This window comes from Pristis pectinata, chromosome 1, assembly GCF_009764475.1.
Source record: "Pristis pectinata isolate sPriPec2 chromosome 1, sPriPec2.1.pri, whole genome shotgun sequence".
Classification (NCBI taxonomy): domain Eukaryota; kingdom Metazoa; phylum Chordata; class Chondrichthyes; order Rhinopristiformes; family Pristidae; genus Pristis; species Pristis pectinata.
The window spans coordinates 121,593,486-121,731,437 of NC_067405.1; the positions used below are offsets into that span (position 1 = coordinate 121,593,486).

The 137,952-nt window shown below is 39.6% G+C and overlaps 3 protein-coding genes across 4 annotated transcripts; 1 reads left to right on the forward strand and 2 right to left on the reverse strand.

The window, feature by feature from the left end:
• Positions 1-4,377: 4,377 nt before the first annotated feature.
• Positions 4,378-85,035, forward strand: dync1h1 (dynein, cytoplasmic 1, heavy chain 1). 2 transcript variants are annotated; one of them, XM_052011417.1, is made up of 78 exons: positions 4,378-4,642; positions 6,340-6,427; positions 6,821-6,994; positions 8,718-8,973; positions 10,603-10,789; positions 11,724-11,995; positions 12,136-12,363; positions 14,306-15,382; positions 15,900-16,079; positions 16,159-16,308; positions 17,797-17,943; positions 21,663-21,803; positions 21,890-22,066; positions 23,016-23,126; positions 23,225-23,344; positions 25,387-25,626; positions 25,985-26,140; positions 26,656-26,769; positions 28,716-28,826; positions 28,916-29,125; positions 29,827-29,973; positions 30,399-30,565; positions 30,652-30,825; positions 31,252-31,417; positions 31,595-31,783; positions 31,964-32,155; positions 32,889-33,171; positions 34,214-34,314; positions 34,665-34,824; positions 35,953-36,196; positions 36,378-36,561; positions 37,242-37,454; positions 37,566-37,804; positions 38,489-38,645; positions 38,750-38,977; positions 39,427-39,657; positions 39,755-39,895; positions 43,308-43,541; positions 43,659-43,865; positions 43,952-44,073; positions 48,526-48,691; positions 49,225-49,388; positions 49,480-49,609; positions 51,146-51,279; positions 53,530-53,644; positions 53,747-53,908; positions 54,273-54,487; positions 54,897-55,101; positions 60,186-60,359; positions 61,312-61,431; positions 61,539-61,659; positions 61,910-62,105; positions 62,761-62,878; positions 63,085-63,300; positions 63,452-63,664; positions 64,580-64,707; positions 66,278-66,431; positions 66,516-66,662; positions 67,294-67,444; positions 67,777-68,030; positions 68,499-68,633; positions 68,739-68,833; positions 69,077-69,254; positions 70,813-70,888; positions 70,991-71,151; positions 71,500-71,611; positions 71,731-71,791; positions 71,925-72,048; positions 73,543-73,656; positions 74,494-74,664; positions 75,875-76,092; positions 76,456-76,559; positions 78,534-78,745; positions 79,993-80,146; positions 82,378-82,520; positions 83,273-83,441; positions 84,029-84,156; positions 84,656-85,035. In XM_052011417.1, the coding sequence occupies exons 1-78, from the start codon at positions 4,393-4,395 to the stop codon at positions 84,782-84,784; spliced, it is 13,935 nt and encodes a 4,644-aa protein (XP_051867377.1). In that variant the 5' UTR covers positions 4,378-4,392; the 3' UTR covers positions 84,785-85,035. The 2 variants fall into 2 exon arrangements, with proteins under 2 accessions (XP_051867377.1, XP_051867468.1); XM_052011508.1 differs by lacking the exon at positions 61,910-62,105 and adding an exon at positions 62,380-62,575.
• Positions 85,036-87,730: 2,695 nt separating this feature from the next.
• Positions 87,731-100,327, reverse strand: LOC127575529 (uncharacterized). Its single transcript, XM_052025465.1, has 5 exons — positions 100,199-100,327; positions 97,469-97,536; positions 97,326-97,382; positions 97,197-97,250; positions 87,731-89,531 (listed from the first exon to the last, which is right to left on the reverse strand). Exons 1-5 carry the CDS (start codon positions 100,245-100,247, stop codon positions 88,899-88,901), a joined length of 861 nt encoding a protein of 286 aa, XP_051881425.1. The 5' UTR covers positions 100,248-100,327; the 3' UTR covers positions 87,731-88,898.
• Positions 100,328-108,132: 7,805 nt separating this feature from the next.
• LOC127579661 (heat shock protein HSP 90-alpha) lies at positions 108,133-114,221 on the reverse strand. Its single transcript, XM_052032616.1, has 11 exons — positions 114,064-114,221; positions 113,407-113,571; positions 111,845-112,211; positions 111,601-111,734; positions 111,175-111,483; positions 110,922-111,087; positions 110,621-110,811; positions 110,137-110,284; positions 109,782-110,050; positions 108,599-108,932; positions 108,133-108,437 (listed from the first exon to the last, which is right to left on the reverse strand). Exons 2-11 carry the CDS (start codon positions 113,569-113,571, stop codon positions 108,325-108,327), a joined length of 2,196 nt encoding a protein of 731 aa, XP_051888576.1. The 5' UTR covers positions 114,064-114,221; the 3' UTR covers positions 108,133-108,324.
• Between the last annotated feature and the right edge of the window lie 23,731 nt (positions 114,222-137,952).

The following is a 137,952-nucleotide window of genomic DNA, read 5'->3' on the forward strand; positions in this document are numbered from 1 at the left end:
AATGCCTTGACTAAGGATATTGACCATTTCATTGGTCATTTAAAGTATTTGCTAAGTGTTAAGAGAAACTCTCCAGTGCCCCAGAAGGGATTCTTCTATTCAGGAGTACACGAAGCCTTGTTAGCTGGGAAATTACCTGGGGATTTTCTCTTTGTGTGATGGAGGATGAGAGCTGACTTGATAGAGGTGTACAAGATGATAAGAGGCATAGATTGAGTGGACAGTCAGACTTTTTCCCAGGGCAACAATGGCTAACACAAGGGGGCATAATTTTAAGGTGACTGGAGGAAGATAAGGGGGATGTCAGAGGTGAGGTTTTTTTTTTACACGGTGGGTGCGTGGAACGCACTGCTGGCAAAAGTTGTGGGGGCAGATATATTAGGGACATTTAAGAGACTCAGCCACATGAATGATAAAGAAATGGAGGGCTATGTGGGAGGGAAGGGTTAGATAGATCTTAGAGCAGGATAAAATGTTGGCACAACATTGTGGGCCAAAGGGCCTGTACTGTGCTGTAATGTTCTATAAATATCAGATAAGGGCCATCTAAGTTTGTGATTGTTGTGACTTTAAATGAGCCACATGGAGTCTGGAGCTACAGATGTAACAGGTCTTTATTCAGCATCGGGGGACTTGTGGAAGAATCTCCCCAAACTCTAAATGTATTGAGTTTTTATAGCCCTTTATTGACAAAGATAACAACAGGTGATTAAATATAATTTTGGTAGTTACAATTGCATAGTTTACTTCAATATTGTGGGTGTGGACATATGGTTGCACAGGCTATACATTTACAAAGGAAGCACATCTCAACTGACTAGACCAACTCTGGATATTCAAAAAGCTTTATGGAGACAAGATAGTTGATGTTGATATTCTAAAAGCTTCTGAAGATAAAAATACTCAAATATTTAAAGCATCCTTCTATTATCATTGTATTCTGAGAAGTGGCTCTCTGAAGACAAAACACCCAAGTATTATTGATTAATGGAACAAATATTACTATGACTATGGTTGAGATGCTAAGTGGCAAAATAGCCATTTTGGAAACTCCAATGATCTCGTTTTGAAGTTTCTAAATGCTAAAAGGAGGGGACTAAAGAGTTTTTAAAAATGTATATATTTTCATGGCACTGGGGATGTTGATACGATGGATGTAAAGCAGATTGCTGCAGAACAAATACCCCAGTCATATTGACCATATCAAGGCTTCTGAAATTGAGCTAGCAAGACCTGCTGTAGAAATAATAGCAAATAAACAGTTCACTGGAATGTTCTCTGGAAGATAATAAAGCTATTGGATTGTATAGGTCCCAACCCCCAATTAATGAAAGGTTTAGGTTCCAAAATAACCCTTCTTTATATGTAAATCTGTGTAGCAGAGGTACAGTAAACCCTTAATGTTTGTGGAGGGAAGTATTTGCCTGGATGGTAAGAAAAAGTCAGAAGCTGATCAATCTTTGTTTTGTCAATGTGCTTGTTTCCACAGACTGAAGCATACAAGCTGAAATTTGCAAGTCATTCATCCAATGCTGTTTCTGCCAGATGGAAGAGCACAGGTGCTCGAATTTTATTTTAATGGCTTGTTTATTTCACAGGCTCCTTCCCTTTAACTAGATCCAAAGGGCCGTTAAATGGTTTTCAGAGACCTGTTTTTGAAAGACAGTCGCCAAATGTGTTCCCTGCACTTCTTTTTGGAGCAAACAAAACTATTGTTAATAGACAAATTAAGTAAAACTTTGTAGCAAAGATTCCTTAAGTGAATGGTCATTTATGTAGTAATGCCCATTGTAATTAGAGGCTTTTGTCAGTACAAGGCAAGACCATACAGATTAAGATATATAGGGAAGACTTGATTGATCCCCAGATAATTAGACTATGGAATAACTGCAGGATGGAAAAAAAAAGCTATAAGGTTGTTCCTAAAGAAGCAAGTGGTAACTATATATCTGCACCTTGGCCAGGAAAATGCTGATCTATGACGTGTAACCTTAGAAATGTATGATCCAGTCTTATTGTAACTATGCTTAGGTTATAATAACCACTGTACGAGTTGTGTTTTTCAAGTCACTCTAGAATTCTGTATCTCAGGGGCTTCCTTGCATATGTTTTAATAAACCAGTAAACAAAGGAGCCTCAACTGATTACTGCACACGTTGAAGGTGACTAAACACCCAAATGCATATTATAATTGTTCCATGAAAAGTTTTTTTTGGGCTTCCTGTATCATTTCTTTAATGGTTTCCATGGCCCTTCCCAAAATGTTTTTCTTTTTGTTTTGCTTATTCTATCATAGCTGCATTAATAAGTATTCACAAGCAAAGCTATTTCTGGAAAGGGACATAACATGGTTCTCTAATTTTTATTTTCAGTTAGAAAACTTTTTGATTAGCAATTTTTTTCCATCCCTTGAAGAGTGTGGAATGTTTACAACTTTAATTTTTAGTGCATAGGAAAACATAATTGTTCCATAGAGATTTTAGCAGCCATAGTTAATTGCAGACAATTAACTGTGTGTGCATACTAAAAAAAATTGATGTCAATTTAAGTGTAATGGCAGTTTTCCTCAATTAATTTTATGATTAGATTTATTTTTACAAAATTAATTATAATGTGCCTGTGTACTTCCTGCTGGGTCTGCATTTCTTTCATTCCTGAGATGTAAATAATCAGCAAGTAATGGTGCAATTGTTTGGCAGTACAGTAAACATTTTTAAACAATTTATCTTCATACTGATGGATGCATAATGACATCCATTGCAGTGACAATGCAGTGCCACATCTGGAGTTGATTTAGCCAATTTTTAAACCACACTTATCCTATTTTTGGAAATAGTATTCCCCTGTTAGACATACAAAAACACTTTGGAATATTTTAGCATATGACTATGATTTACTTGCTGAATAATTATGGTGATTGATTTCTACATTATTATGTAGATATAGTGAATTATCTACATAATAGTGAATTTGAGTTTGTTTTTAAAGGTGTAGAGCAGTTGTTTTATGTCACAACCACAGAAATGTGTAAATGTTGTTTCCAGAAGTGAAATTAAACCAAAATAGTGCAATGTACTGGAAAGAAAGTAGCCAATACAATCAGTACAAATCTGTTAATCACTAACATTAGTGACACAATCATACCAGTAAGAAAATTTAAGTTACTTTCACCTTGGGTGTTTTAGTAACCACACTGCATTGAAAGTGGGCATGTGCAATATTTCATTGCACACATGCTCAACAAAATGTTTCACATTCAAATTTAAGCATCATTGTTACAACCTTTCCTATTTCCTAGATAGATAAATAAAATTGAAAGGTGGGAACTGGCAATCCCAATTCTGACCAATCAATATAGTTCTGAGGGTGTTCCATAAGATTAAGCATCAGACTGTTTTTATGGTGCACAGTAGGTGTGGTAGTAAGCCACTTTGTCCCTCAAACCTACCCTGCTATTCAATATGATCATGACTGACCTACCCCAGGCCCCAACTTCTCTGTGCCAGATCCATCAACCTTTCAAAAAAAGTACATGTCTCCTTCTTAAATACTTCTAATGATATAGCCTCCACAACTCTCTAGGGTAGAGATTCACCACCCTATAAGAAATGTCTACGTACCTCGGTTTTAAAGAACAAGCTCCTTGTAACTATATCGCCGCCTTCAAGGCCCCAATTAACGAAAACGTCTCAACATCTACGCCTCTTGCATCTTAATTGTTTGAATGAGATCACCCCTCATTCTTCTAAACTCCAAAGAATTAAGAGCCCACCAATTTTATCTTTCTTGACAGGTCAATCCTCACATCGCTTTAGGATTGCCTCCAATGCCGCTCCTTTGGTGAGGGGACTGAAACTGTGTGCAGTACTCCAGATGTGGCCTGTTATAACTGCCATATTTTTCTTATCTCCAACCCCTTTTGAAATAAAATATCTTAATCATGGTTAGAAATGGTTAAGAACAAAGAGGCATGAGACTGGACGAATTCTTCTACGAGGAGCTGGAACCGAGCAGAGTAGATAGCGGACGTAAAAGCAGATAACGTCGGAATACTCAGCATGTCAGGCAGCATCTGTGAAGAAAGCAAAAACAACGGAGTGAACATAACAGGTTGATTACCTTTCATCATAATTGACTAGTTCTGATGCCATTTGAAAGGCTGGAAATTGTTTAATTCGATGGCACATGTGGCTTTGCAATGCAATGCATCCAACGGGAGGGTTGCACTGGGCTCCAGCTCCCGGAGGAGGGGCGCTCCTGCATTACCTCACCCTCTGCAGTGACACGTGACGCTGCGGGACGCGCCTTAGTGGCTGGGCGGCTGCCGCAGTGCTTCAGTCTCTGCTCTATCTGAGGGCTGCACGGTCGGGGCAGCGGCTTTAGTCTTTCACCATGTCCGAGGGTGGCGGCGGCGGGGAGGATGGCACCACCGGCCTCGAAGTGACGGTGCAGAATGTGGCGGACGTGTCGCTCCTGCAGAAGCACATCCGAAAGCTGGTGCCGCTGCTGCTGGAAGATGGCGGCGACGCGCCGGCGGCCCTGGAAGCGGCCTTCGAGGAGAAGAGCGCGGTGGAGCAGATGAAAAAATTCCTCTCTGATCCCCAGATGCACACGGTATTGGTCGAGCGAACGACCCTGAAAGGTTTGTGCGCTCCCCCGCCCTCCTTGGCGCCTGCTCCGGGCTAACGTAAACCAGGAGCTCTCCATCCCAACGGCCGCACCCAGCTGAGAACTGGGTGAGGGCGGCGGCCGCGGCCCGGGCCAAAGCTGGCACCCAAAATGTAAAACAATCGTCTCACACCTGTCCACTGAAGGTTCCGATTGGAAATTAACAGCAAAAATGTAACGTCGAGTTCCCAGTTTAAGTAGGTGGGAGTTTGCTGCTGACAGCTCTCGAGCTTTGCACCATTCCCTTTGGGAGATGGTCCTCCTTCCTCTTGCTGGTTTCCTTACAATTCAAATTATGGAAAGTTGCTTCTTTTATTTGTGCAACGCGCATGACCTCCCCGCCCCCTCCCCAACATGTTTAAATTCTAATTGTAGGACTGGTAGTTTACATTTCTGAATACATCTAGTATCCTAATGTTGTTAGTTTCATGTAAGGAGACTTTCCTTTGTGGGTGACGCCCTATTGTGGAGAAGAAATGAATTGTAAATTGTCCCCTATTGGCATTTCATTGTCAGCTGACTCAATATATGGACAGAGCAGTTTCATGTTCCGTGAAATTGATCAGTGCACATTCATCTTGTACATTTTCACATCATCTTGTACATTCGTAATAAGACTTAATACTGTTCCTTTTTATACTGATTGCAATTATCAAAAGTTTGCAAAACAAGCAGCAAAGTTATTGCCTTAATCCATTTACAGACAAATATAAGAGTTGTCGAAGTAAGATTACTGCTTACCTTGATTAGAAAACTGACTTCACAGTGATAGTATCTGGGCGGGCGGCGGGGTGGCAGTGGAGGGGAGTTGATGAGAGCGTGAAAAGAATAAAATGGGATCAGAGAAAGAATAGGACTTGATGCTTGGTACAGACTCAGGGATGCTTTGGATGATTCTGACTCTAAGGAAATACTGAATACCTTTTGTCTCATGTAAAACATTTGTAGTGAAATGCATTAGAATTAATTAAACATTTTTGTTGTGTAAAGAATTCTTGAGTTACTGAATATTTTGCATTCATTATGTTAAGTTCTACAACCAGTGCAAGGTTATCATGCTGCCCCCTCCAGTACTTGGATCAAGGTTTTTCCATCTAATTTTTTTCTTAAATTGAATCTTGTCTTAACCTACAACTGGATTTTAAGCTTTTGAATAGGCAGTCCACGAACAGTAAGTGATTTCATGACTAGATTATTGGGTACCTTTTTCATCCAAATTTTTAAAAATTCCTTACTATAGAAATCTCAGTTTAAGGATGTCATATTTGTGCCATCTGCAGTTTATAGGAAGAATTGGCAGGTTACAAGCTAGTCATGTTTTCTTTGCCAATTAGATGCTATATATCCACTCTTCAGAATCCTTGAACTGTCGGTTTAGTTTCCGTTTCCCCCACTCTGCGCAATGTTTTGTGATTGAAGAGATTGGTGCATTGTCATTGCAGATCTTTCACTGGCCACCAAGAAAATTTTGAAACCAGCTATCGGTACCATTTTTCTCTCCATGGTAAACTGCCCATTCTGTGTTGGGGCCTATGCCATATGGAGTTATATACCATCTTCCAATATATTTAACATGACTAATAACTTTAATATCTTATGGTGAAATTTAATAATTTTCTATATTAGATTGTTGACCCATGGATGTAATCAATTTTTATTTTTATCTGATAGAGGATGTTGGAGATGAAGGGGAAGAGGAGAAGGAGCATATAGCTTACAACATAAACACTGATATTCATTATGGACTTAAATCTAACAGGTACTGAGTTTTTGATTTTTAAGCATTTGTACAGATTTGTTTCACAAAATTAAGGTTGACTTACTTTGTCCTTCTAAGTAGTGAGTCGTTAATTTGTGTAAGTAGTGTTAATAATTTAATCTTGCGTCAAAGTTACTAAACACTAGCAGTAGCATTTGACCGAAGGCAATTTTCTGATCTGAATTGTAAAGCTGATGATGGTCTCTGGTGTGTTCAAAAAAAAATTATTAAGTTACATAGAGTTTTGAGATCAATACGTACTGATTCTTGCAATGCAATTTAATCTATTTTGAGAAAACAACCAAGTGTTTATTTCTGTTAACCTTGGATATGGGACAGCTCTGTGTAATGTAGTTATTTAAAATTCATTTTCCAAAATGTTTTTCTTTCTAGTTTGGCTTTCATTAAACGCACTCCAGTTATCGATGCAGATAAACCAATTTCATCTCAACTGCGTGTTATAACACTAAGTGAAGATTCTCCATACGAAACATTGCATTCAATTATCAGCAATGCAGTGGCTCCATTCTTCAAATCATACATTAGAGAATCTGGTAAAGCTGACAGGTAATTGTTATTTTACTTGTACTTTTATGAAGATGTGAAGTTTAATAAATTGTGTTTTTTGAATTTCATATATTTGCAAACTCACTGGTTAATTTGCATTTTGGGAGCAACTTCCATTTTGAAAGGTTTTGCATATTGACTGAGGAGCAACCATATGTTAAAAAAACACAAAGTATACTTTTGGAGCAATAAAAATGTTGGTGCTGTAAGTCAGGGAAAAAAAAAAACAAATGCTAGAAGTATTCAGCAGTTCAAGTAGCCTCAGTGGGAAGAAAAAGATAGTTGACATTTCATTAGAACTAGGAGAGTGAGGAAACAGGTGTATTACGTTTCAGCAAAATTGAAGAGTACAGAGGGAATGTTTGTGAGGGGGTGCAGATCATTGTTGACAAGGTAACAATTACTTCAAAAACCGCAGCTGAAGACACAGAAAATGTTCGACCACATCTGAAGACAGGAGAAAAATAGTTACCTGTGGTGTGCCATTGGGATCAGTGCTGGGTCCCCTATTATTTGTCCTATATATTTTTGATGATTTGGATAAGAATGTAGGTGGCATGATAAGTAAGTTTGCAGATATCACCAAAATTTTTTGTATAGTGGACAGTGAAGAAGGTTGTCTAAGGGTACAACGGGATATTGATCGACTGGGAAAGTGGGCAAAGAAATGGCAGATGGAATTTAATTTGGACAAGTGCAAAGTGATGCATTTTAAGATGTTAAATCGGGGCAGGATATACACAGTGATTGGCAGAGCCCTAGGGAGTGTTGTTGAACAGAGAGACCGAGGGATATGATTATCTAACTCCCTGAAAGTGGCAACACAAGTAGATAGGGTGGTAAAGAAGGTGTGTATAGAATGCTTGCCTTTATCCGTCGGGTCATTGAGTATAAGATCGGGAAGTTGTATTACAGCTGTGTAAAACTGGTTAGATTTGGAGTATTGTGTGGAATTCTGGTCACCCCATTACAAGAAGGATTGGAGGCATTGGAATGGGTGCAGAAGAGATTCATCTGGATGCTGCCTGGATTAGAGAGTATTAGCTATAAGGAGAGGATGGACAAACTTGGATTGTTTTCTCTGGAGCATCGGAGGATGAGGGGAGACCTGATAGAGATTTATAAAATGAACAGAAGCATAGATAGGGTAGATAGTCAGAGTCTTTTCCCCAGGGCAGAAATGTCAAAAACTAGAGGGCATAACTTTAAGGTAAGTGTGGAAAAATTTAAAGGAGATGTACAGGGTAAGTTTTTCACACAGTGATTGATGCCTGGAACATGCTACTGGTGGGGTGGTGGAAGCAAACATGATAGTGGTGTTCAAGAGGCTTTTAGACAGGCACAGGGACATGCAGGGATGTAGATCATATGCAGACAGATAGGTTTAGTTTAATTTAGCATTGTGGGCGGCACAGACATCAGGGGCTAAAGGGCCTGTTCCTGTGCTGTACTGCTCTATAAGATATAGAGCTTAGTAACTATCATACTAAATTAATAGTTTATTTTTGTGTAATAAATCAGCAATTTGAATAAAAACAAAATAGGCAGAGGCCAATTGGTTATGATTTTGGTTTTAATAGCTTTGATTCTTAACTGAAGCAAAATCATGTGGCATTTTCAGTAGGAAATCAGTGTAGCAAAGTCTCAAAGTGAAGGCTATGTATGCTTATGTAAAGCATTTTGTTTTAAGTGTTCTTGATTTGTTTCATCTCTGCTTTATCAGGGATGGTGATAAAATGGCACCATCTGTTGAGAAAAAGATTGCAGAGCTGGAGATGGGTCTTCTACATTTGCAACAGAACATTGAGATCCCAGAGATCAGTCTCCCAATCCATCCGGTCATAACCAATTTAGCCAAACAGTGCTATGAACGTGGAGAGAAACCCAAAGTCACTGATTTTGGTGATAAAGTAGAGGATCCAACCTTCCTCAACCAACTGCAGTCTGGTGTGAACCGTTGGATTAGAGAAATCCAAAAGGTAAGAGTTACTCATATGTTGGTATGTTCAAAGTTTTGCAAATCAAGACTACTTTTATTATGTTTTGTGTTATGATTTGGGAATCTTTAATTTCCTTTTTCGTTTGTCTCAACTCATTCTTCCTTTGATTATGTTGTTGTTTGTTATTCCCCGCACTAAAATATTTTCTATGTCATTTGCTAAAACGTACAATAGTAATTTGTGTCCAAGATTGGAAAAGTAGAGAGGAAGGGGTCTATAGTAGTCAGACTTATATGGGAAAATTTATTTTCTCCTTTGTTTGCTGTTTATGTTTGTGACATTTTTGTTATCATTGTGATCTTTCAAAAAGTTGCTGTTTTCAGTGTAAACTTGGAAAAAAGTGAAGATTGTGGGCACATCTGGGAAATACTTCAACATTTGTACCATCCATGCTAGCTCAATTAGCTATTTTCCATCATATCATAGGTTTGGATTTTGGTGTCATGACTGAGCCAAGTGCTCCTCCATTATATCCCATTGTACATTGTGTCACGGGTAGTATTAATTTAAAAAGTGCAATGGCAATATTTATTCCCTTTCTGCTTTCATTTAGGGGTTTGAACTTGATGGAAACTAATTAACCAGGTGACTCAGCACAACATTTTTAATAATTCATTTTTATATACATCTGAATTTTTTACCCAGAGATTTCAAGCTAGTTAAAGATCTACCCTTTACAAGCAAATAAATAATACACTAATAAAAATACAAGTACAAAGATTTTATTGCAATTTAAGTTATGAATCTCTAGTTCCCTCAGAACTGCAATGAAAGTAGTTTACAATATGGTGGTATGTTGCAATTTTAATGCTAGGCAGAAGACTTCTCAGTTGTCCCTGAGATCAGAACTTAAATGGAAGAATGGTTCCTGTGGCAGGCAGATAGTAGTACTCCTCTACTTTTTTCCCCATTCAAAACCAATGCATCTGAAGCATATTTTAGAGGCTTATCAGCCTTTATACTCGTTAAAGCAGTCTACCTGCCAGTTGTTGCATTACATAGAGTCATAGTTATAAGAGCACAGAAATAGGCCATTTGGCCCATCTCATCTGTGCTGACCAAGGTGCCTTCCTGAGCTAGTCCCGTTTGCCTGCATTTGGCCCATATCCCTCCAAACCATTCCTATCCATGTACTTGTCTTTTAAACATTGTAATTGTACCCACCTCTACCACTTCCTCTGGCAGCTAGTTCCATATTCCTACCCCAGCACCCTCTGTGTGGAAAAAGTTGCTCCTCAGGGTCCCTTCAAATCTTTCCCCTCTCACCTTAAACTTTGGAGGAATTTAAAACAGAGGGATATGGGGGAGAAAGGGGTTAGATTGTCTTAGGCGAGGTTTAAAGGTCGGCACAACATTGTGGGCTGAAGGGCCTGTATTGTGCTGTACTGTTCTATGTTCTAAACCTATGCCCTCTAGTTTTAGACTCCCCTTTCCTAGGAAAATGACTGTGACTATGTGCCCTATCTTTGCCCCTCCTCATTTTATATACCCTTTTATGTAATGTTATTCAGTTGATTGATGGAAAAGATGGACATGATTTGATTAAATTGTTGCAAGTTTATTATTTACACCTATTCTCCTACTGTTGTGTTAAAATTGTATTTGTAGGTAACCAAGCTTGACCGTGATCCTGCCTCAGGAACTGCTCTACAAGAAATCAGCTTCTGGTTGAATCTAGAAAGAGCCTTGTATCGCATTCAAGAAAAACGAGAAAGTGGAGAAGTGCTTCTTACTTTAGAAATTCTCAAACATGGCAAACGCTTCCATGCCACTGTGAGCTTTGACACTGATACTGGTGCGTATGAACATCATTTAAAAGGCACCCTTTTGAAGACTGCAGTTACCAGGAGTCTTTGTATAACACAGTTTCCCCTACCCTTAGTAGTATTAAATCATTGATTGTTGAATGCTTTCCTACCTTTCGCATTCTGCTTCCCTGATACAAATCTGTATCTGACCATAGAGATTTTTATAAACAACAGAAATAACTTCACAAATGCTGCATATCGCTTTCAATCATTCAATGCCCTTTGTATAATAAAAATCCAGTTAAGTAGAAGCCTGATTGCTTCTGCTCAAATTGTCATTTGCTGCCAAAATAACTTATAACAAATTATTCCTACTTGAAAAATTTTTCCTACTTGGATGTATGCATACCCAATTATTCCACTTATGCTCACCTGCAGAGCACTAATTTGTTGTAAACACCCACGACTGTGGGGGGGGGGGGGGGGGGGAAAAAAAAATCTCAGGGCTATGTAGAGCTTTGGAACCAAACAACAAAAGGAGAGGTGGCAACTTCCAATTCATCCAACAGGAAGTGATGTGAGACACAATAGGATCAGGGCTGCCTGTCAAGTTATGGAGTCCTGCATCTCAATACTGAATGACTGCACCACATATCCCAATGCCAATCCCAAAGACACATTGTCTCAGTGGTTCACTTAATAGCAAAGTCATGTGGCAGTGAGATCACCTTAACTGTTTCATTGCTGCAGAAGCACCAGTGGTGGATTGAACTTGAGCAGTTACCAACACGAGTGCAGCAACGGAGAGGGCAGGGATTTGCACCAGGTTCCCAGTATTGTCAGTAATGCCCCTCTATAGCACTGATACCACTTGTGCATTCGCGGGAATTTATCTTGACCATTGAATGAAGTACTAGTGTATCAATATATTGAACTTGATTTTTACTATGGTATTAATGTATTTTTTTTCTAAAATAATAGGACTTAAACAAGCATTGGAAACTGTAAATGACTATAATCCCCTAATGAAGGATTTCCCATTGAATGATTTGCTGTCTGCAACTGAACTGGATAAAATCAGACAGGCTCTTGTTGCAATCTTCACACACTTGCGAAAAATCAGAAATACAAAATATCCTATTCAACGAGCATTGAGATTAGTAGAAGCAATTTCAAGAGATCTGAGCTCCCAGTTGCTTAAAGTCTTGGGAACGCGAAAACTGATGCACGTTGCTTATGAAGAATTTGAGAAGGTAGCTTGAAACTTGAGGTTTTGATTTTTCTTTTGTTTGATATCATCATACAAGTTGAAGTTTTTATAACTTGTGCATGTAGTCTCAGCTAGAATATTGAAACTAAGTCAGAGTTTTATTCAGACCATTTTGTTTTTCAGGTGATGGTGGCGTGCTTTGAAGTGTTCCAAACTTGGGATGATGAGTATGAGAAACTTCAGGTTTTGCTTAGAGATATAGTCAAACGGAAACGTGAAGAGAATCTTAAAATGGTGTGGCGTATCAATCCTGCTCATCGCCGGCTGCAGGCTCGTCTTGACCAAATGAGAAAATTCAGACGACAGCATGAACAGCTACGAGCTGTTATTGTCAGAGTTCTTAGGCCCCAGGTAATCAATCAACAAAGTGAAGTAGTGGTGGCTGTAGTTTATCTGATGTATGTTACCTGGAGTAGCATCTCACTGTTGTAACCCAGATATAATTCTGATTTTACCAGAAGTGTATGACGGGAAATGCTGAGACTTAATGAGGCCTATCATCTGACCTGTTTAAAGGTGGTTGCTGTTGTAACTGGCAGTGCTTACTGTAATTTCAGGTCAGAATATTGGTGGATAGGTGAGGTGTTTCAGTGAGCAATGAACCATTGATCTTCTGAGTATCCAGTTGCTAGAAATACTAATCTCACTGAACTCTCCCCATACTCCAAATGGCTGGATAACTTGGCTTTTGCTTTGGTGCATAGCCCCCTCTTCTAGTGATCCTGGGTCTGCAAAGATTCTTTGACGTATTTGGACCTTTGAATGGTGTGAGGGTTTGAAACCAGGTGCAGGTTTCCACCTGGTTGGATACCTGCGGTGCTGCGTAACACAGGAAGCTAGCTTCAAGGACACAGATTTTAGAAATTGTTTTAAATACTAAACTGAAATAGTAACTTACAGAGACTTGGGTAAGAGGAATTGTACAGTTTGATGATGTTCTGCACTTGGCCTCTAGCCTGCTTTTGATATCGGAATTTTGTTTTTGGAATGTGGATACCACAAGTCTTTATTGTAAGAACAATTGAAATCGATGTCAAATCAAGTTGACTCCTTTAATGATAAGTAATATGCCTCCCAGATCTGTGGCAGGGGAGGATCAAGAAGTACACTAGAGCTAAGATTGCAGCTTGAGTTCAGAATTGGAGAGTGGGTGCAGTGAACCCCATCCATCCCAGGAAAAAGCAGTCAGATGCCACTACCAGGGGATATCACTTGCTGCTACAGTGCCAAGTGCGATTTAGAAAGTGTCTCCTGAATATGGTAGGACACCTTAATGTCAGCCTGAACAGAGTTGAGGACCACTACTATTGAGATGTTTAAATGCTTCTGTAGTGATTCTGTATAGAGGTCATTCACAATTGATTTGGGTTAATGATTTTTGAGATGTGGCTTATTGTTGTTATCAATATGGGCAAGAGCTGATCACATGATCCCTCCTTGTATGCACAGACCAGCACAGTTAGCTCATTGAACTCCATTGCAAGATTGACTTGTTGAATTCATTTGGGAGTTCAGCATGATTTCTGAGCATTGTAGATTGCAGCCACAACAATTGGGTGAATGGTGGGTGGGTGTTTTGGGTGATCCAGCCCATTCTGTGCATACATCCAAGTTTAAGATTGTTTATAAATGACTTTTTTAATATTTTTATTTATCTTGGCGATTCAGAATTTATTAGTTCAATTCTCTGTAGAGTAACGACTATTATGTTGTTTAATCTGTTGAAAAGCTAATGTAAAATTGAGAGGAAGACTGATAAGGTGGGGGGGGTGGAGTTACCATTAGAGAAACTCGGCATCTAGAAGTGCAATGTATAAAACTTAGTCATTTGTATAGTTACAGACTAATACAGCCAAGGCTGGACTACCTATTTCCTGCTCCTGACTTACCAGTAAATAAACTGAAGACTATACTTGGCGACCAATTTTGCCAGATCTCAAGTTCTCTGTTCGGTTCTGCTAAACTGAAAAGCCAGACCAGAATACCTCTCCCCTTCTCCACATCTGTGGCTTTCAAATCTAGATTTATTTTGGGTTTCCACCCATATAATGAGCTAATTAAACTAGCACACCACTTATCATTAATTACAGCAAATGAAACTTCTGGCTTGGTTGACTTTTAAATCATATTTATCCATCCATTGGATTGCTTTTTAAATTTAAAAACAAAAATCCCTTTCATCAGGTATTCCTTTCAGCATTTTTGATGTAGCGTTGTATGTAATTTTCTTACTCACCACTTCATAAGTCTAGAACTACAGTTACATCCTTTTTTCCTCTTTCAAATTCTATAGGTGACTGCAGTTGCACAACAATCCCAGGGGGAAGGGCCTGAACCACAGGACATGAAAGTAGCAGAAGTTTTATTTGATGCAGCTGATGCAAATGCTATTGAAGAGGTAAATCTTGCTTATGAAAATGTCAAGGAGGTTGATGGATTGGATGTTTCCAAAGAAGGAACCGAAGCTTGGGAAGCAGCACTCAAGCGCTATGATGAGCGAATTGACAGAGTTGAAACGCGCATTACAGCCCGACTCAGAGATCAGCTTGGCACCGCAAAAAATGCCAATGAAATGTTCAGAATATTTTCCCGATTTAATGCCCTCTTTGTTCGTCCTCATATTCGAGGTGCTATTCGTGAATATCAAACACAACTAATCCAGCGTGTGAAGGATGATATTGAAGCCTTGCACGACAAGTTCAAAGTACAGTACCCACAGAGTCAAGCTTGTAAGATGAGCCATGTCCGTGACTTGCCTCCGGTTTCTGGGTCTATTATTTGGGCGAAGCAGATTGACCGACAGCTCACTGCCTATATGAAGCGTGTAGAAGATGTTCTTGGAAAAGGTTGGGAGAATCATGTGGAAGGACAGAAACTAAAACAAGATGGTGATAGTTTTCGTATGAAGCTCAACACGCAAGAGATTTTTGATGACTGGGCAAGAAAGGTCCAGCAGCGTAACCTTGGTGTGTCTGGTCGTATCTTCACTATAGAAAGCACACGTACTCGTGGTCGTAGTGGGAATGTTCTGAAGTTGAAAGTAAACTTTCTGCCTGAGATTATTACACTTTCCAAAGAAGTACGCAATCTTAAGTGGCTTGGGTTCCGTGTTCCGCTCGCAATTGTAAACAAAGCTCACCAAGCAAACCAGCTCTATCCATTTGCAATTTCACTGATTGAAAGTGTTCGTACCTATGAAAGAACATGTGAGAAGGTAGAGGAAAGAATTTCAATATCGCTTTTGGTTGCTGGCCTGAAAAGAGAAGTTCAGGGATTGATAGCTGAAGGAATCGCATTAGTCTGGGAATCCTACAAATTGGATCCTTACGTGCAACGCTTGGCCGAGAGTGTTTTCAGCTTCCAGGAAAAGGTTTGTGTATTTTAATTATAGTTCCTCTCTTTGCATGACTATAATTGAGTTGCTGATTGGGCACAGAGTAATCATGGTCCACATTTCCTTAAAATGGAGGAGAATCCAGCAAGGCACTGCACGCCTAGAGTTTCAATAATGGTTGCATGCAGAAGATATTTGCAAGAATGGAAGAGCACAACATCCCAAACTGTCCACCCACTAGCATCAACAAGCCCCATCTACATGAGAACAATGTCACATGTGGGACTCTGCAGCCATCCCAATACTCACTGAAGTGAGGTACTACCTAAGAGGAGATAATTGAGTTACTTGTGAATACTAAATACATCTAATCATATGGTTTAGTATTTTCAATTTTTTCTCCATTCTTTCTTTCTTTCTTTGTAGACATTTTAGCTAAATGCTGTCGGTTCTGTCCAGGTGTATTCAGAATTTCAATATTATACTCAAAAAGTGAAAAAGCTACTGCAGTAAAGCAACATTGTAATAATGATGGTTGTCACAAATGTTTCAGGTCGATGATCTTCTAATTATTGAGGAGAAGATAGACCTTGAAGTTCGTTCATTGGAAACCTGTGCCTACGATCACAAAGTATTTTCTGAAATCTTGAACCGTGTTCAGAAAGCAGTTGATGATTTGAACCTCCATTCATATTCCAATTTGCCCATCTGGGTCAATAAGCTGGATATTGAGGTAGGAGCTGTCAAAAGCACCAGATGGTACTAGAATTTTGTTTCTGATTGAAAATTTACTAGTTCACTTGTTCTTATAGATTGAAAGGATCCTGGGAGTTCGATTGCAGGCTGGTTTGAAAGCATGGACTATGGTTTTGTTTGGACATGCTGATGACAAGGCCGATGTTGATATGGATACCGATGCTCCACAAACAAGCCATAAACCAGGAGGCGAGCCAAAGATCAGGGTAAGACTTTTCTATCTTTTAGGTAAGGCATTGAATTTAAGCTCATTTGTAAGAATGGAAATAATTTTCATTCCTGTGACATGTGGACTAAATCCTAAACAGGATTAATTTTGAGTTTCTTTGAAATACAAAAGAGAGAGAGAATATTTTGAAGATTATTGGAAATTTGGAAATGCTTCATTACTGCAATTTCTATCAGTAAGGGGAAAGGGAGTACGTGTCTGAGAACATTAGCAAGTAATGTTAGGGTTTCCTTTTAATTTTTTCAGTAGTCACAAGAAACACAAGGCCAAATTAAAGCACAAAAAGATAAGTTGAAGGCATCTATCTTCACAAAGATCTTATCAATGATACAGAAAAGGAAGTAATAGTTGAGGAATTGTCAAGAATAAATATAGAGATGCTTATAAAGTACTGAACACGGTGAGCAAAGCAGGAAATGTCCCTGTGTGATTGACATGTATTCTGGGTTGCTAACAAGTAAATTATATTGAATTACCTAAATACGAAAGTAGCTAAGGAATAAAGCAGAAATTAGTAGTGAACTGTTTTACAAACTGAAGAGTGTGCACTAGTATATCCTTTTGAGGCCAGTATTGGGACCACTGCTCTTTTTCAGTTTTTTTCACAAGTTGTGGATATTCATGATCAAAGCCAGCATTTAGTGGATGTTTCTAATTACCCTTGAGCTAAGCAACTTGTGATTTTAACCGGTCGTCTCTTGACTACTTTCTAAGTCCTGAGTGCTGTGGCCAGCTGAGTGTCATAATTTAGGAAGGTTATCGTAGTCTCAGATGTTGCAGAAGTTTACAGCATGGCAAAAAAAAAAGCTGCTGGAGTCTGCAGTGGTTCTCCTGCAAGCAGAGAAACGAGATGTTTTTATTTGTTCGAATCATTGAGAGTAAATAAGGAGAGTTTCCAATACTAGAGGATACTGATTTAAAGTAATTGGTGGAAAAACCAGTGTGGCCATGAATTGTGATCTGGAGCGTGCTGCTTGCAGTAATGATGGAAGCACGTTCAAGTAATTGCTTTCAAAAAAGAATTGGACAGATGCTTAAAAAAGAAAAATATGTATGGTTGAACCCAGGAGTGTGCAGAAAATTGGACTGATTTGAAAAGCTCAGAGCTGGCACAACCACAAGTGGCTGAATGGCCAATGATGTTAAGTTCCATGATTCGGTGGATGTTTTATTTGGAATTATCCACTCCCATAAGAAATTCCATTGACTGGAAGGATGATCTGAATATCCCTAATCTTGAGTTAATATTCAAGCTTACCCTTCCAGTTCAAACATTATCCAACCTGGATGCAAAACACACCATTGAGGACGTTTTCTACACAAGTGACCTGCTACATTTAGATATGGAATTGTTAAATGTGTTTACCATCAAATTATGCCAATATGTTACAATGGAATAGGATAAGTGGTCACTGAATGCTATTTTCTGAGTATTTAAAAATATTTTTCTCCATCTTGCTTGCAGAATATTGTCCATGAGCTTCATATTACAAATCAAGTAATTTATTTACACCCACCAATTGAAGACTGCAGATACAAACTCTACCAAGAGCTGTTTAGCTGGAAGATGATTATCCTAACACTTCCTAGGATACAGAGTCAACGGTATCAGGTACGGAAGAATGGTAATGGTTGTAGCTCGTTTGCATTCTTAATAAGTAACTAATTAGGCAATATTGGATACCTTGGTATAATTTATTGCTATTTCCAAATTACAGAATCATTTAAGAGCATGTTTTATCAAATCTAATGGCATGATGTTCTCTTTCTTCATATGCAAGAGGCCAATTTCACATGAATATTGAAGTAGCTTAAGAGTTGGGGTGACATCACAGGTCAGAAACTCAACAAAAAAAAAGTTAGTATCTTGATTCTTATAAAACCAGGACTTAGAAATGGTTATGTTTTAATTGTAAAATTATAATAGCCATTTTGAAGACTTTATGGGGTAATCAAAGCTGGGAGCTCAATATTCAGGGGTATTTGACTAGAAGACAGGCTGGAAAGGAAAAGTGATGAGATAGCTCTGATAATAGATGAAATAAGTAGTTATGAGAAACTTAGAAGATGTAGATTTCATTTTGCTGGAAGATTTTAAAATAAAAAGCAAGGGAAAGAAGACAGTGGTAGGATAGGTCATCAAACAGAAGCCACATTGTAGAAAAGAGTAGACATCAAGAAATGGTGTGTTTTAAAAGAAAGAAGTGGTGCAGTAATCCTGGGCAACTTGAATCTTCTTGTAGATTGGGTTAAACTAATCGGAAATGGTAGTCACAAGAATGAATTCAGAGTACATTTGAGAGAGTTTCCTAGCGCAATGCAGTGCTGTGTCAACCAGAGAATGGGCTATTTTAATTTGGTAGTGTGAAGCAAGGCAGGTTTAACAATCTGAGTAAAAGATCCCTTGAAGTTATGATCATTGCATGATAGAAGTTAACACTGGGCTTGAAAGTGGAAAAACTTGGGTCTGAAACAACTGTGTTAAATTTAAATGAGGGGGATTACAGAGGAATGAACGTTGGGTTCAAGATGAGGAGATAAGATGATAGACAAGCCGTAGCAGACATTTATGAATGAATCCCAGCAAACAAAATGTCCCAGTGAAGAGGAAAGATTGTAATAGGAGGACAAGCCAGCCATGGCTAACTAAGGAAGTTAAGGAAGGTGTTGTGATGAAGAAAAAAATCATAAAAGGTGGCAAAAAATAGTGGCAGGTTCAAAGACTGGGGTAAATTCAAAATCCAGCAAAGGAGGGGTTCTAAAAAAAATTAAGGAATCAATGAAAGAAAACTGATGAGGAAAATGGTCAATAAGAGATCTCTTAAATACATAAAAAGGAAGGAGTCAAAGTGATTTTAGAGAATGAGGCTTGGGAAGTAGCTTTTGGGAACTAGGAAATGGCAGATGGAATTCAATTCTAACGAGTGGAAAATGATGCATTTTGCTGGATATGCATAGTAAGTGGCAGGGCCCTGGGGAGTGTGGTTGAACAGGGAGACCTTGAGGTATAAGTAGAGTTCCCTGAAAATGGGAATGCTGGTGGAGTAGTTGGTATCTGGAACGTGCTGCCAGAGGAACTGTTGGAATCAGATACAGTCTACATTTAAGAGGCATGTTGATACTTAAGTAGGCACATAAATAGAAGGATGCATCCTAATGCAGGCATGGAATTAGTGTAGATAAGCTAAAAGGTCAGCATGGATATGGTGAGCCAAAGTGCCCATTTCTGTGCTGTATGACTCTGCGGCCTGGAGGCAACGCATATTGTCATAGTGCAAACTTCACACTGATCGCAGGATTGAAACCAGCTTGCTGGAGCTGTGCAGAAGCAGCTCTACAAGCTGTGCTAATGCTACCTAGTTCCTCCTTGGAGTTAAAGTTGTACAGCATAGAAACAGGCCTTCAGCCCACCATGTCTGTGCCAATCATCATTCCTATCCATACCAATCCCACTTGCCTGCATTAATTCCATATCCCTCTATGCTCTGCTCATCCAAGTATCTGTCAATATGGCTCCTAAATGTTGCTGTTCCTGCCTCCACCACCTCTGGCAGTTGATTCCAGATATAAACTGCTATTTGTGTGGAAAAATTTACCTCACAGATCCCTTTTAAACCTCCTCCCTCTCTCACCTTAAAACTGTGCCCTCTAGTTTTAGATACCCTGACCTTGGGGAAACCGATAGGGGCTATTTACCCAATCTGTGCTCTTCATAATTTTATTTGCTTCTGTCATGTCATCTCTCAGACTCTTTTGCCCCAGGGAAATCAGACCTAGCCTATCCAGTCTTGCCCTGTAACTGAAATCCTCCAATCCAGACAATATCCTGGTAAATCTCCTCTGCACTCTGTCCAGTGCAATCTCGTTCTTCTTATTAATGCAGCGCCAAGAACTGCACACAGTACTCAAGTGCAGCCTAGCCAGTGTTCTGTAAAATTACAACATGATGTCCTGACCTATGAAGACAAGCATGCCATGTGCGTTCTTCATTCTTCACCATCATATCCAACTTTGTTGCGACTTTCATTGAACTGTGGACTTGGACCTCTAGGCTTCTCTGTTCACCAGCATCCCTTAGCGTATATCTCCAGTTAATTAGTGTATACACCACTTACTGTATATCTCCTGCCTCTGACTTCCCAAAATGCATCATCTTGCACTTGACAGGGTTAAATTCCATCTGCTGATGCTCTGAAAAACTTTCCAACTGATCTATATCCTGCTTCCTCTCTATCTGCAATGCTGCCAATTTTCAGGTCTTCTGTAATCCTCCCATATTCCAATGACGTTCAATTGGTCACTAAATTGCCCCTAGTGTGTAGCTGAATGATTAGAATTGGAGGGGATTTGATGGTAATGTGGAAAGACTAAAATGGGATTGTGGAAATGGTGCTTTATGGTTGATGTGGACTCAATGGGCCTGTTTCCATGCTATATGACTCTGACACCAGGAACTGGCTACAGAGATGATAAGTGCATTGGTTGTAATCTTTCAAAAACTTGTAGATTCTGGAGAAGTTCCAAAGGATTGAAATTCTGCCTGTGATACCCCATTCAAAAAGGCAGGAGGCATAAAGCGAGTTACTAGAAGCTGGTTAGTCTGATATCTACTATTGGAAAAATATTAGAATCAATTATTAATGACATGATAACAGAACACTGGGGAAAATCATAATCTGATCAAGCAGAGACTGTGTGGCTTTATTGAAAGGAATATTATGTCTGACAAATTTATTGGAGTTCTTTGGGGAAGCAGGTTGGGTCTGTACTCAGTGGAGTCTAATAGAATGAGAGGTGATATTATTGAAACATTTTAAGATCGTGGGGGTGGGGGGAGCAACTGGATGTGGTAAAAGCTTAGAGGATGTTTCCCTTCATGGGGCTGTTTAGGACCAGAATTCATTCTCAAAATAAGGAGATGCTGTTTTGACACTGAAATGAGGAAGAATTTCTTCTCGCAAAGGGTTGTGAGTGTTTAGAATTCCTTGCCCTAGAGGACTGTCGAGGCTGCCTCCTTGAATATATTCAAAGCTGTGATAGACTTTTAATCAATAAATATGGGGATGGAGAGAGAAAGAAGGTGAGGAAAGTTGGATCAGCTTTGATCTTATTGAATGGCAGAGTAGGTTTGAGGGCCACGTAGCCTACTCCTGTTCCTTTTTCTTATGGTCTTTAAAATTAAAAGTTCTAGTTTATCTCATGTGAATGTGGAAAGTTTGAGCTTAATCTGTGTTAACTTTCTGGAAGATAATGGTGAAGCTGTTGTATAATGAGCACTAAGTACTCGTTGGAATATATAGCTCAATATCCCACTGTTACCATCACCACTAGGTTGGGTTCCAATATGAACTATCTGAAGAGGAGAAATTCTACAGAAATGCACTAACAAGAATGCCAGATGGACCAGCTGCTTTGGAGGAAGCTCATGAAGCCGTTATGGGAATTGTCAGAGAAGTTGAAAAATATGTCAAGGTAAGTATTTTGAAGATGGTTTAATTTTTTGAGGAAAAACTTGACCAGGTTAAGATCATCAATTTGTTCATCTTTTTGTTTGTCAGGTTTGGCTTCAGTACCAGTGTTTGTGGGATATGCAACCTGAAAACATCTATAACCGACTAGAAGATGATCTAAACAAATGGCAAGCGCTGCTTGTCCAAATTAGAAAGGCCAGAGGAACTTTTGACAATGCAGAGACTAAAAAGGAATTTGGCCCTGTTGTTATTGATTATGGAAAGGTAAGAGTAATTTTTAAAAATTGAGACTTTTTTATTTACTTTGGACTTGAACATCATAAATATGAGCCAGTATTGGCCATTCAGCTCCTCAATCCTTCAGCACCAAGGTTGATTTCAATGTAGTGTTTGATCCACTTTCCTGCTTGTTCCTTAAAACCCAAGAATTTATCTTGGGCATGAATACATTCACTGACTTAGCCTCCAACTCGCTGGTGTAATGAATTCCAAAGATTCACAACAGGTCCTCTTTCCTTCCCCCTGCCCTTCTTACCTCTCAGAGATTCCTCCTGATCTTTGTTTTAATAAGTGCTCCCTTATTCTGAAACTATGCCTGTTAGTTTGATTGTTCTAACTCCCCAATGGGGTGAAGGGGAAGGTTAAGAGAGAGAAGATGATCCTTTTGGTATCTTCCACGTCAAGTTACCTCATTCTTTTATGTGTCAATAACGTCACCAAACATCCTCTAAACTCTGAGTACAGGTTCAGCCTGTTCAGTTGTTCCTTCACAAGGCAACTCCTTCATTGCAGGGATGAGCCTTGAGAATGTTGTCTGACCTGCATCCTTAAATATGAAGATCAAAACCATGCCCAAAACTCTAGATGTGGTCTCTCCCAACATGCTGTAGTTGTATCAGCAAGACTTCTATATTCCATCTCCCTTGCAATAAAGGTCAGCATTCCACTTGTTAATTGCTGTACCTGCATGCAATTTCCTTCTATGTTCAAGGACACCCAGATCCCTCTGTACAACAGCATTCTGTTAAGCAGTATTCTGCGTTTCTTCCTGTGGAAGTGGATAACCTCTCATTCCTTTCATGCAAAGCTTTAATTTGCCTGTGTAATCAGACCTCATTGGCGTGATCCATTCCACTACTACCAGTCCTTCTGATTTTTATCTTGTCAATATATCAGGAATGGTGGTCTGAAACTTTTTTAAATTTGCTTTAAGGTGCAATCAAAAGTGAATCTGAAGTATGATTCATGGCATAAAGAGGTTCTCAGCAAATTTGGACAGATGCTTGGTCAGAATATGCAGGAGTTCCATTCACAGATTTCAAAGGTATGGAGTATAAGGTATATAACATGCATTGTATTTGCACAGTTAGAACGAATATTGACCTGTGCAAATGACCCCTTCAATGTTGACTTTTAAATCAGTCTCGTCAAGAATTGGAACAACATTCAGTGGATACAGCGAGTACTTCAGATGCTGTGACCTTCATAACCTATGTGCAGTCATTGAAACGCAAGATCAAGCAGTTTGAGAAACAAGTAGATGTGAGTACCAAGTTAAAACTTCTTATCTAGAACTGGTTCCCTCTGACTTTCATATTTTGGGCTTGTATTTATTTTCACTTTTCTTGATTGTTTTCTTTGGAATGTATCTGCTGCTTTCTTTTAATTTGGATAAGTGGTGAAATATTTGATGAAATTCTGGAAAATAATGGTGCCAGTGTATTATGAATTTGAGCACACAGGACCATATGAGTGTCTTATACCACATCTGTTCCCTGACTTTCTTTTTCCAGGAAACTGCCCTGTAGCTGAACCAGACAGTTCACATTTTTGGTATCTTTTTTCACCTAGGCACCTTCTAACTACATAGCTGTTCTCACCACCAAAGATACCAAATCCCATCCCTGTGCCAGTCCCTGACTACTGCATCACTCATTCATATTGATTACCTCCAATAATTGCAGTGCTTTCCTAGTGTTCTTTCAATCTTTAACCCTGCATCAACTCTAGCTACTTCAGTTTGCCTGAAATTCCTATCGGTGCCATAACTAAGGCAAGTCTTGTTCATTTATCAGCCATTACTGCTTACTGACCAACAATGGCCCTTGGTCCTACAACACTTGAGTTTCAAAATTCTTATCCATGATTGCAATTTGCATCATCTCTCCCTAAACTACACCTTCCTTCAGCCTTGTAAGCCTTTGAAATTGCTGCTCCATTCCAATTCTGGCCTCTTGAGTATCTCTGATTTGAATTGCTCCATTAATCTTAATTTCTTAAGCTGTCTAGGTCCTTGTGGAATTTTCTCAAATACCTCTATTTTCGTCATCCTTTAAGAATTCAATTTTTAAATCTACCCTATTCATCAGGATTTTGTTAATCCATCCCAGGTGCTTCAGTATCAGATATCGTTCATTCTGTAAAGCAAATAGCTAAGTGATGTAGATCAGATGTGGGACCTAGACAATCTTGGCAAGAGAGGGAGTGATTGTTAGGGTTGGTTTTGTCACTGGAAAGAGAGGATGGGTCTGGTTAGTAAAAGGAATTTGGAGGTGAATGATAAAATAAGGGTAGTAAAGATTGTGAGAATCATTCATGACGTGTTCTTTCATTATGATGAGAGATCATGCTGTCTTTTTCAATTTGAGGTTGAGGAACAGCGGTAGTCATAATGGAAGTGGATATAGGTACTCCTTGTGGTGAAGGTCAGTAAATAGTAATGGGATCAAGGAGGCTTTAGGCTGAGAGACAGCAGTGGTCATTGCTCTTTACAACAACGTGGAGGGAATAATTTCCTCTAGGAGTATTTGGAAAATGTAGTATCTCCACCTAATTTTAAACTTTTGAATGAATGTTAAAAGGTTTATAGCTGTGTCCTCACAAGACAAATGGAACGTTGTTGGAGATGGAGCTGCAAGATTGCCAGCAGTATTTTTCATTTGTTCAATGGGTGTGGGTATTGCTGGCCAGACCTAAATTTCTCCCTGCCCTCAAACTGAATAGCTTGTTCACACCTGGCCAGGTCACTTAAGGATGACAGATTTTCTTCCCTAAAAAGATGTTGGTGCATCACATAGGTTTTCATAACAATCCTGTTGTTTCAAAGTTTAGGGTGCTAGTCCAGTAACTCAACCACATGACCTTTGTGCTTCAAGAAGGTGTAGCTTGTTGAGGCAGAGCAGGATTTGCCATAAAGAATACTATTTTGTTGGCTGTGGGGACCGAGTCAATTGCAAGATAACAATTGACGGCATTGAGTCATGCCTGAGGCCTGCATGGCCCTTGTAGAAAGTTGGAAATACTTACATTATGGTACAAAGTTATAGCATTTACTTGTAGTTTAAAGCTGGATTTTATTTTTACCTTTGCTGTCACAAGGTGGTTTTGCACTTTTTTACATTTGGTACTTCTATATTAAAATGTAAAAGTCAGCTTTGTTTCTGATTAGTGGATTAAAGTTAAAAAGAACTATTTCTAAGATCTCATGGAATTTTTTAAATTTTGAGTGTTGCTTGTGTTTCAGGTATAATAAACTTTATATGAAAGTTTTTTTGTGAAGTAAATTGACTTTTTTTTGTCTGTAGCTTTATCGCAATGGCCAGCGTTTGCTGGAAAAACAGCGATTCCAGTTTCCTCCATCATGGCTTTACATAGATAATATTGAAGGAGAGTGGGGTGCTTTCAATGACATAATGCGTAGAAAGGACAGTGCTATCCAACAGCAAGTGGCTAACCTACAGATGAAGATTGTTCAGGAGGATCGTGCTGTGGAAAGCCGTACTACAGATCTCTTGGGTGAATGGGAGAAAACAAAACCTGTTGCTGTGAGTAATGGGTCAGAATATTTTAAGCCTCCTATTAGAAATCTGTTATGCTAAGTTTTTTTTAAATCATACTTTCTAGATTTCCACTTGGACTAGGTGTTTATTGTATTATTTCTCCAGCTCTATCTTGGTTCTTTTGCATGTCCCTAAACTTGTGATATGTAAATTGGTTATTTATTTTTTGGAGTGCCAATTGGTTAGTAACAAAACTTATAATCACTTTTTTTAATCCCAATGTTCTATCTAGTCCTTTAAGCTAGAGTGAGAATCAAAAGCAGTATATTGCTTGCATATTAGTATTTTTGAATTTACTGTATGCAACACTGAGCTGTTAAGTGAAGTTGCTATTTGATTCTAGGGGAGCCTTCGTCCAGAGGATGCCCTGCAAGCACTCACTATCTATGAAGGCAAGTTTGGTCGTCTAAAAGATGACCGAGAGAAATGTGCAAAAGCTAAAGAAGCTTTGGAGTTAACAGACACAGGATTGCTCAGTGGCAGTGAAGAACGGGTGCAGGTATGTATTTTAACATCTCTGAAGCCTAGATTTGATGCTGCAGTTTGATACTTTGCAATTGATTGCTCAAACTGGTAGAAATATTGTTCATTCTTTTACTACTTCATGGGAGGAGCAGAAGCTAAAAATATTAGAAAAGCTTGACTGTAATGTTCTAGATGTAACTGGATGTCTCCTTAAATGTATCTAATGTGAGGCTGACAGTTGGCTGTAGCACTGCTTAAGTTAGAGGTATTCTTACAAAATTGGGTTAGATTTTACTGTTTGTCAGAATTTACTGTTAGTTGTTTGTACGTAAAGTTTGACATAAGAATGTGCAAGTTTGATGCACTGCAATATTGAATGTAATCTTTGTCAATTCTAAATGAAAACTAATGTGGTCTGTGTATGTGAAATGTTATTGTTCAGCTCTGAATGTATTTCCATTTGTTATAATGTGTCTTGCATTTCTTAGCAGATAACCAACCTCATTAACTACAACACTCAAACTTACTAATTATTTACCTTTTTATTAGGTCGCATTAGAAGAACTGCAGGATCTCAAAGGTGTCTGGTCTGAGCTTTCCAAAGTCTGGGAACAAATTGATCAATTGAAAGAACAGCCATGGGTTTCAGTACAGCCACGCAAAGTATGTGACAGATTAGTACCTTTTCATTTGATTGAGGTTCATTTTTTTAATAAGGAAAAATGTCAACTAAATTATTGGTATTGGTTTATTATTGTCACTTGTACCTACTGAGGTACAGTGAAAAAATTGTCTTGCATACTAATTGTACAGGTCAATTCATTACACACTCTGTACATTGAGTTAGTACAGAGTGCATTGAGGTAGTACAGGTAAAAACAATAACAGTACAGAGTGAAGTGTCACAGCTACAGAGAAAGTGCAGTGCAGGTAGACAATAAGGTGCAAGGTCACAACAAGGTAGTTTGTGAGGTCAGAGTCCATCTCATCATATAAGGGAACCATTCAATAGTCTTATCACAGTGGGATAGAAGCTGTCCTTAAGCCTGGTGGTATGTGCCCTCAGACTCCTGTATCTTTTACCTGATGGAAGAGGAGAGCAGAGAGAATGACTCGGGTGGGTGGGGTCTTTGATTATGCTGGCTGCTTCACGAAGACAACGAGAGGTACAGACAGAGTCCAAGGAGGGGAGGCTGGTTTCTGACACGCTGGGCTGTGTCCACAACTCTCTGCAGTTTCTTGCGGTCCTGGGCAGAGCAGTTGCCGTACCAAGCCGGGATGCATCCAGATAGGATGCTTCCTACGGTGCATCAGTAAAAGTTGGTGAGTGCCAAAGGAGACATGCTGGATTTCTTTAGCCTCCTGAGGAAGTAGAGGCACTGGTGAGTTTTCTTGGCCATGGCACCTATGTGATTTGACCAGGACAGGCTATTGGTGATGTTCACTCCCAGGAATTTGAAGCTCTCAACTCTCTCGACCTCAGCACCATTGATGTAGACAGGTGCATGTATACTGCCCCCTTTCCTGAAGTCAATGATTAGGAAAGCTTAATGAAATAAATCTTAACAAAATACTAATGTTAATTGCAAAACATTTAAATCCTGTTTGGTGTTTGATTTGAGATGGATGACGAGAACAGTGAAGTACAAACACATATGTATCTAGTAGGTTAGCACAGGACACCTGAGTTCGGTATTTACAGAGATTTCCTAAATACGCACCTTTTCACTTGGAATTTTGTCTCATCTTTCCAAATGTCATAGTCTTTACTGTTTGACTGTTGACTGAGTCAAACAAGTAATGCTTTTTAAATGGTGTTAGACTGCCAACAAAGCCCAGAATCGTGCCCATTGCAGCTATCAAGAGCATTCAACTTAACTACTAACTGTCAGATACTTGGCTTCAACTGTTATGTTTTACTTTGTAGACTCAACTTAAAACTGAATACTGGACTTAGAATAATTGTAGATTTATCCCTGCAGAGTACTGGTAAAAATCCCAGAATAACACAATAGAAGTAGAAGTTAATAATGCATTTACAGTAATTCAGTGGTCAGATATCCTAAAACAGCTGTTTTGTGATCATTGTGTATTCTGCTCACCAATTTTTATATCTATCTATCTATATATAGATAGATATATAGATAGATATATAGATAGATATAAAAAATGTAGTTCTGATTATGCAGATACTTCCTCTTTTTCTTGAAACCTGGGAAGAGGTTAATTGGCCTATCAAGTCCACACTACCTGTCAGAATGTCATATTCTCACACATTTCCTTTAATTATTCTCTGTCACATCTATTAACTTTTTCCCCACTCCCTGTTGGCCCAGGGCACCTTATGTCTGAGATTTCAGGTGCTGCTCTGGATATTTTTTGTTCTCTCTGACTGGGTACCTGTTTGATCTAAGTGTTAGAAGGCAATTTTTCTTTGGTAGGGGAAACAATTTTCCAATGTGACCTCAGACTGAACATTAATCTTCTGCTTGTTGATCTTTCTGTTTCTACCTGAACTTCCTATAGTAGACACTTTGTATGGTATTAATGTGTTCTATAGATAAATGACAACACATCATAGTTGACTTTTCTACTATTGCATCATACAGCTTCGGCAAAATTTGGACGGATTGCTTAACCAACTGAAGAATTTCCCAGCTCGACTACGTCAGTATGCATCTTATGAGTTTGTGCAGAGACTTCTGAAGGGCTACATGAAGGCATGTTTTATAAATGCAAATACAACAGAAAAATTGGTAATTTAGTAGAACCAAACAAAAAAATTAATTTTAAGTTTTTTTTCTTGTAGATTAACATGTTAGTGATTGAGCTAAAGTCTGAGGCCTTGAAGGACCGTCACTGGAAGCAGCTGATGAAACGACTCCATGTTAATTGGGTAGTGTCTGAATTAACCCTAGGTCAGATATGGGATGTGGACTTGCAGAAAAATGAAGCCATTGTAAAGGATGTTCTTCTTGTGGCCCAGGGAGAGATGGCTTTGGAGGAGTTTTTGAAACAGGTCAGTAACTTTCAAATTTGCCTCTCCTTGGGTTTTGGGTTGGAGCAGAATTATGATAGAACATAGAAAAATGACAGCGTAATTCAGGCCCTTCAGCCCACAAAGCTGTGCCGAACATGTCCCTCCCCTAGAAATTACTAGGCTTACCCATAGCCCCCTTATTTTTCTCAGGTCCATGTACCTATCCAACAATCTCTTAAAAGACCCTATCGTATCCGCCTCCACCATTTGATATTTGCAAATGTTTTAGAAACTTGTTTACTGGTGTGATAAAATCTGGGTAACTTGCTCTATTTTAATTTTATCTTTTCTTAGTACCAATATTCTATTCCATATCAGCTATTTTCTGAGTATGCACATCTTCATATTACTAGTTTTTCTATTTGACATTCAATATTTTTAATTTGATATTAAATCAAAATTAATCAAAACATGCTCATCAATGGTCTTGTGTTGGATGAAGCAAATTTCCTGTGGCCTCTTGCTAACCTAATATGTTTAGCCAAAGTATTGACCTAGTAACTAAATGGACCAAATTCTAAAGATCTTGTTCTGCTTATTTTATCTCACTTGCCATCCATTTCTGGCATCTCAGTGCTAATAATTGATGAGCTAAATTGTACATTTATGCTGGATTACCTAGTAGTGTACAACTTTGTAGATACTGCATTTATGACCTTAATCATATAAAAAATTTTCAGATTAGAGAAGTATGGAACACTTATGAACTGGACTTGGTGAACTATCAAAACAAATGTAGATTGATCCGTGGCTGGGATGACCTTTTCAACAGGGTCAAAGAACACATCAATAGCGTATCTGCCATGAAGCTGTCTCCCTATTACAAGGCAAGTATTTGTGGAAGCTTTTTCATTATGCTTTACCCATTTTCCTGTTGAGATTAAATTCTTTAAGTTGTATTTAATCCTCCTGTGTTTTACAATTAAGTTTCCAACTTTTTTTTTGTATTTTTATAATTTTGCATTTTAATTTTTATCCCTTCATGCTTTCGTTCACCTTGCATTAGGCATTACCAAACTACAAGGTATCTTTTGTGTGTATTTGTAGTCCTTTTTTTTTGATGGAGTGAGATTTTAGTTTATGCTTTAATACATCTGTTAAAAGAATTTAGGTTCTCTTCAAAATGTTTAGAGTTCAGCAGTGAAGACTTTGCAAAGTATGTTGTTCAGCTGATTATCCAACTATAACCTCTAATTTATTCTTTAAGTGGCTAAATGGTATCCTTTTTGTGGCAATTTTAACATTTCTTTAGGTTTTTGAAGAGGATGCTTTGAGCTGGGAAGATAAACTAAATCGTATAATGGCACTTTTTGATGTTTGGATTGATGTCCAGAGACGCTGGGTCTATCTTGAAGGTATTTTTACAGGAAGTGCTGACATTAAGCACTTACTGCCAGTGGAAACTCAGAGATTCCAGAGGTACGTGAATAGATTTGCATTAGTTTTAATTAAATGCTTCGTAATTCTTAAACTGATGTGCATGTCCTGATTTTACTATCAAACAGCATCAGCACAGAGTTTCTAGCGCTCATGAAGAAAGTGACCAAGTCTCCTCTAGTCATGGATGTTTTGAATATCCCAGGAGTACAGCGGTCTTTGGAACGGTTGGCAGATTTGTTGGGAAAGATACAAAAGGCTTTGGGAGAATATTTGGAGAGGGAGCGATCATCCTTTCCTCGGTAAATAATTGTATACTTTTTAATAATGCCGATGCATTGTAGGGGAAAGGTAGAAAAAATTGCAAGAGAATTTTCACTGCATTTGAGATCTGTGGAAAAAAGCTTGGTGAGGCTGTACCTGGAGTACTGTTTAGTTTTTGCCATCTTACTTAAGGAAAGATATGTGGGTTCAACAAAGGTTTCTGAGAATGTGCAGGCTGTCCCGCGACTAGAAGGGGCCAATATTCACTCAATATTAGAATAAGTTGAGATCTCGGGAAACATTTGAGCATATTCACAGTGAATAATTGATAGATACTTGTGGACTGTAAGAATTAAGGGGTACATGAGAGGACAGGAATGTGGAGATGCAGAAATTCAGCCATAATATAACTTAAGTGGATGTGGCCTTCCTGTGTTTACTAATGGGTTTTGCTGATTTTTCAGATTCTACTTTGTTGGCGATGAAGACTTGCTGGAAATTATTGGTAATAGTAAGAATGTAGCAAAGTTGCAGAAACACTTCAAAAAAATGTTTGCTGGCGTTTCTAGTATCATTCTTAATGAAGATGCTACAGTTGTCTTGGGAATTGCATCGCGTGAAGGAGAAGAGGTATATTTAATTTGATTCTATATCAGAATTGATTGGTATTCTCCATTGATTATTAAACATTGTAGAGACATTCTGAATGTGGATCAAGTTCAATTTTGTTTCAACTGTGCAGGTATCAATGTGCATCTAATTGTCTTTCAAAGCACAGCTGAGACATTTTGTTTTTTTTTTGGGCAGGTGCTTTTCAAGACTGCTGTTTCGATCACTGAGCATCCTAAGATAAATGAGTGGTTAACTTTGGTGGAGAAAGAAATGAGGGTTACTCTGGCCAAATTGCTAGCTGAATCAGTCACTGAGGTTGGAATCTTTGGTCAAGGCACTTCAATTGATTCTGCAGACTACATTTCCTGGATTGATAAATATCAGGTTTGTAAGAAGTAGTAGCGAACATGATTCATTTTATTTTTGGTAGAACTATATAAGGAAACGTGCAAAAATTATCTTGATAAGTGCTTGTTAAAATAGGAAGATTGTGATCTGTTTGTGTGACTATATAGTTTTTAGGCTTTTAACCACATTTTCATAAATTTTATTTCCATTATATAGGCCCAGCTTGTTGTCCTTTCAGCTCAGATATCATGGTCTGAGAATGTGGAAAATGCACTGAATAATGGTACTAGTGGTGGTCAGTCTCCTCTTGCCCCGGTCCTAGTGAATGTTGAAGCTACTCTGACTGTATTAGCAGATTCTGTTTTGATGGAACAGCCACCACTTCGCAGAAGGAAACTTGAGCACTTGGTGAGTAAATGGTCTGTAACTGAGTAAAACTTAATGGTGGTGGAAACATTCTTGTAAAAACCTGAAACGTGTATGTTCTTGACACACTTCTAATATTTCACCCAATTGGTATTGTATTTCATAAATCTTTTCAAAAATTTAATGTTAACATGTATCTCATCAGAAAATGGGAGAACATATACTTAAACTCCACTCAGAAATATTTTTGGTTTCAAAATGCAAAAGAAAGTCAGCAAAAAGCTCTTCATAGAAGTGTTAATTACATTTCGGGCAGCACAGTGGCTCAGCTGGTAAAGCTGCTGCCTCGCAGTATCAGAGATCCAGGTTCACTCCTGACCTTGGATGTTGTCTGTATGGAATTTGCACATTCTTCCTGTGATTTATGCAGGTTTCCTATGGGAGCTCCGGTTTCCTCCCACATCACAAAGGTGTGCTAGTTGGTAGGTTAATTGGCTACTTAAATTACCCCCTAGTATGTCGGTGAGTGGTAGAATGTGGGGAGAGTTGATGGGAATGAGGGGAGAATTTTTATTTTGAAAATGGGATTATTGTATGATTAGTGTAAATTGGTGGTTGATGGTCAGTGCAGACTCTGGGCTGAAGAACCTCTTTCCATGCTGTATCTCCATGACTATGACCTAAGAAGCAATTACAAGCACAATTGCAGAAATATGTACACTGGGTAAAATTTTCATCATGTAGCTTTAATCAGTTGATTTTCTTCCATGTATAGATCACTGAATTAGTACACCAGAGAGATGTAACCAGAATGCTGATCAAGAACAAAGTAGACCAACCTAAATCTTTTGATTGGCTCAGTCAAATGAGATTTTACTTCGATCCCAAACAAACTGATGTGCTACAACAGCTATCTATACAGATGGCAAATGCCAAATTCAACTATGGTTTTGAGTACCTCGGTGTCCAAGATAAACTTGTGCAGACACCTCTAACAGACCGTTGTTACTTGACCATGACGCAAGCTTTGGAAGCTCGACTTGGCGGATCTCCATTTGGTAAGTTTTAAAATATGGATGCAGGAGTTGATAAATGTTTGATATACCTCTGGTGTAGCATGGCGAAAAACATTAAATTATCTTTATGTATTAGTAATGATTGAAAATCATCATAAAAAGGAGTAAAGATCCCTAATTTGACTCTGTGATATTGGAAAGATTTGCAAGTGCCTCACAAAATTACAAGTGCCTTTCACAGAATCTCTGCAGTCAGTGATGAACATGTGACGTGTAGTCACTGTTGTCACTGTTGCAATTTACCCATAGCATGCTCCCACAAACAAATGTCATTAAGACTAAATCTTTTCTGTTGATTTTGGCTCAGAGACAAAGTTTCCTAGGATGATTCACATAACTGCCCTGCTACTCCTTGAAACTGTAGCTTGGAGTTTTTTGTTCGCCTGAGGAAATATTGTTGTGATGTGACATCACGGTTGAAACATCGGACTCCTGATGTAACAGGCTGTCTATACCACAGTGAGCAGAAGCCTAAACTTGTGTACTCCATACCTCTAAATGCAACTTTAGCCTACGATCTTCTTGCAGATAAGTTCTACTCCCCATTAAGTCTGCTGTCAGCTCACCTGGTTATGGAGGGTAGGATGGAAACTTTGTTGCCACCTTTTTTTAAAAAAAAAGTGGGATTAGTTATGTTTATTATCTGATGACTACCACAAAGCTATGTTCACCTGATTGAGTCGGAACAAGCTGCCCAGTTAATTAAACTTATTGCATTAAAGGCCATTTCTGTAAGGTACCAGAAATTTGTGTTGAATTTTCTGTGAGGAGAGGAAAAATGTTGATCTCATTGAGAGAGGAGAAAATATTGTCCAAGTAAAAGCACTTAATTTGACAATTGTAACTGAATTCTTTATAGCACAGATATTTGATATGCCCATAAGGAAATGCATACTTTAAAATAGTGCAATTGGGTGTTTACCACCTGGTAATGAAATAATATTTTACTTTGTAGCAAAAGTGGTCTTGAAGGTTTTTGTAACTTACTCAGTTGTTTTGTATGCCAATCATTGATTCACATTAGGGCCTGCTGGTACTGGTAAGACTGAATCTGTCAAAGCACTTGGACACCAGCTTGGACGCTTTGTTTTAGTCTTCAACTGCGATGAAACTTTTGATTTCCAGGTACTGTAACTAATTATAACATTGTATTTGTCAGTCTCTCAAGTTTGTATTTTAATGAACTTGCTTGATCAAAACTCTTCTGTAGTACAGTGGAACTTTTCCAAGCATCAGCAGTCATGATTTTGATGTGTTATTTATAGTTGTAGTTTTAACCATTGTACCATAAAATGTAAATGAATGTCTCAAGGTGGATGAGGTAAGCTTTTAAATATGTAAAGTCTCCAACTTTATTAAATTTACTGAGCAGAGTATCAAAATCTGAAAGCTTGTACTTTTTGTGTCGGCCAGTTAACATCTAAATTAGGTGCCACACTTTCTACCTTGTCTAATGTAATTCTTTTAATTATTAGGCCATGGGTCGTATATTTGTGGGTCTCTGCCAGGTGGGAGCCTGGGGTTGTTTTGACGAATTCAATCGCCTGGAAGAACGTATGCTGTCTGCAGTATCACAGCAAATACAGTGCATCCAGGAAGCTCTCCGTGAGCATTCTAATCCCAGCCGTGACCGAAGTATGTAATGTTGTACACCATTTGACTTGATGTTGTCAGATCACCCTGTTTTAAGGTTCATAATATTTTTAAGGTGGAACTACTTTTAAAATCTGTAGTAAAATGAATACCAATTTAGCACAAAAATGAGTATATTAGATTTTAACAATACTCGGGTTGGAGGTACTTGGTGAAGTATAGAAAAGAAAGGAGCATGGCATGATTGAATAAGGAGAATATTGCATTGCCACAAGCTGAAGGACAGAATTGACATGGTTAGTGTCAAGAAGGTCCCAAGTAATTCCATTACAGTTCTGGGTATATTCATGTGGCTATCAACTAATAGAAAGAATAAAGAGGAGAAAAATTGAAAGGTAATCAATTGAAATGATAGAATAGGGATAATGAAGTGAAAACTATCCTGATATAGAAAGGGATAGTAAAATTGTAAAGCCTAAAGAATGGTAGGGATTTATGGAGTTCAGAAGAACTTGAAATTCTAGTTTAACAAGGGAAGAAGCCTTTGCTGGACCTTGTTCTGGGCAATGAGGCAAGTCAAATGAAGTAAATTTTGATGCAGAACCATTTAGAAGCTATTGTATGAGCTTTGAGCTACTAATTGAAAAGGCCAAGGAGCAATCTAGAGTGCATCTAAATCATTAATATTGATAGAAAGTAGCTGAGGCAACAGCACTAATCCAGTGGCATCTTAGTAGGTACGTATTGCAAACCTGGAAAGCACTGCTTTTACTTTTGGTTAGCCAATCCTCTGTCCGTCCTACTCGTATTATCAATTGAATGAGGTCTTTTCTCATGCAGTAACCAAAATACTTCCTTTGGTTCCCAGTTGTCCACCTTGCTGTATACGTGCTCTAATTCTACTAAAATTGTTAAACACTATTTCCCATTCATAAAATCATATTGACTGCCCAATCACATTTCTGAATGGCGGAACAGGCTTGAGAAGCTGTAATGGCCTAGTCAAATTTTTGTTCTTAGAACTGATGATTGGTGAGCAATGGGTGGCCTTTAAAGAGGGAACATTTTGTATACAAGAAATGGTGGAACAGACAGAAGGTACTGCTTGGCTACCTCATTATTATGTGAAGCATTGGGTTTGCCATCATCTGAGCTTTGATTTTCTTTCAGGTTCTCCAACCATCACCTGTGAGCTACTGAACAAGCAAGTGAAAGTCAGGGCAGATATGGCTATTTTCATTACTATGAATCCAGGTTATGCTGGTCGTTCCAACTTACCAGATAACTTGAAAAAACTTTTCCGCAGTTTAGCAATGACAAAACCTGACCGTCAACTCATTGCACAAGTTATGTTGTATTCACAAGGATTCCGTACTGCTGAAACCCTTGCAAACAAGATTGTTCCATTCTTCAAGTAAGCATCTTTAACTTGAGCTTCACTGTTGATCACTTTTTTTCTCTATTTTTAGTTTTTTATTCCTTTTGACATAAATGAAAGAAAATGTAGAATTTGTATGATTGTGACCAGGATTAAAAGTTTAATTTAATTTTCTATTCATAAAAGTTGTTAAAATTGTTTTCTTTTTCCCCCACAGGCTTTGTGATGAGCAGTTATCATCCCAGAGCCACTATGATTTTGGCCTCCGTGCCCTGAAGAGCGTATTAGTAAGTGCAGGTAATGTGAAGCGTGAGAGAATTCAGAAGATTAAGAAAGAGAAGGGAGAACGTGGTGAGGATGTTGATGAAGCAGAAATTGCAGAGAACTTGCCTGAACAAGAGGTTAGTAATCCAGCTCAGTATTGGCTGTAAATATTCAATTCCATATCACTCATTTCAAGCCATAAAAATTTAAATTCTATTTTGTTGTAATCCTGCTCAAGTTGCATTGAAACATTTTGACAACAATTATTTTAACATTTTTAAAATGATTTACACTTTTTCTTAGCAGTTAGTTAATCAGGGATTAAATTGAATTAAATAATGGTGCCAATATTTCTTGCAATTTCATTATTTGTACTTAATGGCACTGCAGAACATTTATATTCATTCTAATGACATTAGGATGTCATGTTTATTACCCATTGGTTGCCCAAGAGGTCTTGATGAGCTGCCGCTTTGAACTACTGTAGTGCTATTGAATGAAAAGTCACAGTTTACTCCTAATGATATTTGAGGAACATTAATATTTTTCCACACTGGGTGTTCGACAACTTGGGGGAGTGGTGCTGGTATGGGAGGGATGCAGCATTTGTAGTTGATGATATTCCCAGATATCTGTTCCCTTTTTCTGGGGGATAGAGAACATGGGTTTGGGTAGTGCTGGCAAAAGAAGGCAATTTGTACTCACTTACCTTTAAAAGATCTGATCTCGACTTGATTGAGCATGTTTATGTTTTATTACCCCGTGAAACTACTTGTGTTTGAGATGTCATATTATGAATATTTTAATCTATCAACAGATTCTGATCCAGAGTGTTTGTGAGACGATGGTCCCCAAACTGGTTGCAGAAGACATCCCATTGCTTTTCAGCCTTTTGTCTGATGTGTTCCCTGGGATATCATACCATCGTGGAGCAATGACCAAACTACGTGAGGAGTTGAAGAAGGTTTGTCAGGAAATGTACCTGACTTATGGTGATGGTGAAGATGTTGGTGGAATGTGGGTTGAAAAGGCAAGTTTGATTTCTATTTGTTATAACTCCAATAGGAATGCTTTTATCAGAATTGAACTTCATCTTGGTATATCGAGCTAATTTTAGTTTAATATACATGTTCTACTTTAGGTTCTGCAACTATATCAGATCTCTCAGATAAACCATGGTTTGATGATGGTTGGGCCATCAGGCAGTGGAAAAAGTATGGCTTGGCGTGTTTTACTAAAAGCCCTTGAACGACTTGAGGGAGTAGAAGGAGTTGCTCACATCATTGATCCAAAAGCAACCAGCAAGGATCATTTATATGGAACATTAGACCCTAACACTAGAGAATGGACTGATGGATTGTTCACACATGTTCTTAGAAAGTAAGTTGGCTACCTAGAAATATTGTAAATGTTCTTTTTGCTAATTTTACTCCCTCCATGAAAATGTTTTGCTCTCCGGTTCAATTTAAGTTGCTGGTTTTCCCTTGTACCTTGCCCAAGAAAACCAGGACCATCATATAAATAAAATTATTCTAGCCTTTAAATAACGTCAAAGTCAAAAAGTCGAGTTTATTGTCGTATGCACAAGTATATGTATGCACAAGTGCAGTGAAAAACTCACCTGCAGCAGCATCAGAGGCACATAGTATATAAGCAGTATTCACAAGAAAAACATAAATTATACACACTCTTTACAAGAAAGAGCAATTAGGACAAAAAGTAAGTTAATTTTAGTACAAAGTGGTCATATTGTTGCTGAACTGTAGTGATTAGGGTTTTAATTAGGCCATTATTCACAAAGTTCATTATTAAATCACAAAATGTTCTAATATTCATCGTCCCAGCCAAGGGTGCTTTATTTGGCTTGCATTCCATCAACTTGGGTTGGGAACGGATCTAGATCTTCTCAGCTTGTCTGGCTTGGCTGCTACTCAGATAAACTTACTCAACTGTCTATTGCAACCCATAATTTTTTTTATGTATTTTTAAATGAATTGTAATCATTACTGAAGTTAAAACTAGTTGAGCATCATTTCCATAAATGTGAAACTTTCTGGTTTATAGGATCATTGACAACGTACGAGGTGAGCTGCAGAAACGTCAGTGGATTATCTTTGATGGTGATGTGGATCCTGAATGGGTAGAAAACTTAAATTCTGTTTTGGATGATAACAAATTGCTTACCCTGCCCAATGGAGAGCGTCTCAGTCTTCCACCAAATGTAAGAAAATGTATAAACGATTAACACAGAGCTTATGCTTGCCAAAAACGTACACAACACCTTAAATACAGCTTTTTTTTTAAAAAATCTTTTCCTTTCCATAGGTACGGATTATGTTTGAGGTCCAAGACTTAAAATATGCTACACTCGCCACTGTATCCAGATGCGGAATGGTATGGTTTAGTGAAGATGTGCTCAGCACAGATATGATCTTCAATAACTTCTTGGCTAGACTACGTAGTATTCCACTGGATGAGGGAGAGGATGAGGCCCAGCGAAGACGCAAGGGCAAAGATGAAGAGGAGCAAGAGACCGCTTCCCCAATGCTTCAGGTACAGAAGTAGTGAATTTTCTGTGCAAAAAAAATTACTTCTGTATACTAAATTGCTTCAGTACACTAAGTTGTTTCATCTGAGGTTGAAAAAATTGAATCAGACATTTGATTAACAAGGAAAAATGTATAGACTGTTTAAGTGTATTAAAAGACAGAAAACAAGTGATGCTGTAACTCTCCTTACTAAATAGCAAGAATGTTAGAGTTTTCCCACAAGATCTCTTGTAAAATATTTTGTACTTTTTTTTATATACATGTGGACTCTTTTAGAGTATCTCCAAAAACAATCTATTTTGTTACTTAATTTTCAGTATGATTCTTAGCTGGAATATCAGTAAATATTCCTTTTACCTTCTATCCAATATCTTTTCTAGAACTTTATTAGTTCAATTTTTTTGATAACCTTGTGCAGGTTCTTCACACAATGATGTAATTTTTTTCAAACAGATACAGAGAGATGTAGCAACAGTTCTGCAGCCATACTTCACTTCAAATGGTCTGATTATAAAAGCTGTAGAGCATGCTGCTAAAATGGAACACATTATGGATTTTACCCGATTACGATGTCTTGGTTCCCTCTTCTCTATGCTGCACCAAGCTTGTCGAAATATTGCATTATATAATGCAAACCACCCAGATTTCCCAATGCAGAGTGATCAATTGGAACGCTACATCCAGGTGTGATGGCAGTTTTACAATTATTTCATTATATCCATGGCATAGTTTATTATCTCATCCCATGTAACCTTGTACTTATTCACTTTTCCTTGACTAGAAATACCTAATTTATGCGATTCTTTGGTCACTCTCGGGTGATGCACGTTTGAAGATGAGAGCAGAACTTGGTGAATATCTCAGACGAATTACAACCATTCCACTGCCAAGCACACCAAACATGCCTATCATTGATTTTGAGGTAGGAAATCTATGATTCTAATTCTAGATTTTTCTGTCTTTGCAACATTTTATATTTTCTCAAAATTTGTTGATTTTTAATACACTCCCAAGCAACTGACCAAATTAAAATTTAGCTTTAAGTGTTTGATTTAGTAGACTGATAAAATGTTACATTGAATATACTGAGTTACTGGCCTTTTAGAAGAGAAATATAATTGTTTAACCTATTAAAACAGATAACTGATCCTAGAACAGCATGGCATTGAAGGAGACTGTTATCCCAACATGTCTTTTTTTGTGGAGCTCTTCAATTACTGCTTTTCTCCATAGTCCTATTGTTTCACAGAGTTATCCAATTTCCATTTTCAAATATAATATAAAATATGAGACTTGTGTTATTTCAGACTATGACTTGCAAAATTTATTAAAATTTGTCATGCTACTTCTGATTCTTTGGCAATCTCTTGTAAAAAAAAGATGAAAAAATTTTCTGGCTCTTCACCTTTCTACCACTGATAACCATTTATCCTCCTCTATCAATAAACATTTCAAATTTTGAACATATTTGTCAAACCTCTTATCCACTTATCCTGTGAGGAGGAGAATAATTTCTCTGTGAAGTAGAATGCTCTTTGCTGATATCACTCCAGTAAATATGTCCTGCACTCAGACTACAATGCACTTTCTCGCTCAGAAAGCTCTCCACTTGAGAGGCCCAATCTGTTTTGGAAAGGTTTAGTAAAGCTTTAATGCTTGTACTCTGTACCTTTATTAATGGAGCTAAGGATTCGTTATACTTTTGTGGTACCTTTTTGTAAATATATCTCCCTTTTACTATTCCTCTGTCCCCTTTTAAATTGTACTTCTTTTTAATCATTCCTCCCAAGATGAGTCACTTCTTGGATTCAGTGTCATCTCACATGTCTGATCATTTAACCAATCTATGTTCTTCACTGCACTTGAGCTTATTAGCATCTATCAACTTAAAAATTGTAATCTAAAATAAATGTTGCAAGTACCCAGCAGGTTTGTGAGGAAAGAACTAACATTTTAGGTGGATGGCCTTTTCAGATCAACTCTATTGCAGTTGTACATTTAAAGGGCTCGGGAACATACTCCTATTTGTGCTATTCTATAAACTAGGATGTGAATTGTGATTTTTAACTTCTTTAATCACAGTCACTTAGAAAGGAAAGTGCCCTTTTACTCGGCATCGATGATGAAAGCACAGCCAGAATTGGTAGTTTCAGGTAGTCAAAAGCAATTTTTGTTTGTGTGCATTTAATGTATTATCACTTCTCTGAATATTAGTGCTAAATGATTTAAATTGTCTTAATTTGATGCAGCGTTTAGTAAAAAAGATGACAAACCAACTTTTTAAAAGGGGTGTTCATTGTGCACCCTCAATTGGCTTTTCATTTACTGGAGGCCGCAAGTTTTCCAAAAGTGCTTTGGAGTTTCACCAACCCCCTTCATGTGCATGGGTGGTTGGGTGGAGTGGAGTTATATGATTCATAGATGTCTGAGGGCCATTAGTTGTTCCTGTGGCTCAGGTACAATATTCTTCTTCTGAACTTGAACATCAATCTAGTTCACTGTTTTGAATAATTTTCTAGTATTCAGCTGTGGTGTTCATCTGGTTTTGATAAGAGGTAAATCATCCGGTTAAATTTTGCAATACACAAAGTGCTGGATGGGCAAACCCTCGAAGAAGTTTAAAACCAGCTTTCACTTTTCAATTTTTTTTTGCACCTCTCTAAAGATCTGCTCGGGGCCAAAAATAAAACCCTGACCACAGCCAGTCCAAACCCAGGCCAAGGCCCTGAACAAAACACACACAGTATCTCGACAGTGCATTTCCTGCAGAAGTATATTTTCACTGCTGCAGTTATTAACATGCACACATTGAGTATTGTGTATGTTGCAACTAATGTGGAAACTGAGTATGGATGAATAGATTTGCATTGTAGTGACGTAATCAGAGTGAGATTCTAAAAAAAATATGGTAGCATCCTTGCAACAAAGCAATATGAAGTGCTTTATGTATATAAAAAAAAATGAAAGATTGAGACTTCTCCGGCTGATGGGCATGCCAGAGTATTAATATTAACATCATTCACTGTTCAACAGTACTATGTCTGTGTGCAGGCTGCATGCAGCAATCACTGGGCAACACCCCATTCCAAAGTCTCAATCCATTCAAGCACAGGATTACCACAGCAGCAACACGGTAGAATGCTCGGTTCATAACCCAAGGCACCATCCAGGCAGCAAGAGAATTTTTGTTTGCTCTCAGCTAATCAGAACACCACTGACAGAAGGTGGCTTTGTAAAATGCATGAGGCATAGGATGGATTAGGTGGCAGTTGTGAAAGCCTAAAGCAACTCTCTGGCAGTTGTAGCTTTACATCCGTTTTAAGTGAGGTGAACAATATTTCTGCAAATGTAATATAAGGTTCTGGAACGTTTTTTCAAAAAAAAAGCTGGGCATAGCAGGTCTCATGGTATCTATGGGAAGAGACTGCATAATGTGAATTACCATTTGTCATGAGTTAGAAACATTAAGTTCTTAAATACAGAAGCAGGAGAAAAGTGGAGTAGAAGAAAGCACTGATGACATTTTACTACTTTGCCATGCATACTCTACCTTAACTCCATCATGATTGGCCATTCAGTTTGAACCCTGTGGATCAATCAAAACGCTGGAAGAAAGTAGTATGGGGATAGTTTTGTTCCAAGGAACCCACAGTCCTTGAGGGAGGAAATCAGCTGGCCATTGGATTGCCAGCATTGCAAGTTTTTAATTATTTGATAACTTTTTACTGAGTATCAACATTTCAGAATGAAACTAAATAGCAGCAGTCTGTGCATTTATTTCTATCAACCTGAAGCTGGGACTTCATACCCAACCTGAACCTGACAGACATAGGCAGGCTCTGCAGCTGTTTTATTTGGAATTTTAATACTTAAATTTTTAAAAAAGCAGAAGGGCTCTGGAAAAGACTCTGGTCAAACCTGAGCAAAAATGGACAATCTTACATGTGAGTATTTTAAAAGGCCAAATAATCTGTGAATAACATAAAGCCAAATGGCTGCAACTCAAAATTCCTGATAAATTAATGCAACTTTTGTTTTGGTAAAGACTAATTTTGCTTATTATAAGTGACTTTGGTATCACTGCTGTATATACTAATGAAGTTATTAAGTAAAATTATCTGAGGGTGAAAATGTTTGAGTATTTTGCACTTCAAACTATTTACGGGATCACAATAGCCGGTAATGTTTAGAACTGGATCCTGGTACACAGTTTCACTAGTTTCAATTTTACTTGACTTGTGCAGCAGTTCCTTTATTTAAAAAAAAGGACAGATTATAAATTTAACCAGATTCAAAAGGTAAACAAGTTTGTTGCAAAATCTTTTAATATTTAGGTTTCTATTACTGGAGAATGGGTTCCTTGGCAATCAAAGGTTCCACAGATTGAAGTTGAGACTCATAAAGTTGCTGCTCCAGATGTTGTTGTACCAACCTTAGATACAGTCCGTCATGAAGCCCTTCTGTACACCTGGCTGGCTGAGCATAAACCACTAGTTTTATGTGGACCACCAGGTTCTGGGAAGACTATGACCCTATTCAGTGCACTAAGAGCTCTACCAGATATGGAGGTATGAAATTCTTTAAAATTTTCTTTGTAGCTTCAGCTGCTCCCTAATCATTTTTTTCCCACTTTCTAATGTGACTGAAATATATAAAAGCTATGCTTTTTGCTATTTTGTTAATAGGTTGTGGGTCTGAACTTCTCCAGTGCAACCACACCTGAGTTGGTTCTGAAAACATTTGATCACTACTGCGAATACCGTCGGACACCAAATGGAGTCGTGTTAGCACCTGTGCAACTTGGCAAATGGCTTGTGCTATTCTGCGATGAAATCAATCTTCCAGACATGGACAAATATGGCACACAAAGGGTTATATCCTTCATTAGACAGGTTTGTAAGAGGAGTTGTCATATGGCTGAGTTAAAAGAGGAAGCACATTGTTGAAGTGTAGTCACGGTGGCTTGTCTTTATTCCAGATGGTAGAACACGGCGGTTTCTTCCGTACTTCAGACCAGACCTGGGTTAAGTTGGAAAGAATCCAATTTGTTGGAGCATGCAACCCATCTACTGATCCAGGAAGGAAACCACTTTCACACAGGTAATATTTCAATAATTCTGTTTTACATACTAGCAGTCTTCAATTCAGGAAGCTAATATTTTAAACCAATCAGAGTTCTTGTGACCACTCTTTCATGGAGACTACTTCATAGTCATAGAGTCATACAGCATGGATAGAGGTCCTTCAGCCCAACTTGTCCATGCCAACCAAGGTGCCTTCCTGAGCCAGTGCCATTTGCCTATATTTGGCCCATATCCATGAAGCTGTCCAAATGTCTTTTAAACATTGTAATTGTAGCAGCCTCTACCACTTCCATTAACAGCTCATTCCATATACCCACCATTCTGTGTGGACACATTTGCCCATCAGATCCCCTTTTTCCCCCTCTCACTTTAAATCTAGGCCCTCTTGTTTTAGATTCTGGAAAAAAGTCTTGACCATTCACCATATCTGGGCCCTCAGTCTCCTTTGCTCCAGGGAAAACAGTCCCAGACTATCCCGTCTCTCCTTGTTATTCTATTCTTGCTTTTCCCTTGTACGACCTCAGTGTACTGATGTGATGAAACGATATGTATGGGTGGCATGCAAAACAAAGTTTTTCACTGTACCTCAGTACATGTGACAATAATAAACCAATTTACAACTCGAGCCCTCCAGTCCTGGTAATACCCTTGTGAATCTTTTCTGCACCCTCTCTAGTTTAATGACATCTGTCCTATAGTGTGGCAACCAGAACTACACACAATATTCCAGGTGTGGTCTCACCAATGTCCGAATAGCCGTAACATAACATCCCGACTCTTTTACTCAGTGCCCTGACCAATGAAGGCAAGCATGCCTCATGCCTTCTGCAGCACCTTGTCTGCCTGTGTGGCCACTTTCAGGGAACTATGTACTTGTACCCTCTTCTCCAACACAAGAGGCCTCTCTGTTCTCCAACACAGAGGCCTCTCTGTTCTCCAACACTCTCCCCAGTGCCCTGTCATTTACTGTGTATGCTCTGCCCTGTTTTAACTTCCCAAGAGGCATCACTTTGCACTTGTCTGAATTTATTGTGCTTGTAAAGATGGGTTTGAACTTAATGCAGTCTTTGCTGTGCAGGTACCTCCACAGTGCTGTTCATTTGAGAGTACCAAGATTTAGGAACTCCAATATATTTCCAAGTTAACATTGTGTTTGACTAGGAGGGCATCTTGCATTCCCATCAAGAGGGTCAAGATGCTTTAGTTCATTTTGACTGTACATCAGAGAGCAACCAAGATGCACCAGTGGCAGATGGAGTGAATACTTAAGGTCTGGTTAAGCTGGTGACATGATTAGTTTAAGAGATTTTTGTTTGTTTGGTACACATCCACTTGTCTAGATGCATACTCATCCTGGCAGGTGGGGTATATTCTATCACCTCACTGACATTTGCCTTAAATGAAGCAGCTAAAGATGATTTGGCCGAAGATACTCCCATGAGAAATATGTTCCATGGTTGTTGTACCCATCATGAATGACTAGGCTGGAGGTGTGGCAAGGTTCATTGTAGACGGAATGTTATTGCGTCTTGTAGCATCTTGGAGTCATAAAGCACAGAAGAGGTCCTTTGGGTCATCGTGTCCATGTCAGTCATCAGTTACCCATCCATACAAATCCCATTTCTGAGTACTTGGTGGTGGCCTGCTAAGCCTTGGTGCTTCAAGTACTTGTTTAAATAAATGTTGATAGTACCTGCATCCACCATCCCCTCAAGCAGTGTGTAACAGATTCCATCTGCCCTCTAAATGAAGAAAAATTTATCCTCCGGTCCCCTCTAAAACTCATATCCATATCTTAAACCTCTGCCCTATGATTTTAGGCACCTCTTGCAGAGAAAAGTTTCTTACCGTCTACCTATCTATGACTCTCATAATTCTGTATGCCTAATTTGAATCCTACCTCTGCTCCGGAAAAACAAATCCAGCTTATTCAATCTCTCCTCATGATTGTAATGCTCCAGCCCAGGAAACACCCTGGTTAATCTCTACCCCCTCTCCAGTGCAATCACATCCTTCTGATTGTAGCAATCAGAACTGCACAATATACCAGCTGTAGCCTAACCAGTATTTTATATATAAATTTGTATTATAACATTGCTGTTCTTGTGCCCTGGCTAATATAGCAAGTATCCTGTTTGCCACCTTAATAACCTGTGCTGCCACCTTCAGAGATACTCGTACACAAGTCCTTTTGTTCCTTTCTGTTCTCCAACACTCCCCAGTGCCCTGTCATTTACTGTGTATGCTCTGCCTAGGAGTGTTGGAGAACAGAGGAATAACAGGACTTGTGTACTCCCTAGGGCCCTGCCATTTGTATTGTGTCCTATCCTGATCAGTCCTCCCAAAATGCATCATCTCACACTTGTCTAGAATAAATTCCACCTGCCATTGCTCTGCCCTTCTTCAATATCATCATGTAGCCTAAGGCAACCCTCCTCACTATCAACACTACCACCTATTTTTATGTCATCTGCAAATTTACTAAGCATACCTCCGATGTTCACATTCAAATTGTTAATGTATGTGACGCACAATCGGGGTCCAAGCACTGATCCCAATAGCATGCCAAAGGCCTGCAATCATGAAAACACCCCTCCACCATCACCTCTGTCCCCTATTACCCTTTGCTGTATCAGTTTCTTGATTTCATTGATTTAGCTGAAGACTGACTGCTGAGATGGTAGGAAGCCGAAATGGATCTCCCACCTAGCACTTCCAATTACTTGCTAATTTTTCAGCCTTTTTAATGACAGGGCCCAACATCTCTGCAATGTTGAAGGTGCAGGTATTTCTGTTAGCCTTTTGAGTATCAAAGCAGTATTACCACATCCAGTTGTGAGTTTTGATCTAATCTGTTGGTTATAGACTGAATTATTGTGGTCCTAATTTTTATGTATTCCTGGTGTTGCTTTTAGCAAGTTGTTCTGGGCAAACCAGGTTTTGTCTCTGGCTTGATGGTAATGGAAGAGTGAAGATTATACTGAGCCATGAGGTTAGAAATTGTGATGTAATATCATTCTGCTGATGCCCCACCATTTCTTCTGACTGCTCAGACTAAATCAGTTCTGAATCTATCCCACTCAGCAGGGTGCTAATGCCACACAATACTCAGTGTACCCTTGATGTGATGTCTTCATCTAAGGGTTATGTTGTGGTCCACCGATACCTCATGACCAGATTCATTTGCAATTTACATATCATTGAGAGCAAGATCAAAGATGGTTTTTCTCTTGGTATTCTCACCTGCTGCTGCAAGCATTGCTATATTCCTCAGTCAGTGTTGTTGTTGCTGAGCACTCATTTAATGAATGTTAAAGTTTGCCCTTGCCAAGTGATATTCCCAAGTAATGTTGATAATCCCAAGTGATGTTGAGCATGGAAGAATACTGCTTCATCAGAAGCTTTTCTTGCTTGTATTTGGCATTGTTCAGAGTTGATGCTAAGGACTCCCAAAGCCACTCTTACGAAATGTTTAGTATTGTGATGCCAACCTTGACGGTTGCTCTGATAGTAGAGGAACATTTATTCAGGACACAAGAGACTGCAGATGCTGGAATTTGGAGCAACACAAGTTGCTGGAGGAATTCATCAGGTCGGGCAATATTTATGGAGGAAAATGTTCAGTTGACATTTTGGGTCCAGACCCTTCATCTGGACTGAAAGTTAAAGGGAGATAGCCAGTATAAAAAGGTGGAAGGAGTGGAACAACTGGGTTAGAGCAGCAAATTTCCATCCCAGAAATACACATTGGTGAACCAGATGGGTTTTTATGATGTAGTACTTTCATGGATACCATTACAGATATTAGACTATTATTCCAGATATTTTAGATTTGTTTACAGATGTTTTTGATTTATTTATTTAGTTACTTGAGAGCCTTTGGCACAAATCCCCAAATGTTAGAGAGGATTTGCAGATTCTGTGTTTCTGTCATAACAGGTTAATGTTGAGGGTTCCGTGCAGGTTTCTTTTTCTATGTTGCAGTTTGATACAGCTGACTATCTTGGTATATCATAGAGGACAATCCAGAATTGATAACCTTGCGGAGTCTGGAATCCCATATGGGGCAGACTGGTTTAGAACAGCAAATTTCCACACCAGAAATGCACATTGGTGAAGCAGATGGGTTTTAATGGTGCAGTAATTTCAGGGTTACTGGGAATGATGACCACGCCCCCCCCCCCCCCCCCCCCCAACAGTACTCTGTATTGCAGGGTTTGCATGTATTTAGATATCCAGATTATTTAACTAATTTAATTCCCCTGCTGTCTTGGTTGGTTTTGACTATGTCTCCAGATCATTAGTCGAAGCTTCTGAATAATTGGGCTATTAACATTCAGTTAACCATTCCCTTGATGTATTGTAAACTGGTACATTTGTCCTGTTACCTGATTCCTTGATGCATTGAAAATTGATAGATTTGTACTGCTAAAGTTGAAGTGACAGTTGGAAAAATTTTACTTTGCAGGTTCCTCCGTCATGTACCCGTTGTGTACGTGGATTATCCAGGACCAGCTTCTCTTACTCAGATTTATGGAACATTTAACCGAGCTATGCTAAGACTCATTCCATCCTTGAGGACATATGCAGATCCCCTAACTGCAGCTATGGTGGAATTCTACATTATGTCACAGGTAGATTTCTGTTGTGTGATCTGCAGGATTGAAGCCCTAGAAAAGAGTGGTATGTTTCAGCACCTCCTTCCCAGGGCACCAGTGCTCAAGACGAGAGGGCATGGCTTTAAGGTTATGGGTGGGAGGTTCAGGGGAGATGTCAGGGGGAGGTTTTTCACCCAGAGAGTGGTTGGTGCATGGAATGCACTGCCTGGGGTGGTGGTGGAGGCAGATACATTGAACAGGTTCAAGAGCTTGTTGGATAGGCATATGGAGGAGTGTGGGATGGGGGAATATGCGGGAGGAAGGGGTTAGGTAGTGTGAGGGTGGTTTGATGGACGGCACAACATGGTGGGCCGAAGGGCCTGTTTTGTGCTGTATGGTTCTATGTTTTCAAATTGAAGATGTAAGTAGTAAAATAGGAGCATTGGTCCCCATCTGGTGAAAGCAAATGTCTCAGGTTGACAGCCTTTCCAGTTAAATCCAATTGAATTTTTATTGGTCTGATATTTTAAAAATTATACTTTGTTCATTAATGTATACATCATTCACAGGAGCGTTTCACTCAAGACATACAACCACATTACATTTACTCCCCTCGTGAAATGACACGTTGGGTTAGAGGAATCTTTGAAGCTTTGAGACCATTGGAAACGCTTGCAGTTGAGGGTTTGATTAGGATCTGGGCTCATGAGGCTTTGCGCTTGTTCCAAGACAGGTTTGTATTTTTGATCAAAAATCACTATTTGTGTGTAACTATGTTTAAATGTATGAACATGACATTCATGTTGCATTACTTTTACTTTAAGACTTGTGGAGGATGAGGAAAGACAGTGGACAGATGAGAACATTGACGTGGTGGCTCTCAAGCATTTCCCTAATATCGACAAAGAAAAAGCTTTGACTAGGCCTATTTTGTATAGTAACTGGCTATCAAAGGTAAGAGATTGGGTCATAAACATTGTTAAGTAAAACAATTGTTGGTGATCTTAATGCACTCAATTTGTTTAGTTTGATTTCCTTCATATTATTGATTTAGAGACATTATTTGTAAATGTTTACCACCCCTCACTCCCTCCCTCCCCCCCCCCCCCCCCCCCCCCCCCCCCCCCCCCCCCCCCCCCCCATTTTATTTGAATAAGCTGCTAGTTTGAACCTGTAACAAGTAAGCAAAGCAGTCTTCGAAAGCACCCATCAGATTCCTTACTCTAATTCTGGAGTAAGAGGCTCAGCATCCTATTTACTATGGTGCAGTCCATCAAACCTTCTCCCTTTTGGGGAAAAAAATCATTTAAAAGTTTCCTGAAGTTGCAACATGAATACAAATTGACCCAATTATAAGTCTTGGCCTTGTAATGCGAAAATTAAAGTTTCAATATTTTTTTAAGTGACAGCAGTTTAACATCTGTGCCACATGTCAGACAGTGACTTGCTCCCACAAAAGAGCCTTACCACCTGCCCTTGCTATTCAGTGATGTTATCATCAGGGAGGCCTTACCAGATCTTATCCTAGATCTGGGGATCACCATTGACCAGGAAATCAAAAGGACTAAGCACTTAAATACTCTGATTGAAAGAGGAGGTCAGAGGTTGGGTCACCTGCAATGAATAACTGATCACCTGACACCCCAAAATCTTTCTGTCCTGTACAAGACACAAATTGAGAGCATGATAGAATTCTTCCCACTTGCCTGGATGAACGCTCACACTTTCCAGGGCAAGGAAGCCCACTTAATTGACATTAGATACACTACACTAATTATTGATTCATCTATCACCACTGTGGCTATGGTACGTGCCATCTACAAAATGCATTGCCATTGCTTCCCCAAGCTACTTAACCAAATCACCAAGAAGGACCAGGGCAGCAGATATTTGGAAGCTGCACCACTATAGCAAAGACTACACCCTGAGAATAAAAACCACCGAATATTTTGTTTGAGTTGCTACTGACTTCTTTCCTTCTCTAGATTCCGGATCAACCTATAAAGATTGTTGTCAAATCCCAGTTCATTTTTCCCAGCAGAATGTAACTTTCTTGAGAGTAAGACAATGCTATCTTACTCCCCCTTATAATCTTTTCTGAAGCACACTTTATCCCATTTTCCTTGTTTGACCAGCTTTCATTATATTTATTTGGCTTAATTTCATAATTCTTTCCAGTTCAATTGATTCTACTTGCATGGCATTCCTGCCATTTTGTACAGCTACATTTTTGATCTGATTGCTTTCCTTTCTTTATCTTGCTCACCCCAATGGTGATCTAGTGTTCTCATCTTCTCCCTTTATTGGTTTAAACCTTTCTCATTATTTGGTCAAGAGGACTCTGACCCTTTTATTTAAGTCTGCACTGTCAATAAAGCATTCCCCTCTCCCATAGTAGTTTGTGGGAATAATTAATACCTTTTTTCCCCAATTTGTTGAATTATTTGTTGATCAGTCCAATTTTTTCAAATATTGCATGCATTTTTTTAGGATTACATACCAGTGGATCAAGAAGAGCTGAGAGACTATGTCAAAGCCAGACTCAAAGTTTTCTATGAGGAGGAGCTGGATGTCCCCTTGGTACTTTTTAATGAAGTATTGGATCATGTGTTGAGAATTGACAGGTATGAAATCATGCTTGTCAATTCCATGGATTAGTAAACTTATTGTGGTACTCACTTGTGTGTGTGTATTTGAATTTCTGTGTTTGTGAGAGTGCAAAATGTAAATCTTGAAGCAATAGTGGGTATAACTCAGATTCACTAGAACACCTAATTTGAAAAATCAGACACTTCAGAATATTTCGGTTTTTCCAGTTATATCTACACCTATTGACGTTTAGACAGTGAATAGGCTTTTTTAAAAGTCAAAGAATAGGAGTGTACTTTTTTTGGGGGGGAAAAAGACCGTTTCTAGTAGTTAAGGGGCTAGAAATGAAGGGTCATATTAGTAAGTTCAAACTACAAGTGATTCATGGGAGAATGCTTGAGAAATCATATGTGAACCTAAATCTCTCAAGAAACCTCTACTTCATATGTGAAATGCTGTTGATGGTGAATATCTGAATTGAAAGTGGAAAACTCTGGAAATACTCAGGATGTTATGCAATCTAAATTCTACGGATGAAGACATTCAGTATTGGCCCCCTTGTTTAAGGAATGATTAAAGCATTAATCTGAAACATCCCTTTAAATGTCTGCTATTGCATCTCAACTGACAGATGCTTTAACCTAACTGGCAAAATCATTTTAGCAGGTTTTGCTTTCATGGCCTTATTGTAGCCCTATAAGCTCTGCTATACCATATAGTTACTGTTAGGGGGTCTGTACACACTCCCACACTTCTTGCCTTTATTATTTCTCAACTCCACCTAAATAGCTTCTACATTCAGGTTTCCTGAACCCATTAAAAGAGCACTTGTTTGCTTTTCTCTAGATTTCTACATGCTGTAGGTGTGACATGTCACCTGTTCTGCCATCCTAATTATACTAATCAACTACTTAATTATTTTCTACAATTAGTTATTTTCCTTTATATTTTTATTACTTTCCCATTAATTCTGTACTATTTTGAACCTTAAGTAGTCAAAGTATATTTAATGCTTATCAGCTACCTACCAGATACTTATCAGCTTTTCCCAACTTGTAGCATTTTATTGAAAGCTATACCCACCTTTACTGAGAACTCAAAAACAGATTTATCAGAAAAGAAACTTGCCACAATTTGCTAATCGGCTACCCAACTTGCACAAATGTCGCACTTTAAAATTTATACCACTGTTCAGCTGACAGACGAGGTGCATTTTTTTCCAGAGAGTCATGGGTCTTTTGAACTCTTGAAGTGGCAGTGAAAGCAAAGTCTCATAATATTCCTGTAATTTGTATCAATAGCAGGTTTACCAAAGAGAATCTCAGAGTTGGTTATATTTGATAAGGTTGTAGAGCCAGGGGCTGAACCGGCTGAAAGAGAATCCATTGGTGGTTCAGTGGGTGCAAGGATGTTTGTGGCTGAAATGGAAAAACCCCAAGAAGTCGATTGATAATATTCATTTAGGCATAAAGTGCAAAAAGATTGGATGGAAGGTGGTGTTAATGGTGTGAATCAGAGGCCCTGAGATATTAAAAGGGAGAAAAAACTGTTTCAAAAGTGAAGAAGAGAAATCAAATATGAAATTGTGGTGGATCAGGCATCTGATTGGCTGAATATCAGTCAAAAAGTGGCTTTCCTAATTAGGGCCAGCATTAATAAGTAGCACGAGCACCAGCTGTGCATCTGTCTGCCATTTCGAGCACTTCCCAGTCCATCTGTGGAAGATTTTGCAGTTCCCACAGTGACCACCAGTCACCTCAGAATTCACAAAAATGGAGTGGAAGCAACTCATCTTTAGTCCCAAGGGATTACCTAAGAAGGAGGTAGGCAGGGGTGTTCCCTGGGATTCGATATTAGATCTGGTTTTGTTTTGGAAAAATTATTTGGATATGGTGAAGTAAAATTTTAAAAATTTGTGATTACACACAGCCTTAAGGTGTAGTAAGTATTCAGAATAATAATAGACAGCAAAGAGGGAAATTTGCCACCCTGTCTACTTGTGTTGCCACTTTCAGGGAGATATGGACTTGCACCCCAAAAGCCCTCTGCATATCAATGCTCCTAAGCGTCCTACCATTTAAAGATTCCCAACTTCATCTTAATGCTGCTGTTAAATGGATGTTGTTTGTGATTTTTTTTCTTCATGTTAGTAAACTGTTAAGGTGGAATTTGGTGACCTACATAGTGAAGTTCTTTGGTGTCTGTAAGTTAGCTTTTTTATGATTCTGGAAGTTGTCGGTCTAAATTACCTTGAAAATCACCTTCATGTAATTAATATTTTCCAGGATATTCCGGCAACCACAAGGCCATTTGCTGCTCATTGGAGTTAGTGGTGCAGGGAAAACAACACTGTCTCGTTTTGTTGCCTGGATGAATGGCCTTAGCGTTTATCAGATAAAGGTTGGTGGTAGTAATGTTTTCATTGATGTAGCAAACATAAACTTTTGCATAACAGAAGGAACTTTATTCTAAATGTTCAACTTGCAAAATATTAATATACAGGTTCATAGGAAATATACTGGTGAAGATTTTGATGAAGATCTGAGAGCTGTGTTGCGAAGATCTGGCTGCAAAAATGAGAAGATTGCTTTCATTATGGATGAATCCAATGTACTGGATTCCAGTTTCTTGGAACGTATGAATACATTGTTGGCCAATGGAGAGGTAAATATAGAAAATGTTAAAACAAGAAATAATGAGCATTTTTTTCCACAAACAAATGACTTGTCAAAGTATTAAATAGTAGGTAAAATTGTGTTTGTGCAATAATAAAATTAAATTTTGCAAAATTTGTTGTCAGTATGATTTCATCTGGCCACTTACAAATGATTTTTTTAATCTGTGGATTCAAGTAACTACTCTCAAACTTGTTAAACCTGAGTTAATGCTTCATTCAACAGAAATCTTAACAAAATAGGACTAAGGATAAATCAAAATGATGCACACCATAAAATACTTAAGATTTTTAAATTTATGTTGAAATATTTAAACAGTTAATTATATTAATCTGTAACTTCCTATTGAACAGGTGCCTGGCCTATTTGAAGGGGATGAGTATGCCACCTTAATGACTCAATGCAAAGAAGGTGCTCAGAAGGAAGGTTTAATGCTTGACACTCATGAAGAACTGTACAAGTGGTTTACAGGCCAGGTTATCCGCAATTTGCATGTTGTATTTACTATGAATCCATCATCTGAAGGGTTGAAAGATAGAGCTGCAACCTCTCCAGCTCTTTTCAACAGGTGAACACACATTTTTCTATGGTCTAATTATCAATTCCAGGTGATTTTTTTTTTGTATGTACAGCTTGTAACTTTGTGTGAGGAACTATTATGTCATTTGCCATAAAACACAAAACAAGACCCAAAAGATTTAGTTTGCTGTTGATGCAGTGCACTATAGCAGGTCTGTTCTTAAGTTCCTGAGCCCTCATTGGCAGAATCTACCAGAGGGTTATCATGAATTTTAAAAATCTGCAGTTAAATTTTTAGGCTTTGGGAGAGAGTAAGGGAGAATCACAAAGGATTTGCTGTTAGTATATTTTCCTTGTGACTTAAAATTTATTCTCAACAAAAAGCTTTTTCAATAAGTAGTCGAAGAGATTATTTTCTTAAACCTGTTATTAACCTAATTTTCCCTCCTGCCCCAAAGATGTGTCTTGAACTGGTTCGGAGACTGGTCCACTGAAGCTCTGTATCAAGTTGGCAAAGAGTTCACCAGCAAAATGGACCTCGAGAAACCCAATTATGTTGTCCCTGACTACATGCCAATTGCTTATGATAAGCTTCCTCAACCACCATCACACCGTGAGGCTATTGTCAACAGTTGTGTTTTTGTTCACCTAACATTACATCAGGTGAGTAATTACAGCCATAGTTTGGAAATATTTTATATTTCTTCTGTATTCAGTATTCTTGATCAGGAAAAAAAACTGCATGCAAATAATATTCAAATATGCACATACCTACTTATCATGTGTAAATGGCCTCACTGAGTTGTATTAAATATTGGTATGCATTTCTCAGAATCAGTTCGGGTATTGCATTTACCCACCCAGTCATCAGGCTGCTTATCTGGGCTCTGAAGTGAACAGAACAACCAATCTAATATATAAAGTCGCAAATTAAATCCTTTTAGACACAGTGTTTATTTTTAAGAATATCTAATGCTCAGCTTACGCTGTATTTTGTAGATATGGATTGTAGGTGTTCCTACTAAATTCTTTTCCTTTGAAGACTATAGCTGCTTTAACCTGCTGCAGTCAAGGTTTTTACTTATTATTTGGACTTGGGCCTTCATTGCCCTCGAATTGAATGACTTGCCAGGCCATTTGAGAGGTCATTGCTGTGGGCTTGGAACCTCGCGTAAGCCAGACTGTGTCAGGATAATGGATTTTCTTTCCTAAAGACATTAGTGAATTAGATCAGTCTTATGATGATCACAGTAGTCATGATTATTGATAGTAGCATTTCATTTAATAAGTTGAATTTGAAATGCTTGCAGTTGAATGCTTGCAAATACTTCGGCTTTATTTTTGCACACCAGTGTTGGGTTCCACCGTCATAGACAACAGGGATCTTCCAGGTGTTTCTTCCTCCACATTAATTGATTGTCATTGATTACAATTAGAGGTGGTAGAATTGCAAAATCCTTTGATCTTGTCTGTTGGTTGATGAATTGCATTGCTGTCTACAGCATGCTACTTCTATGTAACTTTCATGCAGTCCTGTGTTGTAATTTGTTGTTACTGCTCCTGATGTGCCCTCCACAGTGAATCAGTGTTGGTTCCCTGGCTTGATGATGATAGTTGAATAAGGGGTTTGTTGGGCCATGGGCATTACATGTTGTGGTGAGATGTCTAATGATCTACAGTGCCCCTTAGATGTAAAGTTTTGATTTTCTAGATTTGTTTTGAATCTTTCTCTGAATATCCCACAGATTTACAGATTGGTTGTAATGTAGAAGGAGACCATTTGACCCATCAAGTCTGGACTGTGGCGGAGTAATAGTGAGGGACATTCCTTCTCCAGCTGAGAAGGCAAATAAGACTTTGTTTGAAAGACAGCACACCCGATAATGTAACATTCCCTTCAAGCACTGGAGTGCATACCTGAATACTTTTTGTGCGCAAGCCTCCACAGTGGTGCTTAAGCCCACATCCTTGACTGATGTGTGAGAGCTGACAACTCGGTCACACCAGAGTTCCATAAAAAGTGATGTAGTTTGTACTCAAGTGTGAAAATGGGACTTTGTTTCTACAAGGATTAAATGGTAGTCAATCCTGACAATACTCTTGTGGAAGATGTATTTGTGACAGATTGACAGGGACAAGAAGTTGTGCATTTTTTTCCCATATGTTGGTTCTCTCTTCATCTGCCACAGATCAAGTCTTGCTGCTTTATCCTTTAGGGGTTTGTCAGTCAAGGTTGTACTGAACTACTACAGGTGATAGACATTGGAGTCTCCCATATGGAGTGTTTTCTGTGTTCTTGCCTCCCTACGTTTATATTTGATCAGTAGGTTTGTCATGATTTCTGGTACTAACATACAGAATGTTAGGATCGGGGATGAGGATGTTCGGATACCGAATGTTAGGATAGGGGATGAGGTCTACACGAACATGTCTAAGATAGTAGGTAGCGAAGATAGTAAGAAGGATGGACAGGTAGAAAGTCAGGATAATCTGCTGATCAATAGAGGTACAATAAAATCAATAGCAGATACCAGTCTAAACATACTATATTTAAATGCACGTAGCATCAGGAATAAAGTAGATGACCTAGTGGCACAACTACAGGTTAATAAATATGACATCGTTGCAATCACTGAGTCGTGGCTTCATGATGGATGTGATTGGGAACTGAATGTCAAGGGGTATACAGTATATAGGAAGGATAGGAGGGTAGGCAGAGGGGGAGGTGTGGCCATGATGGTTAGTAGCGATATAAAATCAATAGAAAGGAAGGACATTGGGTCAGAGGAGGTGGAATCCTTATGGGTGGAGCTGAGAAATAGCAAGGGTAAAAGAACAATAATAGCAGTCATATATAGGCCCCCGAACAGCAGTCAGGAAGTGGACCATAAGTTGCAGATTGAGATAGAAAAAGCATGTCAGAGTGACAATGTGAAGATAATTATGGGGGATTTTAACATGAAGGTGGACTGGGAAATGCAGCAAGGCGGTAGTACTCAGGAGAGTGAGTTTGTGGAATGTCTAAGGGATGTTTTTCTGGAGCAACTTATTGAGGAGCCCACCAGGGGATCGGCTGTTTTGGATTGGGTGCTGTGTAGTGAACCCGAGGTGATTAGGGAACTAAAGGTAAAGGAACCACTGGGAACAAGTGATCACAATATGATTGAGTTTAGTTTCAAGTTTGAGAAGGAGAAGCTGATAACTGGTGTATCGATATTTCAGTGGAATAAGGGAAATTACAAAGGTATGAGAGATGAGTTGGCCCAAATTGATTGGAGGAGTAAGTTAGCTGGAGGGACGGCAGAGGAAAAATGGAAGAAATTTCTACAGGAAATAAGGACAATGCAGGACAGATATATTCCAAGAAAAAAGAAGGTTTTGAATGGAAAAAAGGCACAGATGTGGATAACGAGGGAGGTGAAGGATAAAATAAAAGCAAAAGGGGCGGCGTACAAAGTAGCAAAAATTAGTGGGAAAACAGAAGATTGGAACGATTTTAAAAATCTGCAGAGAGAAACTAAGAAGGTCATTAGGAAAGCAAAGATGAGTTACGAAAGGAAGCTGGCGGACAACATTCGGAAGGATTCTAAGAGTTTTTTTAAATACATAAGGAATAAAAGAGAGACACGGGTTGACATAGGACCAATTGATAACGGTGCAGGAGGTATTATAATGGATGATAGTGAGATGGCAAGGGAATTGAATGAATATTTTGCATCGGTCTTCACCGTGGAGGACATAAGCAATGTGCCCATTAGTCAGGAGTCTCACGAATTGGAGCTGAGTTCAATTGAGATTAATAGGGAGAAGGTGCTTGGAAAACTAAAGGGGCTTAAGGCTGATAAGTCTCCCGGACCGGATGAGGTGCATCCCCGGGTTCTGAAGGAGGTGGCTGTGGAGATAGCGGAGGCGTTGGTGATTATTTTTCAGGAATCGATAGATTCTGGCATGGTTCCGGAGGACTGGAGGGTAGCGAATGTAGTTCCGTTATATAAGAAAGGTGGGAGGCAGCACAAAGGCAATTACAGACCTATTAGTCTGACGTCAGTGGTGGGAAAATTATTGGAGTCTATCCTCAAGGAGGAGGTTACCGAATACCTAGAGGCGCAAGGCAAGATAGGACCTAGTCAACATGGTTTTGTGAAGGGGAGGTCCTGTCTGACCAACCTATTGGAGTTTTTTGAAGAAATCACAGGTAGGGTGGATAAGGGAGAGGCGGTAGATGTTGTGTATTTAGACTTTCAAAAGGCCTTTGATAAGGTGCCTCACAAGAGACTGATTAATAAGATGAGAGGTCATGGAATTATGGGCAGGGTAGCAAAATGGGTGGAGAATTGGCTGGTTGGCAGGAAGCAAAGGGTGGAAATAAAAGGATCTCGTTCTGGTTGGTTACCGGTTACTAGTGGTGTGCCGCAAGGGTCGGTGTTGGGGCCTCTCCTTTTTACCTTGTACATCAATGATTTGGATGATGGAATAAATGGTTGTGTGGCTAAGTTTGCGGATGACACCAAGATAAGTGGAGGAGTAGGGAGCATAGAGGAAATAGAAAGAATGCAGAGGGACCTAGACAGTTTAGGAGAATGGGCAAGAAAATGGCAGATGAGATTCAATGTTGAGAAATGTGCAGTTGTACACTTTGGAAGTAGAAATAAGCGGGTAGATTATTATCTAGAAGGAGAGAAGATTGATAGTGCGGTAGTACAAAGGGACTTGGGGGTACTTATACAAGATACCTTAAAAGTTAACCACCAGGTTGGATCGGTGGTTAAGAAAGCGAATGCTATGTTGGCATTCATCTCGAGAGGTATAGTGTATAAAAGTAAGGAAGTGTTGATGAGGCTCTACGGGGCGCTAGTGAGGCCTCATTTGGAATACTGTGCGCAGTTTTGGGCCCCGCATCTTAGGAAGGATGTGCTGACGTTGGAGAGGGTTCAGAGGAGATTTGCGAGAATGATTCCAGGAATGAAAGGGCTTAAGTACGATGAGCGTTTGTCGGCTCTTGGACTGTACTCGCTGGAGTACAGAAGGATGAGAGGGGACCTCGTAGCGACATTTAAAATGTTGACAGGTAAGGATAGAGTAGATGTGGCTAGGCTGTTTCCCTTGGTGGGCGTGTCCAGGACCAGAGGGCACAATCTTAGAATTAGAGGGTACAGTTTCAAGACAGAGATGAGGAGAAGTTTCTTTACCCAGAGGGTGGTGAAATTGTGGAACTCCTTGCCACGCACAGCAGTGGAGGCCAGATCAGTGGGGGTGTTCAAGGAGGAGATAGACAGATATCTAAATAGTCAGGGTATCAAGGGATATGGGGATAAGGCTGGCAAATGGGATTAGAATAGTTTTTTTTTCTCTCTCTTTTTTTCCCACCCCATTTCTTTTTCCCTTTTCCTTGGAGCAGACTCGATGGGCCGAATGGCCTGCTTCTGCTCCCTTATCTTGTGATCTTGTGAACATTTTATTCCAGATTTAATTAGTTGTATTTATTTCCCTCCTCCCATGTTGAAATTGTGCCAGTGAATTATTCATCTAGGTGGTTAGATTACTAGTCCAGTAATACAATCACTGTGCTACCATACTTGTAAATCTCCAAGATGGAATGAAGTTGCTTGTTTGTTTTGAGTGCTTCTATTTTTGGAATAAAGTTGTTTAAGCAGTTGTAGGAATTTACAGAGCACATCAGATCACAAATTTCAAGATTTAAAAAACTTGAGATCAATTCAAGTGGAAATAATTTGCTTTCTTATTAGGCAAATACTCGACTGGCCAAACGTGGGGGCAGGATAATGGCCATCACACCTCGTCATTATCTGGACTTCATCAATCACTATGCCAATATGTTCAATGAAAAGCGTAGTGAACTAGAAGAGCAGCAGATGCATTTGAATGTTGGTCTGCGAAAGATTAAGGAAACTGTAGATCAGGTACAGTAAAACTATTTATTTTGAGGAACTTGGATTTGTGAATCTTGCCAAATTTTTACTGTATGTTTGCTTTTTGCAGTAGTTTCTCACTAAATCCTTGAGGTTCTGCACTAGCTGCTCAGTTTTCTTGATTGAAAATTTTGTTTAAAAGCAAATTTCACTATTTTTAAAAACACTGTTCGGGTATAGTTGTAGTACTAATGGCATTATCTACCAGTAAAGATTCTGTTTTGGTATGCCATGCTTGTGAATGGATAGTATTGAGCAGTTGAAGTTTAAAGCTACTTTTTCATCTCATAAATCTTTCAGAGCTTTTTTTTTCTCTTTTGCCTTGCATCCAGTCTCCTTTAGATATCATATATCTGTTTTTCCCAAGTGTCTATATGTTAATGCATAAAATAATTTATTTTATATCAATGATCTATCACCAGATGATCTCTCCAGTGAGGTTGTTCTGGTACAATATAAAACTATTGCACATTAGATTTAATGAGAAATGCTTCTTCTCCCCTTCCCCATTGGTTGATTGTCCTCTATTTGTATTTTAAGCAATTTTGTAAGCTGAAACAGTTTATCTTTGTTGCATCTACGATATTTACAATGATCTGAAGTCTTAGTGCCCTGTGAAGTCATACTTTATCTACAGTTTAAAGTGGAAATTCTCAATTGTAAATCCAGTAAGGTTTTCCTCCTTTTCCTTCTCCAAGCACTCCCTTGTAGCTTTTGGATATTATAACTGCTTTCCCAAGAATCCATTTTTTTAAGCAACCAATTTTTTTGATTTAATGATGCATCAAAGAATGCTTAAAAAAAATTCCCCTGGTTGAATATAATTCTATAAAAAGCTGGAAACCTAAATGCAAATGTAGGGTGCTTCGGGTAGGGGAAATATCGCAATAGATTTTTTCATATTCAATTAGTTTTCTTTTTTAAAAATATCCTTTCACTCTAGGTTGAAGAGTTACGCCGAGATCTCAGGATTAAAAGCCAAGAATTAGAAGTTAAAAATGCAGCAGCCAATGATAAACTAAAGAAAATGGTGAAGGACCAACAAGAGGCTGAAAAGAAAAAGGTAGTAATTTTGTAGCCTTACAAAACAAGAATGCTTTATTTGAAATCAATTATCTCAAACTGAGGAAATGGTCTCATCAAACAAAATAACTTCCACTTTTTTGATAGGTGATGAGTCAAGAAATTCAGGAGCAGCTGCACAAACAGCAAGAAATTATTGCTGACAAGCAGATGAAAGTAAAGGAAGATTTGGATATGGTAGAGCCTGCTGTCATTGAGGCTCAGAATGGTTAGACTTGTTTTGAATTGGGTTTTTAAAAAAAACAATATGAAAATGAAATGTAATATACTAATTGCTGCCTGTATATCATGTTTATTTATCTTTTTACTCTCGTAACTATAATCCTGTTAATTTTCTTCCTTTTTAAGCAACTGGTTGATCTTTTCTATGTGGTGTTGGTCTCTCAATTTTCTATCTCTCCTAACCTTCATTTCTTTCACTTTATTTGCACTCTGGCGCATGTTGCTGGTCTGATTAGCTGTAAAATCGATCAAGAAGCAGCACTTGGTTGAGGTTCGTTCAATGGCTAATCCGCCAGGTGCAGTGAAGCTTGCACTCGAATCAATCTGTCTGCTCCTGGGTGAAAGTACAACTGACTGGAAACAGATCCGATCGATCATAATGAGGGAAAACTTCATTCCGACCATTGTAAATTTTTCAGCTGACGAAATCAGGTGAATAATGGGGTGCACGCAGCTGCTGGAGGAAGATGGAAATTGTACAGAATACCAGCCAATAGGTTAAAATTAAGAAGTGATTAAAGCAATTGATCATGTACAAATGAATAGAATTTTGTGCAGTATTTATTAATCCAAAATATTTGTTTGGGTGACGTAATGTACTGCTGGTATTCACATATAAATTTCCTCTTAATTCCCAGCAACAGCCACACACCCTCATCCATTTGCATGTCCATTTAAAGCCCCTTTCTTTTCACCCCTCTATTAGCTGTAAGCTCTATAAAGAAGCAGCATCTTGTTGAAGTGAGAGCCATGGCCAATCCACCTGCTGCAGTAAAACTCGCATTAGAATCAATCTGTCTCTTGCTGGGTGAGGAGACAAATGACTGGAAAAAGATCAGACAAGTTATTATCAGAGATAATTTCATCAGCAGCATAGTCAACTTTAATACTGAAGAATTAAGGTATTCATTACTTTTATTTTAAAAATCACATCTTTCTTGCATTTTGATTGTGTTGCAGCACTTCATTGCTATGGACCACCTAGCTTTTGTGACTGGCAGTTTTTGTTTGAAGCACATTTGTATTGAATTTCCGTTCTTAAAGTTTCAAGTGGGCAATTGTATTAACATTCATCTTTATTCATCAGTGATGTTATCCGTGAGAAAATGAAGAAAAACTACATGTCCAATCCAAGCTACAACTATGAAATTGTCAACAGAGCATCTTTGGCTTGTGGTCCAATGGTAAAATGGGCTATTGCACAGGTAAGTAACTGAAGAAAAAATCTGGACTTATGGAAAAAAAAAGTTCAACCTTTCTGTAATAGTTGAAAGAACACCAAATTAGCATTGAGCTTATCTGCTATTATTACTATTAATCTCTATCTCCTACAAAATTTCTTAAGACTATTTTTACGCTTCTTGGTAGTAGCCACTCTTTATAATTTAATTTCATACTATTTCATTTATAGCTTAATTATGCTGATATGTTAAAACGAGTGGAACCTTTACGCAATGAACTACAGAAGCTAGAAGATGATGCAAAAGAGAACCAGCAAAAGGCTGATGAAGTAGAGCAAATGATCCGTGATCTGGAGACCAGTATTGCACGTTACAAAGAAGAGTATGCTATTCTGATATCTGAAGCCCAAGCCATTAAGGCAGATCTTGCAGCTGTAGAAGCAAAGGTGAGTAGGATTATATACACAGAGGTTTTATGATGCAACTTTCAATTACTTTATGGAAGTCCTTCTATAAGGGGTAAAGAGGGATAGGGAGTCAATTATGGCTGAGTTAGGTGGAATTGTTTTGTATTATAATTGTAAAACCCTCTTTCAGGTTAACCGAAGTACTGCCCTGTTGAAGAGTTTGTCAGCAGAACGAGACCGCTGGGAAAAGACCAGTGAAACGTTTAAGAATCAAATGGCCACCATTGCTGGAGACTGCTTACTGTCAGCTGCCTTTATCGCATATGCAGGATATTTTGATCAGCAAATGCGCCAAAATCTGTTCACTACTTGGGCACATCATTTGCAACAAGCAAGCATTCTGGTAATTATAAATTACTGATTTAAGATTATTGAATGGATCAGAAGAGAAAATCAGAATAAATCTATCCTAGGTGAAACTTACTGGGAATTAACTTGTCATTGGTATGCTGAAGAGAGCTGCTCGGTACAGGGAATTTGATAAATAGTGGCTTTATTGAGGTGTTTTTTTTATATAGATTATCTCACATTCTTCTCATTTCTAAAGAGTTCCAATCTGTTTAGTTCTGGATGATAAGTGTAAACTCTCAATTATGGTATTATTTTGATGAATCTTGTGCACCTCCATTGCTTTTACATTTTATTAAACTAGGGATCAAACCTGCTCAGTGTACTTGAAGTGTAGGATAACCAAAATTTGATACAAGATTAACATCAGTTTTTCAGTTCTGTCCCACGAGAAATTTAACCCTTTTTTTTGTCGTCTTTCAATGTATATCACCTACTCTTAGTGAACCTCTATCATTGGATCCTTTTGAACTTCAAGTAAAATTATTTGTTTTTGTTTTAAATTTTGGTCATACTATCTCTGTCTCTCTGAGATACTGCAGGCAGTTTACTCTTGTGAAGGCTAACTGCAGCAAAAAAGTATTTGGCCATACTGAACTTAGCTTGGCTGGAATATTGTATGGTATAAATATCTCAAAATTCTGCAGTTTTTTTTCTGGTGGTGAAATCCAGTTAGAGCTGGTACTAGTTCAAATTAGAATTGGGCCATTCAGGAATGAGAACAAATAACATGCTTTGAGGATGAGTAAATCAGATGAAGTACAAATTAACTACGTGTGAGATACAGGGAATAATTGCATAGTCCCCTCACTGTTTCTGAGTGTTCTCCTTGTTCTTTATTTGGAAGTACTTAGGCAAATTTGTGTTACAAATAGGTCCTCATATATTAATCATCGTCTTTCAACTTCAGTTCCGAACAGACATTGCAAGAACAGAGTATCTATCTAATGCTGACGAGCGCCTGCGCTGGCAAGCAAACTCTCTACCTGCAGATGACTTGTGCACGGAAAATGCCATCATGCTGAAACGTTTCAATAGGTATATATCTATCCAAAACAAATGTACAAAATTTGATTTGAAAGAAAGATGAGGCAGCGTTCAAACAAAGGGCGGGTCTTTTGCACGTTTCCAATACTTATTAAAACACTGTCAGGACTGTTGCATTCGGATAACATGTTTATTTAAAAATTGGTTGAAACTGTTTTGAATATATGTCAATGGATTGCACATGCTTGTTCCTAGTGTGGATATGGAAACTTGCTTTCTGGGGTATATTTTTGGTATAATGGACCCTGAACTTGGAGCACAAAAAAATTTGTGCACTTGATCACCAAGACTTTGGATGTTATGCAGTATGAAGAGGATTCCCTATTTATTCTTGTTGTCACTTTAAACATGCCTAAGATTCTTGTGCTGTTATGTTACTTTCAGCAGTTCTGTAAATCATTTGAAAAAGTAAACTTCTGCCACTTTCTATTCTGATACCTTGAACAAAGGAAGGTAGATCGTTACAGGAAATTAAGTTCTGTTCAGTTCTTCAGAAAAAGTATTTTAAAATTCCAAACTGCAGAGCGTAACTCTGTTCTGGGTTTTTTTAAAATTACATTAGAACTCAGTGATCCAAATAAGAAAGAACAGCAGTGTGAAGGTAAAATGAAAGATTGTCATCCAAATATTTCTCTAGACTAAACTCGTGACTTTTTTGAAAGGGTATAACCAATGCACACTTCATAGGATGCCCCAAAACCATAGAAAATTGGAATTAAAAATCTCCAAATCCTTGTGACTGTATTCTGAAGAAGATATAGCAATTAACTGCTCAATAGATTCCTGGGTTATTATTGTCACTTTTGCAGTCTTGCTAATTACTAACTAATGCCTGATGTGTAATGGGGTGAATAGGCTATTTCCACTTGCTGTTAACTCTTTCTGATATTTCAGTGTTTAATCTCAGTTGAAATTCTTCCCTGCATGCACATCATAGAAACAGTTCCTTAACCCAATTCCGAAGATGAACTGAACCAGAAAACTAAAGCAATAGAGGAAGAATAGTGAGAGAAAGACAGGGAGAACCTGAAGACAAATTGATGTAATCAAATAGTAAATTTGATTATAGATTTCACATGATGAAATGTAGATTGGTATTTCAATCTTGCAGTAATTTGTGGTCCGATTAATGATCCAACCCTGAATATCTGGCCAGGGATGCTAATGAAACCCAATTTGCACAGCTTATTTTGGTTTCTTCCTCTTCTGTTCCTGTACACTTTGAATGAGTTCTGCAACACAATTGTATGAACCGAAGCAAAAATCTTTCTCAGCACTGGCTGGTTATTTTTCTCTGATTTATCATGCACTCGGATCACACTTTTTTTAATTCTACTCTATATGATTTGACCCACATAATATCTTTTTTTCACTGGTTCTTCAGGAAAACTCAATAGTTCAACTCTTGTTATTTTTGAGAGCTCTAATTTACATATTGAAAGACCCCTTATCAGCATCCAGTGCTTCATTGTAAAATTTCTTATATTTTGCTATGTTTCAATGAATGAAATCTAGTCCTTGTGTTTTATCACCACTTCTAAAATACTACTCTGTTGAAAAGGTACCCATTAATTATTGATCCATCTGGTCAAGCCACTGAGTTTATCATGAATGAATATAAGGAACGCAAAATTACTAGGACCAGCTTCTTGGATGATGCCTTCAGAAAGAACCTAGAGAGTGCATTAAGATTTGGTAACCCATTACTTGTTCAGGTAAGTGATACAAATGCATTGTAGGGCACCCATTTGCTTTCACTAGCTTCTGTATACTTATTATGTCTTTTGTTTTATTTCTAGGACGTTGAAAGTTATGATCCAATATTGAACCCTGTGCTGAACCGTGAGGTTCGCAGAACTGGGGGTAGAGTTCTCATTACTCTTGGCGACCAAGATATTGACCTGTCACCATCATTTGTTATTTTCCTGTCCACCCGAGACCCAACAGTAAGTCATCGAAATTAATGTGACTGGAATTGTCCCTTTTAAGGACATACATTTTCATAATACATATGTTTTTCCCATTCCTGGATAAATGTAATTACACCAGTAGTGATATAAATCTATGCTTTGACTCCAAAGAACCAGATGCAATCAATTTAACTATACCCTGGTTTACTTATAGTTACCCTGAATTCAGTTTTAAAAGTTTTTTAAAATTCAGTTTTTAGAAATTACAAATTTGATTTTGGAACTGTTTCAATTTTGTTGAAATGGATCATCTTAATCCAGGGCTAAATTAAAGGCATAGTTATTTGTATTGGTGGTTTTGGTTATAGAACTGGTTATTTTGTGACTCCTGTTGAGGTATCGAGGTGATATTGGCATTAAATGGATCTGGTGCCTCTAACAGTTAAAATAACTGCATGCCAAGTTACACAGCAATCCAAAGATTTCTGAGCCCTTGAGGCCAGATGTCAGCATCGATGCCACTCTTTAATGGAAAACTAATAGTTTAATGGAAATAATGTTATTAAAGAGGGAAAAGATGCATTTAAGAAGCTTCAAGATTTACTAATCATAGTGTTTTGAAATGGGTTTAAGCGGAAATGATCATCATTCATATTGTCTTTTGTAGGTTGAATTTCCACCAGATCTCTGCTCCCGTGTCACGTTTGTTAACTTCACAGTGACTCGAAGCAGCTTACAAAGCCAGTGTCTGAATGAAGTGCTGAAGGCTGAGAGACCAGATGTGGATGAGAAACGTTCCGACCTCTTGAAATTGCAAGGTTGGTTTTCAGTGCCCAGTCATCCATTGGACTAATTTGTATCCAGAAGTTATGTTATAATTCAACAGACTAATGAGATCTTAGAAGTTCTACATGATAGGTGAAATGAAATGTACTTGTTGAAATTATTGTGGGGAAACTTCAACCTTCAGACAAAAGATAGCTGGTTATTGCATGAGCTGCATGTGAAGTTTTTCAGTCTGCCTTTTCAGATTTATAAATAATTTTGTAAATATTTTTTTCATTTTTTGACTTCTACATTATTGGAGCTGTTGTACACTGTCATTTTAAAGTAGAGTTCCAATTTTTGGTGGTCATCTTGTTTTTGATAGGTGAATTCCAGCTTCGTTTACGCCAGCTAGAGAAGTCTTTACTGCAGGCTTTGAATGAAGTTAAAGGTCGTATTCTGGATGATGATACCATCATCACTACACTGGAGAATCTGAAAAAAGAGGCAGCAGAGGTAACCAGAAAGGTTGAAGAAACGGATATTGTTATGGCGGAGGTGGATGCAGTCTCCCAACAATACCTGCCGCTTTCTACAGCATGCAGTAGCATCTATTTCACCATGGAAGCAATAAACCAGGTAACACTCAATAAATACATCGTTATATATAAATGAAATTAACAAATGGTCCTGTGTGCCAAGTTGATATTTGTGGATATCAACTTATTTTACCTGATACACTGATTTTTGTTCTTTCTGAAATGAGTATAACTTGAAAGAAAAATATAATCTTACTAATAGTTGGTGTGATATCATTAGTGCTTTTGGCATAAACTAACAGATTTTGAAAACTTGTAAAGCTTGCTTTAGTATTTTCAAATAATTAACTTATTGGTTCATAAATGTAATAAAGTCAGAGGCTTTAACATAGATTTATTGTTGCTCAGTTGTATACCATTGCTATTAACCAGACAATTGTGGCATTTCTGAATCCATTTTGAGACTTTGCTAACAAACATTTATTCTTTTGATTTCTAAAATGTAAAAAGATTTCAGAAAATTAAGAAAAATGTGGTAGTTTGTGGATAATCTTTTTTTTGTCAATAGATCCACTTCCTCTATCAGTATTCTCTCCAATTCTTCCTGGACATTTATCACACTGTTCTGTATGAGAATCCAAATCTGAAAGGAGTTACAGATCATACACAGCGTCTCTCTATTATTACAAAGGATCTTTTCCAGGTACATGTGAACAAGTTGTTAAGAAGTTTGGAGCTCTAAACATTTAAACAAAATACACCACGTTATATCAGCATGAAAATAATACACTATTTTCTATTGTCACAGGTGACATTTAACAGAACAGCACGGGGTATGTTGCACAATGATCATATCACCATTGCAATGTTGCTGGCTAAGATTCGTCTCAAGGGCCTAACTAGGTAATGCTTTCGCTGATTTCAATCCATGAACTAATTTTGCTTCAAGAAAACTTCCTAATTTGTAATAATTAACTCATTTTAGCATTTTAAGTCTGTTTTCTGCATTCAGGTATGATATTCTGCATTGTAAGGAAGGTTGATGTGTTTTGTTTATTACTTGTGAAAACCACTTTCTGAAAAATGTTACGTAATATTCCCTCAAATTAATGTTTATACGTACAAACCTCCAACTTGTTTTCTCAGTGAACCATCATCATATGACTTGGAGTTCCAGCATTTCCTCCGTGGACGAGAAATTGTACCGAATGGTTCATCTGTGTCAAAGATTGATTATCTCACCACAGAACAAATCGAGGGAATGGAGAGACTGGCCCGCTTACCAATCTTTTTTGATCTAATTTCCAAAGTTCAGGAAGATAACGTAAGTTGTATTGACTTGCAATTATGTTTGAATATTTTGATTAGAGCTCACCATTTTGTAGGCTGTCTTTTTCTCGGGTTGGGAAAAGGTGACAATTTGTTGCATCTGGTGAAATGGAGGATAAAATATTAATATTTATTAACAACTTTAATCATAATCTGGTGAAAATAAGCAGCTTCCTGTGATGAGCAACAAATGCTCTGATGTCTCGTTTGTTTACTCAAGTAAAAAATGCAATCCAATGCATTTTTTTTTACATTGCCACAGTTTATATTTAAGCCATGGCCTCTGTTTATAAAGCCCAGTGTTGCTGTATGCTGCTTCATTCATTTTCCCAACTTGCCTGTCTTATTTCAACAATTTATGCACAAAAATTTGTAACCCCTTTGGAACTGCACCACTTTTCATACAGGGTATCCTCATGCTTCATATGGCAATGCAACTCTTCATATTTCTGTGCATTAAGTTTCATCAGCATGTTTGTTCGACCAGCCTGTCTATAGCTCCTTGAAGCCTTTTGCTATCCTGACAGCTTTCAATTGTTTCGCTTGAAAGCTATACACTGTGCACCCGAGTCCAAGTAATTAATTTCCATTTAGAAGTACAGTGGTCCTAGTACAGAACCCCAGGGAATGCCTCACTCCAGTGCAACAAACGGTCTTTTATTACAGATGTTTGCTTTCTGTCATTTAGCCAGCATACTGTGTAAGCTGTTACTGCCTCTTATTCCATAAACTTCAATCTTGTGGATAGGCTCACTGAGGTATTTTCTCAAATGTCTCATAAACTACATCAACTGCATTTCCTTCACTGACCCTCTATCCTTGTGACTTCAAGTTAAACAGGATTTTCTTTAACAAATCCATGACATTTTTCTTTAATCAATCCACATTTGTCTCTGATTATCATTTCTAAAAGTGTCTCCGCCGATCTTAAACAGCAAGTAGTTGCTCAGTTTATTCCACTGCTCTTAGACCATAAATAAGACATAGAGCAGAATTAGACCAGGCTTCTTTTCTGAACAAAGGTGAAAACTTGCAAATCTTCTGTCTTTTGGTTCCACTCCCTTTTATTACAGCCGTTTTGAGGATGATATGTACCACTCCACAATTTCCATCCTCTACTCAGCAACCTCGGATGGATTCTATCAGGAGTGGGCAATTTTTCCACAAGAGCAGAAGCTAGTCGCTAATTTGGCCCTGTGTTCCTCTTACTACCTGATTACTGTTTACATGCCTATAGAAGGATTTTTCATTTCATTTTATGTTTGCTGCCATTCTTTGTTTACACTTTGCCTCTTGCTCCTTTTTCATTTCACTTCTGGAGTTTATATGCTTGGCTTGGTTCACTTCAAAGAAGCACCTTGTGATTTAATTTATTAAAGGCACTATCAAATGCTATTGGCAGTAAGTAGTAGCTTTTTCTGGTTTCCAGTATTTCCATTAGTGGACTCAAGTGGTTTTAATATTAAATTAATTAACAACCACTGATTTATGAATTTATTTTCCAAGTTTTGGATGACATTCTTCTAATTTATATGAATATTCTTTCAATGTAGCAATTTAACATTTGGCTGGAGAGCAGTTCACCTGAACAAACTGTACCTTTCCTGTGGCCTGAGGAGAAACCTTTCAGTAAGCAACAAGATTTTTAACTAGAATTTTCATTGATTATTTATAGTAGAATGTACTTATTCATGTGTCAAGCAAGGTTATAAGCTATTTCCTTTTGTCCAGCTCCCATTGGGCAAGCATTGCACCGACTGCTTCTGATTCAGGCTTTCCGGCCAGATCGTCTCTTGGCAATGGCTCACATCTTTGTTGCTACGGTTTTGGGAGACAGTTTCATGTCAACAATTGAACAGCCATTAGACCTGTCAGCTATTGTGGATAATGAGGTATGAGATTGAAACAGCTTTTTGTTTTCCAAGTTCTTTCTTACTTTTCCCTGTAAAATCAGTAATGAAAGGTATATGCTTGACTCCTCCTTCCAAGGAGCTTTGTATTTCTATTCATTCATTCCTTTCCTATCATTTTTATATGTATTGGTGGTTAATTCTTAGAGACTAAAATATTGAGGTGTGCTTTGTGTATTTTAAATAGATAAACTTTGAATCTTTTGGAATTATTTCCTCCATATTGATATTGTGTTAGGCTGCAACCAAGTGGCTTGTATAACTTACAATTTGAAGGTTCCCGTATACAGTACGTCTATTGAGAATGAGCTGTTTATACCATCTTTTTAGGTGAAACCTAACACTCCTGTCCTCATGTGCTCTGTACCTGGCTATGATGCCAGTGGACGTGGAGAGGATCTTGCAGCTGAGCAAAACACACAAATTACATCAATTGCCATCGGTAAGAGTTCTTCTGTTTCAATAAATTTAATTGTTTGCTAAAATACAATTTCATTTTTCATTGTTTGAGATCTTAAGTGGATGCTTCTGTTGAATATTTAATTTTTTATCCATATGTAGGTTCTGCAGAGGGTTTCAACCAGGCAGAGAAAGCTATTAATACAGCTGTCAAATCTGGCAGGCAAGTTATCCTGTTTATTTCTCTGGTTCATTTAGTTCCTCGAGTAGGTAGATCAAAACCTTCACTATTTTTAATGTACTTGCACACCAATAACATTGCATTGTAACCAGCCTAATCCCTATTGCCTTTAAAGGTGGGTGATGTTGAAGAATGTACATCTAGCTCCGGGTTGGCTCATGCAACTGGAGAAGAAGCTGCACTCCTTGCAACCACATGCTAATTTCCGACTCTTCCTTACCATGGAGATCAACCCCAAGGTAGGTTAATGACTAATTTGCTAACATGTTTGAATTTTTGACTCTATTGATACCTGACTCTTTATAGCCACTTCCATTCCTCATCCAGAGCTAAGAGATGTAAAAGGTAGATTCACTGATGTAGTAGCAGTCAAAACAAATAACTTGCCTTTATTAAGCCCTATTCAACTACCAGTAAAGCAAAATAACCAAAAGTTTAACTGGACAGTAGTGTACTGTTTTGCATTAGTACTTCCTCTTAGTCACCTTTATATCACCATTCCTTATTGACCATGAAGTGAATTAGCTTGGATTCATAGAGTTTTACAGCACAGAAACAGGCCCTTTGGCCCAGTACATCCATGCCGACCAAGTTGCCTAACTCAACTCATCCCATTTGCCTACATTTGGTCCATATTCCTCTAAACCTTTCCTATCCAAGTACTTAGCTAAATGGCTATTAAAAGTTGTAATTATACCTGCCTCTACCACTTCCTCTGGCAGCTCATTCCATATACCCACCACTCTCTGTATGGAAAAGCTTGCCCCTGGGTCCCCTTTAAATTTTTCTCCCTTCACCTTAAATCTATTTTTAGACTCCACTATCCTGGAAAAAAGACTGACCGTTCACCTTATCTATGCCCCTCATGAATTTATATACCTCTATAAGGTCAGCCTTCCACCCTCCAGGGAACACAGTCCCAGCCTGTCCAGTGACTCCTTATAACTCCAGTCGCAGTAACATCCTTGTAAATCTTTTCTTTACCCTTTCCAACTTAATGACATCCTTCCTATGGCTAGGTGACCAGAACTGCGCACACTACGCCCAAGTGCAGTCTCAGCAACATCTTGTTAAGTTTTAACATGACGTCCCACCTCTTGTACTCAATGCCCCGTCCGAAGAAGGCAAGTATGCCAAATGCTGCCTTCACTATCCTGTGTACCCTGTGTGGCCACATTAAGGGAACAATGTACCTGTACCCCTAGATTGCTTGGTTCTGCAACACTCTGCAGGACCCTGCCATTTACCGTGTCCGTGTATGTCCTGCCCTGGTTTAACTCACCAAAATGCAACATTTTTCACTTGTCCAAGGTAAAATCCATCTGTCGTTCTTTGGCCCACTTTTCTTGTTGATCTAAATCCTGTTGTAGTCATAGATAACCTTCTTCACTATACCACCAACTTTAGTGTTATCTGCAAACTTACTAACTATGCCAACTTGTTTGTTACTATTTTGTAACTTACTACTGGGTAGTGTGAAGTGTAATCCCTCAGCAACCTGATCAAAAGTGTACACTGTTATCAGAAATATGAATGGAATGATTGCATTATAATTTGGGAAATAAATATTTTCTTCATTGATCTACAGAATTTTTATGATGAAGTGCTAGTTTTTAGTTATTGAAATTTTCATGCTCTGCTGCTGATTCTTTTGATTTAGAAAATTCAAAATGGTATTTTTTGTAGAGCAATTGGATTTGAATTTCTCAAATGACCCTTTAATTTGTTTGCAGGTTCCAGTGAACTTGTTGCGAGCGGGCCGTATATTTGTATTTGAACCACCACCTGGTGTGAAGGCCAACATGCTGAGGACCTTCAGTAGTATCCCAGTTTCCAGGATGTGCAAAGTAAGAATAAATTTCCATTTAACTCCAATGTTCATTTGGTGAAATTATTCTTTTTAATCAACATACCAATCAAATTTCCCATCAGCAGACTGAGAGAGATGGTTACAAGAATAGTTATTAAAGAGCAGATGACCGTATTTTTGAGTTTTGCCTGGAGAGGAAAAATGAAGAGCTTCACATGTGACATGCTAGATTTCTGTGATCCTTACATAACCATAGATTGTCAGAGAGGGGACACTCATTGAAGATTCAAGGTTCTGCAGTGGGAGTTTGTGGCTTTGCAAGCCATCCTTGATAGATACCAATAGTTTCATCTCACTTTCCCAGACATTGTATTTAATTTCATACATATAGTTCAGATATTTGATCAGTCTGCTTGTGAGTTTCTCTATCTTACTAACCCAATTATGCTGCTCTAAGAATGTTATCACAGTAGTTAATCAGTACCATTACAATATGCTCTGAGTACTCATTAAATATTTGCACAGGGATCCAAAACAGTGGCTGACCATCTATGAATCATCTTTTTTCCTAACTGTGGTAATATGAAATTGCTTTCCTCAATTTGTTTAATTTTTTTCAGTTTTTTAAATAATTTATTGAATAATTCCAAGTACTTTAATGTTGAATGTCAAAGCAGTTTTACCTTTAATGGTTCAGTGGCATTTTATGATAATTTACTATGGTTATTTATGTAGTTTAAGCCTCATAGTCCAACCCTAATTTCTCATGCAGACTCTACTGTTTCAAATAACACAGTTTTTGAAACATCCAACCAAATGTTTAGCTGATCATTCTTGTATGGGGATAAAACCTTGCATAATTGTTTTCCTTCAGGCACCAAATGAGCGTGCACGTTTGTACTTCCTGCTGGGCTGGTTCCATGCTATTATTCAAGAACGTCTACGATATGCACCCCTGGGATGGTCCAAAAAGTACGAGTTTGGTGAATCAGATTTAAGATCTGCTTGTGATACAGTGGACACCTGGCTGGATGATACAGCAAAGGTAAATCTTTGTGCAGAACATTGAAAGTATTGCAAGGACAACATGTCATGACTGTGTGGATTAAATTAGAACATTACTAATAAATACAGACGTTGTGGCTCTGGGTTGGAGAGGGGACAATTAGTTCCATGTTGTCATGATTTTGGGGCAAGATGAAAATGAACAATGCAGATGTTGCTGGTAACTGTCAGTTGTTATGAACAGTCTTGCATTTGCCTTTTTTAAATGAAGGTCAGTCTTCACTTGGGTTGAAATTAATTACCTTTTGTTGTGGAATGATGCGAAGCCACCCATATTTAGCTTAAACAAAGCAGAAATCCTGAGAGTTTTCGTGGACACACTTTAAATTTGTGATTACATGCAACAGACAGTAAGCTTATTGCTATATTATTATCACTGGGGGTATTTAAAGAGGGGGTATATAAATTTTTGAAGGATCAGGGAATTGAATTCTCTGAAACTGGCACGAAGAGTTGCGGATTGGGGCAAATAAGCATGATATTGAGTGGTGATGTAGCCTGAGGATTCTAGGAGGCCTGTTCCTGCTATTTTGTATACAATCTTATGTTTTCCCCTGGCTGAGGACATTGGAGCTTTTTAAGTGTGCGTGTCTAGTATTTGAAAGGGGGCAAGAGTGCATACTCAAAACGTGATTAGTCATTTTGGGACTAAGATGCAAAAGTTATTCAAAGGATTATGAATCTCTTCAGAATTTGCTACTCTTGAATGCTCATTGCGTGCTTTATATTCAAAACAGAAATCAGTGGGATCAATGTGGGAAGGTGGTGTTGAAGTAGGCAACAAACACTGATAGTATTGAATGGCAGGCAGTTTTAAGTAACTGTGGGTGAATTGTTGTGCATTTATTATCTTCTTGTAAAAGTGATCAAAGGAATATTGGGTTGATTAGTAATGATCAAGTCCATTTGCCTATCCAATCTTCTAATCAGACTCTGATTTCTGCCTTTGGGAAAAATGAAGCTAAACTGCCTGTTGTTATAGTCATTAATTTGGCTTCCATCAGCAAAATCAATAAATATGACTGAAAAATCCATCACAATGAGAACCCATTGCACAAATGATTTGTAACTATCTTGCACTATGTATAAAGTTTAAGGTTGGTAATTTATTTGCAGCCCAAGTAAATTAAGAGTGCTGCAGTGAACCTACTTCAACAATTTTTCAAATGAAACAACTTGCTTTCCTGCAGGGACGCCAGAACATTTCACCTGATAAGATTCCTTGGGCAGCTCTGAAAACCCTGATGGCCCAGTCCATTTACGGTGGGCGTATTGATAATGAATTCGACCAGCGGTTGTTGAACTCCTTCTTGGAGCGTTTATTTACGACTGCTAGCTTTGACAGTGAATTCAAATTGGCATGCAAAGTTGATGGACATAAGGATATTCTAATGCCAGATGGAATCAGGTAAATTTAAAGTGGGTATGTTTAAAGTGGAGGTTGGTAGGTTCTTGATTAGTAAGGTTGTCAAAGGTTACGGGGAGAAGGTTGCGGAATGGAGTTGAGAAGTAATAATAAATCAGCAATGATTGAATGGCGGAGCAGACTCGGGCTGAATGGGCTAATTCTGCTCCTATGTCTTAGTCTTATAAGACGTTTCTACAGATTTAATTGTTTTAAACACAGTGATTTAAAATCAAGAGAGGATGTTAAATTATTTGGTGTAGGATTCATTAATGGTGATGTTTTGTGGAATTGCCATTTGGAAAAATAAATATCTAAACTTGGAACTTTTTTTTTACTTTGAATTAACAAATGATTTGCATGCAGGCGAGAAGAATTCATACAGTGGGTTGAGCTGCTTCCTGACACTCAGACTCCATCCTGGCTAGGTTTACCAAACAATGCTGAAAAGGTGCTTCTAACTACACAGGGTAAATATAAGATTTCCAATTACTTTTACAGTTTCTAAGTACATAAATTAAAAGTGTTGGATTTTGAAAAGCTGAAATTATTGCAACAAATAAGGATAGTGTTCATACTAATACAGATTGTATTTCATTATCCATGATGTGGGTCTCATTGAAAAGGCCATTTACCACCCTGGTAAGGTGGTGAGCCTCTGCCTTGGACTGCTTCACTTCTTTTAGTGAAGTTACCACCTCAGTGTAGTCACTGTGGTATTGTAGCCTTTCCGGGAAGTTTCATGATTTAAACCCAGTGAAGATGAAGGTCTGGCGATACATTTCCAAGTCAGAATGGTTTGTGACTTGGAGGGGCCCTGCAAGTGGTAGAGTTGCCATGCATCTCTTGCCTTTCATCTCTACAGTGGAGGTAGTGAGTTTGGGATTAGCTGTCTTAGCAGTCTCGGTGGATAACTGCAGTACATTTTGGAGGTAGTATACACTGCAGTTACTGTGTGCCAATGTTAGAGGGAATGAATGCTAAGATTGATGGATGGGATGCCAGTCAAGAGGGCTATTTTGTCCCGAGTGTTGTTTGAGGTTCCTGACGGTTGTTGGAGCTGTATACATCCAGGCAAGATGTGTTTTGTAGATGGAGGAAAGACTTTATGGTGTACGTGGTAAGTTAACCACTGCAAGATAGCTGGCCTCCAACCTTCAAGACAAGCTTTGATATTTATGTGGCTGGTCCAGTTGTGCTTCTGATCAGTGGTGAACCCCAGGATGTTAATGATGGGGGACTATAAGAGTTGGTAATGCTGTAGACTGTTACATTTTCAAAAGTGACATGATCTCACCACAGTCAAATGTACATTCCTCATTTTCTGTTGTTAATTCACTATTCTTTCTCTCACTGCACAAACTATGATGTTGTATTTGTCTGATTAATAAATTATGTTCCTCTACAGGTTAATGACTTTCAGGCCTTTTTCTTTCTCCTTTTTCTGAGCAATTTCCACTGATTAAGGAAAATTTAGGTTGAAAGTTATCCCTGCTTTTTTCTCGAGTTCTAATCAATAGTTTTTCTTCCACACCCTCAGCAAGCTTTGAAAATCCTTGTGCATACAATGAAATCATGTGTGCATTTCAAGGTTTTCATTGCGTAACTAATCAGAGTTGTTGTACCATATTTCTCAATGCATGAAAATGGAGAGAGCAGTACACAGCAATATTATAGTTATTTCTGCCTCATATTTTCCAGTGTCACTAAAAATGGGAACCCTTTAAACAAGAAAGTGCCTAGTTGTACTATGATGCAGAATAGAATAGAATTGATTGCATTAGCCCATTTTAATGGTAAATTTTGTACACACTTTTCCTTGCAGTTAAATTTTTGTTTTGTGAAAAGTATATTAACCTAATCGTATGTACAGAAGTAGATTACTTTATCAGTGAAATACTTTAATAGGAAAGGTGTTTCAGGCACATTTGGTGTTTAATTACATTGCACCTGAAGGGTTTTTGTCCTTTAAGTGGAAGAATTACATCCCTATATTTCTCTAATGCATCACCTTGAGTGTTCTTAGTACTGTTTCTACATCTTTTCTGAGCTAGAACTTGGTCAGCACTTGCAGAAGACTATTGGTTCCAGCTAACAGTGCTTGGCCTGCTGGCATGTTTTTCTGCACTTGTATTAGTGACGTTGTGTTACTATACTAGTCAGAGCTTATTTTTCAGCATGAGGTGGTACTTAGCAGTTTGTCTGACCATCAGCAGCCTTAGAGGTTGTTAAATGAAATTATTCCTGGAGATTTTCTTTGGTAACCTCCATGTGTTTTTGGAAGAAAGAATATGCTATGGTTTCAATTATTTTCTCAATGTAATTTTTTGATAAGCTTTTTATTTTGAAATGAAATTGGTCTATTTTGCCACTGTATTTATATTTTAATTGAGAAGCATCCTAGCTGGGTTATCTTTTGATCGCTTGACCTTTATCTGGTTCAGGCACTGACATGCTCAGCAAAATGCTGAAAATGCAGATGTTGGAGGATGAGGACGATCTAGCTTATGCTGAAACAGAGAAGAAGCAACGGACAGGTTCTACTTCAGATGGAAGGCCAATTTGGATGAGAAGTCTTCACACCACAGCCTGCAACTGGCTCCAACTTATTCCAAAGTCACTTAACCATCTTAAACGCACAGTTGACAACATTAAGGTAAGATTGATAATTAATTTATGTTTTAAAGTAAAGGGAAAATGATCTGTTTTGAGAAAGCTATTCTTCACATTGTATCTAACTAATAGTTATAAGAATTGCAAGGAGTACTACAATGACTTAGTAATCCAAAATTACTGAGATTTGTATAATACCATTGGCTAAACAGCAGCTAGTGTTGTGTTGTCAGGTCAGTTTAATGGAACAGTAATCAAATATGCAGTTACCAACGACACAGGTCTTCAACATTATAGCTGGGATGTTGGGAAAAGCTTATAACCTTTGCTATAGCCAAATATTGCAACCATTTCTTAATAAATATGGATTGAATTGGCTTCTTTAGCTAAAGTGCTCTATGGACAATCCTTGTTAAACTTATTTGCAAATTATTTGGCACTCATTCTGGCTTCTGTTGATATTGAGAATGGGGATGTCCTTTGAACAACTTCACAAATGTAAGAAATCCATGGACTCCATCATCACCTAAGACTGAAACTATCAAGTCAACTACCTCTGCCATCTCTTCACAACACGTGGCCCCTTTCTTGACTCTCATCTCTAGACCCACCAATCTACTGATTATCAGATTTCCTCCTCATTGCCAGATTTCAAATATAAATGTCTTCCATTTTAAAGTCCAGCTCAACTTGCGAATCTGAACTTGATTCATCCACTCAAACTACCTTTCCATATCCATCGTCCCTTTAAGTCATTGAACATGGTTATCTTCCAAAGTTGTATGTTTTCCCCATCAATTCCATATTTGAACCCCATTCAAACTTTTGCCCTTGCACTGAAAGGTTCCTAATTGATACTGTGACAATGGTGGGTGTTCCCCCCCAACATCCTCCAAGCTTGGTTGCAGCTTTTGACACTCATGTCTCTTCATTGTCCAGTTTGGTGACATTCTCCTCTATAGATTGAATGAAGGAGACGCCAGCACTACAGTGATTTCCCTGATCCAAATATCATTCGTAATCTTGAGCTTTTCCTAAATTATGGCCTAATTGTTAATTTTAAAGCTGTAAAATGAGTTGTAGTACTAGATAATGAAGATGAAAGTAATTACTCATTTTATACTTCAAGAATGAAAATAGACAAATTGAAAAAAAATTAATGGAGACCGAGACCAGAGTAATTCTGTTACAACGTGTTTCCAACAGTGGTGCTCAATAACCCTTAATAGTTAAAATGTCCATTAACATCTTTAAGTACAAAACAAGTTATACAAATGTTTATCTTTATAGGACCCATTGTTTAGATTCTTTGAAAGAGAAGTTAAGAGCGGGGCAAAGCTCTTACAGGATATTCGCCAAGACCTGGCTGATGTAGTGCAAGTATGCGAAGGGAAGAAGAAACAGACCAATTATCTGCGGACATTAATCAGCGAAATGGTGAAGGGTAAAGAAATTAAATATATTTTGTATGTTTAAATGAAAACTTTTAAAAATGTGTAGCTTTTGAAATAGTGACCAAGTTCTGTGGGGCAGGGGAGAAGAAAATCTACAAAACTTCCTTAACCTTGTGCATAATTGTGTTTCCAAAACTTTTGTAAAATTAAATATTGTACAGAAATCATTTATTGGACTGGTAACATTGCAAGTTTCCCAACCTCATTTAAGTAGCTGTGCATTGAATCACTTGGCTACATGCATGGAGTATTTGCTTGTCACACTAACCTTAGTCTTCTGTTTCTGCTCAATATCCTGTCAAGTCTACAGTGTGGGGAAAAATGGGTCACCTACTTTGGTTGATTAAAAACATATGTTGAGTATTTGTTTTTAAATAATGAGAGATTGGGAAGTGTTGATGTTCAAAGGAACTTGGTGTCTTTGTATATGAGCCACTGAAAGCTAATGCAGTGGTGCAATAAGCGGTTAGGAAGACAAATGGTATGTTGGTCTTTATTGAGAGAGGATTTGAGTACAAAAGTAATGATGTCTTGCAATAATTATATATGGTGAGATGGCAATATTTTGCCATTTCTGTTTCCTTACCTTAAAATAAAAAGGATACGCTTGCTATAAAGTGAGTGTAGCAAAGACTCATCTGGTTCCTAAGATAGCTAGAAGAGATGTGAGCTGATCGTATTTGAAACGTGCACAATTCTTAGAAAGCTCAGAGGGATAGATACTTGGAGCTCTAGGCTGAGGAGTCTAGAGCTAAGGGGTCACAGTCTCAAATAAGTGGTAGGCTGCTTAGAGAAGAAATCAGTCCATTTCAGTCCTACGGGTGGTGAAAATTAGAACTCTTTGTTTTGGAGGGCTGTGGAGCCCAGGCATTAATTTCAGTTTGAATGAAATCAGATTTTTGGATTTGGGGAATATCAAGGAATGTGAAGGTAAGGTAGGAGCAGGCTCATGGGGCCAGAAGGCCAACTATTTATGTTGTCAATTAGAAGCACAAGCCTTGGTTTGCTTTTTTTTGATAGATCAGAAATGTGGGGACAAAATGCAACTGCACAGCTCAAGTACGTCAATCCAAATTGGGCAGTTAAAATGAGATCATGTTTTTATGGCTAGTTGTACACTTTTTAGTACGCTAAAGCAGCATCAGGAAAGTTCCAATAGAAATCTTTCCATGAGTTTTTTGCAAGGATTTTTTTTTAAATCACAGATTTACCTAGTGAATTTGGATTTTCAGTCAGCAGTTCTAAATTAGCATGCCATTATCTGTTATAGGATGAATGTGGTTGTTGCTTCTGCACCAGCTAAGTTGCCAAATGTGAAGTGCATCCAGCCCCTTAGCTTGGTGAAATCCGAACTCCCATTAGACTTGGCAAATCCAACAGCAGAGCAGGAGATCAGATGCACTAGCATCTGAACTCCCAGAACTTTGATTTGTATGTGGCAGTTAATCAAGTTGAACATCAAATTCAATCCAGCCATGTGTCTTGATCAGAGTCCTTAAAGACTAGATTTTCAATCGAAACTCTGATATTTTTGTCCTCAAACTTTCCGCACTACTTATGTAGTTGACTAGGCCTCTTATCCAGCTTTGAAGGGCTGCCCTTGGCTTGTCCATTCCTACCTGTCTAACAAATCCTGGTAAAAATTCAGGGAAGGCTCCAAAAACACTTTAGAAAGTGTGCTTATCTTGTTTGTTGACAAGTAATATTTGATTAGCTGCAAGTAAACTGATGAGTCAATTTAGACTCTATGGAAAATGGAAACTCATCTGTTGTGATAATTCAACATTTGCTACTTTGATTCCACACTACATATTTTTAAAATGGGGAAAACAGAAGTATAATGAAATGAAATTTTGAACTGAAAGCAAGAGTATCAGTAGATAGGCCAGGAATAGTAGTATTGCACATTTGTTCATTTGGTTTTAAGAATAATGGCATTTAATTATTACCAACAAGCGTTTGGTTGGATTTTTCAGACTTGGTTCAGTCTGCATTATTTCTGGTTACAATTATTAGGCAAGTAATCTTCCATTTGGAATTACTGACAGGTAATTGTGGTGATTGCAGAAAGTCTAAAAAATGTAACATTGAGTTCATTTGCAAATATAAAGGAGTAACCATGTAACTGTTTGATATGTTAAGGTATTAAGCTACAGTTGATTGTTTTTTTAAAAAATTACAATTCAGAATTCTCTTCCCCACCCTCCCTTGCCCAAAAAAGGTATTTTGCCTCGTAGTTGGGTGCGTTACACAATCCCTGCGGATATGACAGTTATTCAATGGGTGTCTGACTTCAGTGAACGCATAAAGCAGTTGCAACAAATATCCCAGGCAGCCTCCACTGGCGGTGCTAAAGAACTAAAGGTTGGTGCATATACCTACTTATACTGATTTAATATTGTTTAAAACCTGTGTTTTCATAAAAAGAGGCTGTTAAATTTTAAAAAAACATACAGCTCAAGTTTTATGGGAAAACTGCTTCATTAGACAACTCCATGTGTAAGTAAAGACTTCAGGAATGTAGAAAGAACAGGGTGAGGCTTGTACTTAACTACTGTTTACAATGGGGCAGACTGTTGCCACAAAATTGCTGCCTGCCCCATTAGCACAAGTGTCAAAGACTATGCTGGAGCAAACACTCAATTACACAGAGGACAAAGTAACATCACTAACTTTTGGTTTAAAAAAATAAATTTGCTAAGCTAAAAAAGCATATCAACCTTTCTCCCATTCATTTGAATAGGGTTGCCATGCTAGCAGCAGGGGCTTCACTGTCAGTCTTGTAGAGCAATCTAAGTTAGTTTTAATTATTTCTCCATTTATCACCTTTTCGTGCAGAGTTCCAAGCCTCTGCTAGCCCTGGATGGGAGAATTTCTCGTCTGCCTACCCTTAATATTTTGACCAATTATTTCAACAAATGATCACTTAACATCCCACCATTAGTAAACAATGATGTACCAGTAAATTTAGTTGAAAAAGTGAAATCATATCATGGTATCCAAAGGATATTTAGCAAATTAACTTTTGTCAATAAGTGATTGAAGTATATAGAACGGGGGACTTCAGTGCTGGAAGAAAGTGTTTATGTTGATTACATGTTTTTTTTTCCCTGTAGAATATTCATGTTTGCCTGGGTGGCTTATATGTGCCAGAGGCTTATATCACAGCAACACGACAGTATGTGGCTCAGGCAAACAGCTGGTCATTGGAAGAGCTTCGACTAGAAGTCACTGTTACAAATAATCAGAACTCTGTTCTGGATGCATGCAGTTTTGGGATAACAGGTTAGTGCAAATCATTTTCAGTGACAATGGCTACCACAGTTACAGAACTGAGCTGTGTCAACATTGAGGTTCCCTGAGTAAATGTTCTGTTTTGTAGCACATGTCCTCACCATAAACCATAAATTGGTATTGTCCTCATGAAGATTTTTATTCACATGCTGCTGGAGACCATAGCAGCTAAAACTGGTCACTTTATTAATGTGTCAGCTTTCATTCAGTGATCAATTTTTGTAATTTTACATCACCACAGGGGGTTTTGCAACTTGCAAGATTATTGTCCATTTGATGGCAAAGAGGGGTTAAAATTGTTGTTTCTAAAAATCTTTCTTTGGGATACTTTTTCACAAATTATGCAGTTTATATAACCATATGTCACTAAGACCAAAGTGCTCAGCTGGTTTCCTACACTGTAGATAAAAACCAAAGTCAAAGTCATATGGGTTGTAGAACACAGTTAATTTGGATTTTCTGTGCACGTTATGCTATTCCCTTATGGACTTTATCTAAGGCCATGGTAAATTGACAAGTTTGCATATAATAGCAACCTTTTGAAAAATTCTGCATATGAACATTTTCCTTTTATACAGGCCTGACTCTTCAGGGTGCCACTTGTAATAACAACAAGCTGTCCTTATCCACCTCAATATCCACTGAACTCCCTCTCACACAGCTTCGGTGGGTCAAAGAGACGCATGCTGAAAGGAAGGCTAATGTGGTGAGTAAATGACTTGATTCATTTAGTATTACCTTGAATGTTGAAATGACCAACTCAATTTTCTGCTAGTGTCAGGTGAGAGGAGTCATGCTTACCGAAATACACACAAGTGCTGCAACGTCTTTACCAGACTTGTCATCAAATGTGCAAGTAGATGTTTCTATCAGATGTATTAAGGGAATTGATAGAGAGAACCTGTTAGATCTACTTGAAGGGTTAAATTCCAAACCATTTCAATAATAAATTGATGCCAGGTTATTGTGGATTTTGAATCTTGAGATTTTTGATAATGAAGTGCCTGGATAAAGGCAGATACATGTTCATGAATCAGCTGTGATCTCTCTGATAACAAGGAAGGTCTAAATAGAAATGCAAGCAAAAAGAATAAAGTCCACTTAACTTTATAAAGCATCTTTACTGTCTGGTTCCTAATAAGTTTATAACTTTAAGGGTATTTTGTATTTGTTGAATGTCCTTACAATTTTTTCTTAATTTACAGGTGACACTTCCTGTATACCTAAACTTCACTCGTGCAGACCTGATATTCACCGTTGACTTTGAAATCGCAACCAAGGAAGATTCCCGCAGCTTTTATGAACGTGGTGTTGCACTGCTGTGCACAGAATAAAAGGAAATTATTGTTATGTTGGAACTTGACCTGAAGTTACATCATTACATTGCATGTGCTATTATTTAGAACTAATTAGTAGCAATCTTTCAAAATAATGAATGATTTTTAGAAGGAATCTGTTAATCTGAAAAATAGTCTAGGTTCAGAAGAAAGTGAGTTGATGGTAGCTGAGATTTAAGAGCTGGCAAATGTAGCTTGCAATTTTGATTCATGGCTGGTTTTACACTTAATAAAATTATACATCATGATTGGAAGTCTGTTTTCTAGCAAATTCAGACATTTAATTTTAAATCTATGTAAGCAAGGCCTTATACTGCATTAGTATTTTCTGTCTATCAGAAAACATTAACCATTAGAATGCCCGTTGGTAGATAACTAATTTGTAAGCTATAGAGCCTTTTCATAGGTTTTTGTACCTCAGAGCCAGTCCCATCTTTTGTATATTGTAAGGAATGAGTGCAGATGTTAACTTACAGTAGAATACACCAAGAAAAGATCAAGTTTGCAGTGCTACTGTGTCAATAAAGCAAGCATTAACCCAAAATCTGTGTGACTATAGCCTCTAGACTGGAACTTGAATCCACAACCTTCCAATTCAAGACATAGCTACAATTTAGTCAGCACCCATGTGTCATAAACCTTATGGATTTGACAATTTGGTCAAGCTGGACATTTTCTGCAAGTGGAAGGTCAGACAAGCTGCCCTCTCCACCTGAGGCAGCTGGTAAAGGCTCTAAGCCCTACTGCTGGCTTACCCTGAGCATTCATTGTTTGAGTGTAAAGTATTGACAAAAGTTTTAAAATACTAGCAAAAGTAGTAGAACTCAAACATATTTTCTACAGGATCAGCAATGTCATTCAATTGTCTTAACTGTACATGAACCAGCTGCAGTAAAGCTGGCAGGGTGGATCAGAAGTTCATCCAGCTTGCCTTGAATTCTGTCAAAAGGGCATGATGCAAAATACACAGGTATTTTTATATTCTGAAGGATTACTAGAAAGTAAGTTTGGAGAAAAATTAAAGTACTTAAAACCATAGTTTTTCTATGCTATTGAGAAGCATTTTCACTCTACTAAGAATCTGATAAATTCTTAAAAATCAAAGCAAAATATGTGCAACTCTAATCCTGGATGTGACCATTTTTGGGCAGTATTCTGAAAGTGGATTCCATAAATTCTTTTGGAGAAAAACCTGAAATTAAACAAAATACTGGGGTGGGCAAGAAAGGGTAGATTGAAAAAAAAACTGGCTTTACTTCAAAACTTAATGTATAATAAAGTTGAGCAAATCTTCTACTTAAGTTGTAACTACTGTAGTCACATTGCTCTTGCCCTCTGCTTCTTTAGCCAGTTAATGAGAAGGTTGAATGGCTAACTGTTCTTCACCCTAACAAAGACAGAGGTAAATGTTCATTCAACTGAATTTACCTAATGAGAAATCCTTCCTTCTCAATCCCATTCTTTCCAACTTTCTCCTGAGGGCATTAGGCTTGCAGGCTGCATAGATAGTGGGTGCATTGGTTTTGATCTTCCAAAGTTCCTAGCTTTTGCAAATCGGAAAACCACTATTCCAATATACCTTTTCCAAAGAAATTGTAGCTAGCTTGTCATCCAGTGCAGGAACTCTTAAGAGATAACAGGAAAATCAATTATTAAATAGTATGTTTTAGTGTAAGGAAACAGCATTTTAACAAATTGAGTTCTTTGAATAACTAACAGGGGAAAGAGGACCTGGGAATACAGATCCATGGTTCCTTGAAAGTGGCATCACAGGTTGATAGGGTCATAAAGAGAGCTTTTGGCCTTCATAAATCAGAGCACTAAGTACAGGTGTTGGGATGTTATGTTGAAGTCATACAAGATGTTGGCAAGGCCAATTTTAGATTGTGTGCAATTCTGGTCACCTACCTACAGGAAAGATATTAATAAGCTTGAAAGAGTGCAGAGAAAATTTACAAGGATGTTGCCAGGACTTGAAGACCTGAGTTGTAGGGAAAGGTTAAAAATAGGTTAGGATTCTAATCCATGGAGCACAGAAGAATGAAGGTAGATCTTAGAGGTATACAAAATTGAAGGGTGTGGGGGGGGGGGGGGGGGGGGGGGAGGTGGAGCCTGCATACATTCACCCAAAGGACTAGAGGACATAGGTTTAGGGTGAAAGGTGAAATATATAAAGGGTATCTAAGGAGAAACTTCTTCAGAGGGTGGTGAGAGTGTGGAACAAGCTGCCAGCAGAACTGGTAGATGTGGATTCAATTGTAACATTTAAGAAATTTGAAAGGACGTGGTCTGGGTGCAAGTAGATGGTACTAGGCAGAAGATTCGGGTCGGCATGGACTGAAGGGCCTGTTTCTGTGCTGATGGTGAAGAACATGTTTTATTATGTAGGGGCATCTAGAATTGGGTCACCCACTTAAAGCAGGAATGAAGAGAAATTTCTGAGATTAGTGAACTTTTAAAATTCTCTATCCTAGAGAGCAATGGAGGCAGAATCACCAAATAAATTTAAGATGGACTAAATATGTTTACAGGGAGTGGAAAGGAAAATGGAATTGCTTCAAAAGATCAGATGAGACATCATTGAAAAAGTTGAGTTCAAGGATCCACTCTGCCTGCTCCATTCTAACTGACTCAATATAACTTGTTTTGCAAGCAACATTTGTGCATAAAATTGCCTACCATTCCGAGTCAGCTCAAGAGCTCCTTGTCACTAGTTTTTGCCCATTTCCAGACTGTTTCAATTGTCAATAATTGATTACCATACACTACTTTTGACCAACCACTTAAGACCTATTAAATATTTTAGTCAAACTATTTATAGTCTAGTACAAACATAATCATACACAAATTTCCCCCCCCAAACCTATTTTGTACTGATGCCAGTCTGCAGGTTATATATACACAAAATGTATAACGATGGTTTCTATTTTTACAAATAGACAAGGAATCACATATAGCCTGTGATTGATAATTTAGCATTTGACATTAAAGGATTGTATCCTCCATCTCAAAGCGAAACTTTGGCAACAATGGTACATAGAAACAGGCCTTACGGCCCACCAAGCCTGCACTGGCCATCAACTACCCATTTCCACTGATCCTACATTAATCCCATTTTTATTCTCCTCAACTCCAAGTCTGTGTAAGTGAGTGGTAATTTACAGTGGCCAATTAACCCACCAGCCTGCATGTCTATGAGATGTTGGAGGAAACCAGAGCATCTGAAGAATATCCATTTAGTCAGAGATACACGTGAGCTCTGAATTAGAAAGCAGCAGGTTTCTCCTCCTCTAATAACCAAAATGACTAATAATGTTGAAATCAAACTCAGAGCAACAACAGATTCCAGTAAACTTCAAACATGTTGCATAGTTTAAATTATGTACACAATTTCTGAATGAGACTTTTAGAGTACAATTAGTTTGGGTGCTATCTAAAATCCTTCAGGAAAAGGAAACCTGCACCTTTTAGTGTGGTCTGGCCCAAACTTTACCAAGATAACATACTATTTGGTCAACTCCTCAGAGATCACTAGGAAGCCAGGAGTTTGTAACAGCTAAAATTGATTATTGAAGGGGGGTCACCACTTCAGTGTGAACTTGGGCAATGTGTGCAGCTACGTGGGAATTGCTCAGACTGTTAAAAATAAACATCCATCAGAATACCTTCATGTTATCAGTACTTCAATATCAGAACTATCCCAAAAATAGCTAAATTACCTATTGCTTTTGTATTTTACAAAGTTTATATTATCAAGAGTCAGCTTTCACTTTAGTAGAAATAAAAGGGACTTTGTAACACTATTAATCACTTTTCCACAATTCACTCGCATTCACAAGACTGGCAACTTGGGAGAGAGATTACAAAGTTGTCCTCACCCACAGAACTTTACCCTGGCAAACAAACATCAACAAGAGAAAACAAATTACTTATTAGGCCCCAGCAGTGTTACTGTGGCAGAATGATTGCAGTCTTATTCAGAATCTCATTGGCTACACAAGCCAAAACTGGAAGTCTGACATGGAAAAGGATTGCATAGCCCAGCAACATCTTGGCAAAATTTTAAATACAGTTTATATGCAGTTCAGATAACATTACGGTTGAAGCATTTCTAAACAGACCACTTCAGTACAAAATTGCTTACCTCTGTTTTTATCATACGACTTTTCTTTTTGCTGATCCGGTCATTGCTTGCTTCAATTGAAGGGTTGCCAAGCTTTCTTTTTGATGACACCTTTTCTTCAAGAAAAGGTTCCTGAGCAGCCTTTAAAAGTTGTTCTGAGCCGAAGTGGATGTTTTGGTGGCTGGGATCATGTTTCCCAGGGTCTTGAAGAACAAGCATGTTCATGAGTCTGTGATCCCTTTCAACATCCAAATTGAGAGAGGATGATCCAGTCAGTACATCCAACTCCAATGATCCAAACTGCTTCTGTCCAGGATCTGCCACACAAGTATTTGTTGCAAATGTCAGTTCATGCACGCTGTTAGAAAGTACTTCCGATTCCCTTGAAGATTGTGGAAATGTACTACCAGTAGCCACCGTTTCCATTTGTGTGGAATTTAACTCTGTATAACTGCGTGCAGGTGGAAAGGTTGTCAACAAGGATTGTTTGTATGGTTTTACTGCCACAATAGCATGGGATAGATAGCTTGTCCTTTCAGAGCAGACAACTTGCAGACATTGTCTACCACTATCTGATTCACTTGAAGTGCTCTCCAAATCTCCATCATATGGATCCAAATACTATATTTTTAAAGAAAAGTTAACAAATAATGAGATTCTTTCTTCTCCCAAAGCAGGTTCTGCACAATTAAAATATTTAAGGATGCAACCTCTCTAAACCCTTCATTAAAAAGGAAACCATTCACCAATATATTAATCCAGAACTCAAGGTATAAATGGAAATACAAAAACTGCAGATACTGAGAATCTGAAATAATAATGTAAAATGCTGGGGATACATCAGAACTGATGAAAGGTCATTGACCTGAAACACTAACTCTGTTTCACTCCCCATAGATCCTCTCTGACCTGCAGAATATTCCCAGAATGTGTTTTAATCTCTGTTATTAAAGATTACTATTCAATGAAATTCACCATCCCAAAGTCTGTATTCGCCCTTACAGGGCTCTATACCATTATGCAATTTTATTTTAAACATGATGCCCATTAGAGAGATCTCTTCCAACCTAAATAATGAGGCATAATAGTTCAGCGGTTACCAGCAAATCTTTAATATTGCTAATATTCCAAAGATGTGCCATTGTATCACTACAATAAACAAAGGGTCAATTGAAAAAAAAATTAAACTTATCTAAAAGCATTTTTGGTTTACTCATACTTTGGGATTTGAATTTCTCAGCCCTGTCCATTATTGCAAATACAGGGATACATTTATTAATACATAATTGTTATTTTATGGTTTCAAAATTGTAAATAAACAACAAAATAGTGTGTGGGACCACTTGAAGATCAACTTTCAGCATTTAGCTGTACTGAAGTGCAAGGTTCAACCAGAAAAGGACCTGGTGGTTTAATAGCAAAGGGAAGTTGTACACTATAGCAGTCAGCAGAATATTCTTCGATTTGGTATCACCAATGGTAGGACTTGGAACACGACAAAGTAAGATGGAATGCACTGATATTTGGCAAACCACTGGAAGCTTGGGATTTTCTCAGTAGTTTCAATATTAGAATCAGTTTCAGGAAGTTTTTCTTCTGATAATTTGAAGTATTTTGACCAATCAAGTTTTTGTACTAATTTACTTCATTGGATTTTTTTTTAAATTTTAAACTTATTTGAACAAGAGAATGACTAAAATTTAGATAGTTACAAATCAAATACTAGCTGAAGTCACAGTGTTAAAATGAGAGTTTTAATCACTAATATGCAATTATAATTTCTACATATACAATTTTTTTCTTGAAATAATTTACTGAAGGCATCAAGGTGATGCAAAAGATAAATGAAACAAGACATTGGGACAAACCTATTAAAATAAAACAATGTTTTATTCAAGATATTCAATACTCAAGACAGGCAGCATCTGTGGAGGGAGAAATAATTTCAGGCCAATGATCCTTCATCAGATATGAAAAAGGCAAGAAAGCAAACATTTCAAGTTGCAGAGAGGGGAGGAGTGAAGCGAACAAAGGGAATATCTGAGATAGGGAGCAACTAAGTTTGTCCAGGGGATACAATTACTTTCAGTACCATCTAAGAGAGAGAAGTAAATGCTAATTAAATCTTAGCTGATCCATTTGGAGAAGTGCAAAGAGAGGAAGATGAATGAGAACAGTTAGGGGTAAAAAAAAATACCAGAACTAGGAATTGCAGAATTTAACAGTTACAGGTGAGCCCAGCATTATGGATGTTTAGGTCATAGAAATTTGCCCTTACAGAATTCACAAATCACTACCCAAAAATTTCAGATACAGAGTCTCAAGGACTGTAACATGCCTAAATAGAAGAGGAGGGGTTGTTCCTCAAGCTTACATTGGGCTTTGTTGGAACAGTGCAAGCAACAAAAGGCACAGAAGTCAAGAGCGGTAGTTGGATGTTGAATTAAAGTGAGAGGCAACAAGAACTCAGGGACAGTGCAGAGGTGTTATGCATAATAGTCATCCAATCTACACTTGGGTTCTCCAAAGTAAAATGCACTTCAAGTGCTGGGCAGATGGAGAACATAGAACAGTACAGCAGAGTACGGGCCCACGATGTTGTGCCAACCTATATAAACATCTACTCCATGATCAGTCTAACCCTTTCCTCCTACACAGCCCATAACCCTCCATTTTTCTTACATCTATGTGCTTATCTAAGCCTTTTAAAGTCCCTACTGTATCAGCCTCTACTACCACCCCCAGCAGTGCGTTCCAGGCACCCACCACTGTGTATAAAACAAAACCTACCTCTGACATCTCCTCTAAACTTTCCTCCTCTCACCTTAAATAGATGTCCTCTGCTAATGGCCATTGCTGCCCTGGGGAAAAGGTACTGGCTGTCCACTCTATCTATGCCCCTCATAATCTTATACACCTCCATCAAGTCAACTTTCATCCTCCATTGCTCTAAAGAGAAAAGCCCTAGTTTGCTTAACCTTTCCTCATAAGATATGTTCTCTAATCCAGGCAGCATCCTGGTAAATCTCCTCTGCACCTTCTCTAAAGCTTCCACATCCTTCTTATAATGAGGCGACCAGAACTGAACACAATACTCTAAGTGTGGTCTAATCAGAGTTTTAGAGCTCACGGCTTTTGAACTCATTCCCTGGACAAATGAAGGCCAGCACACAATACACCTTCTTAACCACTCTGTCAAATTGCGCAGCATCTTTGAACTTTGACTTGAACCCCAAGATCCCTCTGTTCCTCCACACTGTTAAGAATCCCTCCATTAACCTTATATTCCACCTTCAAGTCTGATCTTCCAAAGTGTACCACTTCACACTTTTCCAGATTGAACTCCATCTGCCATTTGTCTGCCCAACTCTGCATCTTGTCTATATCCCGTTGTAACCTATAACAATCTTCTACACTATCCACAACACCTCCAACTGTCATGTCATCTGCAAACTTACTAACCCACCCCTCTACCTCCACATCCAAGTCATTTATATATAAAAAATAACAAACAGCAGGGGTCCCAGAACAGATCCCTGTGGAACACCACTGGTCACTCCAGGCAGAACACGCTCCATCTACTACCACCCTCTGCCTTCTGTGGGCAAGCCAATTCAGAATCCACACAATCAAGTTTCCATGGATCGTATGCTTCATGATTTTCTGGATGAGCCTACCATGGGGAACCTTGTCAAACGCCTTACTAAACTCCATGTACACCACATCCACTGCTCTACCTCCATCAATGTGTTTTGTCACATCCTCGAAAAATTCAATTAGGCCTGTGAGGCACGACCTGCCCCTCACAAAGCTGTGCTGACTGTCCCTAATAAGACTATGCTTTTCCAAATGCTTGTAAATCCTACCCCTAAGAATACTCTCCAATAGTTTGCCCACCACTGACATAAGACTCTCTGGTCTATAATTCCCAAGATTATTATTATTACCTTTCTTGAACATCAGAACAATTTTTGCCATCCTCCAGTCCTCTGGTACCACTCCGGTGGCCACGGAGGATGCAAAGATCATTGTCAATGCCCCAGTCATCTCTTGCCTCGTTTCCCGTAGTAACCTGGGGTATATCCTGTCCAGCCCCGGGGACTTACCTATCCTAACGTTTTTCAGAAGCTCCAACACTACCTCTTTCTTAACCTCAAGATGCACATAAGCCTGCTCCATGCTGACTTCACATTCGTCAAATTCCCTCTCCCTAGTGAGCAATGAAGCAAGGTATTCCTTAAGGACCTCCCCTACCTCCAGACACATTTCCCCCTTTATCCCTGAGCAGTCCTACCCTCACCCTCATCATCCTCCTGTTCTTCACATATGTGTAGAACACCTTGGGGTTTTCCTTAGTCCTACTCACCATGGCCTTCTCATGTCTAGCATCCTTCCTGGCTACCTTACAATTCTCAAGAGCCTGGTCTGATTTTTGCTTCCTAAACTTTAAGTATGCTTCCTCCTGACCAAACATTCCACTTTTCTCATCAACCATGGTGCCTTCATCCTTCCTTTCTCCATCTCAGTGGGACAAACCTATCCAGAACCCCATGCAAGTGGCCCCTAAACCTCCACATCTCTGCTGCACATTTCCCCAAGAACATTTTGGGCCCTATATCTTAGGAAGGATGTACTGATGTTGGAGAGGGATCAGAAGAGATTTACGAGGATGATTCCTGGAATAAAATAGCTTACTTATGATGAGTGTTTGTCAGCTCTTGGACTGTACTCACTGGAGTACAGAAGAATGAGAGGGGACCTCATAGAAACATTTAGAATGTTGAAAGGACTGAACAGAGTAGATGTGGTTAAGCTGTTTCCCTTGGTGGGCGAGTCCAGGATTAGAGGGCACAATCTTAGAATTAGAGGGTACAGGTTTAAAACAGAAATGAGGAGAAATTTCTTTAGCCAGAGGGAAGTGAAATTATGGAATTCTATGCCACGTACAGCTGTGGAGGCCCAATCATTAGGGGTGTTTAAGGAGGAGATAGATAGGTATCTAATTAGTCAAGGTATCAAGGGATATGGGGATAAGGCTGGAAATTGGGGCTAGTTAGGAATAGTTTTAGTTTAGCTCATGGAGCAGACTCGATGGGCCGAATGGCCTACTTCTGCTCCTTTGTCTTGTGAACATCTGTTCCCAATTTACTCTCCCATGTTCCTGCCTAATACCATCATAATTAGCTCTCCCCCAATTAAAAAAAGCTTTCCCATATCGTTTGCTCCTATCCTCATCAACAGCTATGGGAAAGGTCAGGGAGTTGTCATCACCATCTCCGAAATGCTCGCCCACGAGAGGTCTGTCATCTGACCAGGTTCATTGCCTAGTACTAGATCCAGTATGGTCTCTCCTATAGTCGGCCTGTCCACATACTGTGTCAGGAATTCTTCCTGGACACACCTAACAAATTCTGCCCCATCTAAACTTTCTGCACTAAGGAGATGCCAATCAATTTTAGGAAAGTTGAAGTCACCCATTACGACAACCCTGTTATTTTTGCACCTTCCTAAAATCTGCCTACTTACCGGCTCCTCAGTGTCCTGGTGGCTACTGGGGGGCCTGTAGAATACTCTCCATAGAGTGATCGCTCCCTTCCTGTTTCTGACTTCCACCCACACTGACTCAGTAGACGATCCCTCCACGACGTCCTCCCTTCCTGCAGCTGTGATACTATTGCTGATCAACAATAGCACTCCCCCCACCTTTTACCTCTCTCCCTTTTGCTTTTAAAATATTTAAACCCTGGAATATCAAGCAGCTAATCCTGCCCTTGCAACAACTAATTCTCTGTAATGGCCACAACATCATAATTCCATGTACTGATCCATGCTCTGAGTTCATCACCCTTATTCTTAACACTTCTCACATTAAAGTGAACACATTTCAACCCATCCAACTGACAGCATTTATGCCCTATCCACTCTATCCTTCCCCACAGCCTCTCCGCATAATGCATCTACTTTTACACCAACTGCTCCGTCATCTGACCTAACACTCTGGTTCCCATCCCCCGCCAACCTAGTTTAAACCCTCCCCAACTGCTCTAACAAACCTGCCTGCAAGTACATTGGTCCCTCTTGAGTTCAGGTGTAACCTGTCCCTTTTGTACAGATCATACCTTCCCCAGAAGAGATCCCAATGATCCACAAATCTGAAGCCCTGTCCTCTGCACCAACTCTTCAGCCATGCATTCATCTGCCATATCTTCCTATTCCTAACCCCACTGCTGCGTGGTACAGGCAGCAATCCAGAGATTGAAAAAACAACAAAATGCTGGAGGAAATCAGCAGGCCAGGCAGCATCTGTGGAGAAAAGCAGACCGTCAATGTTTCAGGTCAGGACCCTTCTTCGGGACTGAAGACAGGAAAAGGGGAAGCCCAATATATAGGGGGGGGAGAAACAGCAGTGATAGGTGGACCAAAAGAGGGGAGGTGGGGTGATCACATGGTAGGTAAATGCAGGGGGAGGAGAGGAGATCAGATTCACCATTGGGTGTGGGGGAATTCAATGTTTCTCTAGCAATCCAGGGATTACTACACTTGAGGTCCTGCTTTTTAGCTTCCTTCCTAATTCCCTACATTCTCTCTTCAGGACCTCATCCCTTTTCCTATCTACATCATTGGTCCAATGTGTATGACTTCTGGCTGCTCACCCTCCCCCTTAAGAACGCCGTGGACTCGATCCGAGATGTCTCTGACCCTGGCACCTGGGAGGCAACATACCATCTGAGAGTCTCATTCTCATCCACAGAATTTCATTTGTTCCTCTAACCAATGAATCCCCCATCACTACTGCACTCCTCTTCTGAGCCACAGAGCCAGACTCAGTGCCAGAAACTTGGCCGCTGTGGCTTTACCCGGTAGGTCATTCCCCCCAACAGTATCCAAAGCAGTATACTTGTTGCTGAGGGGGACGACCTACCAGGGGAAAGCCACAAGGTCCCACTTTTACACTGAGCAGTTTCTACAACAGCCACTCTGCTTGAGCTTACCTTCTTTTTATTGGCTGCTGCTGCCCAATTAGCCAACCAACTAATCAACAAGACTTGCTCTTTGAAATCCTTCCTGCTCTCGCTCCTGTAAAGGATTGATACTGCATTCCAAAAGTAAAATCATTGTGGATACAGTATCAATGTCAATAAGGAATATTCCTGGACAAAACACATGTCCCAATAACATGGGGACAAATCTTATTGACAACTGTCTGAAACTGAACCAGACTAACCACACCCTTGATGTCACATTTAACCCAGAGCTTGGGTAGGGCATGAGACCAGACACTACCTCCACCTCCATAACATTACTGACTCCATCCCCTCTGCTGAAATCCACATCTTTTGTTGCCTCCAGACTTGAATATTACAATGCACTTCATGAACTCAGTCATTTAAGACTCTGCTGTCCTAATTCATATCAAACCCCATTCACTCATCACTTTTATTCTCGCTGACTACATTGTCACAGAGTTAAATTTGATTACTTTTCCCCTCGACTGATCAAATCCCTCTGTGATCTTGGCCCTACCAATTTCCACTTTCTCCTATATCCCTCATATATAAACTCAAATTTTGGCCAGAAATTCCCAATTTAAAAAGAAAATGCTTCAGCTGCTCATGCCAAGTCTTTCTACGTCTTCCCTTTTTAAGGCTTTCCTCAAAACCTACTTCTCTGACCAAATGATCTTTGATCATTTGCCCATTATCTCACGTGATTTGCCATCAACTTTTGTTTTATAACACACCTTTGGAATATTTTTCAAAGTTAAATGTTCTGTACAGATTATTTCATCTAGGAGAGTTCCTTAACATTGTGTACCAAAAACTGAAAAAAAGTGTATGATTTACCCACCATTTGAAATCATTCTACTAAAGCACTGCATAAATATCACATAATAATCAACAAAAGTGCTGCTTAAAAGAGTTATGAACGGAACCAACTATCAGATATTAAGATGCACTCTCAGAAAGGAAAACAAGGTTAAGGAAGCTCATTTCTAAGCCATGTGTGAATAAGCTTCCTCCGAATATTAAAGCTAATGAAGGAAGGAAATGTGTTGTAGATGAAACATTTCTTATGGAAAACCATAGCATGGCTATAACCAATAGTTATAAATTCTAAAGTAATATAATCCAAACTTTGGCTTTTTATAACATTTAATCTTGTTGCAGAATACTGCTGTTCATCAGTACATTCTGCTAATTCAGTACTACTGAAAATCTTCACTTAGATAAATAGTTTGAACTTGAGCATTTTAAGATTTATTTTAAGTTCCAGGCAAATACTCACTTGGTTTACTGTATCATGAACCTTTGTGGAAGTAGGTAAACTTCGGTTCCAAACCTGCAGTGGATAGATAAAGCAACGTTTTTAAAATGCATGCAATTTTTAACCACTTCCAACGAAAAAGAAAATTACCTCAGTAATGTAAGCATCTGATTCAGACTCTGTACTCGATTCTACTTTACACTTGTCCTAGAATGGAAAAAAAGTTGAAAAATAGTAACACATTCTTACCTCTATTAGAAATTAGTTTTACAAATAAATACCTTTCCACTTACCTTGTACTTAGTCGCCAATACTTCCATGCAGTCTGGAGGCGTGTATACATTTGTGCCATCAACAAATTCTGAAATACCAATAGTTAAAATATGTTAGTAGCCTTTCAGGATCTGCTTAAAGAATTTGGAATTGGCCAACAAACCAAACACATTAAATGTACAAATCCCAATGCATTGAACCTCCTTTGAGCCAGCATTAGTGACTATGCCTTTAGCTGTCTAAGCTTCTAGCTCTGGTATTCCCTCCTCAAACTGTTATCACTTAGTTCTCTCCCTTCCCTTAATAAGCTTCTCAAAATTAACAAAATCTTCTGGTCATCTGTCCATGTAGCCTTGTCAAATTTTGTTTGTTAGTTTTCCCATGGTGTTTTGACTACATAAAGCTTTAATTTTATAAATAAAAGTTGATGTACTCAATTGTGTGATGCTATTGATCCTCTTCATACTCTTAAAGTGTCTAAATTAATATCACATGACCAAGCCAAAGATCCCCTTGTGCATTATTCATGTTTATTTGCCTAATTAACTCAAGGTGGCAGTATGAAAACCTTTATTAAATTTTTCTCGTGTTATTATTAACAAAATAGATGCAATAGTTGACTAAAAGATGCAGACATTGTTCCACTCAAAACTAATAAAAAATACAAGCACGATGGACGCCACAAACAACTTAGCAAAGTATGATTTTTTTTAAAACATGAATAAACCATCTCCTCAGAAAAGGAGTCTCAAATCACATCCTTCCACTGAATTACCAGCAAATCAGACAAACTCCTGGCTACATGCATCCAAGACTTGATACATTTATACTAAAGAGTATGAAATGACATTTTTCTTGATGTGCAAGTACAGTTCTTCCTCACCCCACCTTTCCAGATACTTATCCAGTAGAACTTCAGGCCTTCTTCAGAACAATGCTCCATAATACACAAGTTACATTAATGACATTGGTATTCATGTTCACCTGACTGAACCTTCTTGCCCTCCTTCCAAAATCCACTCATTAAATAAGTAATACTCATAAATGACTGTACTGACACGTAAAAACTCTACTCTACACTCAAGATCTCATGCTGTGCACAATAATTTTTAAAAGATTTTTAACTTTGTTACATGAAATCATCCATCCTCTGATACTATACCAGTGATATATACAAATAACTTGGATGAAAATGTAGATGGTGTGTTAGTAAGTTTGCAGATGACACAGATTGATAAAGTTGTGGACAGTGAAGAAGGTTGCCAAAGGCTACAGCAGGATAAAGATCAGTTTCAGATATGGACACAGAAATGGCAGATGGAGTTTAATCCAGGCAAGTGTGAGGTGTTGCATTTTTGGAGGTCAAATGAAAGGGGAAGGTATACAGTTAACGGCGGGACCCTTAACAGCACTGATGTACAGAGTGATCTTGGGGTCCAAGTCCATAGCTCCCTGAAAGTGGCCACGCAAGTAGATAGGGTGGTAAAGAAGGCATATGGCATGCTTGCCTTCATTAGTTGGGGCACTGAGTATAAGAGTCAAGAAGTCAAGTTGCAGCTTTATAAAATTTTGGTTAGGTCGCAGTTGAGAGTATTGCATGCAGTTCTGGTCACCCCATTACAGGAAGGATGTGGGGGTTTTGGAAAGGGCACTTAAGAGGTTTACCAGGATGCTGCCTGGATTAGAGGGTATGAGCTATAGGAGGTTGAACAAACTTGGTTTGTTTTCTCTGGAGTTTCAGAGGCCAAGGGGTGACCTGATAGAAGTTTATAAAATTATGAGAGGCATAGATAGGGTAAACAGTCAGAATTTTTCTCCCAGGGTAGAAATGTCAAATATTAGAGGACATTCATTTAAGATGAGAGCCTCAAAGTTTAAAGGAGATGTGCAGGGCATTGAAGAAGATTTTAGAAAGACACTCTGATATGCAGGGAATGGACAAGTATGGATTATGTAGAGGTAAAAGAGATTTAGTTTAATTTGGCTTCTTGTTCGGCACAGAAATAGTGGGCCGAAGGGCTTGTTCCTGTGTTGTACTGTTCCATGTTCTATACCACTAATGGCTACAAGTACCGAGACAGGTGCCAGGAGTCAACTATCATTACCTTTAATTTAGCTACTATAAATAGCAGCAAATCATTACATCAATCAAGCTTATCCCAACATTCAGTTTTGTACTTAGGAGCATTTCATTTCAATTTCTTCCAGGTAGAACACAGCATCACACATTACTTCAATGAAAATTCCAAAATAACGCCTCGACATTATTGTTCAATCCCCGAGAGGACAGAACGGCCTAATTTCTTATCTGAAAAGAAAACAGACTCACAAGAATTACTTCGATTAGGTGTGCAAGACTGCGGTAGGGTTTGGGCCAGAGGGGAGAGACTCTCACTTTGTGCAGGACTCAGCGATAAGTTCCCACTGAGCAGCGTGTGCGCGCTTGTCAGGGCATAAATGAGATCTAAATAAATGTATTGCTGTCGAATCTCTGCAGTAGTCGACATCAAGCCTTCTGATATTTTATCGTGATAGAAACAATATAACAGCTTACGAGGAGAACGAAACAAAATTTAAATAACAAATCTCTGCAGCTGGTCTTAACCCATTAACAATTCATTCTGCCACCTCTCTAAATCGTGTGTTTATAGCATTCCAGTCAGCCAGTTATATTTCCAATTGGTAGAAAAGGGAAAGTGAAACGTGTATCTTTTGTTTTAATTCAAGTCAGGCCACAGCGTCTTACTTACCTTGAGCACAACAGCGAAGTCGCCTTTTCTTCTTCCTCTTTCCTGGCATGGTCGGTTATTCTCCTTCAACGACCAAGTATCAGGCAGAAATTGTCAAACGCTTCAACTCTCAGGACAACTGATTTCTATGTTACCCACCTGGGACCCACTCCTAATCAGAGGTGGCCCGATCTTTCCACCGGCCAATAGGAGAGCCGCATACGGCGCGCAGTGACTATTTCTTCTGATATAGAAGCGACCAGAAAAAGGTTGACGTTACTGGTCCAAAACAGCTTGGCACTTCCATTCTGTTAATTGAGCAGTGGGCTCCATTAGTTCTCACCTTCCAAACCAATTTACTGCATTCTCATCTCGAGAATTCAGGTTCTCTCTTTGAGGGAGATGAGGTGCAGAAATTCACTTGAACTTCAAAGCTTAACAATGGGAATGACTATTTATCACACTGGGTTCTCAAAAACTGCTTATAGAAGTTTCCACTAACATTGTCAAATGTTTGTCCTTCGAGGGATTGGAACGCATGTTTAAAATGTTCCTCCGACTCTTTGCTCAAGAAATCTGTTTAAAAGGAAGTGTGGTCTGTTGATGTAAATTACTACATTATATATTTGAAAAGTTTATAAATGAAGTGATATTTCCGAAACTAAAGCAATATAATTGTTGCATACCAGAGAGCAGTTGAAAACCTGACTCGTTATTTTCTGTAGTAATCCTTTGCATGCTGTAATATTTACTAGTTTAAAATAAGAAGGAACATTCCTTACATGAATCCAATATAATTACAGATCTATCTGGTCTTCTCACCCTCTGGAGTCTCTGTAACAGTGATGGTGTGTCTGAAGTCTCACTTGTTGTAATGGGTCATGTACTGATAGATGGCATATGCAATATATTTCTTCACTGGGAACATCATAAAATATTAGAACAGGGAGATTATGCTAGAACAATATAAAACACGAAGTATAGTCCTGGTCATGAGGACATTGCTCAGATTAAAAAACTGTAGCTTTGAGGAAAGAAAGAATGAATAGAGTGAGCATGTTTTCTTTGGAACAGAAGAGGCTGGTCACCACACTGTTGGAAGGACGTGATTGTACTTGAGAGGGTACAGAGGAGATTCACCAGGATGTTGCCTGGGATGGAACATTTCAGTTTTGAAGAGAGGCTGGATAGATTGTGTTTGTTTTCCTTAGAGCAGACGAGGCTGTGGGGAGATCTATGGGGATATCTTACCTTATAAATTATGAGAGGCACAGATAGTAAGATACTTTTCCCCATGGCAGAGGTTCAAGGGCATAGGTTTAAGATGAGAAGAGCTTTAGAGGGAATCCGGGCTTAAATCTGAAATGCACAGCCTGAAGACATGGAGACAGGTACTCTTACAACATTTAAGAAGCATCTGGATAAGCACTTAAATCGGCAAGGCATGGTCAGCTACAGACCTAGTGCTGGTAAATAGGATTAGTAAGATAAGATTTCTTTATTAGTCACATGTACATTGAAACACACAGTGAGATGCATCTTTTATGTAGAGTGTTCTGGGGGCAGCCCGCAAGTGTTGCCATGCTTCATGCGCCAACATAGCATGCCCACAACTTCCTAACCTGTACATCTTTTGGAATGTGGGAGGAAACCAGAGCACCCAGAGGAAACCCATGCAGACACGGGGAGAACATATAAACTCCTTACAGACAGTGGCCGGAATTGAACCCGGGTCGCTGGTGCTGTAAAGCGTTACGCTAACCTCTACACTACTGTGCTACACTAGTGTGTAAGTCCTTGATGGTTGGCATAGACATGATAGACTGAAGGGCCTGTTTCTGTGCTGAATGACTCTGACTCTAAATTTAAGCACATAAAATAATGAAAAGTGAAACTGAATAGACAGAATGTCCTGACTTCACTTAGTAGAGGGTCAATTTGGCAGGGGATATAATAACTGGTGGAAGCAGTGGAGAAAAGTTGAAAATTATTTCCTCCCAGAGACAGGTGGGGATCTGGAAGTCAATTACTGCAAAGCTAGTAGAAGCAAAACCTATGTGTACTTGTGAAATGCCATAACCTAGAATACTATAGAGTAAGAGCTGGGAAAAGGATTAAGCTGGTAACTCTTTTTAGGTCCAGGTGGCCAGAAATGGGATGAACCCCTTGTTCTGTGCCATAAGTTTCCATTTGAAAGGATACAAAAGATGGGGCTAGTCTTGGTTCAAGTGCAAACACATGCAGCAGCTAAGTTTGCATAAAGTTGAAATTCAACTAATGGAGTTGAGAGTTATGAGGGAATGAAAATTAACTGTGCATTACAGCCAAAGTTCAACATTTCAGGAACAAGGATTGGTCCAGAAACTTCACCATTATCAGTACATGTACCTAGATAGCTGCCAGCACTCAACTATAACTACCTTCAGTTCAACTCCAGGTCAGATTCAACAAGTATTTTGTCTACAGTGACCACAAATAAGAAGAATCTTGTGATGGAAAAGAAAATTAGTATAATGTAAACAATAATTCAGAAAAGTAAGCTGGGTGGCTGTGTAATAAAAATCAAATGACATGCAGGAAAAGTGGATCTGGTTGAGAATTTTTTTTTCCCCCAGTGAACATACAGAAGAGAAACAGACGTGTTCAATATTGGAAGTGACATAAAGGCAAAGGTTTAAAACAATTGGTCCTAAAACATAAAGCGGCGGGTAAAATACTGGATAAAGAGTAACATATAAAAAAAAACATGTTTTAAAAAGTTGTTGGGTTATTAAAGATACCCAGGGTGACATATAATCAAGGATCAGCCAAAATCTTGTATTCTTTTCCAAGTCCATGGTGCTGAAGTGTAACCTCCACAAGAAGTGTATTTCTGGAGACACAATTGACTGCAGATGCTGGAATCTGGAACAAAAAACAAGCTGCTGAAGGAACTCAGGGGGTCAGGCAGCATCTGTGGAGGAAACAGACAGTCAACATTTCGGGTCAAGACCCTTCATCTAGACCTCTAAAAATAAATAATCTTCTTGTTGGAGATTTGAAACCTGGTCTCACTCATGACAGGTGGGGATATTAACCACTATACTAATGAGAAACCAATGTAGGTAAAGTGTATTTCTGGGTTTGGCGAAAACCAAGGGGTTCCCGCTTTTGTCCTAGTAAAGTTGATAAGGTTTTCTTTGTGATTCTTCTGAAAATTACTGTAGTACCTTGCAGAACAGATTTCAGAGCAGAATAGGTTAGAGCTTCTTTAAAAAAAAACCTGAGTATTCAGCAGCTGTTCTTCATTGCTTATCTTTTTCTGTCAGCAGAATAAGTGTCCTTGAACAGTACTGCAAATTCTAGAGTCTATTATACACTCCCTCAAAATGCAACTTGAACAATCATGTCACAAATGATGCCAAATGAACAAAACAAGCAGTAATTGCACTAACTGTTTACCAAAACAGAGGGATATGGAAGAGCAAATTTGTGGACAATATCTCAGAAATACAGAATAACAAGGAATTATTGTCTAGGGGAGTGGATGTTGTCTATTTTGACTTTAGCAAGGCCTTCAATAAGGTCCCATATGTAGGCTGGTCTGGAAGGTTAGGTCCCATGGAATCCAGGGAGAGCTAGTTAGTTGGATTCAAAATTGGCTCGGAGGTAGGAAGCAGAGGGAAGTGGTTGAAGGTTGTTTCTCAGAATGGAGGCTGGTGATTAGTGGTGTGCCACAGTGGTCAGTGTTGGAACCCTTGTTATTTGTTACTTATATAAATGGTTTGAATGGGAGTGCACAAGGCTTGATCACTATGTTTGGGGGTGACATGAAATTAAGAGTTGTTGTTGATAGTGAAGAAGGTTATTGTAGATTACAGAAGGAAGTAGGCTGAGGAATTGCAAATGGATTTCAATACAGATAAGTGTGGGGTGATGCATTTTGGGAAGTCAAGCCAGTGTAGGACTTATTCTATGAATGGTAGGGCACTAGGGAGTGTAATGGAACAGAGGGACCGAGGAGTACAAATGCATATTTCATTGAAAGCAACATCACAGTTAGAAAGGGTGGTGAAAAAAGGCGTTTAGCACACTGGCCTTTATCAGTCAGGACACTGAGTATAGGAGTTGGGACATTATGAGTAGGAGAATGAGGGATGACCTTATAGAAGTGTTTAAAATTATGAAAGCCATAGATAAGGTGGATAGTAACAGTCTTTTCTCCAGGATAGGGAAGTCCAGAGCCAGGGGGCATAGGTTTAGGGTGGGAGGGGAAAGATTTAAGAGACCTGAGGGGCAACTTTTTCACCCAGAGGGTGGTGAGTATATGGAACAAGCTGCCAGAGGAAGTGGTTGAGGCAGATGCAATAGTATCATTTAAGAAGCACTTGAATAGGTACATGGAGGGGCGGGGCTTAGAGGGATATGGGCCAAATGCAGGAAATTGGGATTAGATGGGTGGGCACCGTGGTTGGCGTAGACTGGTTGGGCCGAGGGTCCTGTATCTGTGCTCTATTGCTCTATGACTCTATTAAAAGGTGATTTTAACTGTCCAAACGTGGTCAGGAATAGAAAAGTAAACAGTATACAGTGTGGAGAATTATTGAAGTTTCAGTCAAGCGGATATTTTAATCAGAGATATGGACAAATTAGTCTCCAAATTTGAATAGAGGAAGGATGGTTGAGACAAGGTAATAATCTATTGTAAAAAGGAGATTTAGAGATTTTAATCGATGGGTGTATATACAAAGTCAAAAGAGCATTAGAGAGGGTGAACAGGAAGGATCCCTTTTCCTTGTCTCTTTATGTCCTCCATGAAACCCATCTTGCCCATGAGTCACCTCCTTTACTCTCTTTCCTATTCCCACTGAACAATTGAACACTCAAATTCTCTTCTTGACCTCACGTTGGCTGAAATTGTTCTCCCTAAAGTACTATTGCCTTCTCCTCAGAAAAAAAAGCCTTTATCACTCCTTCCTTGCAAAAACACAATTTTTGGCTTTTTTTTTCTTCTTCTATAAAAGTAATTAAATTTGTAGTTGCTTGAGCTTGTGCTTTCTTTTCCCATAACTTTGGAATCAGGGCAATCTGGTTCTGCTCCTGTCACAGTACCAAAAAGTTTTTAATTAAAAGAACATAAGTTATGTCCTATGTGGCTATGAAAAAGGAAGGAAAAGTGGTTAGATCCTGGGGATATCTAGTCACGTAGCACACAAATCACAAGAGGATAATATCTGAAAATATTGTGTACATTTCAGGTCATCATTAAACAGTAGAGACAACCTGAAATGAAGTAGGAGGCCAGGTTGAAGAGCCTGTGATTTCTTATTCAGGATGGGAAGTTTGAGGGAGATGTTATTCAAGATTCTGCAAAAGATAAAGTCAAACTAAGTAATGTGCTGGACATCATCAGAGAAGTTGGAACTAGGGTTACACACATCTTTAATTACCCTATCTCTGCTTTCAACACCCATCACTCTCATGTCACATTGGTTCCATCAAATCACACACACACACACATCCTAAATCTTCACTTGAGTCCAAATGAGTTTTGGAATGATGCACATCCCCAACATAACTCTGTTCAGTTATGAGTACCAATGTGTCTTATACCATGACGCACTATATAGGCAACCCCCAAGTTACAGCCATCTGAATTATGGAAATTTGTCATTACAGAATTCATAAATCACAACATAAAAATTTGAGATATGGAATAAAATTTGCTTTCACAGAACATGTGGAAAAAATGTTACTAAATCAACACAAAATGTATTTTTTTTCCAACTCATGTTTCCTGATGTTGCAGAAAATTGCGATATGGCTTTTTCCACGCATGCAACCCCTTCCCCCTCCCCCGTAAGGCAGGTGTCACCTGTACTTATTAACTATTCTGCCACATCGTTGATCATGCTATTATCACAGTACTGTTTTCTTGCAATTCCACTCTTACCTCTCATGTTGAAATCATGTTATCTTCTTAAGTGGTAATGTTTCAGAGCTCCATCTTTCTTTTTCTTGCAATCACTAAGTAGAGGGTCAGCTTCCACATATCAATGAGTACCTAGGTGGCTCTCATCACTTATCACAAAGTTTTAATTATATGCCTTAACATTTTGGACAAAATTGCAATTATTTATTACAGTAGTGTATTTTAACCCACATTATGAGTTACATCATTTTTTTCCTCTAAGATTTATCCAATACAACTTGTATCACATTGGGCAGTATTACCTCTTTGCCATCCCTCTTCCAACTTCAAACCTTTCCTAAAAAATGGTTTTATTTCATTCCCAAATAACTCCTTTTCCAGTTCAAAGTCTATCTTCATTGGTGATGCAAAACTATGTAGTGGTGCTTCACTAGATTGTCAGCAAATCTTTAGACTAAAAATCCACTATGGTACTGCAGGTTACTACAAAACTATGGAAACATTCTATGAAACCACAATTGACCTTGGAATGTCCCAAACTATCCTCCAAACTCAAATACAAGAGAGCAGGTATGAAATGAACACCATTTTGCTATCTCTAATCCAGTAAGGCTTGCAGCTAAATTTAACATGAAGGGTTCAACACCCCCTCCACCCCCATAATTTAAAGCAATTGCTTAGATTTCCTTGTCAAGCATGCCTAAAATGTGCATTAACAAAATACTGACAAGACTGAACCACCATCAGGTTCTGCTCTCAACTACCTTTTCTAATCCATGTTAGCTGAAATTGTTCTCTTTACACATGAAAAAATAATCCTTACAAATTTACATAACTTTATATTCTCTACAAAAGATCCTTGAATTTGCAATTTCTCAAATATGTGCCCATCTTTTTTCTCCAAATTTTTTGAATTCCTCTAATCTGGCTCCCATCTATAATTCTGAGCTTTTTTTGGCAAGTGTCCCTACTTGGCCAATCTGTAGTTTCACATAGGCACACCACCTTGCAACACTACTTAAAACCTCAAAGCAAGCCTTTGACAATTGCCCTTAAAATATGCTGCACATTAGAACACCTGCCAGATCAGTGTACATTTCAAACAGGCTGCAATGCAAATAGGGCAACAAGGTCAGTGTTATCCATCACTGGCAGTTCCATGAACATATGCTAGTTTTGACTTGGATTTGCATTCTCTCCAGGAATTATCTAATTGAAGTCACTAGTAGTTGTATTATGTAGTGCAAATACTTAAGTATCATGGCAATTCAAGATCAAAATATGCTCCCTACCAGTACCCCTCCCCCCTTGCTCAGCTATCATCTTAGTAAAATACATAATAATATTGCCCTTTGTGGCACAAAATGAGCAGAAATCTTCCCACAAAAGGCCAAGTTTTGAAAGCTCGGCCTTGACTCCTACCAAGCCGGTCAAAAATAACTATCCTCAACAAAATTAAAGACTAATCTATGTAAATCTGAGGTATTAATAATCATTAAGTGGCAATATTCAAGCATCAGTAATGAAAACCACAAAATTACTTTCTCAATACCTTGATGGATCATATTTATAAATTGAGTGTTCATGTTAGTCTACAAACTTTAAGGATGATGATAGAAAAATGGCCAAAATCTAAATTTCTATTTAATACCAGAGTTTGTGGGGAATATTAGAAACAGTTAAATACTACTCTATTTGACACATTACATTCCGGGGCTCCACTATAGGAGCAAAGTCAAAATGAACCCTGCAGTTTTATAGATGATTGAATTGACTTTGAAAGATCACTTTTCATTGTGCCTAAACATGGAAGGATACGTGATGGTCAAGACAACTCCTCTATTACACAGTTTAAATTGCAATTGCCACAGATAAAAAAAAGTGTGCAAGTTAACACTATAGTTAACTCAACCCACGGTTCTCAGGCATAGACTCTTAGGATAAAGGAATTAACTCCAAGTCCTTATTTGACCCAAATAAAGGGTAACTCATGGACTTAATCATACCATTGCCGTATACCACTTCAAAAATGACAGACAAAAGATGAGATTTAAACTAACTTTTATTTCACAACATATGTTGAAGTTAGCAACTTAGTTTACGGATATTTACTGAACAGTTTACAAAACTCATGTCACCCATGCTTCACGCAATAGTTACAGCTGTATTTACTACTTCTGTTTAAATGTGACTGCAACAGCCCTTCAGAACAAGTATATTAGCATTCTCTGTTTGTTCAATCAACTTCTTCCATTCGTGAAGTATCATCATCATCACCTTCCAGTGGTGGCATCTCTTCTGTGTTTGTTGGGACTGTATCCTCCATGACAGGATCTTCCTCATCAATACCTAGACAGGCAAATCACATGATGCTTGTTTAAAAAAAGTTAAATGGCAAAACCAAGGGAGGCATCTTAACCTAGCCTTGGAAATACACAAGACACTCCCAACTTAAATGCTTTAATATTTAAGAATCAATTGAGATGTAAAGCTTTGGCACTCATACTAACCAAGACCCAGTTTGATCATCCTGTAGATGCGATTTGCATGAGTTTGTGGATCTTCCAATGAAAATCCAGAAGAGAGAAGTGCAGTCTCAAAAAGAAGAATGACCAAATCCTTCACCGATTTGTCATTTTTGTCAGCTTCTGCTTTCTGCCTCAGTGTTTCAACAATTGGATGGTCAGGGTTAATCTCCAGGTGCTTCTTAGCTGCCATGTAACCCATCGTAGAGTTATCTCGGAGTGCCTGTGCCTTCATGATTCTTTCCATGTTGGCAGTCCATCCATAAGTACTGGTTACAATGCAACATGGAGAGGCAACTAAGCGATTGGAAACAGTCACCTGTGGTTTTTGGTGGTGGGTTGGGTGAAAGGAAAAAAGGAAAGAAAAAAATTCTTAGAAACAGAAACTGCCCATAACCCTGAAATTATCTACCCCTGCCCCCCCAACAATACAATCTCTAAAGAACTGGAAATTCAGAATTCCATTCCTCACACTTTTTTGTTAATCTCCGACAGTAGTTAATCCATTTTACAGTATTTATGCCATCCTTGAAAATTGAAACATTAGCCCTTAAACTTTTGCTTCAAGGAAATCTTACACACCCCAAAAATACCAACTTTTTTTTTAAAAAAAGCCTTGACTAGTGGCATGTTGCCCAAGACTCATCTGGATTGATTCCCTTAACTTCCTTCACTGATGTTCCCCTTTAAAAATCCACAAGACCAAATGCCAGCAATGGTCGAGTAGATAACCCAAAATCCTTATATTAATAATTACAAAGCACTGGCATTAAGTGCTACAGAGTCCAAGAGATAAGCAGTTTTTGCTATTTATCCTATTATTTTTGTGGCTTGATTAACCAAGTTTGTTCATGTGCTAATTTTCAAAATTACATGTTCCCCTTCCAAGTCACTGGAAAACTCAATTCCCCAAAATGAACTAGTAAATATTGCAAAAGATAAAGTTTTGATCTTCCAACTCAAATATACTAAACCAAAATACAGCTTCTTCTAGGGTATTAGTGGGTCAAAACAGAAAAGTAATAGAAGGTGCAGAACTAAAGGAGGTCCAGTATTAGTCATAATCCATCTACTTTTATCACAAGATTCATTGGCACTTTGTTCAAAGAAAGCAAAACCAGTTTCATGATTACACCCAAACAAAAATGACAAAGACAGCAGAACATACTTTCTCAATTTTCTTCTCCAGTATGTCTTTCATAATCTTGCATAGATTCTCAAAGTTTGCTTTCTTTTCTTCCTGTTTCTTTTTCTCCTCTTCATCTTCTGGAAGTTCCAAACCCTCTTTTGTTACAGACACCAAAGTTTTCCCATCAAATTCTTTTAGCTGTTGCACACAGTATTCATCAATTGGCTCAGTCATGTAGATCACCTCTAATCCATGTTTCCTTAACCGCTCCACAAAAGCAGAATTGGCTACTTGGTCCTTGGTTTCTCCTAGATATTAAAATAATTCTAATACTTAAGTTCAGAAGCCATGCACAGTTCAGAACCAAATTAGAGCACATATGCACTTTACATACCAGTTATGTAATAAATGTGCTTCTGGTTGTCTTTCATACGAGAGACATAATCTTTGAGCGATACCATTTCATCCCCACTCACTGAAGTATGGTATCGGAGCAATTCAGAAAGCTTCTTGCGGTTTTGAGAGTCCTCGTGGATTCCAAGCTACAAGGAACCAGAAGAAAGTTAATAAGCAAAACCAAGAATTAACTTTTTTTGGGTCCATTGTATACAAAGAAAAATCATGCTTTACATACAAAACTTTGCAGTGTGGGCCTGTTCATAAAGAAATGCAGTAAGATGTGGCCACAGATCAATTAACAGAGACCCTAAACATGGTTCCAAACAGCAAGGAAAATGCAGTGAAACCAAATCCAAAAAACCCAAAATACAGCAGTAATGCCCTACAAGGAGACCATAGTGTTCAAGCAGTGCAAATCTAGGGATTCCCCTCATGCAAGGATTTGTTGTGAACTTGCATCTTCCACTAGTTCCATTTACCTTTAGGTTTTTGGAAAATTGCTCATACAATTTCTTGTAGTTTTCTTTGTCTTCTGATAGTTCTGTGAAGAGCTCCAGGCATTTCTTTACCAGGTTCTTACGAATAACTTTTAGAATTTTGCTCTGCTGCAACATCTCACGGGAAATGTTAAGAGGCAGATCCTCCGAGTCCACAACACCCTTAATAAAATCTAAGGAACAAAATCCACCATTAGGATTTTTCACTATAAAACTTGCTCAAATCACATTCACATTGCATAAAGTGACAATCATGGTCTTAATTTTCTTATCAAGTACTCACTCAGATATTCTGGAATGAGCTCTTCACAATTATCCATAATGAAGACTCTGCGTACATATAATTTAATGTTGTTTTTCTTTTTCCTGTTTTCAAACAAATCAAATGGTGCTCTTCTTGGTGCAAAGAGTAGTGCTCTGAACTCCAACTGACCTTCAACAGAAAAATGCTGTACAAAAGATTTGTAATTAGTTGCATTAAATGAACAATTTGCTGTTTAAATATTTTGAGTAGCTTCATGGCATACTGAACTTACTTTTACTGCCAAATGTTCCTCCCAATCATTTGTCAGACTCTTGTAGAATTCTCCATATTCTTCATTTGTAATATCTTCAGGATTTCTTGTCCAAATTGGTTTTGTTTTGTTCAGTTCCTCTTGATCAATATATTTCTCCTTGATTTTCTTCTTTTTCTTCTTGTCACCTTCTTTCTTTTCATCTTCTTCTTCATCTGATCCAACATCCTCAATTTTTGGTTTGTCTTCTTCTGTAGCATCATCATCCTTCTTCTCCTCTTTCTCTTCTCCTTCATCATCGCTGATCTCCTTATCACGCTCTTTCTCCACCTGTTCAGAACAAACCATGAAGGACATATTTCATGAGGAACTCAGTTCCTTTTACAGGTCAAATATTACTAATTACAGTTTAAAAGGTAAAAGAACTCAATTTGAGGCAAGACTCACAAACAAGGTGATGGGGTAGCCAATGAACTGCGAATGCTTCTTCACAATCTCCTTGATTCTCTTTTCTTCTACATATTCCATTTGATCTTCTTTCAAGTGCAAGATTACCTTAGTACCACGACCAATCTCTTCACCTGATGAGATGAAAAACAATGAAAATAAAATCACTCAGACTGTCAAAAATGGTATATAACCAACAAAACATCACAAGTTTACATCTGTTAAGATTATTTCACATACTCACCATGATCTAATCGAACTGTGAAAGATCCTCCAGCAGATGATTCCCATACATACTGATCATCATCATTGTGTTTGGTGATAACTGTCACTTTTTCTGCCACAAGATAGGCAGAATAAAAACCAACACCAAACTGCCCAATCATTGAGATGTCTGCACCAGCTTGCAAAGCCTCCATAAAGGCTTTTGTTCCAGACTTAGCAATGGTACCAAGGTTGTTGATGAGGTCAGCTTTGGTCATCCCAATGCCTGTATCCCGAATAGTCAAAGTACGCTCTTTTTGATTTGGTACAATGTCAATCTTCAGTTCTTTACCAGAATCCAGTTTGCTTGGATCAGTCAAACTTTCATAGCGAATTTTGTCAAGAGCCTTTATTTAAAAGAAAAGTAAAACAGAGTTAATGACAACAGAAGCCTCAACTACACAACTCCATGCTCAATCGAGCTGAAGTTCTTTTGCTAGATTCATCTTAAAGTGGAATCATCACTTGCGATTTCCTTCAAGCATCCTTAATAGATGGATTCAAAAATCCACAAAACCAAATGGGAGCACATCATCCTCAATATAGGAGGATGATCCAAGGAACTAAACAAATTATCCCAGTGCATACTGCACTCAATTTGAATCCCTGGTGGATAAAAACAGAAGCAATAATTGTTACATGGGTGAAGCACAAGACTTTGTGGAAACAAAGCATACCCTTTGTGTATTTTTACACTGCAAGTTCCTTTAAATAATGGAAAATTAGGCCCTTATGTTTAATTAAAACTGGAAGGGTCAGAACATTTTACCGTAGAAGACAACACCACTCAGTATGATCACCACTAATCCTATACCTCATAACCAAAAGTTTAAAACCTTGATCAAGTTTCCAAGCTCAGATGACTTAAGGAAATAAAACTACAGTGTATTGCAATTATAAGTATTACTGATGTGGCAGCACTTATTAGCACAAATTACAGCCACAGAGAACAAGGGCAGCAAATACATGGAAGTACCCTCAAATTGATCATGTCCTCCCATTTATTCACCACTAGGCTAACTAAACCTTGACTTCTACTTTCACCAATTGTGATAGACAAGGTTGTTGGTGACACACATGGATTGAGGGCTTAGCGATACATGGATGAAATGCCAACAAATTGTACTAACTCAGATAGGCATCTTGGTCAGCATGGAGGAATTGGGCCAGAGCCCATTTCCATGCTGTACAACTATTTGAGAAATAAGTGCCTTTAGGCAAGGCTATTTCCTTGATTAATATGGGTGGACAATTGCTTGCTCTTTAAATCTAGAGTGTCATTTCAGTCAATTAGTTGACACAGTGATTATAATTGAACAGGGTCCTTAAGCTAGCTCCAAATTACATTAAGGAATCATGTCTAAAAATCCATTTTCAGCCTCAGATTCCAAAGAAGCCACTACAGTTTTAATTTCACCATTTCTTCCAGCAAAGCTCACCAGCATCTCCTACAAAACACATAGAGATTCAACTCCATTGGAAGTGCCAAATCAAATGGAATTAAGCGAAACCTGGGCAAAGCATCAGATGAAAGTCACTTACGTCGGAAGAATTGGAAATGAGCTCCCTCAGAAAAATCTCTTTATTGGAATAAAAGGTATTGATGATCAAGGACATCAACTGAGCGATTTCCGCCTGGAAGGCGAAGGTCTCGGTCTCCTCCTCCATTGGCGCGTCCTGGGTAACTGTCGGGGTTTCCTCAGGCATCTGGTTCATAAAAAGAATGAAAATGTCACCCGAACAAGGAGTAGGCGAGATAAACAGTCGCCAAAATGGGAAATAAGTACAATATCGTCGATACTAACGATACCCCAGCAATTCCACATGCGCAAGGCATGCTCCACCCACCAGAGCAAGCTTCTAGAAAAGTCTCGGTGTTACCAGAAGCCTTAGCGCCGTAACGGCGTCTGACAATGAACCGACAGCGGCGGTTGAAAGAAATGTTCGCTAATGGCCGCATGGCGTGCGCTTTAGTTATTAAATATTACAAAAAAAAGCTTTTCTACAACATTCGGTTCGTCTGCAAATTGTGTTGACGTTTTGTAAGTAAATATCAGAATTATCATCCGGTTCATTTGAAGTACTGAAGTCAACAAATTATTATTTAGAAAATAATTGATAACCAAAATTTTTCACCTCAATTGGGTTTCATTTCATGGGGAGCTTATTAATATATTCAAACTTTGTTTAACTTTTTACCTTGACCGGTTTCTTCGGGACCCTCGCGCTCGGAAAGCCGCACCTGGCTCGCTAACAACGACCCTCACTGCTGCAACCACCTTGGCGAATGCGGGGAAAAAGGCGGCGGGCCGGCTTTTATATGGCGCCTCGACTTCGCGAAATTAAAGTTCGAGAAACATCTCGAACCCTGGTCAAGGCGTTGCGCTGATTGTCAGGCGAGTTGACCAATAGAAACCGCAGGCAGCTGACGCGCCAAGCCCGGTGGCCCAATCAACGGCGCGAAGGCGGAGACACTGAAGGCAATGCGGAAAGTGGTTGAAATGAGTCACAGCCCTGGGTTGCTGGAATTTTCTGAGCTGCGGGGCGGGAGCGGCGTGGTGGGTATGGACCGTCTCCGGCTTGACCTGAAGCCGGGAAAATCGTGCTGACTGATGTTTGCAACAAAACGGCACATTCATAGTATTCCAATCATCTAACCGACTTTAAAACTTGTTAATATTTGGATGGCGTCACCTGCTTTGTAAATACAACCTCGAATTTGACCCTGTGGTTCCGTGTTAATGTAGGAACATCTCACGGGGTTTTACCTTCTGAAGTCGACAGAAGACAAATGTATTTTGCCTGAACTCACACACAAAAAAAATCCCTACCAAACGCCCTATTTGACATTAAGCTGAGGGATGCTGATGGACTCTTGTCCATTGGTATAATATTTAGTTTTTCCTGGCAAGGGCTGTTTTTCTTAGACGAGATTCACATAGCATATCCTGGCGGGATTCCACTTTTAAAGAAAGAAATATATTGAAATTCCGTGATTTCCACTGGTTGGAGGAGCTTCTGGCGCTTTGCAAACCAGCAGCAGAGATGTTGGGGGTGGGTGTTGAAGTGAAGGAGGGGAAGGGGGACGCCTCGTCTGGTAAACACGCCTTCATTTGCTTTTATCTCAGGCTCTGGAACATTCTTTGAAGGTACAACAGGAGGGAAGACCAGGAGGTGTAATTGCTGCTTTCTCCATCAGGGGTCTTTGGTGGTTTGAAGAAGAAAAGAAGCAGAGGTTAAAACTAGAAAAAAATACTGCATATGCCCGTCGGACAGCATCTGTGGCGAGAAAAACGCCTATCAGATTTTTAAAAATGCTGGTAAAATATTCAGCAGATCAGACAGCAAGTCAGAGAGAGAGAAGCAGAATTTATGTTTTAGATTGATGACCTTTCATCGGAACTCGGAAAAGTTATAAAATCAAATCCGTGTTTTGAAGTTGCAGAGAAGAGGATGGGATGGAGAGAACAAAGAGAATGTCCGCTATAGGGTAAAGATGAGGAGACACTGAATGATAGAAGTAGTGAAGGCTTACTAATTGCTCATCTGTCTGGAGGAGATGAGTTGATTGAGAACAGGAGCAAAACGCCGAGTATAGCATACAAAAATACCACGGTTACTGGAAATCTGAAATAAAAGCATCCTGGAAATAGTCAGCATATCATGTAGTATTTGTGAAAAGAGAGAAAAATGGAGTTACTGATATAAGTTGATGACCTTTTGTCAGAACTAACCAGTTCTGATACATACTGCAAAGGCTGGTTTTCTGAAATTGTTGAATCAATGTTGTCCTAAGGGTTTTAACATGTCTAGGTGAAAAAAGAAGATACTGTTCCCAGAGCCTAGACTGGGGAGAGAATTCAGAAATCGGAGATGCAAAGAGACTTGGGAGTGCTAGTGCAGGATTCCCTAAAGGTTAACTTGCAGGTTGAGTTGGTAGTAAGGAAGTCAAATGCAATGTTAGCATTCATTTCAAAAGGACTAGAATATAAAAGCAAAGATGTAATGCTGAGGCTTTATAAGGCATTGGTCAGACCACATTTGGAGTATTGTGAGCAGTTTCGGGCCCATATCTAAGGAAGATGTGCTGGCATTGGAGAGGGCTGAGAGAAGGTTTATGAGAATGATCCTGGTGATGAAAGGGTTAATGCACAAGGAGCGTTTGATGGCTCTGTACTTGCTGGAGTTCAGAAGGATGACCTCATTAAAACCTTATGAATATTGAAAGACATGGATAGTGGTTGTGGAGAGGATGTTTTCAGTAATGGGAGAGTCTAGGATCAGAGGGCACAGCCTCAGAATAAAAGGACGTCCCTTTAGAACTGAGGTGAGGAGGAATTTCTTTAGCCAGAGGGTGGTGAATCTGTGGAATTTATTTCCACAGATGGCTGTGGAGGCCAAGTCATTGGGTACACTTAAAGTGAATGTTGATAGGTTCTTAGTAAGGGCTTCAAAGGTTATGGGGAGAAGGCAGGAGAATGGGGTTGAGAGGGAAAAGTAAATCAGCCATGATCGAATGGCCCAATTCCGTTCCTATGTCTTATGATCTAATGTTCAGAGGGGTGTATCAATGTACAACGATACAAGGAAATGATCAGAAAAAGCTTTATCTGTGATTGAGATTATTGAAATTTTGAGCCCACATAAGATATTTATTAGTCACATGTATATCGAAACACAGTTGTTTTTGTGTAGAGTGTTCTGGGGGCAGCCCGCAAGTGTTGCCACTCTTCCGACGCCAACATAGCATGCCCACAGCTCCTAACCTGTACGTCTTTGGAATGTGGGAGGAAACCGGAGCACCCGGAGGAAACCCACGCAGACACGGGGAGAACGTACAAACTCCTTACAGGCAGCAGTGGGAATTGAACCCAGGTTGCTGGCGCTGTTATAGCATTACACTAACTGCTATGCTACCGTGCCGTGCATTAGATCGCAATGTCAAAAAAGTGACCTTAAGTGTGTGTCGGGAAGTTTATTGGAAGGAAAGATTAAGGTAGGATAGGATAGTGAAAGGGAACACTAGTAGTCCAGGAATCACTTAAGATGAAAAGTCTCTTGCTGCAAATGCTGAGGAAGGAAAGCTAAGAACATTTTGACAAAAACATTTATTTGAACTTGAAAGATCAGTAGAGAAGGAACTGATGATCTGAGAGATGAGGTGCTCAAAGCACGAAAGTGGCAGAGGGCTAGGGGTCAAAACAAAGTGTGGTTTGAGTAACTCTACATCTGCATTGCTCTAAGCAGGGTTAAGTGGTGGATGCTGTGTTTCCAATGATGTCACTGTCATGGATGCCAATGGTCTTGTTCAGAAATAAACAGATAATATTGAGGGAAATCCACTGAGGAGTGTTGATACCCAATCCACACTGACTGACTTCACAAGATCAAAAATAAGTAAGGTTGAGTTGTTGGGAATCAGGTTGGCAAAATTATCCTCTAGCGGACATATTGGGTGAGAAGATTAGTGAGAAAGTGGCATTGGACTCATTGAGAAGTTATGACGAGTGTTTCAATGGGCTATACAAAGGATACCAAGAGAGGGAAAAAGGGAAGCAATAGGCATATCCAAGAAGCAGTCAAGCCCAGCATGGATGTAAGAGAATAAGAAGGCCAACAATGCTGAGTGCTGCAGAACTGTTCAGAAGTGAAGTTACAGGACACCATAATTTTCAGGATTGGAGCAGCAAAGAATTATTCAGCAGTTCTGAAGCAATATAACTCTAGCCAGAAGCCAGACAGAAGTTGAAAAAGCAGATGGACCTGTGGGCTAAACCCAGGAAAGGCAGGGGAGGGAGAACTGTAAGCAGATCAATGTTTCTAAAGTTTCAACATTTGAGCAGCACAACAAAGACAACAAAGCTTAATGTTACCATAAGATCCAATGGAGCATTCTTGATATCCCAAAAAATGCAAACAGTTAGGAAGCCAATTTTAAGAAAAGATCCTGTGCCATGAAAAATCATCATCAGGAACACACTCCCCATAAGATTGATGGAGAAAGGTCAAAAAGGGTTTTCAAGAAGGAATTAGGTGAGTACCTGAGGGAAAATAATTTACAGAGCTACAGGAAAAGAATGGGTGAATGGACTAACTGGATTGCTGTGCCAAGAACTGTTACAGACTTGATGGGTTATCTTCTAGGAAATTGTTTGTGCTCTTGATTTTGATATGAACTCTACAACTGGTCTTCAAAGAAACCCAACAGCCACTACTGAGCCATGGTTAACTTCAGGACCATAATAAAAATTGCCACGATTGTAACAATCTATGGCTCAAATATTTTGGAGGTCCATGACTGAGCCAGTTGATGGCAATTTAGTTCATAGGTTCCGTGTTTCATTACCGTTGTATTTCTTTGAAGACTGTGTTGGAGGACACTACCAAAATCAGGAGCACAATTTTCTGAAGACTGTTGTCTTCACAGAGGCATCGGTAAAAAATCTGAAACTTTTTGACAAGTTGTAACAACTACTTACTAAGATGGAATAGACAAGATAGTATGTCAACGACATAGAATCATTATGGCACGGAGAGAAGCCATTTGACCCAACAAGTCTGTAGAACAACCCAGTTGTCCATGCACCTGTAAAATTATTTTCCCTCAGGTACCCATTTATTTCCTTTTTGAAAAACCTTATTGATTCTGTTACACATAGTGAATTCCAAGTTGTAACCATTCTTTGCATTAAAAAACTTCATTAAATATTTATTAATAGTTAATACATTTCTCCGTACCTTTCACTCATTTTAAATCTGTGTCCTCTGGTCCTTTAAAATAATCTGATAACTAGAACTCCTACCTATTATAATTTAATTTTATTTTCAGTTTTTGATTAAAGCAATGCAATCTCCCTCCCTCTATGTTTCTCCAGTCTAGTTTTATTGGTGGAATTGTAACCGAATGCAGCGCGTGGCGAGAAAGAAAATGCAGAGACTGGCGGCTGGACTAGAGCACACTTTACTGACTGAAACAAAGCGCGTGCGCTCACCAAAGTAACCGAGAGCCTCTCCGGCGGACATGACATGCAGTCCCCGCTGGAAGGCCCGCCCCGCGGTTAGTCCGCATTGCAGTTAGTTCACGTCGTGCTCCCGTGCATGTGCCTGCGGCTGCCGATGGTGGTTTGAGTCCTGCGGGTCCGGGCCGCTACACCCCCCCCCCCCCCCCGAATCGCCCATCGGGGGCGTGGGATCCCCAGTCTGTCCACCTTGGGTGGCCTGCCCCGTCAGCATGGTGAGGGCACCTTCATGGGCTGTCCGATGTCCAAATGTGCCGGTTTGAGGCGGTCCACTGTGAAGGTCTCTTGGCGGCCCCCCACCTCCACGACACATGTAGATCCGTTGTGCTGGATCACCTTGAAGGGTCCTTCGTACGGCCCCTGCCGAGGGGACTTGTGCATGCCCTTGCGAATGAAAACGTACTCACAGTCCCTGAGATCCCTAGGAACAAAAGTCGGTGTAGTGCCATGTCTGGAGGTTGGAACCGGTGCCAGGCTCCCCACCTTGTCCCGCAGCTTCATCAGCACTTACGCCGGAGTCCCTGCTGGACCTTGGGCCTCCGGCACGAACTCGCCCGGGACTGTCGGGGGGGGGTGCCGTAAATCAACTCCGCCGAGGTGCCCAGGTCCTCCTTGGGGGCCATGCGGATGCCCAGTAGAACCCAGGGAAGTTCATCTGCCCAGTTGGGCCCTCTGAGGCGCACCATCAGGGCTGACTTGAGGTGCCTGTGGAAACGCTCGACCAAACCGTTGGCCTGTGGCTGGTACGCCGTGGTGTGGTGTAAATGGGTGCCCAGGAGCTGTGCCAGTGCTGTCCACAACCCTGACGTGAACTGTGCCCCCCGTCAGAGGTGATGTCTGCTGGAAGTCCGAACCTGGCGATCCAGCTTGCAATGAGCGTCCTGGCGCAGGACTCCGTGGATGTGTCCGCTAGCGGCACGGCTTCCGGCCATCTGGTGAACCTATTGACCATGGTGAAGGTATACCTGGCACCCTGGGAGACGGGTAGGGGGCCGATGATGTCCACGTGGATGTGATGAAACCTACCAAGCATTGGTTGGAACTTCACGTGCCGCTGGACTTTGGCGGTCTGGCAGTGTATGCAGGCCCTGGCCCAGTGTCCGACCTGCCTGCGCAGGCCATGCCAGATGAATTTGTCTGAGACCAATTTGATGGACACCCGGATGGACGGGTGGGCCAGGCCGTGCAGCGTGTCAAATACCTGTCGCCTCCATGCTGTTGGTACCACGGGCCGAGGTCTGCCAGTCAACGTGTCGCACAGGAGCCGAACCGCTGTATGGCCGATGGGGATGTCCTCTAGCCAGAGTCCTGAAACGGTGGTGCGGTAGGCCGGGATCTTGGTGTCTGCTTGTTGTGCCTGCGCCAGCGCTGTGTAGTCAACCCCTGGGGCTGAGGTGGTCACTGAGCGGAAGTGGGGATGAGACAGCGTGTCAGCGACCACGTTGTTCTTCCCCGTGATGTGGCGGATGTCGGTGGTAAACACCGAGATAAACGAGAGGTGCCTCTGCTGCCGAGCCGACCATGGGTCCGATACCTTTGCGAGGGGGAGGTGTGGGGTTTGTGGTCTGTATACGCGGTGAAATCCCGTCCTTCGAGGAAATACCGGAAGTGCCAGATGGCTAGGTAGAACGCTAGTAACTCCCTGTTGAAAGCGCTGCACTTCATCTTCGGCGGTCGCAGGTATCGGCTGAAAAAGGCGAGCGGTCGCCACTGGCCCTTGATGAGCTGCTCCGGGACTCCGCCGACCGCCGTGTCCGAAGCGTCGACTGTGAGTGCCATGGGTACATCAACTCTCGGGTGTACTAGGAGGGCTGCCTTCACCAACGCCTCTTTGGTCTGCTGGAAGGCTCCGCGTCCCATTCCACCTCTTTGGCCTTGCCAGTCATCAGACCGAACAGGGGTTTCATGATGCGCGCCGCCGCCGCCGGCACGAACCGGTGGTAGAAATTCACCATCCCCACGAACTCTTGCAGGCCCTCGACTGTGCTGGGCTTGGGAAACTGGCGGATGGCCTGAACTTTGTCCAGCAGAGGGGTGGCTCTATGCTGGTTGACCCGGTGGCCCAAGAAGTTGATTTCCGGCAGCCCGAGCTGGCACTTCGCTGGGTTGATTGCCAGTCCGTGGTCGCTCAGGCGCTGGCAGAGCTGGTGCAGATGTGCCATGTGCTGCTTGCATGACTTGCTGGCCACCAGGATGTCGTCTAGGTAGATGAAAACTAAATCCAGGCCTCGCCCAACCTAGTCCATTTGCCTCTGGAAAGTGAGCGGCGTTCTTGAGGCCGAAGGGCATCCTTAGGAATTCGAACAGCCCGAAAGGGGTGATGAGGGCTGTCTTGGGCACATCGTTGGGGTGCACAGGGATCTGATGATAAACTCGGACCAGGTCGATTTTTGAAAAGATGGCTGCCCCGTGGAGGTTGGCTGTGAAGTCCTGGATGTGGGGCACCGGGTATCTTTCGGCGGTTGTGGTGTCATTAAATCTCCTGTAGTCCCCGCAGGGCCTCCAACCTCCTGCGGACTTGGGCACCATGTGCAGCAGCGATGCCCAAGGACTGTCCGAGCGGCAGATGATCCCCATCTCCTCCATTTTCCGGAACTCCTCCTTGGTGAGGTGAAGCTTGTCGGGTGGCAGCCTACGGGCCTGGGCATGCAGTAGTGGTCCTTGTGTGGGAATGTGGTGCTATACGCCATGCTTGGGGCCGGTAGTGGAGAACTGTGGGGTGATGATGGAGGGGAAATCCGCCAGCAACCTGGCGAACTCGTCACCCGAGAGCATGACGGAGTCCAGGTGAAGGGCCGGGAACTGGGCTTCCCCAAGCTGGATGGTTTGGAAAGTCTCGGCGTGGACCAAATGCCGGCCTTTCAGGTCAACCAGAAGGCAGTTGGCCCGTAGGAAATCCACCCCTAGTAATGGCCGCAACACCACTGCTACCGTGAAGGTCCAGGTAAAACAGCTGGGGCCGAAACGCAGCGGGATGGTACGTGAGCCATACGTCTGGATGGTGGCGCCGTTCGTGGCAGTGAGGTCAGGGCCTGGGGCCATGGTACAGGTGTCCATTTCGTGGCGGTGAGGTCAGGGCCTGGGGCCATGGTACAGGTGTCCATTTCGTGGCGGTGAGGTCAGGGCCTGGGGCCGTACGGGTGTCCATGTTTGAGGGCGGAAGGACGCTGATCTCGGCCCCGGTGTCCACCAGGAAATGTCGCCCTGAGTGTCGGTCCCAGAGGAACAGGAGGCTATCACGACGGCCAGCCGTTGAAGCCACTAGCGACGGCCGGCCCCGGCGTTTCCCGGGAAGGCACATGGTGGACGGCAGCAGCACGCGTTTGACCCCCACCTCTGATGGTAAAAACACCATTGGTCCAAACCCTCGTCTTTGTCCCCCGTGGGTCTCGGCGGTTTCGGTTGTGGGGTCTTGGCCTTAGGCTGCGTGGTCGTGGTTAGGCAGATGGAAGCTGCTCCCCGCTGCTTACTCTGCCACAAAATGTCCGCCCTGGCAGCGAGGCTGCGCCAGTCGCTGAAATCTTCACCCGCGAGGAGGAGGCGAATATCCTCTGGCAGTTACTTGAGGAACAGCTGCTCGAAAAGGAGGCAGGGTTTATGGCCATCCATGAGCGCCAGCATGTCGTCTATCAGCTCGGATGGCTTGCGGTCACCCAGGCCGTCCATGCGCAGGAGCCGCATGGCTCATTCGTGGCGGGAGAGTCCGAAAGTGTGGAGGAGGTGTGCCTTGATTTTAATGTACCTGTCCTCCATAGGCGGACGGTGCAGGAAGTCGATGATCCGCGCTGCCATGTCCTGGTCGAGCGTGCTGACCACGTAGTAGTACCGCGTGGCGTCGGCTGTAATGCCTCTGATGCTGAACTGGGCCTCAGCCTGCTCGAACCAAACGTGGGGCTGAGCAGCCCAGAAAGTCAGGAGCTTGAGCGAGACTGCGTTATGCGAGTTATTGGGATTTATGTCTCGGGTTCCAGATGCTGTCTGGGAACGTCGGGGTCACCAAATGTAGCCGAACGCAGCACGTGGCAGGAAAGAAAACACAGAGACCGGCGGTTGGACTGGAGCACACTTTACTGACTGAAAAAAAGCGCGCGTGCTCGCCAAAGTAACCGAGAACCTCTCTGGCGGACGTGACGTGTGGTCCCCGCCGGAAGGCCCGCCCTACGGTTAGTCCACGTCCCAGTTAGTTCGCGTCGTGCTCCAACGCATGCGCCTGCAGCTGCCGATGGCGGTTCGAGTCCTGTGGGTCCGGGCCGCTACAGAATCACCCATTCTTGGACCATCCTTGTAAATATCAAAGGCAGTAGCTTCATGCAGCTCTTGAAACTGAGCCTCGCAGCAAACTATGCAACAAAACTATGTAATGCCTTCAATGTTCTATTCAATACCATCAACACTTTTCTTTATTGTTCCCACATATGTCAAGACACCATACCCTCTACCATGCAGTACTGCTTCAAAGTTGGCTCTCCACCAGTAAACAGCTTCCTTCTCACCACATATGTTTCCAAGTGACATTTAAAAATATAAAACATGTGTTCTTTTTAACTAACGAGTAACTCAGAAAACATTGTAAAAGGCATGTATGAAAATCCAAGAGAAATATAGCTAATTTCTGATGCACGGTACCAGAGTCCCTTTTAATATCCCTATTTGGATTTGGGCTAATACGTGCTTTTTATCTATTTGTGAAATGTGGGCAATGAACTACCTTCTTGAACTGTTGCAGTTCTCTGATGAAGTTGCTCATTCTATTGGTAGAGAGGTCCAGCACTTAAATGTGATGATAATGAAGGATCTGCAGTTCATTGCCACTTCAGTGTGTTTGTGTTTCAGAGGGGTTGGCATTCCAATGTGCCTGCTGCCCTTGTCCTTCGTGATAGCACCCACCAAACTCACGAGTTAATGCATAGCACCGGAAATTAACTGCAGTGCATTTTATAGAAGGCACATACTGCAGCCATAATGGGCCAGTGGAGGGGTAAGGATGGTGCAAGAGGTGTGAATCAACTGGGCTGTTTTCTCCTTGATGGGTTGAGCCTTCAGACGCATTTTTGGAGATTGATATCAAATTTAGCTAAAGGCACCAAACATTGGGTTCAAAGCAGCCAAAAGGTCATTGAAGCAGAAGATAAAAAACTGTGGTAACATTAATAAAAACATTTTTATTCTGTTCTGAGTCAGTCGGAGTAATTGCAAAGCAGAAAAACTACAAGTGCTGGAAATTTAAAATAAAAACAAAAACAGAAAATGCTGTAAACCTGCAAATCAAGCAGCCTCTTTGGAGAGAGAAACAGTAAACATTGATCACCTTTCAGCAGGGTTGTACAGAGTTATGAACTATTCTGAGCTGTTTCAGGTACTCCAACTCCCATCCCCACCTGGCCCCCAGAGAATATGGCAATAGGATTGAAAGCAAAATAAAGAAAGTTATATCCTCTGCCACTGCTATACCTAACCCAGAAATAGATTATCAAATCTTGACCATACAGTTATGAATATTGTGATCCTAAATGCACAAACCATCAGCAACAACATAATCTCTTGGGAGAAGCAAATAAAAAAGTCTATGTCAAATCAAAGATTGGAAGTAAAAATCTTCTCTGACCGATAAACATGATCAAACTAAGATCATAGTACTGATATAACACATTCTCATTACCATCTATATTTTTAACCTGTTACATAAACTGCATACACTGGAACTCATTCACCTTGTTTTGTAAGGAAATCTACTTGTACCAAAGTTTGAAGAACTCCTGGTATCTAATTTAGTTTTTATGTGTCCTAACTAATTCATTTTGGGGCTAAAAATCAAAATTTGTTTAGATTTAGCGATAGTTAGTGACAAAGACTAGGAGCAACAGTTTGAAGTCGGGCTGCATAGCGAACAACAACGCATCCCTTCCTGATGAACTTAACGCATTCTATGCGCGTTTTGAACAAAAAGGAAGTAGATTGTCACCATCCACCCTGACAGCCACCAACGCAGCTGAACCTGTGATCACAGTGGAGGACATAAGATCAGTCTTCCAAAGAGCGAACACGAGGAAAGCACCTGGCCCAGATGGTGTCCTGGGCTGCGTGCTCAGATCTTGTGCTGATCAGCTGGCAGAAGTATTTGTGGATATATTCAACCTCTCCTTGCTTCAATCTCAGGTTCCCTCCTGTTTTAAGAAGACCACTATCATCCTGGTACCAAAGAAAAGCAAGGTAACATGCCTTAATGACTACCGACCAGTGGCTCTGATATCCACTATCATGAAGTGCTTTGAGAGGTTGGTTATGGCACGCATCAACTCCAGCCTACCAGACAACCTGGACCCATTGCAGTTTGCCTATCAGCGAAACAGGTCTACAGCGGATGTCATCTCCCTGGCCCTACACTCAGCTCTGGAGCATCTGGACAGTAAAGGCACCTACGTTAGACTATTGTTTATTGACGACAGCTCTGCCTTCAATACAGTAATACCAAGCAAGCGTCACCAAACTCTGAGACCTAGGACTCAACACCTCCCTCTGTAACTGGATCCTTGACTTTCTAACAAACAGACTGCAATCAGTGAGGATAGGCAGCAATACCTCCAACACGATTATTCTCAACACTGGTACCCCACAAGGCTGCGTCCTCAGCCCTCTACTCTACTCCCTATACACTCATGACTGTGTGGCCAGATTTTGCTCTAACTCCATCTACAAGTTTGCAGATGATACCACCATTGTAGGCCGTATCTCAAACAGCGATGAGTCGGAGTACAGGAAGGAGATAGAGAGCTTAGTGGAATGGTATCATGACAACAACCTTTCCCTCAATGTCAACAAAACAAAAGAGCTGGTCATTGACTTCAGGAAAGAGGGCGGTGTACATGCACCTGTCTACATCAATGGTGCCGAGATCGAGAGGGTTGAGATCTTCAAGTTCCTGGGAGTGAACATCACCAACAGCCTGTCCTGGTCAAATCATGTTGATGCAACGGCCCAGAGAGCTCACCAGCGCCTCTACTTCCTCAGGAGGCTAAAGAAATTTGGTTTGTCCCCTTTGACTCTCACCAGCTTTTACCGATGCACAATAGAAAGCATCCTATCTGGATGTATCACGGCTTGGTATGGCAACTGCTCTGCCCAGGACTGCAAGAAGCTGCAGGGAGTTGTGGACACAGCCCAGTGCATCACGGACACCAGCCTCCCCTCCTTGGACTCTGTCTTTACCTCTCGTTGTCTTGGTGTAGCAGCCAGCATAATCAAAGAACCCACCCACCCGGGACATTCTCTCTTCTCTCCTCTTCCATCGGGTAGAAGATACAGGAACCCGAGGGCACGTACCACCAGACTTAAGGACAGCTTCTACCCCACTGTGATAAGACTATTGAACGGTTCCCTTATACGATGAGATGGACTATGACCTCACGATCTACCTTGTTGTGACCTTGCACCTTATTGCACTGCACTTTCTCTGTAGCTGTGACACTTTACTCTGTATTGTTATTGTTTTTACCTGTACTACTTCAATGCACTCTGTACTACCTCACTGTAACCGCACTGTGTAATGAATTGACCTGTACGATCGATTTGTAAGACAAGCTTTTCACTGTACCTTGGTACAAGTGACAATAATAAACCAATACCAATATATTGGGATAAGACCAGTTTTATCAGATTGAGAATTGATTTGGCAAAATTGGACTGAAACAGCTCCTTAAAGATAAAAAAATTCAAGCAGGAGATTATTGGGGGAATCTGACTACATATGTTCTGAGTAAAAGAAAAGGGAGAATTCCCAGATCTAGACCACCATGGACATTGAGGTACATACAGGAAAAGATAAAAGAGAAAAGATTACAATAAATGTAAACTTGGAATGTGGAATGCATTGCTGGCAGAGGTGGTGGGGGCAGATACATTAGGGACATTTAAGAGACTCTTAGATAGCCACATGAATGATATAAAAATGGAGGGCTATGTGGGAGGGAAGGGTTAGATAGATCTTAGAGCAGGATAAAATGTCGGCACAACATCGTGTGTTGAAGGGCTTGTACTGTGCTGTAATGTTCTATGTTCTATGTAAATACTAAATACTCAAAAAGAAAATTCAGAAGGCAATGAGGGAACATGAAAATATATTGGTATAAAATATCAAGGAAATTCCTATATAAATCCATGAAAGGAAAGATAATAACAAAAGAAAGAATAGGTCCTACTAAAGACCAAAACAGTAGCTTGACAGTGGAGGTGGAAGACATGTGTAGTTGTAAATGAACTTTTTGCCTGTCTTCACAGGAGAGCACAATGCAGAAAGCAAGTAGAATTGTTGTCATAGAGTAATACAGCATGGAAACAGGCCCTTCAGCCCAACTGGTCCATGCCGACCACAGCATCCTCCCTGCTAGTCCCAGTTGCCTGTGTTCGGCCCATAACCTTCCAAGCCCCTCCCCTCCATGTACCTATCCAAATGCCTCTTAAATGTTGCCATGGTACCTGCCTCGCTCACTTCCTCTGGCAGCTCATTCCAGGTACTCACTACCCTCTATGTAAATAAGTTACCTTTCAGGTCTCTCTTAAATCTCTCCCTCTTATTTTGTATCTGTGCCCTCTAGTTTTGGATTCCCCAACCATGGGGAAAAGACTATGACCGTCCATACCCCTCATGATTTTATAAACTTCTATAAGGTCACCCCTCATTCTCCTACGCTCCAAAGAATAAAGATCCAGCATGGCCAACCTCTCCCTATACCTCAGGTCCTCCAGTCCAGGTAGCGTCCTCGTTAATCTCTTCTGCACTCTCTCCATCTTGACAATGTCTTTCCTATAACAGGGTGACCAAAACCATAGACAATACTCCAAGTGCTGCCTCACCAACGACTTATGTAACTGCAACATAATGTCCCTACTACTAAACTTGATGCCCTGACTGATGAAGGCCAGCATGCTAAATGCCTTCTTCACCACCCTATTAAATTGCGCGGCCACTTTCAGCAAACTGTGGACGTGTACTCCCAGGTCCCCCTGTTCTACAACACTCGTCAGTGCCCTGCTATTCACTGTATGTTTGACTGTCCAAAATGCATCACCTCACACTTATCTAAGTTGAAACCCATTTGCCATTCCTCAGCCCATCTCCCTAACTGATCAAGATCTCTTTGCAATTCATTGTAACCTCCTTCACTATCAACAAGGCCCGCTAACTTGGTATCATCAGCAAACTTGCTAATCGTGCCATGTGCATTCATATCCAAATCATTTACATGAATAATGAATCTCAGAGGTCCCAACGCTGACCCCTGGGGCACCCCACTAGTCACAGGCCTCCAGTCGGTGAATCAACCATCACCCTCTGCTTCCTATCATCGAGCTAATCCTGAATCCAACTTGCTAGCTTTCCCTGAATCCCACACAATCTAAACTTCCAGATCAGTCTGCCATACGGGACTTTGTCAAAGGCCTTACTAAAGTCCATATAGACAACATGAACTGCCCTACCTTCATCTATTCCCTTAGTTACCTCTTCAAAAGACTCCAAAAGATTCGTCATAGATGACCTCCCATGCACAAAACCATGCTGACTCTTCCTGATCAGGCCTTGACTATCCAAGTGATGGTGGATCTTGTCCCTCAGAATTCCCTCCAGTAACTTCCCAACAACTGTATTGAAAATGAGAGAGAAGGCATATTCACTCTTACCGATTTTTATAGATGCGCCATAGAAAGCATCCTATTTGGATGTATCACAGCTTGGTAAATCAACTGCTCTGCCCAAGACGACACGAAATTACAGAAAGTTGTGAATGCAGCTCAGTTCATCGTGCAAACCAACTTCCACTCTATTGACTCTGTCTACATTTCCCACTGCCTCAGGAAAGCAGCCAACATAATCAAGAACCCAACCCATCCCATCCCCGTCATTCTCTCTTCTCCTGTTGGGAAGAAGTTACAAAAGCCTGAGAACACGAACCACCAGGTCAGCTTCTATCCCACTGTTATCAGATTCTTGAATGGACTCTCATACGCAAAAGGATGACTCTTGATCTCCCAATCTACCTTGTTGTGGCCCTTGCACTTTATTTGTCTACCTGCACTGCACTTTTTCTGTAACTGTAATGCTATATTCTGCATTGTGTTTTCTTTTTACTACTTCAGTGTAATAATGCATGGCATGATCTGTCTGGATGGCACGCAAAACAAAGTATCTCAGTACATGTGATTGAGAGGTACAAAGAAATAGAGCAATTTTGGTGTGCATGCTCACAGATCTCTTAAGGAAGCAAGGCAAATTGACATGGTGGTTGAGAAGAAATATGAGATCTGTGAATTTTTTGGTTGAGGCATAGAATAAAAGAGCATGGATATCATGGCTAGAACGATATAAAACATAACTCAAAATATTGGAAATCTGAAATAAAAGCAGAATGTGTAGGAAATGCTAAGCAGATCAGGCAAAGAAAGAATCAAAATTCACATTTCAAGTCAATGACTGAAAAAGTCAGAGATTAAAAAAAAAGTTGCATAGAAGGGGGAGGAACATAGACTACAAAAGGCAAGGTTCGCTATTGGGAGCTAGTCCAGAAAATTTGCTGGTCTGACACCACCAAAGTCCTGAGAGTGCTGGATTATCTGTATATACCTCAGGATATCAGTAGATGGCACTCTTAGACTGGGACACCCTGCATTAACTCAAGCTCAGGCATGATTACAATCTAGCACATTGTTAAATGGACATATGTTGAATGGCAAACAGTAATATCAATGATTACTTCTGTACATTATCTGAAATTATAAACATTTGTCAGGATGTCTTTAGTTAAAAGGAATTGAATTTTAAAAGTACATGTATGTTCCTTGGAGTGAACATCACCAATAGCCTGTCCTGGTCCAACCACGTAGACGCTACGGCCAAGAAAGCTCACCAGCGCCTCTACTTCCCCAGGTGGCTAAAGAAATTTGGCATGTCCCCTTTGATACTCACCAACTTTTATTGATGCACCATAGAAAGTATCCTATCTGGATGCATCATGGCTTGGTATGGCAACTACTCTGCCCAGGACCGCAAGAAACTGCAGGGAGTTGTGGACACAGCCCAGCACATCATGGAAACCAGTCTCCCCTCCATGGATTCTGTCTATACCTCTTGCTGCCTTGGTGAAGCAGCCAGCATAATCAAAGACCCCACTCACCCAGGTCATTCTCTCTTCTCCCCTCTCCCATCAGGCAGAAGATACAGGAGCCTGAGGGCACATACCAATGGGCTCAAGGACAGCTTCTATCCCACTGTGATAAGACTATTTAATGGACTCTTGACCTCATTAATCTACCTTGTTGTGACCTTGCACCTTATTGTCTATCTGCAATGCACTTCCCTGTAGCTGTAACACTTTACTCTGTATTCTGTTATTGTTTTTACCCTGTACTACCTCAATGCACTGTGTAATGAATTGATCTATATGAATGGTATGCAAGACAAGTTTTTCACTGTACCTCGGTACAAGTGACAATAATAAACCTATACCAATGTCTTATGAAAAGTGAAAAGTTTTCTTAAACATTTTTACACGTCTTGTGGATGTCATGGGCAACAGAACACATAATTTCCACCCCTTATTTCCCTTGATTTGAATAGACAATAGACAATAGGAGTGGAAGTAGACCATTCGGCCCTTCAAGTCTGCACCGCCATTTTGAGATCATGGCTGATCCTCAACAATCAATATCCTGTTCCTGCCTTGTCCCCATATCCCTTGATTCCCCTATCTATAAGAAACCTATCTAGCTCCTTCTTGAAAATGCCCAGAGAATTGGCCTCCACTGCCCTCTGAGGCAGTGCATTCCACAAATTCACAACCCTCTGGGAGAAGAAGTTTTTCCTCACCTCTGTCCTAAATGGCCTAGCCCTTATTCTTAAATCATGCCCCCTGGTCCTGGACTTCCCCAACATCTGGAACATATTTCCTGTCTCTATCTTGTCCAATCCCTTAATAATCCTGTATGTTTCAATCAGATCCCCTCTCAATCTTCTCAATTCCAGCGTGTACAATCCCAGTCTCTCCAACGTCTCAGCATAAGACAGTCCCGACATCCCCGGAATTAACCTCGTAAACCTACGCTGCACGCCCTCTATAGCCAGGATATCCTTCCTTAACCCTGGAGACCAAAACTGTACACAATACTCCAGGAGTGGTCTCACCAGGGCCCTGTACAAATGCAAAAGAATCTCTTTGCTTTTGTACTCAATTCCCCTTGTAATACAGGCCAACATTCCATTAGCCTTCATCACTGCCTGCTGCACTTGCTCATTCACTTTCAGTGACTGATGAACAAGGACTCCTAGATCCCTTTGTATTTCCCCCTTACCTAACTCCACACCATTCAGATAATTCGCCTTCCTGTTCCTGCTCCCAAAGTGGATAACCTCACACTTATCCACATTAAACTTCATCTGCCAAGTATCTGCCCACTTACCCAACCTATCCAAATCACCTTGAATTCACCTAACTTCCTCTACACATGTCGCACTGCCACCCAACTTTGTATCATCAGCAAACTTGCTAACGTTATTCACAATGCCTTCATCTAAATCATCAACATAGATCGTAAACAGCTGCGGTCCCAGCACCGAGCCCTGTGGCACCCCACTAGTCACGGCCTGCCATTCTGAGAAACATCCATTCACCCCTACCCTTTGTTTCTTATCCGCCAACCAGTTTTCTATCCATGTTAATACCCGCCCCCCAATTCCATGAGCCCTAATTTTACCCACCAGTCTCCTGTGCGGCACTTTATCAAATGCCTTCTAAAAGTCGAGGTATACAACATCCACTGAATCTCCCTCGTCTATTTTCCTGGTTACATCCTCAAAAAACTCCAGTAGATTAGTCAAGAATGATTTGCCCTTGGTAAATCCATGTTGACTCGACCCAATCCTATCATTGCTATCCAAATATGCCGCTATTTCATCCTTAATAATGGACTCTAGCATCTTCCCCACCACAGATGTTAGGCTAACTGGACGATAGTTCCCCGTTTTCTCCCTCCCTCCTTTCTTAAAAAGTGGGATAACATTAGCCATTCTCCAATCCTCAGGAACTGACCCCGAATCTAAGGAACATCGGAAAATGATCACCAATGCATCCACAATTTCTAGAGCCACCTCCTTTAGTACCCTGGGATGCAGACCATCTGGACCCGGGGATTTGTCACTCTTCAGCCCCGTTAGTCTACCCATCACCATTTCTTTCCTAATGTCAATCCACTTCAGTTCCTCTGTCACCCTCTGCCTTTTGTCCATCCTTACCTCTGGGAGATTTCTTATGTCTTCCCCCGTGAAGACAGATCCAAAGTACTTATTAAATTCGACTGCCATCTCCCTGTTTCCCATAATAATTTCACCCGATTCGGTCTTCAAGGGCCCAACATTGTTCCTAACTAACTTCTTTCCCTTCACATACCTAAAAAAGCTTTTGCTATCCTCCTTAATATTCCTGGCTAGCTTGCCTTCGTACCTCATTTTTTCTTCCCGAATTACCTTTTTAGTTAAGTTAACAGTTAAGAGTCAAACATATTACTTGTGTCTGGAGCCACATATGAACCAGACTATCTTACCAGTCTGGTTCATATGTGACTATGGAGTCTGGTAAAACTGGAGACAGTGCAGAAAAACTTTACAGGGATGTTACCAGGACAGGAAGGCTTGGGTTATGAAGCGAGGCTGGATAGGCGAGGACTTTTTCCCCTGGAGTGTAGGAGGCTGAGAGGTGACCTTACATAAGTCTTTTCCACAGGGTCGGGGAGTCTAAAACTAGAGGCCATAGGCTTAAAGTGAGAGGGGAAAGACTTAAAAGGGACCTGAGGGGCAACTTTTTCACACAGAGGGCGGTGAGTATCTGAAATGAGCTGCCAGAGGAAGTGGTAGAGGTGGGTACAATTACAACATTTAAAAAGCATTTGGACAGTTACATGAATAGGAAAGGTTTAGAGGGATATGGGCCAAATGCAGCCAAATGGGACTTGCTCAGTTTGGCAACTTGGTTGGCATGTATGAGTTGGGCTGAAGGGCTCGTTCCCATGCTGTATAGCTCAATGATTCTATGACAGCTTGCTTGACTGGCATCTGATACATCACCCAATCATTCATTCCATCCACCATCGGCGCTCAATGATTGCAGTGTGTACCACCTACAAAATGCACTGCAGTTATTCACCTAGGCTACTCCCAATACCACTTCTCAATCCTGTAACCTCTGCCATCAAGAAGGACAAGGGCAGCAGGCATGTGGGTAAAGCACCAGCTTGAGGCTACCCACCACCAAGTAACACACCACCATGTCTTGCAAATATATTTCCATTGCCTCATCATTGCTGGGCCCAAGTCCTGCAACTCCCACACCCACAGAATCATGGGAGTACCTTCAGAGGAAGCATTGCTGCAGTCAAGGTGATGGTTCACCACCACCTTCTCGGGAAATAACGACAACACGATCTGCCAACAACATCCACATTCCAAAAACTGAATAATTAAGGATGGTAGATTTCCTTCCTTAATGTACTTTAATGACTCAATTAGATATAAAATAACATCTAATAAAATAAAATAACATCTGCCAGTATATGAAATGTTTAAATCACTTAAACATACAAATAAGGAAAGTGCCAAAATCGAAAAACGGCAGATGCTGGATATCTGAAATAAAAACAAAAAATGCTGAAAACATTCAGCAAGTCAGGCAGCATCTGTGCAAAGAGAAACTGAGCTAATGTTTTGAGTTTGAAAGACAGCTGGAATGAAGGGTATCGGACCTGAAATGTTAACTCTGTTTCTCTTTCCAAAGAATTGAGTTGTTGAATTCCTTCCAGCATTTTCTGCTTTTTTTTAAGGGAAGTGCCATATTTGGGCTACAGTGAGTTAATTGATTTTAATAAAAACATCAATCTTGACAAGTAATCTAATACTTAAGGATTAAGGAGGAAGGGCATATCCTGTCCCTTCCGAGACTTCGTGTACACTGACATTGCACGTGACCTTCATTATCAAATAGACTGTGACTTAATTTTATGTCAAAGCTCACAAGTAAACAAAACTACTTAGATAAGATAATGGAGGGCAACTGGCGGTCGAGCAACCAAACTCCGGCAGAATCAACAACTTAAGAAACAGGAGATTGGAGAAAATTAGTTCAATAACAATTGCCACCAACTTCTGTGCTAATGATTGAAAAGTTTAGAAGGATATAGGCAAACATAGGCAAATGGGACTAGCTCAGTTAGGCAACTTGGTCAGCATGGGCTGAAGGGCCTGTTTTCCATGCTGTATAACTCTACGACTCCATGTCACACAACTTCTGAATACTTAGGATCATTTATTATTCAGAGTTTCACCTTGATGATTTATATTCCTAATCTTGTATGCAAATTAGCAGTTCTAATAATTGCAAACTGTTGATTACCAGTTATTATCAATGGAATAGATTTATTAGGTTGTTTTGCAAATGATAGTGCTGTATGAGATAGAAATTAACAACAAAACCAAAACAGTTCTTAACGTATTATTTTGCAATGAGATATGACCCAATCGTTACGAACAGTATGTTATATTTATGGTCTCACTGTATTTCTTACTTCGCACTTAATATAAATGTATATAGTGTGTTTCTTGTAGCATTCCTTATTAAGTTTGGGTGATATTTTTTGTGACCGCATTGTCCAGTTTGGAGAATGTTAGGGAGATGTAGGTTTAAAATTAGCATAGCCAGTGTTAACTTAATAACTTTCCTTCCCTTTCTTTTAAAATTATCTAAGTTCTCTGATAAAGTTTGATTGCACTTTGATGCATAGTTTTATGAAAATTGTTTAATTTACTCCACTTGATAACATTGATTTGTTTCTAATTAAGTATTTTAACCAGATAGTAATATACAGACCTGTAATATCTGACTCGAAGCCTTGTATCCATGATCTGATCATCACAACTGATATTCACATACGTTAAGTGATTTCTGGAAAGTTGTTAACTAAGGTCTCTTAAAATTTATATATTGATGCGACAGTATTAATTATTCTTTTAATCCCTTCTGTCATTACCAATGCCATCACCAATTGGTAACTAACAAATGGCAGTTATATATATGTTTGAAGCAATGTGTTGGCATTAGGTTCTGTTTTTGGTCACAGTCTGAAATCTGCCATCTAATGCAATTGTGGGCAGAATGGTTATTCTCCACAACACATAACTTAGAACATTCATGTGAAGCACATATCAGTGAAATTAAATAGTTTCAAAAATGGGGTTTAATTAATAATAATCTTAGCAGAAAAAAAAGTTACTTACCTATAGGAAGGATATAGTTGCACTTAAGAGGACATGGAGGAGATTCACCAGGATGTTGCCTGGGATGGAACGTTTCAGTTATAAGAGAGTGTAGAGTGTAACCTATGGATAGGCTGTGTTCGTTTTCCTTGGAGCAGAGGAAACGGGGGGTGGTTGGATCTGATAGAGGTATACAAAATTATCAGGGGCATAGGGTAGATAAAGGGAAACCTTTCCTCAAAGTAGAGGTGTCTAAAACTAAAGGGCATAAGTTTATAGTAAGAGGTTTCGAGGGGATCTAAGGAAGAATTTTTTTCACTCAGAGGGTAGTTGGAATCTGGAATACATTGCCTGAGGTGGTGGTGGAGGCAGAGACCTTCACAACATTTAGGTAGCATCTAGACAAGCACTTCGTCACCAAGGGATAGACGGCTACAGGCCAATTGCTGGTAATAGAATTAATATAAATGGGTACTTGATAGTCGGCATAGATCTAATGGATCAAAGGGCGTGTTTCTGTGCTGTATTACACTATGATAATGAAAGAACCAGTGAATTTTGGAATGTCTGCCATTGAAAACAAATATCCAGAACTTTAATTTTTCACATAATGTTATAATGAGTAATTTAGTCAATAGATTAACAATTAATTAATTAGGGAGTCATTAGTTTTCAGTATTTAGAACATCTTATTTTCTAGATATGGGAGTACATGTTGCAATTGAATTGTGCTTTCACTAAGCCATAGGCTCATTTGCTTTACCTCTCAGAACAGAGATGAGAAGGAAGTTCTTCACCCAGAGGGGAAGTGGTTGAGATAGGTACAGTGACAACATTTAAAAGACATCTGGACAGGTACATAGATAGGAAAGGTTTAGAGGGAAATGGGCCAAATATGTGCAAATGGGACCAGTTTAGATGGGCAACTTGGTCGGCATGGACAAGTTGGGCTAAAGGGCCTGTTTCGATGCTGTGTTACTCTATGACATTGAATGGTGGAGTAGCATGAGGGTCTCAAATGGCATCCTGTTTCTATTTCTTATGTTCTTTTGAAAGCCTCCTTCTGCTAATTGCAGACTTGTTGCACAACTTTCCCACAATGATACTGAACTGTAATACTCTGATCACCAGGCATGAAAGTAAAACAAAAGTCTTGTACTCTTCAGAGTTTGAGAGTCTGCTATTGCATCAGAATAGAGAAAACCTTAGCTCAGAGAGACAGCTCCAATATCAGAACTGCCATCTTTCAAATGAAACTTAAATTGAGTATTTCTCCAGATTGGCTGGTCCTGTAGAAGAGAGAAAGGAGAATTTTAACCGAGGTATTTTTGCATGTATAATACTGTAATTCCTATTTGCACACCCAGACCTTGCTTATATATTAGTTTATTTTAGGTACTACTTTTGATTACTTTTGTCCTGGAAGTAATTCAACTATTCTGGTAAGTGGAAGGCTCTTGCAGTAAGGCGTTCACTGACAATTTAATCTGGTGGTGATAAAATCTGGGGCTGCATCCCTCACTGCAAATGTTCAACCATTACTGCACCTTATGTGGAAATATTCTTGCAGAATTCCAATAAACATTATGAAAATTTCACAAGTTACGTGCATATATTGATGCTCATTATTAGCATGAATTAGTAAAAGTTAATTCTATTACTAATTTGATATAGAAGAGAGCTTGCAAGAGTCCAATTAGCTGTATTGTTAATTGCTATTGCTTATCTATCACCTTTAATGTCTATCATTTAGCTTTCAACCTAAACTGTAGTTTGGGAGAGAATTATTTTTCTAAGTCTGAGAACATGCAAGCTGGCTCCTGTTATGTTCAGCTAAAAAATGTTTCTATTTGATCTCAAAAAAATTTGATATCAAATATTATGCATGTAAATGCTGTGCTTTGTGGCAAGGAAGGGCATATTTACTGGAATGAATTTTTAGCAGAAAGCACAAAATACCCAAGCTTCTAAATAACTTCCTGGTCAGTCTTAGGTTAAACCATACTGCTGTAAATAGAGCTTCTCATTAGGCCCCAAATTAAATTTCCAATCCTATATCCAGTTCTCTGTCATGAAGATCACCAAGTTCCACCTCCATAAGATTGGCCACATCTATGCTGACCTCAGCATATCTGCTGTTAAAACCTCAACCATTCCTTAGTTGCCTCCACTTGTGACCTTCCTACCTCAGTATACTCAGTACTTCACTGTGCACGTTGGCCTCCAGTCCAGCAATGTCTTAATTTTAAAACTGTTATCCATTTGATCAATACATTTGCCTTTCCTTTACAACCCATCAAGATCTCAAAGTTCCTCCAATTCCAGGCTCATACCCAGTTTTTATTGCAATGCCATTGCAATCTGTGTCTTTGGTTAATTTGACCTCCATGAATTACTGTCTTTACTTTCCTCTCCTTAAAACCTACACTGTGACCAAGTTCCTCTAACAGGATTATGTGGCTTGATCCCAGATTTCATCTGAAAATGCTTATGAAATACCTAAGGATGTTTTTGTTATAATGCAGACAGAAATAATTTAAATGGGGTTGGAACTGTGTGGTGCATTTTTTTTTCATTTTTGGGGACTGTAGGAATTGATATCAATGGCAGCATTTACTACACATCCATAATTGCACTTTAGTAGGTGCTGATGATCTGCCTTCTTGAATTGCAGCAAAAATTTTGGTGAAGTTACTTCCACATTCCTGTCCCAGGACTTCGACCCAGTAACAATGTTGGACTAGCAACATATTTCCAAATGAAGACAGTCTATGTCTTGAA

What these genes read in the sequence shown, in the direction of transcription:
- dync1h1 (XM_052011417.1), top strand. Translation starts at nt 4,393, where the DNA reads ATGTCCGAGGGTGGCGGCGGCGGGGAGGATGGCACCACCGGCCTCGAA. An exon ending in TTCACACATGTTCTTAGAAA is followed by an intron (nt 37,805 to 38,488) that starts GTAAGTTGGCTA and finishes TCTGGTTTATAG; the next exon opens with GATCATTGACAACGTACGAG. An exon ending in CAGTTTCCAGGATGTGCAAA is followed by an intron (nt 73,657 to 74,493) that starts GTAAGAATAAAT and finishes GTTTTCCTTCAG; the next exon opens with GCACCAAATGAGCGTGCACG.
- LOC127575529 (XM_052025465.1), bottom strand. Translation starts at nt 100,247, where the DNA reads ATGCCAGGAAAGAGGAAGAAGAAAAGGCGACTTCGCTGTTGTGCTCAA. An exon ending in TATTGGCGACTAAGTACAAG is followed by an intron (nt 97,383 to 97,468) that starts GTAAGTGGAAAG and finishes TTTCCATTCTAG; the next exon opens with GACAAGTGTAAAGTAGAATC. An exon ending in CAGATGCTTACATTACTGAG is followed by an intron (nt 97,251 to 97,325) that starts GTAATTTTCTTT and finishes TATCCACTGCAG; the next exon opens with GTTTGGAACCGAAGTTTACC.
- LOC127579661 (XM_052032616.1), bottom strand. Translation starts at nt 113,571, where the DNA reads ATGCCTGAGGAAACCCCGACAGTTACCCAGGACGCGCCAATGGAGGAG. An exon ending in CACAGTTCGATTAGATCATG is followed by an intron (nt 111,735 to 111,844) that starts GTGAGTATGTGA and finishes TCATCTCATCAG; the next exon opens with GTGAAGAGATTGGTCGTGGT. An exon ending in GCTACCCCATCACCTTGTTT is followed by an intron (nt 111,484 to 111,600) that starts GTGAGTCTTGCC and finishes TGTTCTGAACAG; the next exon opens with GTGGAGAAAGAGCGTGATAA.